This window comes from Suncus etruscus, chromosome 10 (genome assembly GCF_024139225.1).
Source record: "Suncus etruscus isolate mSunEtr1 chromosome 10, mSunEtr1.pri.cur, whole genome shotgun sequence".
In the NCBI taxonomy this organism is placed as follows: domain Eukaryota; kingdom Metazoa; phylum Chordata; class Mammalia; order Eulipotyphla; family Soricidae; genus Suncus; species Suncus etruscus.
In genome coordinates this window covers 93,589,230-93,722,054 of record NC_064857.1, presented here as the reverse complement: position 1 = coordinate 93,722,054, position 132,825 = coordinate 93,589,230, and the positions used below count along the sequence as shown (strand labels likewise).

Sequence of the window (132,825 nt, the reverse complement as noted above, 5' to 3'; positions counted from 1 at the left end):
ATTGAGAGTATAGCTTTAATGATCCCTTTTTTAAGTGGTCTGTACTTCTTTCTACCTTTTGTTAACATAGCAATTAAAGACAGTGTTTTTACAGACTGAAAAACAGCTATTGATAATTGAAATACCCATGATGGAGGAAATTTTTTGAGATTTTTTTCATCAGTAGTTTTCAATGAAGTGAGATAAGTACATTTATTTCTTTTAGTGCCGAGATCAGGATGGGACTAATTAGTGGAACAAGTAAAGTTGGTGCACTGTAATTTGGGATGAACATACTAGTCGAGTCTCTTACCTTTTGTGATGGTTTAGCAATGCTGCTATTTAAGCATTACTGTTACGACGGTGGCACGAGCGGTAGAGCATTTGCCTTCCACTCACTAGCCTAAGAGGACCACAGTTCAATCCTCCGGTGTTCCATATGGTCCCCCAAGCCAGGAGCGATTTCTGAGTATATAGCCAGGCACAACCCAAGTGTCACCAAGTGTGGCCCAAAAAGCAGCAACAACAAAAAACCCTAAGATTTTGTTATTTGCTCTAGAAGGTTTTTTTTTTCTTTTTTTTTTTTTTGCTTTTTGGGCCACACCCAGTGACGCTCAGGAGTTACTCCTGGCTATGCGCTCAGAAATCGCTCTTGGCTTGGGGGACCATCTGGGATGCCGGGGGATCGAACCGCGGTCCGTCCTAGGCTAGCGCAGGCAAGACAGGCACCTTACCTCTAGCGCCACCGCCCGGCCCCAGGATTTTTTTTTTTTTTTTTGGTTTTTGGGCCACACCCGGCGATGCTCAGGGTTACTCCTGGCTGTCTGCTCAGAAATAGCTCCTGGCAGGCACGGGGGACCATATGGGACACCGGGATTCGAACCAACCACCTTTGGTCCTGATCGGCTGCTTGCAAGGCAAACGCCACTGTGCTATCTCTCCCGGCCCCTAGAAGTTTTTAATTTGTGTGACCCCCGGTAGTCGCATGCTAGACAGAAACAGTAGTAGCCACATACGAAGCCACATACGAAGCACAGCTTTCAGATCAAGTTTTGGTCCACACCAAAACTTTGGTGCTGAGGGATTTGACATGCATTCAGAATCTGGTATTCGGAGTGCAGAGTATGTGCTCCAGCTCTTTGGATTATATCCCTCAGCTCCTCACCATCATTAAAAAAATTTTAAATAGCCATGTTGGGGTTAAACCCAGGGTCTCACAAATGCAGACATTGTACCAATGAACTATCACCCCTGGTTTTCAGCTTTTGATTTTAAGGGGAAGGGGTTCTATACCAGCAGCACTCAAGGCTTACTTCTGGTAGGCTCAGGGAACCATATACGGTTCTAGGGATCAAATCCTCAAACCTGGGCTGACTACATGCAAAGTAAGCACACTACAGTATATTAATTGCCCCAGCCGTGTTTCTTGACAGTATTTGGATGAGTTAAGCACAAATGGTTGTTGGTAATCAAAAAGCTAAAATTTAGGGGGCCAGAGCAATAGCACCAAGGTAGGACATTTTGCCTTTCATGTGGTTGAACTGGGAGGGACCCTGGTTCAATCCCCGGCACCCCATATAGTCCCCCGAGCCTGCTAGGAGTGAATTCTGAGTGCAGAACCAGGAGTAACCTATGAGCACTGCCTGGTGTGGCCCAAAAACAACAACAAAAGCTAAAATTTTGTTTTAATTTTCCTTTGAATCAAATGTATGTGATAGTATTCCAGAAAAATCTGACGTTTTTCATTTTTATTTTATCTTCTATGATGTTTGCATGTTTTCCTACTCCCCTTCCTCTTCATTGTGATAATCATGGCAGTGCTTACCTGCATCATCTAACCTTAGTGGAGTAAAAGAGTCATACTTTCTGGTCATGGCCTTGTCTTGTAGTTGCAGTGCTTGTCAAAAGTAGTATCTCTTTATTGTGCTTGCACCTGGCAGACAGGGTCAAGCTTAGCAATTGTGAAGAGTTGGACTGCAAAGCACACATGTTCTAAGCTAGGATGCTATTGCTCTAGACCAGTGTTCCTCAAACTTTATTTAAACCGGGGGCAGTTCACTGTCCTTCAGACCATTGGAGGGCTGGACTATAGTAGAAACCAAAACTATGGGGGCCGGTGAGGTGGCGCTAGAGGTAAGGTGTCTGCCTTGCAAGCACAGGCCAAGGAAGGACTGAGGTTCGATCCCCTGGTGTCCCATATGGTCCCCCCCAAGCCAGGGGCAATTTCTGAGCGCTTAGCCAGGAGTAACCCCTGAGTATCAAACGGGTGTGGCCCCAAAAACAAAAACTATGAACAAGTTCCTATGCACACTGCATATATCTTATTTTGAAGTGAAGAAACAAAATGGGAACAAATACAGTATGTGTCTGTAGTTTGAGGACCACTGCTCTAGACCCATTGCTCCTTGATAGCCCTGTGCTATTTAAAAACCTGCAACAATTAAAATCGCACTGTCAAACCTCAAAAGACAAAAGCTATGTGTCAATGTAGTAAAACCTAGGTGGCTGGTTTAAGCTGAAAAGAATTTGATAACAGAACATCTTGCAGAAGACTGAAATAGGCAAAAGTGATTACAAGGCACCTTCCTATGGAATGTTTGGCCTTTGGGGGAGTAGCCACTCTATTAAAGAGTGGTTTATGTTGTCTTTGAATAAGCTTTTTAAATGCCTGAAAAATAGGTGTACTTGAAGAAGACATATTGCAAATTAATTTAGTCCATAGAAATGTAATAAGTTCTGCCTAGTGCAGTCCAGCTAGCAATTGTCTGGAAATTCAACTTATCAGAATCTGTAAATTCATGTCAATATTGTCTGCATAGGATTTCACTCTCCTTTACATCCAAGTACAGAATTTTTAACAAGAGTAATTTCTTAGCTAATTTTTATGAAGTATAACCTTTCGTAGGAAGGGGCTCAGGATAAATTGCCTGAAAGAATTTGAGAAATCGGCACAAGTGAACAAATGCTTTTTCATGGTGAATTTAAAATTTATATACACACATATATATAGAACATGTATATGTATGTATACATATATTCCCCTTTGGGGGGGGTTGTTTGTTGCTTTTTGGGTTTGTTTGTTTGTTTGTTTGTTTGGTTGGTTTTTGTCTATATTCTTTACTTTGGATATTCTTCTGCCCATTCTCCCAGCCAGTTTCTGTTTCTTTTTCCCTTTAATCCACACAGCAGTGCTTGGGCTACTTCCAGACCTGTTCTCAGTGTTGCTCAGAGGATCCTGAAGTGGGGTGTCAAGGCTTTGATCTGGTCTTCCCATATGAGAAGCATATGTTTCAGTCTTGCCTCTTCTGTGCTACCTACTTTGGTGAACTGACAAATATTCTCAAATTCATGTAATGTCAACTTCAGAATGTGTCCTGTTTGGAGCAGAATGTCAGCAGAAATAAAGAGCTGAACCCAGAAGCATCTTGGATTTAGGATGGACCCGAAATACAGTAACTGGTGTCTCCACAAAATAAGGCACTTTCAGACATAGAGATACACATTAAAAATAAGTCAGTGCAAAGACAAAGGCAAACACTGGCTACAGACCAAGGTAGGATTGCCCAGAGACAGCTACAGTTACATGCAAGAATGGTGTCTGTACTTGAAGAGAAAGGCTCAGTCAAGATATCCAGCACCCAAACTGAGAATTCATTTCAATTATTTGGGGGAGGGGGTCTACTCAAGGGTTATTTTTGACTCTACACTCAGAAATTACTCCTGGCAGGCTCAAGAATCATATAGGATACTAGGGATCAAACCTGAGTCAGTTGCATGCAAGACAAATAAATGCTCTACCCTCTGTGCTATCACTCTTGCCCCTTTTATTATTTTAAGTCACCAAACTCATGATAATTTGATATTATGGTCCCAAGAAACCAATATCATAGTTATGCTACTATAATACTGTTAAATCATTAAAGTTATGTGGTTAGCATTATAACTACATGTTAGTTGTGTTATCTAGCTCACATTACTGATGGTTTTACAAAGGAAAATGCTTGTAGCTAGGAAGTAGATTTTGTAGTTAAATGTTCATTTTATAAATAGAAAAATTTGGAGCTGGAGTGGTGGCACAGCGGTAGGGTGTCTGCCTTGCACACAGCTGAGCTAGGATGAACCACAGTTCGATCCCCCTGGCGTCCCATATGGTCTCCCAAGCCAGGAGTGATTTCTGAGTGCATAGCCTGGAGTAATCCCCGAGTGTCACATGGTGTGGCCCAAAAAAAAACAAGAAATAAAAATAAATAATAGAGAAATTTGGTTATAATCAAGCATTTGTTTTGGGGGTGGGAGTTGTGAAAAGGACCCCCTAAGTAGTGCTCAGGTGCCTCCGGGTCACTCCCAGCAACACCCAGACTGTTCAGTGTTGGGCCCAGAGGATGTGGCTGGTGCTGCTTGAACCCTGCAGTTTTGGGGACCACCTGGGCCAACCACACCCAGCACTGCTTAGAGACCACCAAGGCTGTACCTGGCAATGCTTGGGGGTCATTTGGGCTGTGAAGACACTAAACTGCATAAAAACTGTCTAACCCCTATACTCTCCCTAGCTCCAAGTGTTTGGATTTTAGCCCCCTTCTCTTTCCTATTAGGATCATGGAGTGATGGTGGAGGTTAACACATTTAGCTGCAATACTATTTGGGATTGTGGAGTTGGTTGTGGTAATTGCATACTTAGCTGTGTTCACTGGGAATCAGACACTTTAGTTGCCTTGCTTGAGCAATTGGTTGGAGTGCGTGGATCACATACTTTGAGGTGGTGCCGTGGATTCCAAATGCAGCAGTATTTAGCCAGATTGTATTTAGCATGGGGGTGGTCCATGGGCTCAAGCTCTGAGCTTCAGGCCTACAGTGCAGATAGTCTACCACTGAGCCATCTGGGCCCTATCTGTTTGGCTTTTCTCTCACTATATCCCAGAGATGGAGTGAAAGGAACAGAGTAAAATACTGGGCGAGGGACATATATGGCTCCAAGATAGAGCATATAGCTTGCCAATACAAGGATAGCAAGTCATTCGTTCCTTTTAGGATACAGCTATGGCTCTTCGAATCATTCTTACTCACTGAGACCGATTTGGGTGAGGCAGCAAAGAGAAGTCCAGGTAAATAAGTAGGTTGGATGACTAGATGTTACTGTTACCACGAAGTGTGACTGTAACCTTTGAGTCAGGTTTTGTCTTCTGTCTTCACCACCACTGTGTTGCCTCATATGATGAAAACACTACAATGACGCACCTCTTGTTGACAAAGTAACCTCAGGGTGGTGGGTGGTTGGAGGTAATTTAGTGGTAACTTTTCTACATGAATTAAGCTATAAGTAACTGCCAATATATTTTCATTTATATATGCGCATATATAGAGACACATTTATTTTACTTATCTTTGTCTTATCTTGAAAGATAAACAGCTTGACCTGACAAATGTTATCCCCTTTCTCTAAATTACACATAGAACTGTAAGATTTGATCAGTTCTCTGTAAGAATTGTCCCCATAGCTCAGAAAACAGACCAGTCCATACAGTATGCTCATCATCTTAATGTTGATGCTGGCACTGCAATTTGTGGTGTCGTATTTGTGTGTGTCATATTAAGCCACATCCAAATGTGAACCACCAGTGGCACTCAAGGCTTCAATTAAAATTAAACTCAGGAGCCCCGGTGGCTAAAAGTTCCTGCCTTGCAAAACCATGAATCCAGGCCCTGGTGCCAACCACATGTACCAAGCATTGGCCAGCAGATCTGTTGTCCAGTGTCCCCAGTGCTGCCCCCAGTGGTGCCACATAGTGTGATCTATAGGATACAGCAGGTGGCTGCGGTGGTGCCTTGCATGTGGCTGACCTAGGACAGACCGCGGTTTGATCCCCCAGTATCCCATATGGTCCCCCAAGCCAGGAGTGATTTCTGAGCTCAGAGCTCAGAGTAACCCCTGAGCATCACCTAGTATGGCCCAAAAACCAAAACCAAAAACCAACAACAAAAAAACAACACTGCAGGGCCGGAGAGATAGCATGGAGGTAAGGTGTTTGCCTTTCATGCAGGAGGTCATCGGTTCGAATCCCGGCGTCCCATATGGTCCCCCGTGCCTGCCAGGAGCAATTTCTGAGCCTGGAGCCAGGAATAACCCCTGAGCACTGCCGGGTGTGACCCAAAAACCACAAAAAAAAACAAAAAAAAACAAAAAAAAAAACACTGCAACTAAAATAGACAAATACCACCACCAACGAACACCATAGCTAGATGTTGGAACACTGTGGCGAGGAATGCAAATCTCCAGGAGCACTACTGCAACTTCCAGCCAGCTCCACAACCAGAACAAGCATAAGCACCACTGGGTATACTCCCAGTAAGCATTGCAAACACTGCAGCTAACATGAGCTACAAATATACAAGTACTGCCATAAAGTGGGAAAGCACAACATCCAAGGTGGTGCAACCTCTTTTCATCTCAACAGGGATAGCATGAAAGGGAAGACCAAGGGTTAGAGGGGTCGGGGACCAATATAAAATCTAGAGCATCCCAGACACTCCCCAGAGTTAGGAGTAGCTTCCAAATACAGTGGGATTGGCCAAAAATTGTTTTTCAAACCTAATTTTTATATATGCTACCAATAACTTACTGAATCAGCCTATAAACAAATCACCTATACCTAAGTTTTGCGTAAGTGGGACAACTAAATGTTCATCCACTCATGTGGTTCCTAATGGGTACCTTTTAAGCCAGTATGCAAAAGGCACAGCAAGACAGTATTCAAACTTTAAAATGGCATTTTATGGCATTATATTCTTTTCTTTTGTTCTTGACTATAACATAAAATGCCTGTCAAGTGACCTTTATTTGGTATGTGGGGCAGGAATACAAGAGTTTTACAATAAACAGTATCTCACAATAATGACTCATTCTTTGGAGAGCAAAAAATCCAGCAAGTATCTTGGGGAAATGTCATCAAGCATCTCATAGTCAGCAAACTCTGCATGGCCCATCTAATTCTACTGCATTCCAGATGCAGCTTCACAAAGACTAGGATTGTGTGAGCCCTCCTTTACCAGTGGGATGTTTGAGGGATTTTTTTTTTACTGAGATATTCCTACCATTCTCAAGCCCTAGAAACTAGTGAGGTTGTTTATTATTATTGTTATTGTTATTATTATTATTATTATTATTAGGGCCATCCCTGGTGACGCATATGCACTCAGAAATCGCTCCTGGCTTGGGGGTCCATATGGGACTCCGAGGGATCGAACCATGGTCTGTCCTAGGCTAGCACACGCAAGACAGATACCTTACGGCTTGTGCCACCACTCCAGCCCCTATTATTTTTTTAAGTAATTAGGACCAGAGAGATAATCCAGTGAGTTGGATGTTTGCTCTGCACACAACCAACTCTGGTTTGATTCCTGCCACAACCAGATGTGGCCCCAAAACAACACACACACACACACACACACACACACACAAAAGTAAAGTAATAAAAAGCAACTCAGAAAATTTAAGGTGTATTTTGTTTATTTTGACAGCACACCTGGCAGTTCTCAGGGCTTACTCCTGGCTCTGAGCACAGAAATCACTCCAGGGCAGGCTCAAAGGACCATATGGGATGCTGGAAATCAAACTCTGGTTGACTGCAAGCAAAACCAAGTCTTACCCACTGTACCAATGGATACATCCCAAAGTGTATTTATTATTTTTAGCACTGTAAATGTTCTTTTCTCTTTGAGATTAACAATCATTACAACTTCCACCGCCTTCTTAACGCCTACTATGTGCCAAGCTATTCTGAGCTATGTTTGATGTACATACTTCACCTAATTGCCCTATCAGCTATTCTTTCCTAAGTCCCTTTCAAGGAACAAAACAGACACATCAAAGTTAAATAATATGTTCATCGTAACAGAGTCAAGTGGGGAAGCCGAGATTAAAATGCGGGTCAGGGGCCGGAGAGATAGCATGGAGGTAAGGTGTTTGCCTCGCATGCAGAAGGATAGTGGCTCAAATCCCGGTATCCCATATGGTCCACTGAGCCTACCAGGATCGATTTCTGAGCATAGAGCCAGGAGTAACCCCTGAACGCTGCGGGTGTGACCCAAAAACAAACAAAAAAAATGTGGGTCAGTCTGACCCTAGACCATGCCTTTGTACTACCCGGCTTCTACTCCATTGCCAGGCTAGCTTTTCTCTTCCCACGATTGCCTTTGTACTGTTAGTGTACTCCAAGGAGCTTATCTGCAGTGTTAGTGTAGACTGTATATTGACTGTCTTATTTGTTTCCTTGACCCTTTAAGAAATTCCCTTCCTCAGACTACACAGGCCACTGTAACAGAAGAGCCAACAGACACCTCCAAGTGAAAGGCTGCTGCTTTGGCCCTGGCCTCTTCATAGAAATATGAACACAAATGGTGCATTCACTCTGTTCAGAACATATGTCTGCATATGTGATACTGGTTTTCATCATAATATATATCTTTGGGAAATAGCTTGATATAACCAAATATGTAATTTGGTCCCAAAAAATAAGCAGAAGAGAAAGTAAGTACTATGCAGTAGTAGATTCTCTCCTGGTTTCAGGAATCTTGACTATTTTCTGTCACACTCTTAATGTCCCTCTAGTTTTTTTCTCTCACACATTTACTCTGTGTTTGACTTGCTTTGCAGCATGTATTCTAAAATCAGAACAATATTAGCACAGCACAGCCCCTACTAATGTATATCAACCAATTTGTGAGGTTTTCTATAGTTTTTTTAAAAGTTATATTGTTAGAGGTGGGGAGGTGGGGAGAAAAAAAAGTTATATTGTTAAATTTATTCTTTTTATTTTTCATTTGTACATAAATCATGTCCTTGATATATGCCAGTGGATGTGAAGAAGTGAAAGTCTGTAGAGTTGATATCTGGGTGTGTCTGTGGGTTTGGTACACTCTGACATGTGCTATAATTTATAGTCAACAAATATGAGACCTGAGTGGGAATAAGAATATAAAAATAGGGGCCGGGTGGTGGCACTAAAGGTAAGGTGCCTGCCTTGCCTGCGCTAGCCTTGGACGGACCGCGGTTCGATCCCCCGGCATCCCATATGGTCCCCCAAGCCAGGAGCAACTTCTAAGCACATAGCCAGGAGTAACCCCTGAGCGTTACCGGGTGTGGCCCAAAAACCAAAATATATATATATATATATATATATATATATATATATATATATAGGTTTTTTGTAACAAAAAAAGGGCTGGTATCAGAACTTCATACAGGTCCTCTCCTCCTGGAAAAAACTCTGGTCCTTGTCAAGGCTTGCCCCATCTTCTGCACTGACATGTAAATACTGATCTATAATATAAATTACTCTATATTTTCTCAAGGAGTCTCCATGTCTCCTAAGTCATTTTACTGTGTAGCCAATAGCACAATTGTCTCTCTGAAACTCTACATGAATCCCTGTCATTATGGTCTGTATTGTGTCACCATCATAGTCCTGCTCCTATCCCCACATCCACAAGTTGACTCCCTAAACCACAATGTGAACACATTAAATGATTAGGCCTCTCGGGAGATAATAAAAGTTAAGTGAGGTCATAAGGAATGGCCCCTAAGTCAATACAATCAATGTCCTTTTAAGAAGAGAACAACTAATGACCAGAGAGAAAGTACAGTGGGTTTTTTCTAGCCTTATATGGAACTGACACACTGGTTTGATCTCCAGCTTCTCCTATGGGTCCCCTGAGCACTATCAGGTCAGAAGAAAGACTAAAGTGAAGAGATGAGAAGAAGACCTCTTTCAACCAGCTTCTCCAAACAGCCAGCGTCTTGCCATGGCACATCTAGCCTTGGTATTGTGAGAAAACACCTTGTACTATTTCACTTGACAATGGATCTATGGATCTTCTTGGAGCTTTATTTTGACAAGTCTCGCTTATCTAACTTCATCTTTCCTAAGGCCTCCTCACAAATTCATCACCACCATTATTATTTATCTTTAATGGCAACTTATTCACACCTACCTTTTTCTGCACTCTCTGGAATTAGCCTCCAAACACTCCCATCTTGGTTCATGGTGCCTCCTGGCTTCCAGGCATCACCACATCAATCACACCAACCACACCAACCACTAGCGAGAACTAGTTCATGACAGCCAGTCCAGTTCAATTCTTGTCATTTTCTGGGAGGTTCTTTCAACAATATCCAAACTGAAATCAGTGCCTTTGCCCTTCTATTTATGATGAGGCAGCTCAGGACAAGTGACACCAGTAATACGAGTTCTGTTCTGGCATATTCATTCTTCTCTGCTGGAACACTTGCGTCTGATTCCCAACTCATTCAGATTTGAAGATACAGTCTCATAAAGTCTCATATAGTCTCCAGGACACTCCCAGAGTCTGAAGCTTTTCTCTAGACCTTTGGGCCTTTCTCACCCAGTCCCTTTCTCTGCTTTCCCTTGTTTTAACGTCACCTCAGCCATGCGTTTGAAAGTCTTAAAGCTGTGGAGACAGCCCCTTCTCAGGCCTCTGCACTTGTTTCTCTGTTCCTGGAACTTGCCCTCTTGAGCCACAGTGCTTAGCCTTTATTTCTTTAGCGCTTTAATCAATACTATGTATATTTATGTATTATATCAATTTAAGATTTCCTTTTATGGAGCTGTACCCAACATTTCTTAGGGCCCACTCTTGTCTCTGTCCTTTGGGGACCACATGCAAAGCTGGAGATTGAACCCAGGTTGGCTATATTTAAGGTAAGTGCCTTCCCTGTGTACCATCTCTCCAGCCCAAAATAATATATTTTCACATTCTAATAGATATGATTTCTGCCCAGCCTAGTCTTAATTTGTGTGTGTGTATATATATATATACACTTATACGCACACACACACACACATACACACACACACACACACACACACATAAACACCCCTTCCTATCCACATCATTTGCTACAACCATCAAACACTCTGTATTTTACTTGTTTTTATTTATTGTTATATGCTTCTGCAACGTAAATGTTAGGGACTTCATCTACTTTGTTTATATGGTGTCTCCACTAACTGGAAGATTGCCAAGTAGGCAGTAAGCACACTTTACAACAACAAAATAGAAATAAATCTCTGGGTTTCTGCTTGCCTTTCTGTCTAATTTTTCTGGTTTGCTGCCACCCCTAAACTATTGTTCTCAATTATTTTGTTTAATGTGCTTAGTTTGATTTTTCTCAGCCCCAAGTTTGTTGAGGGCAAATATGCTTCAAATGTCTTTATCATTGTTGGCTTTTGTTTTTTGTATTTAGTTGTTGTTTTTTTTTTTTTAATTTTGGGGTCACACCCAGTAGTGTTTAGGACTTATTTCTGGCAGGCATGGGGAATCATTTGAGTTGCAGGTCAGCCGTGTGTACAGCGAGCACTATACCTGCTAAATTATGGCTCTGGCCTCTGTAGCTATGTTTGTGGGAGAGGGTTTTTTTTTTTTAATAATGTCTTTATTTAAACACTGTGATTATAAGCATAATTGTAGTTGGGTTTCAGTCATACAAAGAACAACCCCCCTTCACCAGTGCAATATTCCCACCACCAATGCTCCCAATCTCCCTTGAGGAAGGGTTTTGAGACAACACCAAATAGAGATTCAGGGCCACTCACTCCCAGCTCAGGGGCCACTCCTGACTGTGATTGGAGGACCATGTGGCACTTTTGAGTGAACTTGGGCTTCTATACCCTTGCCCTTAGAGCTGTCTTCCCAGCCCAGGACTTCTTTCTTCTAATGCATTAGCACATAGCAGCATTCTGGGCACATAGTCAATGTTTGTTAGGTTCTCAATGATTAGATTCTATTTGCTAACTGGATAGCAATCAAAAATTTCCAACGGAGCCAGGACATGGGGCAAAAGGTATTCTCCCTTCTTGAGTATTTGCGTAGCTTGCAACAGAAACTGCCACAGCCTTGCAAACCAGATAGAATGCTCATGGCTTATTGGGAGCATAGGAAATACAGAAGTTGCAGAGTCGACTTAAGTCATTTCTGACATGCAGTTGTGGGGCAATTCATTATTGTCCTGACATTTATAGTCTTCTCAGTCAGCATTAGATCTGCTGAGAATAGGATCTAGAAGTTAGAGACAGCTGGACATCCAAATGCTGACATACAGACTTGACATCATATTAATTATAGTATTAATTATATTTAATATTATTTTATAATAAATAAGGTATTGTTAAATAAAGTAATTATTAAATAATTTATGTATTATTAATAATAGCATCAATTATGACATTGAATTAATCATAGTGCATGAAGCCACTCAAAAAAGTTTGAAAGTTTCCAGAAAATTGAATCAAACACTACACGATCCGATGTTTCACACCTCGGTGCATATCCAAGAGTATTAAAGACAAGTCTCCATAAAGATTTGGTCTCTTTTTGTTTGTTTTGGGGCCTCACCCAGCAGTGCTCAGGGGTTACTGCTGGCTCTGTGCTCAGAAATTACTTTTGGCAGGTTCAGGGGATCATATGGGATGGCGAGGACCAAACTTAAGTCAGCTGTGCACAAGACAAATTTCATAACTAACCGCTGTGGCCTACTCCATAAAGATACTTACTTGAAAGTTCTGAGTAGCATTATCTTCAAAAGCTTAACACTGGAGACAGTTTAAGTGGCCATAATTTAGTGAATTTACAAAACAAGGTAAATTCATACCATGGGACATTCAATAATAAAAGGAAACAGGCACATAATACATTTGTGTGTCTCAGAAACATGCTAAGTGAAAAATGCTGGACATAATACTAGGCTATAATTTTGTTTATAATAAAAAGTCAATGGCAAATTTAGTAAGACAGAAAATAGAGTGGCGGTTAGTAGTAGAAATAAGTATTAACTATAAAGAGCATGAAGTGCCCCCACTGGAGTGATGAAATATTCCCCACTGATCAATGGCCCTGATTGTGTGACTCAGTATATTACTAAAAATCATCGTAGACATGAGCAAACTTGATAATATAAAAAATACACTTTAGAAAGTGGGGACTGAGGTTTCATTGACTTTGGCTTTGGGGTCCCACCCCGTGGTATTCAAAGACTACTCCCATTGTCTTGCTCAGGTCATTTCTGGGGGTGCTTGATGGACCATGAGGTGGTGGAGATTGAACTAAGGATTCCAGCATGCAAAATATGAACACAAACCCTTTGACTATCTTCCTTGACACCAAATAATGTTTTATTTATTTTTTGTGTTTTATATAACTGAGACCATTCTTTATATTCCATTTTTTGGCTTGTGTTTTATTGGGCCATACTCATTGACGCTCAGGGATTACTCCTGGCTATGTACTCAGAAATCATTCCTGGCTTGGGGGATCATATGAAATGCCGGGGGATTAAATCTCGGTCTGTCCTAGGTCAACCACATGCAAGGTGAATGCTCTACCACTGCGCCACCGCTCTGGCCCCTTTATATTTCATTTTTAATCTTATTTTTAGTTTTTGGCCAGTGGGATGAAATCCAGGATCTCACACATGCAAAATATGAGCTATTTCACTGAGTCATATTTTAAACAATTCTAATTTTCTGCCAAAGTTTAAATTAAAAACATTTAAGGTCCAGAGCTATAATACAAAAGTTATTGTGCTTATTTTATATGTATACAGCTTGGGTTGCCTCCCCAGCATGCCATATGGTCCCAAGTACTACCTGGAATGATCCCCAAACACAAAACCTGAGCACATCATAAACCCTGAGCACCAGAGGGCTTGGACCCAAGTCAAAAAATATATGTAAGCATTTGACTTCATCATTAGTCTTTTATAAATATGAAAATTGGTAGCTATGTAATAATTTAACATATAACAAGACATTAATTTGTTATCCCTTTATTGCTGGATATTTCAATTTTATGAATAACACATGCCAAACATAGTTCTGCAGCATTTTCTTTTGGGGAGAGGAGGCAGGAATTGGACTATACTTGTTCAGACACATGCAAAACGGTCACCTTCCCCATTGAATTACCTTTTTAGCCTCTCTACCAGAGTAGAGATGTAAAGATGTAAAGATGGCAAAGAAAGTCATCTTTCAAAGATTGACAAAATTTCAAGACTGTTTTTGAAAGAAAGAAAGACAGAAAGAAAAAAAGAAAGAAAGAAAGAAAGAAAGAAAGAAAGAAAGAAAGAAAGAAAGAAAGAGAGAGAGAAAAAAGAAAGAAAGAAAGAAAGAAAGAAAGAAAAAGAAAGAAAGAAAGAAAGAAAGAAAGAAAGAAAGAAAGAAAGAAAGAAAGAAAGAAAGAAAGAAAGAAAGAAAGAAAGAAAGAAAGAAAGAGGAAGGAAGAAACAAAGAAAGGAGAGAGAGAGGAAGGGAGAGAGGAGGGGAGGGAGGGTGGGAGGGAGGGAAAAGAAAGAGATTCATATTGCATCCACCTTTTGAAGACCCAGAATGCTGTTGCTAAGAAGGTAGCCTGAGGCTCAAGGAGTCCGTTCCCAAAACAGAGCTTGAACTCTCAGCCACCATCCCTTTCCTTCTGACCTTTGAGTCAGTCATGAGGAAGATACACAACAGCACGCAAGTGATTTGTGGACGTCAAAGCTAACACAAACCACATCAAATGAACTCGGAAGAAGCTCTGTGGCATTAAGGTGGTCCAGGTCAAACTTCTACCAGACCTGGTAAGAAGAAGGAGCATATATTCAACTGGTGCCTGACTAGGATGCCTGGAGTGTTGTCAATGAAATTGAGATAATTTCAAGTGCAGCTGGGTACATCTAAGTACTTTTGTGTTTCTACCTCATTTATCTCTGGCTCTCAGGACATCTTACATGTCTTGAATTTGGAAACATGATCTTTGAAATGTGCTTCCCTCTCTTTGGTTGGTGAAAGTTCTGCTTAAGAGCAAAGAATCATCGAGATTTCAAAAGAGGGAGTGGGTGACAACGGAATGAAGTTGACCCGTGGCCTCTGTGGACACAGCAGGATGCAGGAGTTAGAACAGGGCCCGCTGGGAAGCCAGAGGACAGAGTCAAGCACAGGAACGCACCCCTCCGTGAAATCGGAGCCTGGGAATAACCTGGGAATAGGAGGGTTACATCGAGTGAGTTGGAGATGCAACGGGCTGGGAGCCCAAGTGGAATGAATCAGCTCTACCAGCCTTGAGAGAAATTTGAAAACATAACTTCACACAAGCCATAGAAGCCCAGCAGCAAGCCTGGCCCTGGGGCAGGGACTGTTCGCTCTTTCCTCTCAGGACCAATTAATCACCTGAAGGAAACTGTGGGTTCCCATCCACCCTCCCACTCTCGTCACAGGACATTACCAAGCTGCCTACTTGGTTTCAGAAACATCATTTGCTATAAACAGTTAGAAAATGAAATGAACACTTATTTCAAATACCATATGGATTGAGTGTATTCACTTTCTCACCCAGCATCTACAGGAACCATATATGTTCTCCAATTGACATTGGGGACAATAGCATAAACTCAGTGTCTCAAAATACCAAAAACTATCAAGGTGTGAACATGGTACAGAACAGAGTGGTGAGAAGACCACTACTGGATTTATTTGTTTTTTGTTTCTTTTTTGTTTTGTTTTGTTTTGTTTTGGAGCCACATCCAGCAGTACTCAGTTAAATCTTGGATCTGAGCTTAGGTACCCCTTCCTGCAGGGTTGCTAGGGATTGGATCCAGGTTGGCTTCAAGCAAGGCAAATGCCCCCCAATCCCACCAATTATTATGGGGAAAACCTGAGTTATCGGCTTTAAATAGGTCAGTGGGGTAGGGTGTCATCAGAGCACAGCAAAACTGTTTAAGTTTCTTTTTAAAAGAGAGAAAGAGATCAAGAAGAAAGATGATGAAGAAAGAAAAAGGAAAAAGAAAGAAGAAAAGGGAGAAAAGGGAAGAAGAAAAGAGAAGACAAGGGAGAAGAAAGAAGAAAAAGTGAAGAAAAGGGAGAAGAAAGAAGAAAATGAAGAAGGAAAGAAAAAAGGAAGAAAGGAGGACGAGAAGGAGAAGAAAAGGGAGAAGAAAGGAGAAGAAGAAGAAGAAGAAGAAGAAGAAGAAGAAGAAGAAGAAGAAGAAGAAGAAGAAGAACAACAACAACAACAACAACAACAACAACAATAACAACCACCACCACCAAAGAGATAGTGCAGGGGCCGGAGAGATAGCACAGCGGTAAGGCATTTGCCTTGCATGTGGCTGACCTGGGACAGACCTGACTCGCTTCCTGGCATTCCATATGGTACCCCAAGTTTGCCATGAGCAATTTCTGAGCAGAGTCAGGAGTGACCCTCAAGCATCACCGGGTGTGACCCAAAAACCAATCAATTAATAAATAATAAATTAATAATAAATAATAAATTAATCAATTAATAAATAAACTCCTTTAAAAAGAAAAAAATCAAAAAGAGGTAGTACAGGGTTAAGGTACTTGCCTTATACCTTAATCCAGCCTGGTTAGAATTCTCGTATTGCATAAGAATCAACAAAGGTCATTTCAGAGTACAAAACCTAGAACAGTTCCTGAGTATTGTTGGGTAAGGAAGAGAGGGAAGAGGGAAGGAGAGAGGAGGCGAGGAGAAGAAAGGAGAGGAGAGGAGAAGAGTGGGAAGGGGTGGGTGAAAGGGGAGGGTGATTGGAGGGGGAGGAGAAGGGGAAGGGAGAGAAGAAGGGATTCCTTTATAAGTTCTAGAAGATGGGTTTATACACTTTTACTCAAAATTGACTTCCAAATTTCTACCCTGCGGGTTTCCCAATGCATGCAATTTCAACATGGAGGCAGATCTCTGTTATTTTATTTCTTCATCCAATGTCCAATATGGCCTGGAAGGCTCAACCTGGATAAATGGTAGTTTCTGCCACTTGCTCCTAGAGATTAGCACACAGCTCATTAGTGGGGAAACAAAATGTGGAATTGAAATCCGATGTCTGCAATTCAACAGGGGCAAACATCTGCAAAGGAAAGGAGTTTAGTAGAAATTGAGTTAAATTGTTCAGAGCTGTACCAAAGGAAGGAGAAAAGTGATTTCTTTTCATTTGCTTTCTAATGTTTCCTTGCCTGTCAACAGATAATATTCTGTGTTCTTTTAATGAGTGACTTTCAGGGAGAAATAAACCCCAGTTTTAACTCCAGTTAACTCCAGTTCTGCTTAAAGAGCCTCTTCTGTGATATCTGCCTTTTGTTTCATGACAAAAGAAGTCCAGGGAAATATGGGCCCGGAGAGATAGCACAGTGGCGTTTGCCTTGCAAGCAGCCGATCCAGGACCAAAGGTGGTTGGTTCGAATCCCGGTGTCCCATATGGTCCCCCGTGCCTGCCAGGAGCTATTTCTGAGCAGACAGCCAGGAGTAATCCCTGAGCACCGCCGGGTGTGGCCCAAAAACCAAAAACCAAAAAAAAAAAAAAAGAAGTCTAGGGAAATATAGAAATTGGGAGTACTCTCAGAATTAAAGAAGAAAAAATAGAGCTGAAGGAAAGGGAATAAACACATGACTTTTCCCCATTTTTGTTTGGACCTGTTTTTAAACCATGTGCACAGACTAAGTCTATTTGGGTTTGTAACTCTGTATGCTGATATGACTTCTCTTTTGCTCATGGTAGCTTTTTTATATTTCTAAACATTTTCTTTGAGGAGCAGGGGATGTGGCTTAAATGGTAGAGCAGATGCCTTAGATGTAGAGTTTCCTGGGTCATAGTATCTTGCACCAGATGAAAGGTTGTAGACTCAGCTATCTTCTTTGGTTTGTGTGGTTTGGAGGCCACACCCAGCAATGCTCTGGGCTTGTTTCTGGCTCTGCACTCAGACATTACTCCTGCTGTGCTCAGGGGACCATGTGGGATGCTGGGGTTGAACTCAGATCAGCAGTGTGCAAAACAAGCTACCTACCCACTGTACTATCGCTCAAGCCCTGAGTCAACTTGTGAACAACATATCAGCCAAAACAATACAAAATCAAACCATACACACACACACACACACACACACACACACACACACACACACACACACACACACACACACACACAGAGGAAAGGCTGTGTCACCATAACCAGCTTGCTATAAAAGGCCAGTGTCACTGTGCTTGACTGGGAAGCTCTGTAATAGTTGGTTTCAGGTCTGCTTAAAATGATCAGGTGGGGGACTGGAGCGGTGGTGCAAGCGGTAGGGCATTTTCTTTGCATGCCCTAACCTAGGATGGACCATGGCTCAATCCCCCAGCATCTCATATGGTCCCCCAAGTCAGGAGTGATTTCTGAGTGCATAGTTAGGAGTAACCCCTGAGTGTCACGGGGTGTGACCCGAAAAGAAAAAAAAATATCAAGGGGTCCAATGAAAGGAACCTTGGAAATAATATAGTTCAACTGTTCCTTTTGTAAACAAGCAAAGTAAAACTCAGAGAAGCAGTTCTCTGTCTGAAGGCAGCTTGGATGCTCAGAGGAGCATCTTCTGCTGTGTCACCACCCCCTAGAAAGGCTGCAAAAGGGTCCTGTTATCAGCTTTCTTCAAGATGCTTTGAAGAAAACAAAATGATCTAGGGCTGGAGAGAAATGGCCAGAGATACAGATTGAGCACATGCTTTGTACTCCAGAAGCCTAGATGTGAACCCCATCACTTGCATGTTCCCCTCAAGCACAGAATAGGGAGTAGCATTTGAGCACTGCTGGTATAGTCCAAAAGTTACAGAAAAAAACAACTTTGATCTAAATCTGGACTTCTTCCCAGTGTTGCCTTGATTCCAAGGATATCAGGGTGTAGGTCTGTTCCTCTAGAGTCAGGCCAGATTCCAGAAACTTGAGTGGTAGTTCCTGATGTCCCAGTATGGGGCAGAACTGGCTTTTAAGTCTTCCTGGAAGGATCCACTGAGTAGTGGACACAAAGGCTTTAGGTCTGCCTTCAGGGAAGACCATCTCCATACCACCACAGGTAGCATACCTGAACTACTAGGTGAGGAATCACACACTAGGACCCTGGGCAGGATTACTGTATATCAACAGACCGTTTACTTGAGAGGTGGAATAGAGTTCCAGGTAATAGCATTTCCCCCTGGCAGCACATTCCCCACTGGCAGCCATGGGCCAGGACTCAATCCAGGAAGGAAGCTGAGACTGGAGATGGCAGCAGGGAGGAGGTGTGGCTGGTGGAAGTTGGGAGTGGATGATGATGAGTCTGAAGTGGTCCTGATGAAAGGGCAGGTCCAGGTGCAGGCTTTGAGGGCCTGGAGGAAGGGGGTGCCTGCTTTGCCCTCTCCTCACTCTGCTTCCTGCTGCTCTTTATCACATCTAAGAGCTGCAAAGTACTCCCCAACTTCAGCATCATTTCTTAGCACATTTGCTATTGGTCCGAGGCCTATGGCCAGAACCACACCCCAGAGACAAAAACATTCCTATGATTAATGATGGTTATTTTTTTTCTTTTGAGAGAGAAGCAGTGAGGTTGTGTGTTCCACTGAATATTTTAGTCATTTGTGAAGGTTTTGCTAAACACACTCATTGGTATCTGTTGAATTATTTTTTTTGGGGAGGGGGGGCACATATGGTGACACTCAGGGGTTACTCCTGGCTCTGCACTCAGAAATCTCTCCTGGCTTGGGGGACCATATGGGATCGAACCCAGGTCTGTCCTGGGTCAGCCGCGTGCAAGGCAAACACCCTACCGCTGCGCCATCGCTCTGGGTCCCTGAATTATCTATATTTAAGTAGAATTGTTTTTGCTGTAAACGCTGAAGTCTTCCATTAGAAGTGTTTTGAAAATTGGTATTTCAAGTCTCCACTGAAGCATGCATATGAACACAGGAATATTTTTCTGGGGGATTAAAACGTTTCTTTAGTGTATTCTTTAAAGTGTTTCATCAACCTTGTTATTAAAAAGTATTTATCTGAAGCTTATTTTTAAAATACTATTTTAAAGGCAAAGCAAAACGCATTTCTGTAAAAAAGTATATTAGTAGTGTTTGCTGAAATATTATAAAATAATACACACAGGGCTGGAGAGATAGCATGGAGGTAAAGGCGTTTGCCTTGCATGCAGAATGATGGTGGTTCAAATCCCGGCATCCCATATGGTCCCCTGAGCCTGCCAGGAGCGATTTCTGAGCGCAGAGCCAGGAGTAACCCCTGAGAGCTGCTGGGTGTGACCCAAAAAACAATAAAAAATTAATAATAATCCACACAAATTAAAGCTAGATGAATTGTTTTATTTTATTTTATTTGGGACGTCAGGATTCGAACCGATGACCTTCTGCATGAAAGGCAAATGCCTTACCTCCATGCTATCTCTCCGGCCTCGAATTGTTTTATTTTCAAGTCCTGTTACAGCTTACCTATTTGAAATCAATTTGTATTCCTGAAAAATTGAACTTCTTTCATTATTCTGTTTTACCAAACTAATGTTTGTAAAGTGACAAGAAAATAAATGATCTCTAATTCATGACCTTAATGTAATTATTCAGGAATATTTTTGCGCAAAATGTTTGTCACTGCTCAAGTTACCTTATTAGAATAAAAAACTGTGGTTAAAATACTTTTTTGGAGGGGCCGGGAAGGTGGTGCTAGAGGTAAGGTGTCTGCCTTGCAAGCGCTAGCATAGGACGAACTGCGGTTTGATCCCCCAGTGTCCCATATGGTCCCCCCCAAGCCAGGGGCGATTTCTGAGCGCATAGCCAGGAGTAACTCCTGAGCGTCAAACGGGTGTGGCCCAAAAACTAAAAACAAACAAACAAACAAACAAAGATACTTTTTGGGGGGTGACACACCCAGCAGTCTTCAGGGGTTATTCTTTTTTTTTTTTTTTTTTTTTTGGTTTTTGGGTCACACCCTGCGTGGCTCAGAGGTTACTCCTGGCTGTCTGCTCAGAAATAGCTCCTGGCAGGCACGGGGGACCATATGGGACACTGGGATTCGAACCAACCACCTTTGGTCCTGGATCGGCTGCTTGCAAGGCAAACACTGCTGTGCTATCTCTCCGGTCCCCATGTTTTTGTTTTTAATTTGCATCACTCAGAATGTTAAGCTTACACAAGAAAATATTTTGGGAGGATGATCTAGCTTTTACAAATACTTAACTCAGTATCCAGAGAAAGAACATAGAGCTAGGAGATCAGGTGTAGGTAAATATTAGCTTTTCATCAGAAATAATTTTGTTTGAATTACAACAGAGAGTTGAAGGTTGGCTGTGTTAAAAAAATTTGTATAGGGGGCCGAAGTGATGGCACAGTGGTAGGGCATTTACTTTGCACAAAGCTAACCCCAGGATGGACATACGGTCCCCTAAGCCAGGAGCAATTTCTGAGCACAGAGCCAGGAGTAACCCCTGAGTGTCACTGGGTGTGACCTCCAAAAAAAATTTTTTGTAGGGGGTCAGCCTCCCAAGCGGTGCTGGATGATGCTGGAGATTCCTGGGGGTCCCTGGCAGCAGTACTTGAGTGACCATGTGGCACTGGGAATCATACCCATGTTTGGGGGTTACTAGCTGCTGTACTTACCTCCTGGTATTTCAAAATATTTTTTGAGTATGTAAACTCCTAAGAATGGCCTAAGATTTATTACTTATATTAATGAAACTATAACTATTTAATAAATTTAAATCAAACTATTTAAACTGAGGGGCCTAAGCTATAATTTAAAGGGTTGACCACGTAGTTTGCAAGTGGCAACCCCTGCTTTAAATCCTGGTAGTTCCCAGAGTACCACTGTTTGCTGGTTGTAGCCCCTGAACATCAGTGAGGGTGGCCAGAAAATCAAACAGAAAGAGTACTTAGTTTTACTTTTTTATTAATTGATTGATTGATTTGGGGCCACACCCAGCAGCACTCAGGGGTCACCTCTGGCTCTGCATTTGGAAACTGCCCCTGGCAGGCTGGGGGACCATATGGGATTTGGGGAATTGAACTGGGTCCCTCCCCAGCATGCAAGGCAAATGCCCTACTGCTGTATTATCTCTCTGGCCCTAGTACTTAGTTTTACTAACCACAAAATTGATCAAACATTAAAATCCCTTTTAATTTTTAAAGCATGACTAATATTTGTACACATTGTTTGGACTTTACACTAGGCATGAATTAAATGAAAGACTACATGTAGGAATGTCTTCAGGACATGTAAAAGTGTGTGTTCCATGACCAAGCCACCTTTTGTTTCAACCCATCTAGGAAACCAATTAACCCAGAGCATCACATGACACAGTTTAAAATAGTTCTAAGGTGCCAGAGCCTTGGCGCAGTGGAAGGGTGTTTGCCTTGCAGGCAGCTGACCTAGGACAGACCAAGGTTGGATCCCCAAGCTAGGGGCAATATCTGAGCACATAGCCAGGAGTAACCCCTGAGCATCACCAGGTGTGGCCCCCAAAAAATAAATAAATAAAAATAAATAAATTAAATAATTCTAGGAGAGCTGAGAGATAGGACCAGGATTAAGGTGCTTGCCTTGTATATGGCCAACCATGATTGGATTCCTGGCACTGCTTTTGGTTTCCATGAGGACCAACAGGAATGATCCCTGGTCACAGAATCCAGAGTAAGTCTGACCACCAGATGTGTTCAAAATTTCTTTGTGCACACAATAAAGAACTTTCTTGTTCCTTTTGTTTTGGGTGGAGTGTTTTGAGGGGTGAGGGGGAGAGTTAGCTATTCTTTAAGTTTCATGTGTGCTTGCTTTTTTGATGCTGGAAATGGAACCCAAGACTCACACACACTATATGGGCTAGTCTAATGAACCTGTTTTCCTGCTTTATGCAAGTCTCCTGTACACAACTTAATTTATTTTTGTTTGTTTGGGGGCCAATGATCAATGATGATCAGGGTTTACTCCTGTCTGCACTCAGGATCACTCCTGGTGGTGCTCGTGGAACCATATGTGATGCAGGGAATGGAACTCATGTTAGCTGCAGGCAAGACACTCACCCTACCCACTGTACTATCACTCCAGCCTCCATGTGCTACAACTTTAGTATATGTGCTACCGACATTATTATTATTATTATTATTTTTTTTTTCTTTTTGGATCACACCCGGTGGCACTCAAGACGTAAACCTGGCTCTGCAGTCAGAAATTACTCCTGACAGCCTTGGGGGACCATATGAGTTCCCAGGATCAAATCCGGGTCCATCTTGAGTCAGCAGCATGCAAGGCAAACGCCCTACCACTATGTTATCACTCCAGCCTCAATGTACTATAACTTGAAACAAAACTTAAAAGCAGCATGCAGCCATCCTACTTATATGCATAGTTTAGAATTCCAAACTGAGAATTTTGCAAATTCTTTTAAGTGAAATCTAAGAAAAATTGAACATTTCACAACCCCATTCAATGTCCTATTTTTAATCTTTTTTTTTCCATAGCAGACAAATTCCCCAAAGTTATGTCGTGTTCCCAACCATTCTGAATTTTATTTAATTATTTCAGAGGACGAAAAGCTTTTTCATCACACCCCCACAAAATCTGTTATACCAAGCTCCACACAGTCACAGAGATCTTTGAGTCCACACAATGCTGGTCATTGTTAACTTCCTTCTCAGCCTCAGCTTTTGTCAGGCCTGAAGCTTATTATCTCCTCTCAATGTAAGTTTATCACCAACTTACTGGGCAATCACACACCTAAGAGTGCTGGCAAGTTATTTCTTCCACCCAGGGACCAAGCCAAGTAGGAAGGAGATTCAGTCATCTTTAAAGCCATCAAAATTAGGGGCCGGAGAGATACCATGGAGGTAAGGCATTTGCCTTTCATGCAGAAGGATGGTGGTTCGAATCCCGGCATCCCATAGGGTCCCCCGAGCCTGCCAGGAGCGATTTGAGCATAGAGCCAGGAGTAAACCCTGAGTGCTGCCAAGTGTGACCCAAAAATAAAAATAAAATAAAATAAAAGCCATCAAAATTAGGTGACCAGAGCTATAGAACAGTGGATAGGGTATTTATTTACCTTGCACTTGAGTGACCTAGGTTCAGTCCTGAGCATCCTACATGAGTCTCTGAGTCAGAGCCAGGAGTAACTCCCAAGCACCTCTAATTGTGGCCCAAAACCAAAACCAAACAACTCCCCCCAAAAAACAAGACAGATAAAGCCTTCACAATTAATTCTGTTAGGAGAGGATAGAGAAGGCCACTTCATCCAGTATTTTGAAGCCCACAAGGCCTCCATTTTGGTAGCTGCCTCGCACATTGGGACTAGCTTCAACTTGGTAACCAGATTCACAAGAGGTTTCACACAGCTGTCACTACAGGCAGATCTTGGACAAATAACTTCTTTAGAAGGTTTTGCTCCAAGTTCGACTCTCTTTAGGTATCTTTTTTTTATGTTTGTTTTTGTGGTTTAGGTGAAATTGGCTTTAAAAGATTCGATCCTAATGTTACTTCAGCTGTGCTGCCAGGGCAAAAATGTGAGGCTGTAGGTAGCTGGCTTCATCCTAGAACTGAGGGATTGGAATCTTCTCCATCATCCTTCAAGCATTAGCCTAAAGCGAATGCAGTGCTACTCTGTTAACAGGTTTGATTTGTGGTGTCTCACCTGAGTATTGGACCAATGTTTGTCTCAAAGATACTGTGAACCAAGTTACTGGCTATAGCTTCACATTTTCAGAAGGCAGGGAGCCATATTGGGAGCCCACACCTAGCAAGGCAGAACTTGAAAGCACATGCACTCATCTCCAGGGAGGTGGCCTTATCTTTATTTCTCCATTTGAAGTACTTTTTTTAGCATTCTATCATGCATCTTTTTTAGAAGCAGTCCATAAATTTTTTCTGGAGGTGTAAGTCAATAAATAGCTTAATACCAATGTATCATTCCATACTGAAAAGAAATAGCTTGGGGGCTACTCTCTGCCTAGTGGACTATGAAGGTGGAAGGTTAACTGGGGATTGAATCCAGGATTTTATACATGAGAAGTCTATGAGCTATCACTAAGCTACATCCCTACCAAAATTGCTAGAATTCTTACGTTAATAGGAGTAAGAAGCAACACAGACTATATAGATATAATATCTAGTAAATTAATAAAGAGTTCAATTATTTTAAAACACGGAGGAATGTAAGCTACATTTGATCTCAAATTGTTTTATCTTGATATCTGAATTTGTGGAATATAAATTTGCTTGGGATCATTTAAGAGTTTATATTTGCTTTGGTTTCAATGCTATTAAGATGTTTGATGGAGAAAGGTGGAGGGATAACTATCCATTGTTACTTGAATGGTAGACTAAAATAATTCACAGAAAAGAAAGTTTGTGTAGTGGGTTTTGGGGGATCCAGGGGATTAGGTGATAACCGGTGGTACTCCAGGCATATTCCTAGTTCTTTGCTCAGAGATCACTCTGCTGATGCTCAGAAGACCATATGTGGTGCCAGAAGTTCAAATCAGAACCAGACACTTGCAATAAAAGGGATTTCACCTCCTATCTCTCTCTTCCAAAAGAAAACTTTTGTAAGATAATTTTCTGAGAAAAATTATCATAGGAGGTAATGTCTTAAAGCCAGATCAACAGAAGAGTACTATTAAGCCTTATAGTAAAATATAACAGCATTTCTATGCACACAAATATATCCCTCACATGTCTTATTTATATTGATCAGTGGACTGCAAGTTTCATGATAATCTGGAGGAGAAAAAGAACTCAAGGTAAATCTGTCTCTCCCCATTGCCCCTAACTCTCAGCTCCCACTTTGCATTCTTGTTGGCTTACTTGGGCAGGAAATCCTGGTGTGGTTTGAATTTAGAATCTTGAGTTTCACCAGCTGCTCTAGGAATTTCAGAAAATTTCAAAATCTTTAGAGAAGTTGCCATCTAAATCATGTAAGGCAGATGGATAGAGGTAAGTCTAGCATTAATTTTACTAGTGGCAATCATTGTTTTCTGTTGTTTATCAAAATATTTGTGTAAGTGGCAAAATATTTTACCAAGATATTTGAACACCAGTGTTCAGGGGATCATGAAATGCTAGGAATAACACCCAGGCCTCCGGAATGAGAGCATATACTGAGCCCTTTGAGTTACCTCTCCGGCACCTGTGACCAAAATCTTAATTTTGTATATAACAGTTTTAGGTCACATATTTTTTGTTGGTTTGTTTTCTTTAAGGGATCACATCAAGCAGTTCTCAGGACTTACTCTGCCTCTGCTCTCAGGGATCTCTTCTGGCAGGACTCTGGGTACAATATGGGATGCTAAGGATCGAACCCAGACTGGCTATGTATAAGACCTTCCCCATTGTACTAACCATCTGGCCTTATTTATTTTTAAGTATTGTGGAGGGAGTTGTAGGAGGACATTAGTGCTCAGGGCCCACTGTGTCGCACCTGACACAGTTGGAGGCAACTTAGGAAGAGGAAAATCTGATTAGCTGGGATCGCAGTCAGGCTTCCACACATGAAAGATATGTACTCTACTGGCTGGACTACATCCTAAACCCCTATTTTAGCTCTAAGATTCACTTTTTACTTTAAAAGATTTAACTTGGGCCAGAGATATAACTGAGCAAGAGAGATTTCACCTTGCATGTGTGAAAATAAGGAAAGAAGAAAGAAACAAAGAAAGGCAGGCAGGAAGGAAGAAACAAAGAAAGAAATGAGAGAAAGAAAGAAAGAGAGAGAGAGAGAAAGAAAGAAAGAAAGAAAGAAAGAGAAAAGAAAGAAAGAAAAGAAAGAAAGAAAGAGAAAGAAAGAAAGAAAGAAGGAAGAAAGAAAAATAAAGAGAGAAAGAAAGAAAAAGAAAGAAAGAAAGAAAAAGAGAGAAGTGAAAGAAAGAAAGAAAGAAAGAAAGAAAAAGAAAGAGAAAGAAAGAAGGAAAGGCAGGCAGGAAGGAACAAAGAAAAAAGAGAGAGAGAGAAAGAAAGAAAGAAAGAAAGAAAGAAAGAAAGAAAGAAAGAAAGAAAAAGAAGAAAAAAAAGAAAGAAAGAGGAAGAAAGAAAGAAAGAAAGAAAAGAAAGAAAAGAAAGAAAGAAAGAAAGAAAGAAGAAAGAAAGAGGAAGGAAAGAAGGAAAGGCAAACAGGAAGGAAGGAACAAAGAAAGAAAGAGAAGAAAGAAAGAAAGAAAGAGAAGAAAGAAGAGAAAGAAAGAAAAAAGAAAGAAGAAAGAGAAAGAAAGAAAGAAAGAAAAAGAGAAGAAAAAGAAAGAAAGAAAGAAAGAAAGAAAAAGAAAGAGAAGAAAGGCAGGAAGGGAGGGAGGAAGGAAGGAACGTAGGAAGGAAGGGAGGGAATAAGGAAGGAAGAAAGAAGAAAGGAAGGAGAGAAGAAAGAAAGAAGGAAAGAAAGAAAGGAGGAAGAAAGGAAAGAAAGAAGGAAGAAAGAGAAAGGAAAGAAAGAGGGAGGGAGAAAGGAAGGAAAGAAGGAAGGAAGGAAGGAAGGAAGGAAGGAAGGAAGGAAGGAAGGAAGGAAGGAAGGAAGGAAGGAGGAAAAAGTGGAGGAGAATATTTCTGTTGTGTAAAATTACATTGCACAATTTTTTTCTAGTTCACAAAATAAAGTCTGCAATTTTCCTTTTATATCTTACATATTTGCTAATGGTAGAACACACAACTTAATAAGGGTTTTGAAGTACACTGCTCAATTTCTCCTTCATTCATTTGTGTACAATCTAGTTTTATTAGCAACCCTTTCTTGCAGAGAATCTCAACTTTGGCTCTCTGGGCAAACCCCGAGTGGTCCTTTCATCTTAGGGCCCAGCATTTACTTTTGATCAAAAGGCAGCATTTTGTTGGCTCTAATTACTGGGGCTCAAACCATTAGATGCACTAACAATACACGAATTGTCAGTGAAATCCGACCTTTCTCTGTCACTGCTCTTCCCCTCCTCCCCTTTCTAGCTGATTGCAGTTTGGCAAGGACCAAAGCTGACTTGAAACAAATGATCTCTTCTCAGAGCCTCTGTTTTCTCTGCAATAATGACCACGGTGACACATCGTAAGCTTACAGAACGGAACGAAACAAGTGTAAGTCCTCCCACAGAGCCGCACTCAATATATGATTTTTTTTTCTTGCCCTAAAACAAGGCACTTGCAGGTAACCAGGATAGAAAGACAGGCCCTAGCAAGCAAGAAGTCACCTCTGGGTCTTTGTCCTGGTTTTGGCTCACAAACCATGTTTTATAAAGAATGGTTTTGCTGGATCGGGAGCCATAGTATAGCAGTAAGGCTTTTTTGCCTTGTGCACAGCAGATTGGGTTCTATCTCCAGAGTCCCAAATGGTCCTCCAACCCTGTCAGGTGTAATTCCTGAGCACAAAGCCAGGAATAATCCCTAAACACTGTTGGGTCTGGCTCCAAATCCAAAAAAAAAAAAAAAAAAAAAAAAAATTACTCTGTTGGGACCAAAGCAGCAATACTACAGAGGGTAAGGCATTTGCCTTTTATGTGACTGACCCAGATTCAATCCAAAGCAGCTCATATGGACACCCCACTCTCAGTACTGCCAGGAGTGATTCCTGAAAGAACCAGGAGTAACCCCTGAGTATCGGGCCCAAATCAAACCAAACCAATCCAACAAACAAACAAAAATCACTCAGTTAAAGAACTCTCAATGTGAAAAGTAGATCGAAATGGATGATTAAAAACAGGTTTTCTTTCATTTATTTATTTGTGGAGGAGGGTTGGGTCACACATAGCAGGGCTCAGGTGCTATTTCTGGCTGCACCCCCCCCCCCAGCACGTGCTGCTGGTCATCAAATTCAGGTGCTCTAGTCTTTAAATACAAATTTTTAAAATTGTCACTCTTGGGTCTGGAGATATGGTCCAGCAGCAACATATATACTTTGCAAGCATAAGAATTTTCTTGGTACTCGGCACAACTCAAATAAATACATAAAATAAAGTATTGGGCTTAGCCTTGGAACACTTCCCTTGCATGTGTGAACCTTAGAACTCCAGGGTGGGGTGAAATGGGAGCAAAACAATTTCTTTTTTGTCTCTCTAATTTGATTGAGTTCTCATTTTGAAGTTTGGGCCACACCTGTGCTCAAGGATCACCCTTGGCAGTAATTGTAACAATATGGAGTCCAGGGGACTGAACCTGGGTTGGCTGCATGAAAGGCAAATGCCTCACAGACTGCATGTACTATCTCTCCCTCCCCTAAGTTATTTAATTTTCTCTTTCCTTTGATGCTGTTGTAGTGGCCAGACGTTGGTCACATTTGGCAGAGACTTGGTTGCAGCACTCATCGAGGGTCACACACTTTAGTTGCGATGTTTTCACATTCTGGGCCATATTCCAGAGATCACACACTTTGTGGTGGTGCCAGGAACTTCACAGAACAGAGCTACAAGAGCTGCTTTTGGCCCATGTGGGTGGCACCAGGGATCAAACTGAAGGCCTCATACTTGTAAGAGAATCATTTTCTGTTACTAAGACAGTAGACAGTCCCCTGGGGCCCTTAAAGCAAGAATCTTGACATGTGAAAAGCTGACTCTCAAAATGTTTGAATAATTCTTACCAGTTACTATTTCATAAGAAATAGGAACTCAGGGCTGGAGAGATGGTGCAGCGGTAAGGCATTTGTCTTAGACGAGGCTGGTCCAGGAGAGACCAAAGTTTGATCTCGTATGGGCCCCCAAGCCAGGAGCGATTTCTGAGCGCAGAGCCAGGAATAACCCCTGAGCATCACAGGGTGTGGCCCAAAATAAAAAAAAAAAAAGGAAAGAAAAAAAAAGAAGAAAGAAATAGAAACTCATATTTCCTTAGGCTACTCAGCAACTGTTCTTAAAACATGTCCCTAAAAGAGCAGAATTTCATTCTAGTTTCTTATTCTAAGCCGAACAAAGATGGATATTTTTCCTACAACCACATTAATTTTTTATGTGTGATTACTTAATTAAAATGTGTTAGAAAATGCTTTTAAAATCTGCAGTTGTTGAAAGGATTAAATATTTAGTTAAACAAAAGAAACAAACAGAAAACCTGGGACAGGGAATGGAAAGAATGTATAATGGGTTTGAATTCTTTGACTGTTTTTTTGTTTTTTTCCTGGCTTGGGGAGCAGCCCTGGGTGGGAGGCCTTTCTATCTATAAGACTTATTGTGATAGGATCTTGGGACAAAGGCAGTTCTTTTTTAATTGTTTTCAACCCCTTATGGGCTGAGTCGAGGACCTATGGGGATGGAATGTACACAGACTAAACACTGGAGCTGGGGCTTTTTCTAGTTCAAAGAAATTTCTAAAGAATGTGAGATTCTTTAGCTCTGCAAAACAGTTGAGGGAAAAATACACTTCTAAATCTAAATATGAGCATTGCCTCTTTTGTCCTTAGTTGTTAAATCAAAATCCTCTGCGTGGTTAAGAATTGCATTGTGTGGGGCTGGAGATATAGCATGAGGTAAGGCATTTGCCTTGCATGCAGAAGGACAGTGGTTCGAATCCCAGCATCTCATATGGTCCCCCAAGCCTGCCAGGGGTCGATTTCTGAGCATAGAGCCAGGAGTAGCCCCTGAGCACTGTTGGTTGTGTCCCAAAAACCAAAAAAAAAAAATTGCATTGTGGAGGCTGGAGAGGTAGCACAGCAGTAGGGCATTTGTCTTGCATGCAGCCAACCTGGGGAGGAACCTGGTTTGATTCCCAGCCTGTCAGGGATGATTTCAGAGTGCAGGGCCAGGAGTGACCCCTGAGCACCACTGAGTGTGGCCAAAAAACCAATCAATCAATCAATTAATAAGAAAAAAAGAATTGCATCGTAAGGGCTAAAGCAGGGGTCTCAAGCTCAATTTACCTGGGGGCCGCAGAAGGCAAAGTCAGGGTGAGGCAGGGCCGCATAAGGGATTTCACAAAAAAAAAGTCCTTAACCGTCATTATTAACAGTTTTAATTATTTCTTCTGAACATGAATAGAACATTGAGTGGAGATCATGAACAGTTCTTCTGAACATGGCATCTTTTGCCTATTCCTTTCTGCCAGAGACTTGACAGCACTTCTTCTCACAAATCTGAACCATATTTGGCTTTAGAGAGGAAGCAGTTGAGACCCTCAGTATGGCTTGAAGATGATCATCATTAAGTCTAGACCTGTACTTTGATTTATTGAAGTTCAATATGGAGAATAACTTTTCACATAAATATGTGCTCCCAAAAAGGCACATGGTGCGCTTGAACATTTGGGAAAGCTCAGGGAAGCTGGGGGGCAATTCTCTCAAAAACTGCCCATGCATGTCTGCTTTTCCACTAATCTCCCTGAACTTGGCTTTGAGATCAGAGTTGCATTGCAGGTCAATGAGCTCCATTTGAAGCACAGGAGGGGCATCTTGCACATCAAAGGAAAAGGGATCCACAAAAATTTGTGCTATTTGAAGTCTGCAAATCTGTGATCAAATTTCTTCTCTAGCTTAAATATAGCATCAACATATTTCTCACCACTGAATGGTATGCCTGCATCCACAAGTTCCTTGCATGCTGGGAAATGGCAAAGGTTTGTCTGAGAGAGCTGGGATTTCCATAACACAAGTTTTGTGGAGAATACTCTCACGTTGTCATAGGCAGCACTGATAAGCTGCTCCGGGCCTTGTAACATCTTGTGTAGTACATTCAGCTTATGTATGATGTCAACAAGAGAAGCCAAGTTCATGAGCCATTTGTGCTCACTCAACTCAGAAACAGCATTCCCATCCTTCTCCATGAAGGCTTTCACTTCTTCTCTCAACTCAAAAAATCTTTTCAGGACATTTCTCCTGCTGAGCCAATGTACCTCGGTGAAATAGAGCACATCTCCATATTCTGACTCTATTTCCTCTAAAAAAGCACAGACCCTCCTGTGCTTTAAGCCCCTGGATCTGATTTGGTTGATGCATTTCACAACAACAGACATCACATTGTTACACGGCAGGCATTTAATGCAAAGGGCCTGCTGATGAATAATGTAGTGAAGAGTAATGGCCTTCTCTACACCCTCCTCTTTAAGTTTTTTTGAACAAATGCCACCAGTCCATTTTTCCTCCCTGACATCCATGGCGCTCCATCAGTTATTATTCCAACAAACCTCTTTTATGGCAAACCTGCATTCTCAATGGCATCACACAGATGCCAAAATATCTCATTAGCGGTGGTCTGGTCATGCATTGGAATGATTGTGAGCAGCTCCTCTGTCAATTCAAAATTTCAATCAACACCATGAACATAAATTGTGAGCTGCACAGTGTCTGTTATATCTGTGCCCTCGTCAAGAGCAACTGAGTATGCATCAAAACATTTGGCTTTCTCACGCAGTTGATGATAACTGTCACTTGACATGTCAGAAATGCACTCTGCCACAGTGTTGGCAGAAAGGCTGATTTTGCTAAACTGACCTTTCTTTTCCAGACAGATAATACTTGCAGCCTGGAACATGCATTTTTTTAAACAAACTCTCCTTCTGTGAATGGTTTCCCTGCCTTAGCAATCATTTCACTAACCATGTAACTAGCTTCGACTGATGCAACATTCTCTTTAGCTGCTTTCTTGAAGAAATCTTGTTGCCTCATTAGACATGCTTTAAGACTGGCAACCCTGGGCCGGGCGGTGGCGCTGGAGGTAAGGTGCCTGCCTTGCCTGCGCTAGCCTAGGACGGACCGCGGTTCGATCCCCCGGCGTCCCATATGGTCCCCCAAGAAGCCAGGAGCAACTTCTGAGCGCATAGCCAGGAGTAACCCCTGAGCGTCACAGGGTGTGGCCCAAAAACCAAAAAAAAAAAAAAAAAAAAAGACTGGCAACCCGCTTGGCTCTCTCATTTCCTTGATATTTTGTACATTCCTCAGCATGTTTAGTTGAATAATGGCGTTTCAAGTTGTATTCCTTGTGTATTGCAACTTTCTCTGAGCAAATAAGACATGTGGGGATGCCCCTGTGCTCAACTGCGTCTCCCACTTTTCCTGAAGTTGTCTGTGTTTGTCAACAATCTTTCTCTTCACTGCAGGCTTTGATAAGTCATGATGAAGGTATGACAAAATCTAATTCTGTAATAAACTTCTCTCCCTTCTCTCCCTTAGGCCTCCGATAATGCAAGGGACAGTGGGCAGGAGCAGCGGAAATGATGTCTGCGCTAGACGCAAAGTATTTGTGATTATTCGCTTACCAAATATTCACAATAAAAAATCGCATTAGTAAGAAAAAAAAATCGCATTAAACATTTGCATACTCCGAATGGAACTGCTGGGGCATGCGAATGTTTAATGCAATTTTTTTCTTACTAATGCGATTTTTATTGTGATTATTTGGTAAGCGAATAATGGCGAATACTGCGATATTTGAAGGCAGGCCGCTGGCCACAAAATGTTGTTCGGAGGGCCGCAAACGGCCCACGGGTCGCTAGTTTGAGACCCCTGGGATAAAGGGATAATTCAAAAGCCTTGTGAATGTGTCTTGCATGCAGAAGTCCTGGTTTGATCCTGGGCACAGCTGGGAAGAATTCCTGAACCTAGAATTAGAAGTAATCTCTGAGCACCACCAGGTGTGGTTCAAAAATGAGTCAAAAAATCTACCAAAACTAAATTGGAGGTTTGTGAGAGGTCCTGAGTTCAATCACCTTTGCTTCTCTTCCAGCTCTGCTGAGTCTAGTAAAAGCAATTGCCAGAGCATAGCTGGGTGTGGTGACCAATTGAAAAAGGAACCACTTTGGGGTTTCTGAAAAATGTATATTCAGAGAATGTGGAGCTGAGCACAGAGATCAAGTTTTAGTCAGCAGGCCATGGGATTCCTATTTAGGTGCTCAATGAACTATGCTTTAAGAAACCCAATTTTAAGAGGGAGTGGGCAATTGGGTTTCCACACAGCTTTCCACTTGTTCTGCTTTTCCTTCTTCGTTTCTGATCAGCCCCTGCTTATATACCTTCCATCTGTTTTCCATCTGTTTCTCAATAGCAGCTCCCTGTTCATGTAACATTTGCAATTCAATAGTTTCCCAGCCCTCAGTCCATGCTCTCTTCCATTAGCACCCTCCTTTATGTCCTTTTGCATAGAGCCACTTACTTAAGATGGTCTCAGAAGAATCTCACCCATTTCAGTCACACATGTCCACGGGCTCACCACCAATGTCTCTCAAGGTGTTTTGTCCTAGATTTGGGGGGTGGGTTAGGCCACATCCAGTGGTGCTCAGGGGTTACTTCTGACTTTATACTCAGAAATCACTCCTGGCAGGCTCAGGGATTCATATGGGGTGTCAGGGATCAAACTCAGGTAGGCCACATGCAAATCAAACACTCTACTGGCTGTGTCATTGCTGTGTCATTGGCATTAACCATAAATCTTTGTTCTGGATTTCTATATGAACCCTAAGACTTTCATAGAACGAGATGGCTATAAAAACCATATCCAAGAAGACCATTTCTGGACTAGGGCATTTAGATTAGAGAAGATGTAGATGTGATTTGATAGTTTTCATGAGAAAATGGTTATTTTCCAAAAGTCAACTTGGGCTCATTCTGTGAAGTTTCTTCATTGTGTTAAAAAAAAAAGTTACAGAAAAGCTTCTATGAGGAACTGAAGTGATGGCATAATACGTAGGGCGTTTGCCTTGCTTGTGACCGACCTAGCATCACATATGATTCCCCTAGCTTAAAGGAGTAATTTCTGAGCACAGATCCAGGAGTAACCCCTGACCATGTGCTGGGTATAACCCAAAAACCAAAAGAAAAACAATTATTTGGACTAAGATTTAAAAAATATTGCTAAGGTCAGGGGTATGGTTGAAAAGACTGACCATAACTTTGCCTGGTTCAGAGTTCTTGACCAGGGGGTCCCCTACATATAGCCAGGAGTGACAGTGACCCCTGAGCCTAAGCTGAGAGTAGCCCCTAAACACATCTGGGCATGGCTCAAGTAAAGGGAGGAAAGAAGGAGTGAAAGAACAAACGAACAAAGGAAGGAAGATTTGCAGAATTGCAAACTTTAATTAAAATATCCAGATGCTGGGCCCGGAGAGATAGCATAGCGGCGTTTGCCTTGCAAGCAGCCGATCCAGGACCAAAGGTGGTTGGTTCGAATCCCGGTGTCCCATATGGTCCCCCGTGCCTGCCAGGAGCTATTTCTGAGCAGACAGCCAGGAGTAACCCCTGAGCAATGCCGGGTGTGGCCCCAAACCCCCCCCCCAAATCCAGATGCTAGAAGTGTTCAAAGAAAGGGTCAACCATTTCCTAGAAATTTAGTAAAGGAACATACTTTAGTGAGGGTCATAATTCCTTACTGTGTTCATTATTCAATAAACTTCTATATAGCATCCATAATGGGGTACTCACAAATGGGATACAACATTTAAGGCTTTTTGTTTATTTGGGAGGGTGCTAAATCCTGAGTACTGCTGGGGTTTTGTCCCTGTACTCTGAGGCACAGGGACCATAAAGGGTTTGGGGGATAGAACCTGGTTCAGCTCCATACAAGCAAGTACCCTACTTGCTGTGCTATTGTTCTGTTCTTTAAGATATATTTTATATTTTGAAAATGCTCAAAGTATGGAGAGTAATAGTGAGTATTGAGCACATTGTAGCTGCTTCACTAGGGAACTGCTGTACACCTGAGTCCATATAGGTAGGTGAGCTGTCCTCCTTCATACAGGTGGACTGCAGAGTTCCACCTCCACCCCTGTCAATGCTGCAGAATTGGGAGCAAAACAGAATGCAGATGGCACCAAGTTCCATGGGGGCTTATTGTGAAATGACAGATAGCTAGAGCGAGGAGGAAATGAATTAGTCTCTGAACAGAGCACAGAACAGATGCCTAGAACATAACCATAACTCTCTGAATAATATGTAGCTATTATTTTTTTATATCATTATCTATGACAATTGGCCTACGTCATGATCTCTGGCACTTTATTCAGCTTTGTCCTCCAGGACAAAAGCTCCTACTTACATTTCCTGCCTTTCTACATGCCTTTCTTCCTTCCCTACTTCGCCAAAGATACTTTGTTTTTGGTTTCGGTCACACACCAGGATTCATTTCCTGCGTTTCTTTGGGGAACCATGAGTTATTGGGGATTGAGCCTGGGTCTCCAGCAATTTTTAATTTAACAAAATTTAACAGTTTTTTTAATCTGGGGTGCGAGAGAGATGGGTATACAGGAGTTAAGGCACTTGTCTTGAAGGTGACCTTTCCATCCCTAGAACTATATTGGTCCCCTGAGTATCACCAGGATTGACTTCTGAATACCGTCTATATGTTTCTATAGAAAAAGAGCCAGGAATAGCTATAGGGCACTTCTGAGTGTGGCCCCTAAACCAAAAAATAAAATAATATCTGGGGTCTGGGATGATTCTATGGTTTCAAGTATCTGCCTGGTAAAAATGAGGCCAAGAGTTTGATCCCCAAGGATGAGACATGCATGGAGCAGCCCCAAGGGCCCTGGTATTTGAGATCCAGGTACCACAGCCCAACATGATCTTGGTCTGTGTTGAAATAAGTAGGAGTGAGTGTTGAGATCAAGTGTGCAGGTAGCTGAGCCCCACAATACAAGGAGTAGGACTCCTGACATGCACCAAGATCAACTGGGTCTGCAACTCTGGCAAGTGTCAAACTTTTGCATGTGAGCAACAGAACCAAGGGTGCATACATATGTATGTGTGTATATGAGAGACAGAGAGCAAGAACCCTAAGGGACATCTTTAAAAATCTGGTCTACCTGTGCCCTCCCTTTATTCTTTTTTGCTAGCTTTCACTTCTTAGAAGCGAATGTATGACCCTAATGGTGGCATCCAATCCTCTATGGACTGTGTCACCCATCTTCTGGGTTGTGTGTTTTGATTGGATTAACTCCTCCTCCTCCTCCTTCTGGCATTGAAATACATTTTCCTCAGGAAAGAACCTCTGAAGAAATAAGAATTGCAAAATTATTTGCTCAGTGATTTTCTCCACAGAGGGAAAGAAGATCTTCTTCACCTGGGAATCAAGATGACTCATGTCAGGAGCAGTTGCTCAGCTTATAATTTTTATAAGTAGCTTCAGGTTCAGAGTAAAATGGAGCATCAAGGCAGGATTGTCCTTGCATCCTGACCCTACCCCTGCAGAGCTTCTGACTGCACTTGAATGGGATCTGGGGTGCTCCTGAGGACCATGTACCTACTCAAGACCAGGCTTGCAGAAAAGCCACTCCTGGTGGGTTACAGTCTATGGGATTCACCAAATAAACAATGACAGGCAACTACTGTTCTTTAGAAAAACTCAGGGCATGGGAGTTTACTGCTTGGGCTTTGTGTTATGTCCAGACACCCCCATCTCCCCATCAAGTCTTAGTACTCATTGACCATTTTTCTTTCTCCAAAATTTTGTCTTTTCCAGAATTGTATAGTTGGAATCACAATTATGTCAGGCTCCTTGTTGCTGTTTCACCAACACACATTTATTATAGGTTTCTTGTTTTGTTTTATTTTGGAACATACCCTGTGATGTTCTGGGCTTACTCCTGGCTCTTCATTCAGGAATCACTCTTGGAATGCTTTGGGGACTATATGAGATGACAGGGATTGAACTTAGGCCAGCCACATGCAAGGCAAACACCCTATGCACTGTATTATATATCCAACCTATTGATTTTTTTAATTGAGAGGTAATGATTTGCCACAGTACTCATAACTTTTTTTTTTTAGCAAAACTTGTTAGTATGCCAAACAACCACCAGAGTGCCATTATCATTTCACCAGTCCCTCAGCCTTTCTCCTTTTACCCCATATGATCCTAACATTCACATACTTGAGTCTTGCAACTCAGTTTTGTTAGCAAAATCTGTTTATTTTCACGGCCATTGTCTGTTCCCTCACTTTGTTTCTTTATACTCCACACATGAGTGGGATCATCTGGTATTTTTCTTTCTCCTTCTGACTCATTTTGCTTAGCACGACCTCCTCCAGTTCCATTCAAGCTGTAGTAAAATGCAAGCATTCATCTTTTATTTTGTCCTTTCCTTTTCTCGTTTTGTTTTTTTTTTTTGGAGATGGGGACCACAATAGGCAGTGTTTAGAGGCTATTTTCAGCTCAATGCTCAGAGGTTACTCCTGGAAGTTCTCAGAGGATGATATGTGATTTTAGGGATCATATCTGGGCCTTCTCTTAAAGCAAAACGTATGCTCTGGTCTTTTGAACTCTTTGGCCCAGCCTCTTCCTTTCTATCCTTTTTTTTATCTTTATTATCCTTTCTTTTCTTTCCCTTCTGCCTTGCTGTATATGGGGTAGAATCCAGAGCTTCACACATGTGAGGCATGTACTTTGCCATGAAACCACATTCCTAACCCCTTTATTTTTTCTTGTATCTGGGTAGAAATCTTAAATTCATAATGTATATTACTACAACTTTTTTTATCCACTCATCTGGGGACTTTGGATTGTTTCCTGATTTTAGCTATTATAAATGGTGCTGCAGTGAACATAGGTGTGCAAATATCTGTTTGAATTGGTGATTTTGTATTCTTGGAATAGGAGAAATATTCCTTTTCATCCTTGGGATAGATGCTAAGGAGTAAAACTGCAATATGGTAACTGTTTCCAACTTTGAAAGACACCTCCAAAATGTTTTCCAAAAGGTCTGAATCAGACATTGTTCCCAAAAATAATGAAGAAGGCTTATTTTTTTTATTATATTCGTGGCAACATTGGTTGTTTCTGCTCTTTTCATATAAGAAGGATGCCAGGAATCAAACCTGTGATGGCTGCCCTCTCTGCTGTACTCTCTCCAATCCTGAAATAGGCCATTTTCCTAGGAATATATCGTAGGAACACAAAAATGCAATACAAAATTCCCTTCCTGGGGCCGGAGAGATAGCATGGAGGTAGAGCATTTGCCTTGCATGCAGAAGGATGATGGTTCAAATCCCGTCATCCCATGTGGTCCTCCGAGCCTGCCAGGAGCGATTTCTGAGTGTAGAGCCAAGAGTAACCCCTGAGCGCTGCCGGGTGTGACCCAAAAACCAAAAAAGAAAAAAAAAGAAAAAGAAAAGAAACATTATCCCTGAACAATATCCACATGAAAAATCAGTGTAATTTTTGAAGTGTAAATAATAATTTTTTTTAGAAGAATAAAACCACCTTCCCCCTTAAAATACCTGGGGACTCCTTTAGAGTCCTCCTGGCATCCACCTTTCTGGCCTCCTGGCTGGAACCCTGGGAAGGCCTGGAGTCCCAGAGCCTCCTGAGTATCATTTGGAAGGTACCCCTACCCCCTTCTCAAATTAAATTTGGAAAGGAAAAATAGCAGCAATAGTCCTTTTACATGAAAAAAAATTTTTTTTTTGTTTTGGGCCACACCAGTGATGCTCAGGGGTTACTCCTGGCTATGTGCTCAGACATCTCTCCTGGCTTGGGGGACAATATGGGAGGCCAGGGAATTAACCGTGGTCTGTCCTGGGTCAGCCACTTGTAAGGCAAACGTCCTACTGCTGCGCCATCACTCCAGCCCTCATTTATATAAAATTTTCAAATGTGCAAGTTAAATCTGTAATAGAGAAAAGCAGGACAATCAAATGTGTGGCTTACCTCAATAAAGCAGGAGAGATTTGTTGTCTTTTAAAATATATTCTCCTTCCTTTTCTTTTTGTCACTTGTAGTGCCAGAAATGTGTTATTCTACATGAAATAGGGAAAGACTAATGGCTTAGCCTTCTGAGGAAGAAGAGTAAGGATTCTCTCTTCAACACCTCCTGGGGATCTGGGGCTCTTACCTATTTCTCATAGTTCCCTGAGCTCTCTTCTGTTTAATTTTTTTATCTATTGTATTGAATGCAGATATTTGTCTTTTTTTCTCTAGTGGACTATGAGCAACTTGAGGTCAGGAACTGTATCTTTCATGAAGGCCTGGCATGTCATTCACTTTCACAAGATAAATTGAAGAGTAAGAGCCTCAAGGATCATATGTGTCTCAATGTGGCCTTATCATATGTGGCCTCATCATATGTGGCCTTAATAACAGAATACTTCAACGTCTTTCTCTCTCTCTTTTTTTTTTTTTTTGGTTTCTCGGACCATACGCGTTTGATGCTCAGGGGTTACTTCTGGCTAAGCACTTAGAAATTGCCCCTGATTTGGGGGGGGACCATATGGGACACCAGGGGATCAAATCGAGGTCCTTCCTTGGCTAGCGTTTGCAAGGCAGACACCTTACCTCTAGCGCCACCTCGCCGGCCTCTAAAAATTTTTCTCTTATAAATGACAGGGTGAATTGCACCATGGCCAAAGTCTCCAGATGTTGAAAGCAACGTTTTTCTCAGACACTTGATATGCTTGAACAGATTTACAATTCCCTGAAGTTGAGCTAAAAATTTATCCACTGTTGATGGGAGCATTTCTGTAACTAAGGAATGAAAATGAAATCCAGGAAGGCAGGGGAACAGACATGATGTGACTCTTTAAGGTTCTATGTTTTTACTTTCAATGTTTTTACTTTTTAAGGCACTCTAGGTGAAAGGAGCTAGACACAAAAGTCATATATATATATATATATATATATATATATATATATATATATATGTTCTGTTATTCACTTAAAATGAAATACCCAGAATATGTAACATCATAGAATCAGAAACCAAATTTGTGATGCCAGGGGCTCTGAGGGGAGGAAATGGGGAATGATTATTTAATCACTCTTCTTTGCAGGTGTTGAAAAGTTTTGAATCAGATAAAGATGATTGTGAATGTTCTGAGTGGGGAAAAGAGATAGTATAATGAGTAGGTACTTATCTTACACAAGGCCAACCTCGGTTCAATCCCTGGTATACCACATGATCCCCCTCAGGATCCCTAGGAGTAATTCCTAAGTGCAGAGGCAGGGAGTAACCCTAAGCACTGCTGGGTATGCTCCCCCAAAATAAACCAAAATAATTTGGGGCTGGAGAGATAGTACAAAGATTAAGGCACTTTCATTATACCCCCAAGCATTGCCAGCAGTATTCCCTGAGTACATCCTCGTGTGGCTCAAAATAATATTTATTTTACATTTAGCAAAGTTCAATTCAGTAAATAAAATGATAGGTCACTGACAACAACTTTCATCTAATTTAATGAATGAGCCCTGAAAACCTTATAAACAGATTCATTATCAAACTTCCTTCTTTGACATTAAAAATAGTATTATGTTAACCAAAACTTACTGAAGAATCCATTTAAGACTATAATTTGCATTGAATTGCATGTAGTGAAAAAAGTTGCCAAAAGGATTTAAAAATGACAATAGGTCCTGGGAAGTCCCTTGGCTATAGAATATTTGTCTTGCATATGTGAGGTCCTGGTTCAATTTCAGATATTGACAAAAAAAATCATAAAAGATGCTGGGGTTTGGTAGGAGTGATAGACCTTGAATTCAGTCCCTAAACCACAAACTCCTGATTAGGATTACTACTGGTTCCAAGACTCAAACTTTAGGCCTGAATTTTTAGCAAGTGGTATAGGGGCCAAGAGATAGTCAACTGCTGAGTACATGTTTTGCATACAGGCAACCCAAATTGAGCCCCAGCATTGCATGGTCCCAGGAGAGCTTCCAGGAAAGATCCCCAGGTAAAGAACAGGAAGCTCTGAGTACACCAGGTGTACCCCCCAAAATTTTAAATGCTGATAATTACACCATGATGTTACTAAATGTTTTTGTCTGCTTCTTAGGTTCTTGGTATTCTTATAATCTACTTTGGAGTATTGGCTCATTTAATTCTGCTAATAACTCTTTGAGGTAGGGAGTCATTATACCCACCTTACTTAGTATTCTTGGCAATGCTGGAAAGTCTTACACATAGGCATATGCTTCACCACCTAGTCCCATCCCCAACCCATTCTATGCATTCTACTACCCTTGCCTAATTTGCACACCCAAGTAATAAACAATACCAATGAACTCAAAGCTCTGACTTAGGAGGCCAGGGCTATAACAGTGATTGAGTCCATATATGAAGCTCAGGGCTGTGTTTGAACCCTTGCTATCCCTTTGTCACTTTGCCCAAAATAAAACAAAAATATCCCATAAAACTCTGACTAGGCTTATTCAAAGTCTATACCCTTTGGTAATGATTCTGGGCATTCATGAATCCAGCAAGAAAAGACTCTTAAACTATGGATTGTGTCCCCACATAGAGTCACTTTACATAATGTGGAGGGTGGTCACCAACATGTGTTTGAAAATAAATTTGTTATTTATTATATAAATGTACAGTTATATAAATGTTTGATTAGTATGTATATTTGATATACCTGGTACACATAAACAATTCTCAGGTGAAAAGAAATTGCAAGAATAAATAGTTTAAGAATTCATGATGTTATATCCAGTTGACTAGACAAGATCTTATTTGATAAACTTTTAGCAAAAGTTTCTATATTTTCCCCCATTTTATTGGGAAGGGAGGGTTATTTAGGCCACAAGCAGTGGTATTCTGGGGACTCTCCTGGATCTGTGCTAGGGAGTCATTGCTGGTGGGGCTTAGGTACCATGTGGTGTTAGGGCAAATGCCTTACCTCCTGTACTATCTATTTGGTCCTTCTTTTTATGATTTTCTTTTCTTTTTTATTTGTTTTGTTTTGGGGTCACACCTGATGGTGCCCAGGGCTTAGTCCTGGATCTGCACTCAGGGATCACTCCCAGTGGTGCTCTGATGACCATAAGGGGTGCTGAGGATGGAACCTGTATCATCTATGTGCAAGGCAAACACCCTTCCCGCTGTACTGTCACTCACTCCTTGCTTTAAATGTTTTTCTAAAAGCAAAAAAAGGTTATCTTTTGCATCTCCAGGTGAATGAGTGCAACCTTGGAGTCTGGTTTTTGTGCAACTCACTTGACAGAGGAAGTGCTAGATAGACTTGACCCAACTCAAAGGACAAAGCCGAATGAGCCTTATTATTGCTTGCAGGGTCTAGGGAAATTCTTTGAGAAGTTCGTTGACACCTTTTCCTTCGTGCCTTGGATGTCCTTTATTAAGTACATGCTGTTTCCCAGAAGATTTCAAGAAAAGACAAATTATTGTCTGTGCAAAGGAATCCTTGGGAAGCTCAGCTGTGTGAACATGAAAACGTTGAAGACATCCTGGCTTAGTCAGTAATTCTAGCAAAATATCTCTTGAGAAAACATTGGAAGCAAAAACTTTGATTGATTATTGAAATGCCATAACTGAGAAAAACCTTTCATCTCCGTTTGCATGGCTGTTTATTAACTTTGTTAAATACTGAAGTATCCTGAGGCACAGATCCTCAGCTTCTGAACATGATGCATTCCTTGGACCTCAGTGTTCTGTGAATAATCCAGGTCAGCTGATGTCAGGTGATGTGGCTAAATGGCATACGTGCTGGGCTTCTGTCCAACAGTTTATATAGTATGTTTATTCAAGGTGGTCTTTCCTCATGCAGGATCCTCACCATCTTTAAAGCTGATTCACCGTATCTTCACAAATGGTTGAGCAGGCTTGAAGAGATTAAAGGAGATATCAAGGCACATGCATTTCTTGATTCAATGGGTAATGTTTATGCCTAGATAAACATATGCTAGGTCAACATTCAAAAAAAAAAGCTCTCCTTAGTTAGATTCCTTTTATTTTTCTTCAACTAAGTCAGCAGAAGTGATGATTACATGGGATATACACGTGTTATATTCTACTACAATTGAGAATAAAACTTAATGCAGAATATTAGGGACCCCAAAGGGTGTGTTTGATAGGAGCAAGATGGACACCCAAAGATGGTGGAAGTTATCAGAAGATGATAGATGTGCTAGATCCATTGACCACCAATAGTCAACAGAAAGAAATCCACAAATTTGGACCTGCATCCCTGGCCTCTACCAGCCTTTGGTTTTGCTTCTATGGTTTCCAAAGATGTGTGACCTTTTGGTTTCCTCAGATCTCTGCCTTATCTTTCTTCTTTGTATTTCAGCCTATTCATTTGTTTATTCCTCTTCTTGGATTTCCTGTTACTGAAGCTTCTTAAAAACAGCAACAGGGGACAGAGACATAGTACAGAAACTAGGGCATTTGCCTGGCATATAACAGATCTGGTTCAGTCCCCCACATCCTATCTGGTACCCTGAGCACTGCCAGGAGTAATCTTTAAGCATCATCAGGTGTGGCCCAGAACTAAAATAATAAAATAGCAATAATTTGGGAAACCTGTTTATTTTAATGGGATGACACCGGTTTACAACACTCTATATGTTTTATAGGTATAGTTTACATATATATGAATACATATATATGTATACATCCATATATAAACAACATATATGCTTTATATATATAGTTCACATCTCTGTAAATGTATGTCACCACATCACATGTTGGGCCTTTTTGTAAATGTTTAATCTTCTATTAGGCATTAATAATTTATTACTCAATAGGCACTATTGAGGGACTTGAGGGAATTACACAGGGTAGAGTGTTTGCTTTGCACACAACTGACCCAAGTTCAGTCTCCAGCACCACATATGGCACATATGACAGTTCCTCAAGTATCGCCAGGAAAATGTGGTTGTGAGTTCCCTAAGCTTGGTGATACCTGAATGTCTCATCTAAGACTCCCCTCTGTCACATTCAAAGAGGGATCTGTAGTGGCCTTGGCAAGAGGTCACTTCCTTTTTAGAAATGTACTTGGCTTTACTGTTGACTTAGTAAACTTTGCCACTCAATGAGTTGCATACTTGCCTTACAAAAGTCTACTGCACCTGCCCTTGGGTGCCCTGAAGGCAATCTTAAGCTTAAAATGTGGCAACACTGAATCTTGGGTTTGCTACTGCCTTCTTCCCAAATGTTTCTAGTCTCAGGGGTAGAATGATAATGCACAGGTTAAGGTCCACACAGTTGGATGCCTGGCATCACATATGGTCCTTGGAGCACTGACAGGAGTGAGCCCTGAGTACCCTTATCCTTTTAAACCTTGACTTCTCAAGTTTTGGAAGTGGAGGAAAGTTTGGGTCACACCCAGAGGCACTCAGTACTTTGGAGCTACTTCTGGCTCTGAAGTCAGAAGTTGCTCCAGGCCAGGCAGGGTAAATCAGGTACTTTAACCCAGTATACACTGCCTGCCTGCCTGCCTGCCTGTCTGTCTGTCTGTCTGTCTTCAGCCCAGTGTTATCTTCTCTTGTTTCTTCCCTGTTTCCACCTCTATAAGCATATGCCTGTGTCATTATGTCATATTAATCAGAAGTCAGTGATCTTTCAAAAATAACCTGATTGGTCACTCTCCTGCTCAAATCATTCTAAAGATTTTTTGTTTGTTGGGCCACACCCAACCATGCCCAGGGTTACTCCTGGCTCTGTGCTCAGAAATAGATCCTGGCAGGGTTGGGGGACCATATAGTATGCCAGGAATCAAACATAGGTCCGTCCTGGATTGGGAGCATGCAAGGCAAATGCCCTACACTGTGCTATCGCTCCGGCTTTTTTTTTAAATCCCTCCTGCTCTTATTTTAAGGATTTTTAATTACAACTACGATTGTGATTGAAACCATTCACTCTGACCCTAGATTCTGTTTACCTTAATGGCTGCCTTTCTGCCATCTCTGTTCTGTCATGGCAAGCTCTCTCCTCTTGAAACGCACCAACTCCTTTCTATCTCAGGTCACTGTACCAGTGGTCCTTTCTGACTGAATTTTCCTTCTCCAGATATTTGCATGTCTTTCTCAGAGTCTGGTTAAATGCCACTTTATTATTATTATTATTATTAATTATTAATTAAGTCTTTCCTGACAAGCTTATTTGAAACAGTCATCTTACCCTTTTACTAGTTTTGTTTTTTATATGTGTTTGTTTGGAGGCCATACCTGGCGGTGCTCAGGACTTGCTCCTGGCTCTATAGACAGCGATCACTTCTGCTAAGCTCAGGAGATCATATGGGATGTTGGGGATTGAACCATTGAACCCAGATCGGCCTCATGCATGGCAAGCTCCCTACTCACTATACTATAGCTCTGGCCTCCTAGTTTTATCTTTCTAATAGAGGCCACTTCACACTGGGGCTATACTTGTTGTCTCTCTTGAGGAAAATGAGACACCAGAGACTAAATTCAAGGCCTCATATGCAAGATATGTGATCTTTTCAGACATACCCCTAATCCCCTTTTTCTATCTTTTTTTTGATTTTGGGCCACACTCAGGGCTTACCACTGCCTCTGCACTTAGAATTTGCTCCTGGTTTGGGAAACCATATGGGATACTGGGGGATCAAACCACAGCTGGTCCTGGGTCAGCGCGTTCAACGCAAACGCCCTACTGCTTGGCCATCATTCCTGCCCCACCTTCTTACTTATCTTTATTTAAAAATGGTGGGGCTGGAGAGATAGCTTGGAGGTAAGGCGTTTGCCTTTCATGCAGAAGGACGGTGGTTCAAATCCCAGCATCCCATATGGTCCCCTGTGCCTTGCCAGGGGATATTTCTGAGCATAGAGCGAGGAGTAATCCCTGAGCACTGCCAGGTGTAACTCAAAAACCAAAAAAAAAATGTTGTTGTTTTACAGCTGGAGTCACATAAGGTGGTCCTCAGGGCTTAGTCCTGGTTTTGTACTCAGGGATTTTTTCCTAGAGGGCTTGGGGAATTATGTGAGGGTGCTTGAAATTTAACTTGGGTTCACTGCATTTAAGGCCAGCATGTTATTTGATGTTCTCTCTCTCTCTCTCTCTCTCTCTCTCTCTCTCTCTCTCTCTCTGGCCCCTTCCTAATTTCTTTTCTTTTCTTTCTTTCTTTTTTTTTTTTTTTTTTGGTTTTTCGGACCACATCTGTTTGATGCTCAGAGGTTACTTTTGGCTAAGCACTCAGAAATCGCCCCTGGCTTGGGGGGACGCTGGGGATCGAACTGCGGTCCTTCCTTGGCTAGCGCTTGCAAGGCAGACACCTTACCTCTAGTGCCACCTCGCCAGCCCCTGCTTCCTATATTTCTTTTCCCTTTTCCACACTTTAATTTCTATTATGTGTTCTTTCTGGCATATTTAAATATGCATTGAATGAGCGAATGGCCTTCGTTCTTCCTAGCAGCATGAATAAATTTTGTCAACTTTTATTGTTCAAATTTCTCTACTATAGTATTACATCATGTTCCTTTAAATACACTCTCATTTTTTGCAGAACATGCATTCTTCTGGCAGTGAACAGAATAACTTCATGTTTTGGAATTAATTGAGTTCAAATTAATCATACTAACAATTTCAAGAACACAGGGGAAGAAAATCCAAATTCCACCAAGTTAGATCTCAAGGAATTCAAGTAATAGGACTCAGCCACAAATTCCTATAGTACAAAAACATCTCATCCTGCCAACAGTAAAATTGAAGAATGTTCCAGGAGACAGCTCAAAGTCAGCTGCATGGAACTGGGTGGAAAACACAAAACTTTAGGAAGAAACTGTTCAATGCATTGGTCTCAAAAGTGGCCTCCATTTATTTTCCAGTGTAACAACGCTGTAAGGAGTGGCATGCTTCCCAGCAAAAAGCAAAAAAATTCCAGGGTAAAATGTTAAGTGGAGAGATATTATAAAATAAAGATGCAAATGAAAAGGGGGTGAGAAATCAGTGTAGGAAGAGCAAAAACTAAATAAAAGAGGAGTTAGGCCAGAAGGACAGGACAGGGATGAAGGCAATTATCTATCCTGTGGCTGACCCTTGCTTGGTCCCTAGCATGTCCCCAGTACTACAGGGAAAAACCTCTAAGCAGAGTCCAAAGTAGCCCCTGAACACTATTGGGTGTGGCCCACCCTTCTGTCACCACACCCCAAATAGAAGAAGGAACTTGGTATGGCCAGAAAGGCTGGAGAGGGGAGGTTTGTGCAGACTTTTTCTGAAATCCTTCCTACCTCTGCCAGGGGGCTGACTCTAAGAGGAGCTTCAGAAAGGGGCCTGTTGAGAAACGCCAAGGCTTGCTTGTCTCTGTTTTGAGGTTGCCCTTATTATTCCTCCCCTCCCCTCCCCTCCCCTCCTCTCCTCTCCCCTCCTCTCCTCTCCTCTCCTCTATTCTCCCCTCCTCTCCTCTCCTCTCCTCTCCTCTCCTCTCCTCTCCTCTCCTCTCCTCTCCTCTCCTCTCCTCCTCTCCTCTCCTCTCCTCTCCTCTCCTCTCCTCTCCTCTCCTCTCCTCTCCTCTTCTCTCCTCTCCTCTCCTCTCCTCATTCTTTCATTGTAGATTCCTAGTTTACCCTCATGTCTTCTTTGCCAATGCAATTTATTGCCTGCCAAAGGAATGACTTAGTTCCTTTCTCCAGGAAAATGTTTTCACAGACTTACTGACATCTGACTCTGAATAGCCTTGCTGCCACATCTGCTGCTCTGTCCTTCCCTCTTCCCTTTGTGTTGCTATTGCAATGATCAGGTTGGCACACCTGGTTGCAGCCAATGACACTGGTCACGTGACTGGTGGCAGAACGAGCAGATCTTCCTCCAGTCCCTTGAGTCAGGGACAGGTCTGCACCCTCAAGGTAGCCCCAGGCCCTTCCCACTCTTATTTTTTTTTCCAGGGTGATCAGGACATTCAGAACTACTTTCCTGTACTGTGTGAACTTGTTTCCAGGACCTTTCCCCAGGTGCCTATGTTCTTAAGTTCTTCTCTTCCACATTTTCTCCCACTGCGAACATTCACCAGCAGCATATACACCAGGGCACTGCTCCAGGGAACAAAGAGCAAACAATATTATTAATAAATAAATATAATAAAATTTGTTAAAATCCAAAACCAAAACCAAAGAGCAGAGAAACTTGACCAGGGCTTACGGGTCCAGGTGAGGAGAGGCAGCCTTTCACTTTTCTAAGTTCAGGAATTAATGAGTCCAAGACCTCAGCAAAGTGATGTCTCCTGCATTCTGAGGAAAGACTGTTTTTCCTTATTTATGTCCATACTCCTTTGCATTCAGGGCTCACATTCTCTTCTCTTCTCTTCCTCCTCCTCCTCCTACTTCTTCCTCTGCAATTCTCAGAGGTTGCTCTTGCACTCAGGAAATTCTTAGCAACGCAGGGGACTGTGTGGGATGCCAGCAATTGAACCCAGGTTGACTGTGTACAAGGCAAGTGCTCTGCCCATTGTAACTATCTCTCCAGCTTATAATTATTCCTTTTTCTGTGATTTTGGTTTAGATTGCTCTAACTCAGGCCTTCAGCGTGCAAAGCATGTACTCGGCCCATTCAATTATCTCTACAGTCCCCTGATTATTAACTCTTGATGTCAAGGGCTGCAGTTTCTAATATTTGTCTTTCAGTGGTCTTGATCATTTCAAAGCCTGTTAAGTGTATCATGGACAGCTTCAGCACAACTGAATCCACAGATTCCACAGTCCTCTAAAAGGTGAATGAATGGCTGCTTTTGGGAGAAACAAAACAGGTCAGTCAGCAAGTAAAAAGCCTGGGATGGCGACACTTCAGAGTTCTACCAGCTCAGATTCTGCAAGGCCTGGTTAAAAGGGTGGGTTTTATTAGCACATTAAAGATAAACAGAGGGGCCAGAGATATAGCATGGAGGTAGGGTGCTTGCCTCGCATCCAGAAGGACAGTGGTTCAAATCCCGGCATCCCATATAGTCCTCTGAGCTTGCCAGGAGTAACCCCTGAACGCTGCTGGGTGTAACCCCAAAACCAGAACCAAAACAAAACAACAACAAATAAATATAAACAGAGCCTTTACCGTGCATTTTGTTGTTTATAAAGGGTTTCTGAACAGAGCAACCCAAAATGAACCATTTTGGTGTGAATTATTTTGAGTGGACCTCAATCAAGGCCCATCCTAGCAGACACAAGAGAAATTTATTTATTCTCTCTCTTGGCCAACTGGAAAATTCCTGGTACAGTGCTCATTCAGGAGAAATCCATACTCAGTTTGAGTGCAAAGGTCATGAAGCCCAAGGAAGAGAGGCCAGATAAATTCAAGTTCGGCATTTCCTAGACTTCTTGAGAGACGGAAACTCAGATCTTAAGGCCCAGCTGATAGGGTTGAATGCCACCACAGACAAGGAAACTGAAGTTGGTGGTGGTCCAAAAGCTATTCTCATCTTTATTTCTGTTCCTCAGCTAAAATCTTTCCAGGAAATCCAAGTCTAACTAGCCCATAAATTGGAGAAAAAAATTCAGTGAGAAGAATGCTGTCTTTATTGCTCAGAGGAGAATTTTGCTGAAGCCAACTCTAAAAAGCCATACCAAAAAAGTGAAGCAAAAACCTCCTAGACACTTCATTTTGTCAGCTCTGCACGACATTTTTATGAAGGATTAGGTTTTCCCAGTGAAGTCACTGGCAGGACAAGTCATGTGAAATTAGGTGACAGCCAATCTGTAAAGGTTCATTTGGGGGAATGGAAAGATAGTACAATGGCTAGGACACCACTTATGGTCCCCCAAGACTTGCCAAGAATTATTCCTCAGCACAGAGCCAGGAGTAGAGCCTGAGCACAGCTGGGTTGAAGCCCTGCTCTGACCATCCCCCCAGATAAATAAAGGCTTATTTGAACAAAGCACAGCCAAACAATGTGGAAAACTAAGATTGAAATCTTTTCTCTTGACTATAAGAAGTTCAGGGTCAAAGACTTTTGAATTGCCATAGTTTAAGTTGTAAGCAAAATAGACTAAATATATTTTAAATATTATTTTATTAATTAATATTAAGAATAATAAATGTGGATATTTAGATGAGGGATCTGCTAAGAATTACTAAAAATAATTGAGGGGCCAGAGAGATAGCATGGAGGTAGGACATTTGCCTTGCATGCAGAAAGACTGTGGTTTAAATCCCAGCATTTCATAGGGGTCCCCTTGAGCCTGCCAGGAGCGATTTCTGAGCATAGAGCCAGGAGGAACCCCCGTGTGTGACCCCTGATGAGACCCAAAAACCAAAAAAAAAAATTGAGAGTGGGGCTTGGTTCATATGTCGTAGTTGTCAGTCCCACTTCTGGCTCTGTGGGACTCCTGGTGGGGCTCAGGGGACTGAGAGGGGCTGGAGATAAAACCTGTTGGCTAAATGTAAGGCAAATGCTTTGACCTATATTCTCTGATTACAAGAAGATAATATCTTTTACAAATTCCTCCCCAGGAGGGCTGGGGACTCCAAAAAGTCTAGGAGCATATGAAGTGGCTTTGATTCCTAGCACATTTCACCAAACAAAATAATTCCTCCCCAAAATTAAAATAAAAGCCACCACTTCCCTTTATTGTGTGCTGTTGTGCTGGCTGAGGATACACAGACTTGATGTGGGTTTTCCAAATAGCAACTAGATTAGGCTCTATGTGGGGTGCCCAGGTTGGATCTCATGGTTCATGCCTGGACACTACTACTAAGTGAGGTGATGGGTAGCGAGGGCAGAAGACAAGTTTTTCATCCTGTTTGGAAGCCACATTCAGTGGTTCTCTTCTGGCAAGGCTCACCAGGCTTTGCTGGAGGCTGGGGATCCCACAGGATTGGCTAGGATCTGAACTAGACCAACTGTGAACAATGAATGGGTAAGCCTCTACTGAATCTTTTCTTGATCTGGAGGCTTGCTCTAGCCGGCATGGGGTTTGGGAGACCCCAGGTCGAAGGCCTTCTCCCTAGCTTGGGGGTGTCGGGAGCCTTGGCAGGCCCTCAGCCATCCCCTCTTCTTCCTCTGGCCTCCAGGCCTTCCCTGGGTGCCAGCCCAGGCGGCCAAAAAATGGTGGGTCCTAACTTGCTGAGAGTTGCTCAGTTGCACTAAGGCAGTCACTGGCAACTTTTTACCAGTCTCCATGTTCAAAACCGTGCGGGGGCTAGTGCCCCCCCCACAGTATATATTAATAGTATTCCCTATCCTTCAGGTATGTTTTGTATATGCAGAATGTCCATTTTGTATTCTGCCCTTTTGCACACCCCTAAAAATCTCATTTTTACTCCTTAACTTTCTCACCCCCAAACATCATTACCTCACATCTACCCTTTTTTAACTTCGGTACTACACAGTCCAAATCACAGACCAAAGTGGTGCACTGGATTTAACACATCCCCCCCCAACTATTTCAAAAGACATAAAATGGACATGTATGTCTTTTGAATATTTTATGTGTATTTACTTGACAGCTATAACTCTCACTAAATATTCTCTTATACAGTGATGATTTCCCCCACTTTTTATCTGTTCTTCTCTTTTTTTTTGGGGGGGTCATGCCCGTTTGATGCTCAGGGGTTATTCCTGGCTAAGCGCTCAGAAATCGCCCCTGGCTTGGGGGATCATATGGGACATAGTGCTTGCAAGGCAGGCACCTTACCTCTAGCGCCACCTCACTGGCCCCAACTGTTCTTCTCTTTGTGAGCTGTTCAATAAGAAATTCTGGTAAAAGAATCCCTCAGTTTAATGCTTATGTTTGAGCCAAGTCACGGGGATTGTTGGACTTGTTCTTGCGGCCCCCATATGCGCCAATAATGCCATGTGGCATTGTTCCTTGTTTGCATAGGCACATAAAAGCAAGAACATACAAATAAGTTCTTATCTAATAGGGATAGGAACACACAAATCTTGTAGTGCAATGGAACCTTACACCCTGAACATTGGCATAATGACCTGGCACAGGCCTCAGAAGAATGGACATTCTCCATTCACCCCTGAACCAGGGAAGCCATCTACGAAACATCCGAGGTTGTCTCTAACATCACCTGGAAGCAATCCTCTACCTGGGAAGACCCTACCACTGCTCTGACATTGACCTGCTCAAAAGAGACTTCCCTTAACACTGAGAAGACTTAACAACGACAATGACCGGCTTACAGGACAGGGCTCTCTGCGTTGCCCTTTAATTGTGAGGTGAAACGAGAGGACACTCCACATAATCCTGAGTTCAGTGTAAGATATGCAGATTCCAGGATCTTTAATACAGAAACCTGACACCAACAACAGCGACTGTGTGAAAAATAAAAGAGTATTAGCACTACAGACAGTGACTTGGATTGGACAACCTAGTATGCCTGAAGCCTAGAGATGGTCTTATGCCAGGAAACTTCAAGGGTAGGGTCTCCTTGTATTTAGGCCAAGGCTTTTCCTTTTCATGTCCCCATATTTTGGTGGGCCTATGCAAACAATAATGGCCACTTTAACACTGTTTTTACTGTGCTTTTTTTTTTTTACTGTATTTTGACTCTAATCCTTTAAAAAAAACCCCACTTAAACTTTTGAGGTTAACTTAAACTAACATATACGTTCATGGAACTAAAAAAAATACTATGTCTTCAATATTTAAGGAGTTGCATAAATTTTACAGCTTTATATTGCTTTGTGTACTGCAAAGAAATGTTATAATGTACTACAGTCTGGGGACTGGAGGGACAAAGTAATTGTGCATGGGTTCTGTTGTGCATGGGTTCTGTTTTATTTTTTTTAATGCTCTTTGGCTGAAAGTTCAAAATTAAGGTGTCAGCAAGGGGATTTCTTCTGAGAATTCTGTTGATGGGTGACTCCACTGTAACCTTACCTTGTCCTCTTTCTTTGCATCTTTGTTCTCATAATTAAAAATAAAAAATTAAAAAATAAATAAAAGAGAAGTTCAGCAAAAAAAAAAAAAAAAAGAATGGGTAAGCATGGCGAAGTCTGTGGTACTGTCTCTGGGTCTCCAGCTTTTCATTCTTAAGAACCAACCTCCTATCTATGTGACAAGCAAGCAAATATTTGATTCCCAAATATCTGCTCCCCTTAACCAGTTCATTATCTTTTGCTCTGAAGCTTCAGGCACCCAGCACAGGCCTGTGCCCAACTTATTCTTGAAGTTTCTGCTTTGGAGCTCTTCAGTTCTCATTTTTATGCAAAGAAATGTGCTTTTCTCCTAGGAATCTCTCTGGTATTGATTTAATTGGTAGATCATTCCAAAGAGCCTTGAATGGGAGAGAGAGAGCAGTGGGTCGAGAGCTTGCCTTGCAAGTGGCTTACTTGGAATGCAATCACTGGGACTCCATATATTCCCTAGTTCACCAGGAGCGATCCCTGAGCACAGTCAGAGATGAGCTTGAGAATTACTGTGTTTGATGCCCAAACAAAAACTAACAAAGAGCCTTGAAAAGTAGAAGGAAAGGTTTGCTTTTACTACATTGATTTTTCATGTTGGTAGGTTTTAGGAGATAAAAATCACTGTACAGGGGCACTGGCATCTTCTCTATCTTGAACACAAATTTAGGATATTTAATTATAATTAACTCTTTAATAAGAAGTTCAAGAATCTATATACAAATGGGTCATTTCTATATAATTATTTGTCAATAAATACAGTTGGACCTTGGTTCTTCCAGGTGGCACAGTCATAGATTCAGTCATCCTATGTCTGTGGGTTGAATCCAAGGATTTAGACTCTGGGAATTCATAGAGTTAACTGTAAGGGACTTGAGTACTTTTGGATTTTACCAACTGTGTAGGTACTGAAGTCATTCTGGCTCCAATACGAAGGGACTATAGTTAAGCTTTGGGCAATTGAAAGTTATATGCAGGCCAGGGAGATGGCTGAAAGGACTGGAGTTGGTGTTTCACATGGAAGAGACTGCATAGCTCCCAAACACTGCCAAGAGCAACCTTTGAGCACTAAGCCAGTAATATTTCTTTAGCACTTTCTGCATGTGTTCCCACACTTGCCAAAAGTTATATGTGGTTTTCTTATGTTCTTTTTTTGGGGCCACACCTGATGGTTCTCAGAATTTTTACTGATTCAGTGCTCAGATATCATATCATTCCTGACTGTGCTCATAGGACCACATGAGGTGCTGGTGATTGAACCTAGATTGGCGAATCTCCTACCCACTGTACTATCTCTCCAAAACCAGGATATGGGGAGAATGTTTAAGTTTAATTGGGCCAGAGAAATAGTACAGTGGACTGAGCACTTGTCTTGCATGCATTCAACAAGAATTTGATCCTTAGCATCCCCTAATGTTCCCTGACCTCCTCCAGGGGTGATCCCTGTGCACTATTGATTGTGACCCCCCCAAAACAATAACAAATATTATTACTATAGTTCAGATCACATAATTAAAATATTGTAACTATTTATGGTTTGATGTACATATTTGCCATATCTCACTGCCACCAAAGTGGGGTGCCTTGTTAATTCTACTGCCCCTCTTCACCCTCACCCTCATTCTTCCCCCTTACTTGCTAGTCCCAGTTCTGTATTCCCAGGTCGAAAGTTTGCTATGATTTGATATTATCAGTTCTATATGGGGATTTTCTTTTTACAGTGTTATCATGGTGTCCTTAACCAGATATCAATCAGGATTCAACTGTATGCCAACTTTTCTACTAATAATGTTCTGCCTTCCATGTATAGACTGGGCCCATGCAGGACTCAGATAGTTTGGCAGTGGACGTTGGATGTGAATTGCCAATATGAAGATTCCATATTTATTTCTTTAAGGAATCTGAGTACTTGGGGAGGAAAGTCATTGTATTCCAAAGTTAGTTAGTAATAGTCTGTTCTGTGTCAGGCTGAGGGAAGCACCTAGCTGCATCTTTCTAATCCTCCTTCACCCTCTCTTACTCTCCCTCTTTGGGTTCCTCATAGGCTCCCAGATCTCACTGATAAAGCCTCCAAGTGGGGCCAATGATTACTTACTGCTTTATTTCTAGAGTGGCTTGATATTTACAGTACAACAAAGCTGTTTCTGTTCATCTCCAGGGTACATAAATTTTTCACATATTAGAAAGGTGAGGGTCAGAGCGATAGCACAGAAGGTAGGGTGTGCCACTCAGCTGACTCAGGTTTGATTTCTGGCATCCCATATGGTCCCCCAAGCACCACCAGGTATAACTCCTGAGTGCAGAGCCAGGAGTAACCCTTGAGTACCACTGGGTGTGCCCCCCAAAACAAACAAAATAAATGAACAAAAAGAGAAAGGTGATTTGGTAAATGATGTTCTCTTTTTATTTTGCTCATATTGATGTTAATTATTTTCTTTCTCCTTTTCTTTATTCCTTTTTCACCTTCCTTTCTCCTCCCTTTCTCTTACCCTCCCTTTTTCTGTCCCTTCCTTATTTTATTTCTGTCTTTCTTACTCTTTTTCTCTCTTTCTTTCTCTGTTTTTGGGCCATACGTGGCTGTACTCTCAGGGTTTACTCTTGGCTCTGGGCCCAGGAATCATTTTGGGCAATGCTCAAGAGACCATATGTGGTGCCAGGAATTGAACCAGAGCCGGATGCATTCAAGGCAAATGCTTTAACCACTGTACTATATCTCTGGCCCCTTGATATTCCTATGTACAAATATCTGAAACAGGGGCCAGAGAGATAGCATGGAGGTAAGGCATTTGCCTTTCATGCAGAAGGTCATCAGTTTGAATCCCGGCATCCCCCAAGCCTGCCAGGAGCGATTTCTGAGTGTGGAGCCAGGAGTAACCCCTGAGCGCTGTCGGGTGTACCAAAAAAAATATTTGAAACATGGCCAGGGGAACTGTTCAAAAGACTGGAACACCTATTTTGCATGCAGTGGCCACAATTACAATCCCTAGAGATGTACAATCTACTGAGCATCTTTGGGTATAGCTCTAGTAGACCCCAGCCTTAGAGGGCCAACTTGAAGAATGAATCTTCTCAGGCCCTCATGGATAAGCCAAAAATTGCTGAGAATTCCTGGGAGGGGCTTCCAGGCCCTCTGAGTACTAATTGGGAGAACCCCTTTCCACTAAAGAACCTTGATAACTCAAGAAAAAACAGAGAAGGCAGTGTGTGTCATAGAGATAACTCAAAAGGCTAGAAGACATTCAGGAACCCTGGATTTGATGTTTGACATTTCTTGGGACCCCATGTACTGCCAGGTCTGCACCCAAATCTGAAAAAAATAAAAAGCATCTCTCATGAAGCTTCTTTAGATGGATTATTTGATTTATTTTGTTGTTGTTTTGGGGCCACACTTAGCAATGCTCAGTGTTGACTTTTTTTTGGGGGGGGGGTTTGGGCCACACCCGGCGGCGCTCAGGGGTTCCTCCTGGCTGTCTGCTCAGAAACAGCACCTGGCAGGCACGGGGGACCATACGGGACACTGGGATTCGAACCAACCACCTTTGGTCCTGGATCGGCTGCTTGCAAGGCAAACGCCGCTGTGCTATCTCTCCGGGCCCTCAGTGTTGACTTTTGGCTCTACATTTAGGGACCACTACTGGCACGGGGTGAAGGGGATTATATAGGATGCCAGGAATTGAACCCGAGTTGACTACAGCAGAACCCTACCTCCTGTACTATTGCTCTGGCTCCTGGATATACTCTTTGGAGCAGGAATTTTTTCAGAGCTATTATTTCTACTGTCGTTAGCAATTAACACCAGTAGTAGGTATTTTTTTTTCTCACCGAGACAGTTTATAGTCTTTATCATTAGTCAAATTGATGGGAATTCTGAGGGAAAATTGGTAGCATTCCTAGATGGAACAAGAGCTCTGCTCTCAGAGGCCCAGTTTCATGAGTTCCGGGCTCAAAAAGATTAGGCCCTGCTATTGAAGCTAGCATCTACTGTCTCATTTGACATTCCAGAGAGAATCTCAGTTAAGGATATGAGTCACTGATTTGAAAGATCTAGATAGCTAACAAAGATGTTCAAAATTGAGTTGAAGCTGATTATCATTCTTAGATTAGTTAGCACTGGCAGATGAAGGGGTGTGTCAGAGATTATTTTCACTATCTTGTTCTGCTTTTTGTTTTTGAATTACACCCAGCAGTGCTTGGAGGCTTCCCCAAACTCTGTACTTGAATGTAACTGAGTAACTGATGTTACTCAGATCTGATCCAGAGCCATACTGAATATGAAACATGTGCTCATCTCTTGACTAACCCTCTGGTTCCTATTTTAAATATCTTTTTTTTTTTTTTTTTTTTTTGGTTTTTGGGTCACACCCGGCAATGCTCAGGGGTTATTCTTGGCTCTATGCTCAGAAATCACCCCCCACCCCCGGCAGGCTTGGGGGACCATATGGGATGCCAGGATTTGAACCAGCGACCTTCCGCATTTAAGGCAAATGCCTTACCAATGTGCTATCTCTCTCCGGCCCCTATTTTAAATATCTTAAGTGAAAATAAGATTGTGATGAAGTAATTTATGAAAATCTCTCATCTGAAGGACATCACAATAAATCTAAGATGTTATTTCCTGTTTTTAACTAAGTCGCCCTGAAGATCTCTCTGCCATAAAAATAAATGCTATATCTAACTTTTTATCTGGCTTCAGGTACCATTTGTGCAATATATTCCTTTTTTGGTTTGTTTCTATTTTTGGGCCACCCCGATGTTACTCAGGGTTCATCCTGGCTCTGCACTCAGGTATCACTCCTGGTGGGGCTCAGAGGACCATATAGGGTGCTGGAAATAGAAAACAGTTCAGCTGTATGCATGACAAATGTTTTACCCATTGTAACTATCTCACTGGTCCCTTGTTCAGTTTTTATTTTCTGGGCTATATTCAATAGTTCTCAGGGGGCTATTCTTGGCTTATTGCTTAGGGGGTCATTCCTGGCAGTGTTTGGGGAACCTTGTATTTAGGGGATTGGAGCTAGTACATGCAAAGCATGTATTCTGGCCTATTGAGTCATCTCTCTGGCCCATATACTTCAATCCATTTTCATTCAGAACATATTCACAAGGCATTTTATTGTAGCCAGCCTTTTGTGTTATTAATCTTATCCAAAAACATTGATTTATTTGGGTTTGAGATAACTGTCAGTGCTCAGGGACCACTGGTGGTTCTATGTTCAGGAGACATGCCCCTTGGAATCCAAATTAGTGTAATAGCTTCAACCGCCTGTTAGGCAGATGCCTAAACCCCAGTCTCATCTCTTCCAACCCCCACAACAATTCATTTTTTTTTTTTTGGTGGGTTTTGGGTCACACCCGGCAGTGCTCAGGGGTTACTTCTGGCTTCATGCTCAGAGATTGCTCCTGGCAGGCACAGGGGACCATATGGGATGCTGGGATTCGAACTGATGACCTTCTAAATGAAAAGCAAATGCCTTACCTCCATGCTATCTCTCCGGCCCCACAACAACTCATTTTTGGCTGTTATCATCTTGTTTGAATTTTACCTCCATGCAGCCTGTATTTTCAGGAAATGTGCCATATCATTCTACTATTTAATTGTCTCTTTTCTTTCTTCAGATGAAGGTCTGAGGCAGTTTCAAAGGCCAGATCATTTGTTCATTCAATAAATATTGTTGAGTAACATTAATCTCAAGGAGTGTCTTCTCTGAGAGAGGAAATAATTGCATAAATAATTATACATAGTACACAAACAATTTAAGGCAGGATGTGATACAACTAGCTGAGGCATTTCCAGGAGGATCCTTCTCACCTGGAAACAAAGGAAATGAACCCCAAGACTGGAAAGGCATGCTGATGCTAACTAGGGAGACCCGTAGGAACAAAGCTGGGGAGTTAGGAATGCAGAGAACACATTTAATAAGCAACTAGCATCTCAGTGTTTAGACTGAGAAAAGAACATATGCAGAGTTCCATTTGGAACAGCAAGAAACATTGACTTGTGTCATGCTAGAATATGTTATTAGGGGCCAGAGAAATAGCACAGCAGTAGGGCATTTGCCTTGCATGCGGCCGACCCAGGAGGAACCTAGTTTGATTCCCGGCACCTATATGGTCCCCCAGCCTGTCAGGGGCAATTTCTGAGTACAGAGCCAGGAATAATTCCTGAGCATCGCTGGATGTGGCCCAACAACCAATCATTCAATTAATCAATCAATCAATAAAGTTTAAAAATTAAAAAAATATTTTAAGCAGTGGGATTTCTAAGCAGTAGAACCAAACCAAACCAACAAACAATAAGTATATAAATTTTTTCTACTTGGATTTAATAAATAAGTTTTTAATTGGGGCAGTGTCCTCTCTAGCAAGTGGGAAAGGAAAAAAGTGTTGTTAATACACAGCATTTTAGATGGAAGTAAACACTGTGAAGAATAAAGCTAGAATGGAAAAAAGAATTGGTGTGTGTGGGACATATTAATTGTTTAAAAATAATTTTTTAAGGTTTTTTGAGATCATACCAGATGGTACTCGTGGCTCACTCCTGACTCTGTGCTAAATGCTCATGGTGATGAGTGCTCAGGGGACGAAACCAGAGTGAGCTGCAAGCAAGACAAGCACCTTCACCCCTACACTATCTCCGATCTCTCAGGCTCTGTGTAGGATAATGCAGGAAGGCCTCTCTCAAGGGTCCTACTTACTCCAGTGGAAGCCTACAAGAAGGGCCAGAATCAAGGGAACTCAGGTAAGTTAGAATGTCATTAGGAAGAGGGTTTCTAAGTGGAAATATGTAGGGCAAGGTACTCAAGCAGGAATGTGTTTAAGCTAACAGCAGAAGTAGAAGGCCAGAGACAGGCAAAGATTATTTCAAGCAGGGATTACTCTCTTAGGGGGTGCTGAGAACAAGGTCTGGTTGGCCACGCACAAGGCAAAGACCCTATCTGCTGCAATATTGCTCCAGCCTCTTCCTCAGATCTTACAGTAAAAAATTTGTAGTAATCTAGTTCTTCAATAAACATTCAGGTTTGTACTTGAAGTCAAGTTTTCATTTTAACAGTTGGCTTTTAACCTTCAGTCAAAATGTCAATTCTGATCATGCCTTCAAAATCCCCCAAGAGCTTTGGAATCAAAATTAAATCCAACTCCTTACTATGGCCTACATATTCCTGCATGATTTGGTTTGGCCTGGGTCTCCTGGTCCTTCTGTGACTCATATTTCGCTCAACCTCACACCAGTCTAAATTCCTTTCTGTTTCTTTCTGTTCATCTGAAAACAAAATTTCTCCCTCTTGGGCCAGAACAATAATATAGCAGGTAGGGTACCTGCCTCATACTTGGCTGATCCAGGTTTGATCTCCCACATCTCAAGCACTGTCAGGAGTGACCCGTGAGTACAAAGCTAGGAGGAATTCCTGAGCATTGTCAGGTCTCGCCCATCCCTTCCCCCAAAATAAAACAAGAAAAAAAGATTTTTCTCTATGGAGGTTTTTGCTTTTTTTTTTTCTCAAACTTTTTTTGGGGGTGTGGGGGTAGAGGACCACAACTGGCAATGATCAGGGCTTACTCTGTGGCTTAGGTAGGAATTACACACTATCCTAAATGCTTGCCCGGGATCATATTCCTTTAGTTGTGATGTTTGCACACATGAGGCTTACCTAAGGTCACACTCCTTTTTTGTCGGGAGGGATGTTTAATCCACACCCAGCTACACTCTAGGGATATTTCTGGCTCTGTGCTCTGGGGGGACATATGCAGTGTTGGGTATCAAACGAGGGTCAATCATGGGCAAGGCGAATGCCTTAACTGCTGCATTAGTCTTGCATCAGTCAAACTAATTATCTGCTTATTGAGTTACCTGGATTAAATAGTTCCATGAGAGCAGAAACTTTGTCTTGTTTACCATCATATTCTCACTACACAGACCAATTCTTGGCATAGAACTAGAGCTCAAAGAATGTAAGGTCACATCCCACGAAGATATGTTCTGGCTTGATGAGATCCCTAAAGGGCAAGCCTCAAGCCAGATGTTATTCTATATTGAAATTCTGCTAAGAAATGAGAGGCCTTGAATTAGTTATCACTCATAGTCACAGAAGTGGGAGGGGCCAAAGATTCTGGGTGACTCTAGCTTTGGAGTCAGATACCTGATAGCTACCCACACCTCCCAGAGGACACAAGGAAATGTTTCCTCTTACCTTAGGTGAGGCGAGAGGAGCCTTAGAGGAAACACTAGGAGAACTTGATATATGTCTTCTGGAGCCCAGGAGAATATCCAGACAGGGGATCTGATACTTTCCTGAGCGAGCCAAAGGTGAAGTAGAGAGAAGTAGAGAGAAATGGAAACATCTGGTCTGTGGAGACATGAGGCTTTCTCAGAAGTACAATTCCCTATGTTCGATTCCAAAAAGGAAATGAATTCATGGGTGATAGAAGGATGGGTAGCTAGCTAGCTAGGAGTTACCACAAATTAAGTAAGGGAAAATGTGGTCACACATTGGGGATAGAGAATTTTGTCTCAGGGATGTAGATATGGCTTAGTGGGAGAGCACTTGGCTCATTCACATTCAGGAGAACTAGGTTTGATTTCTGGCACTGCACCCTAAAAAAAGAAAACAAAAGAGGGGGGAGAAGTAGGAAAAAAAGGGAAAGAGAACTTTATCTGAAGTGAAGCTGGAACAATAGCGCAGTGGGTAGAGAGTTTGATCCCCAGCATCCCAGGCATCCTGAGTTTGCCAGGAGTAATAGAGCTAGGAGTAACCCCTGGACACCACCATGTGTGGCCCAAAAATAAAAAAATAAAAAAAGGATTGCCTGTTAAAAAGGTTGCCAGACTGAACCCTTAGGGTAACCAAACAGAAAAATAAACTCTCAGAAACTCAAGGGTGGAGAATAGAGGTATAAGTGATTGCTCCAGAATTTCAGGCAAGCTGTGTAGCTGAGACGCTGTACCATATGAAACCGGCAGCCCCATCATGGAGGAGTCCAAAAACTTAGTCAGCCCCTGACTTTTGAAGGAGATCAATGTTAAAGATGGAAAATGAGCCTTTAACACTCAACACTGGCCCAACAACCACCCAGGTCCTCGATAAATACAATAAAAGTGGGTTTTCCACATATCTTACTGCAAACTCTTTATTTTTTGTTTCTGTTTTGTTTCGGCTTACCCAGCAGAGCTCAGTTTACTGGGTTTACAATTTACAGAAGCAGTTTATTCCTGCCTCTGTGCTCAGTAATGATTCCTGGCAGATAGGAGAAATGATATCAAAGGCCAGGGATGGAGCCCAAGTCATTTGTGTGTGAGGCAGATAGATGCCCTGCCCACTGTACTGTGGCTCCAGCTCCTTTCACTGGCAACTTTCAACTTAAAGCAGGACTAAGCTCAGGTAAAAAAAGCAAAGGCTTTACCCAGAAACATCGTTTGCCTCACCATGAACTTTTTTTTTTTTTAATTTTTTTTTATTTTTATTTTTTTGGTTTTTGGGCCACACCCTGTGACGCTCAGGGGTTACTCCTGGCTATGCGCTCAGAAGTTGCTCCTGGCTTCTTAGGGGACCATATGGGACACCGGGGGATCGAACCGCGGTCCGTCCTAGGCTAGCGCAGGCAAGGCAGGCACCTTACCTCCAGCGCCACCGCCCGGCCCCATGAACTTTTATCCAGAACAGAAAAAGAAGCAGAGAACTTTGCAAACATTTCTTTAGAAGGATCTCTTATTTAGTGGGGTTTTTTTTTTGTTTGTTTTTTGTTTTTTGTTTTTGGCCAGGGCCAAAAAATTTTAGCCATACTCCAACTAGGCCAGAAATTTTAATTCCAAGGCCTAAAAATGCAGCAGCTCAGGTCCAGCAGCGCTGAAGTTGTCAGGCCATTCCTGGTGGTGTTTATGAGCCTCCTGTCAGAAAAGTCAAATGATGCTAGGATAGAACTGGAATCCTTATAAATGCAAAGTATAAATCTCTGACCTCTGAGTAATCTTCCTAGTCCAGTTCTGAGAGAATATGGGGGGGAAAATATGAATAAAAATGAAAGGAACTTCTATTTGCATCCTACTGAGTCCTGTTCATTTGAGAAAATGCACAAACCTTACAAAATCCAATACTGGACGAAAGAATTCCAGTTTAATATCTTATCACATCTTGTTTGTTTGTTCAACAAACAGGTATTGGGTACTAGTTATGTGCCAGACATTGGTATAGGTAGGAAGAAAACTACTTTGAATAAAATATGTATTTGATATAAGTAGAGAAGTTTTTAAAACAGCTATATGAGGAGGGGCTGGAGCACATCATTTTCACGTAGGAGGCTCAAGTTTGAATCCTGGCCCTGCAGAGTCTCCCAAGTACTGTCAGGAGTGATACCATACAACATACTGGGAGTAGTCTCTGGGAATTAATTACCTAGTATGACTCCCCAAATCAAACCAATCTAAAACAAAAGCCAAGATTCTCAAAGCCCTCCAAAACAAAAACCCACTGAGGGGGGTGAAACCAAAAGTCCACTGAGGGTAATAATGGAATATCCTTTATTTCAGTAGAGATTTAAATTACATAGACATATGCATTTGTCAATACCAAAGGTTAGTATTTGTTTATAATTTTTGTTTGTTTTTGGGCCACACACGGCGGTGCTCAGGGGTTACTCCTGGCTATCTGCTCAGAAATAGCTCCTGGAAGGCATGGGGGACCATATGGGATGCCGGGATTCAAACCAACCACCTTAGGTCCTGGATCGGCTGCTTGCAAGGCAAACGCTGCTGTGCTATCTCTCAGGCCCCTATTTGTTTGTAATTTAAAAGAAACTTGGTATAAGGGCATGAGTGATAGTATAGCAGGTAGGGTATTTGCCTTGCATGCTGCTAACCCTGGTTTGATTCCCAGTATCCCATATGGTCTCCTGAGCCCATTGAGCACTAATGAGTGTGGCCCCAAAGCTAAGCAAAACAACTTTTGGGTATAATTTTGTACATTATATATCTTAAATATGTATCTGCTGAATATGTACAAGTTCATGATAATCACAAATGTCCATTTTTATCAACAGTAGATAACCTTGCCTTTTACTTTGCTGAGAAACAAGACAGTAGACAGATATTTCCCCAACCAAAGTATCTAGGTAAAATAGCTTTTTTTTTTTTTTTTTGGGGGGGGTCACACCTGGCAGCGCTCAGAGGTTACTCCTGGCTCTATGCTCAGAAATCACTCCTGGCAGTCTCAGGGGACCATATGGGATGCCGGGATTCAAACCGATGACCTTCTGCATGAAAGGCAAATGCCTTACCTCCATGCTATCTCTCGGGCCCAATTTCTATCTCTAGGTTTTGACATCATTTTTTTTTTTAATTTTTAATCCAAAGTCAGTGGTCAGAAGCCACTTTTGATGAGTGGTTGGGGACCATGTAGCACTGTGGATGGAACAAGGGTCACCTACATCTAAAGCAAGAGGCTTAATCCCTGTATTTCTTTAGCCATTGCTTTTTATTTATTATTTATTTATTTATTTATTTATTTATTGGCTTCATCCAGTGTCTAGGAAAGAGGAGCTACTCTAGGCTCATTTTTGGTGGTGATCAGGGGAACAAATAGGTTCAAGGAGGTGATTTAGGCTCCTACATAAAAAGTATACATACACTCCAGCCGTTTGAGTCATCTCCCCAGCCCTTCCTCTGGTTTCTGTATCTTCCTCTTCTGAGACACCTTGCTGCTTCAATTGGATTAATTTTGCTATGCTGTACTCTCATTTAAAAAAATTGAAATTTGTCTCATTTGAAAGAATTTAATTTTCTCTCTTACCTCTCAGCATTCTCACACATACCATTTCTTTTTCTCAGAACAAACTTCCTACTTCTCCTTTATTAATCATAGTCCCTAATCTCCCTTCAAGTCTTAGTTTATTTTTATTTTTTTTGGTTTTTGAGTCACACCTGACAGTGTTCAGGGATTACTTCTGGCAGGGATTGGGGAACTATATGTGGAACTGGGGATAGAACTTGTGGGCAGTGTGCAAGGCAAGTGCCTTCCTGCTGCAACATCTGTCCCAGGTTTTTGTTTAGATGCTACTTAATTAAATATGACTTTGCTGGTCCTTCATTCCACATTATGATAGAACCTACCATACTTCCTCCCTTTTGCATACTTCCTTTTGCATAACACTCACGTTCATTTGTAATAATTATTTTTTCAGTGTATGGCTCGCCCACAAGACAAACATGGTCTTCCCTACCACAGTAATTAACTGCTACTTAGTAAATTACTCCTGTAGGACACAGGGGACTTTATGTGGTGCCGGGGATATAACCCAAGTTGGTCATGTGCAAGGCAAGTGCCCTACCTGCTAAACCAGCCCTTTTTTCTATCTTTAACAAAAACTCAAATACTATTCTAAAATTTTCCTAATGTGTGTTATTAAATAATAAGGCACTCTGACAATTTAAAATTATAAATGACACTTAACATTAAATGTCTTAGGAATAGAAGATTTTTGAAAATTAGTCTTTAAAACTGAATCCTCATGAGGTACACATGTACTGAGGTGTTCATGAGTGAGTTTCAGTCATACATTGTTCAACACCTATCCCTGAACCAGTACACATTTCCCACCACCAGTGTCTCCTCCAGTTTCCTTTCTTCCCTCCCCCGCATACTCTTGCCTCTCTGGCAGACATTTTTCTTCTATTTCATCTCATTTTTTTTTTAGCATTGTGGTTTGCAATACTGTTACTGAAGGGTATCATGCATCTCACTTTACCTCCTTTCAGCACCCAGTTCTTGTCCAGAGTGATCATTTTCAATTTGGAATAGAAGATTCTTGATAAGAATTATTTCATAGTTATAAGGCCCTCCAAAATGTAGAAAGATCCTATAATTAAAATTTCTCAAAGTTGGGGCCAGAGCGGTGGCGCAAGCAATAAGGCGTTTGCCTTGCATGTGCTAACCTAGGACGGACCGTGGTTCGATCTCCCCCGCATCCCATATGGTGATTTCTGAGTGCATAGCCAGGAGTAACCTCTGAGCATCACTGAGTGTGGCCCCAAATAACTAAAAATAAATAAAATTTAAAAAATTTCTTTTTTTTTTTGTTTTTTTTTTTTTTTCGGTTTTTTTTTTGGTTTTTGGGTCACATCCGGCGGCGCTCAGGGGTTACTCCTGGCTGTCTGCTCAGAAATAGCTCCTGGCAGGCACGGGGGACCATATGGGACACCGGGATTCGAACCAGCCACCTTTGGTCCTGGATCGTCTGCTTGCAAGGCAAACGCCGCTGTGCTATCTCTCCGGGCCCAAAATTTAAAAAATTTCTTAAAGTGTTCCTTAGGGAAACAAAGTACGATAGTATATTAATAACTTAATTATTCTGGTATAGTGTATGTTTTTACTCATAGGGGAGTATCACAGAGCAGAGACCACCAACGAAGAGACATTTTGACAGTTTAGAGCTCTGTTTTTTAATTGCAGAGAAGGATCATCTGTTTTTTTTGTTTGTTTGTTTTTTGTTTTTTGTTTTTGGGCCACACCCGGTAACGCTCAGGGGTTACTCCTGGCTATGTGCTCAGAAGTTGCTCCTGGCTTGGGGGACCATATGGGACACCGGGGGATCGAACCGCGGTCCATCCAAGGCTAGCGCAGGCAAGGCAGACACCTTACCTTTAGCGCCACCGCCCAGCCCGGATCATCTGTTTTTTAACAAAACTACATTTTATAAATAGCTTCATTTTTCTGAGCAAAACTAAATTCATTCGGCATTCACTGATAGGAATTAGAACCCTAACAATGTATGAATTTTTCATTCACCTAGAATTTATACTTTATGTTTGTGTGTTTATAAAATTTGAGGCAAATGAATTAGTAAAACTAACTAAATGATATCACTATACATAAGTAAAACTGTTTCTCTTTACATTCAGACAGCATGAATATGATACTTTTATTTGTTATTTGGGCCTGGGTATTAGTTACACCCTAGTTCTGTGTTGAGCAGTTAGTTACTAGAAGTGAGGCAGGGAGCTCTTGATGGAACCAGGGCCCCTGGCTTGTAAAACTTGTGCTTAATTCCTTTGAATGAGCTCCCTGGCCTCAGTATAAATCTTATTGACCCAATATAATCCCATCAATCACTGCCAAGAGTGTCCCAGAATAGATTAGGAGTTATGCCTGAGCACAAAGTCTGTGACCCATTCCCTCTCATCCCACTTCACTCCCAAATTCCCAACATTGTATTAACTTAAATACAGTTAGGGGCATCACAGACCAGCAGGCTTATTAAACAAAGCCACACCAACATTCTAAACTTAGTGCAAAGGCAATTCAGTCTTCACTGATGACTCTCAAAGTATTACTACAGCATTAAAATAAATGATCTTTTCCAGCTATTACTTATGCCAGCCTTCCTCTCCTCCCCCCCCCAACAATTATTTGTCTTTTCCTCCTCTTAAATATAATCTAGCTTTCATAGTCTTTCATTTCCTTCTTATTTCTGGAGCTGAGCCTGAATTCCTGGGAAAGAGGTGTGTGTGTGGGGTAATGTGTTGGATGTCTGTCTGTCTGTCTGTCTGTCTGTCTGAATCTGTTCTATCCAGTTTCATAGAAATAGCTTACCTCAAAGAGCTAGGGAGCAGGAGAGAAAAGAACAATCAGTAAGTACAGTGGAGGAAGACATGAGAACGTGTAATTACCTGTTGAGTCCTATGACAGACTCTAGGGAAAAATGAGAGGTTAGGAACTAGGTGCATGGAATTCAGCCTGGAGGTTGAGTCTAGATGTGAATTGGCCTGGGCCTGATAGTGAATGACCTAGTATTTGTGGAGTCTCCTGACTCATTCTCTTTCTAATGACCAATCTGTAGTAGCTGGCCAATGTGGTGGACAACCTGTAGTAGACGGCCAATGTGGTGGCCAGTCTGTAGTAGTGGGCCAATGTGGTGGCCATCTGTAATGAGTGGCCAATGTGGTGGCCAATCTGTAATAGTGGGCCAATGTGGTGGCCAGTCTGTAGAAGTTGGCCAATGTGGTGGCCAGTCTGTAGTAGTGGGCCAATGTGGTGGCCAATCTGTAGTGTTTGGCCAATGTGGTGGCCAAGCTGTAGTAGTGGGCCAATGTGGTGGCCAATCTGTAGTATTTGGCCAATGTGGTGGCCAAGCAGTAGTAGTGGGCCAATGTGGTGGCCAAGCTGTAGTATTGGGCCAATGTGATGGCAATCTGTAGTAGTAGGCCAATGTGGTGGCCAGTCTGTAGTAGTGGACCAATGTGGTGGCAATCTGTAGTGGTTGGCCAATGTGGTGGCCAGTATGTAATAGTGTGCCTCCCGGTTGGATCAACACTAATTGCACGCCTCCTTTTCCCATTGCACTTTGCGACTATTGAGTCCCTTAGTGGCTTCCATCGCGAGCGATCCCCTATTTGCAGTCGCCACCGCGTCGCACCTGTTGAGTCCCTCTGCGGCTCCCGTCCCAGACGATTCCACTCCCGGAAGCTACATATTCAGTCCCACTCCGGCTCCTGTCGTGAGCGATTTCCCTCCCGGAAGCGACCTATTTAGTCCTACTTCGGCTTCCGTCACAGCTGATTTACTTCCGCGAAGCTGCCCCGTCTGACGCGTCTTCAGACCCTCTCCGGCTTCCGTCCAGGTGATCCCTCCCCGCAGCAGCCGCCGCCTCCTCCTCCGTCAGCCGGGGCTGGAGCCGCCTCCCGGGCCAGTGGCGTCGCCGGATTTGGGGGCGCTGGTCCGAGCGGGGGGCCATGGAGAAAGCGGCCCGGGGGCCTCTGCACAGACAGTAGCTGCAGGCGCCATGGACCGAGCCCCCGCAGACCAGGTAGGCCTTAGGGGGCTGGGGGGGCCTTGGGGGTCCCCTCGCTGCCTCTGGGGTTCCTGGGGCGCCCCTGCACCCCAACTTCTCCGTGCACTCTTGCAGATGCTGCTTCAGGCTCCAATGCTTCTTGCAATGCCCACTTGCACCCCCCTAGGCCCTGGGCCCCCAGGGGTGCCCCCCTCTGCACCCCCTCTTTGCTTGGCATGGACCCAAGGGGGTCCCAAGACTCCCAGATTGTCCACACTCGGCCCCCAAGAAAGGTCTGGACTTGCAGAGCACCCCCAGCCAGACCCCGAGCTAGCCAGCCCCATTCCCTGCTGGCTTCCCAAGTGGCAAGATTTGGGGGGAGGTTTTGGCACCCCACCCCAAAGATTCACCCACCCTCGTCGGAGGATGTTGGGGCAGCACAGATGAAGGGGTTTAGGGACAGAGGGGTGTCCCGGGCTTTTGGGGAGCTGTGCATGGTTTTTATTTATTTATTTGATTACTTATTTATTTATTTGGCCTGGGTTGGAAATGCTGAAATTGCTTCCACTTGCTCCTTCTGGCCAAGATTTTTTTGTTTTGTTGTTGTTGTTGTTTTTTGTTTGTTTTGTTTTGGGTCACACCCGGCTGTGCTCAGGGGTTCCTCCTGGCTCTAGGCTCAGAAGTCACTCCTGGCAGGCTCAAGAGGGGACCCTATGGGAGGCCTGGATTCGAACCACCGTCCTTCTGCATGCAAGGCAAACGCCTTACCTCCATGGTATCTCTCCGGCCCGGAGCTAAAATTTTTTAAAATGCACCCCCCTCCCCAAAACCACCCCGGAGGGACTTCGAGATTGCATTTGGAATATGGGATGCAAGGTGCCTGAAAGCACCCCCCCCCCCCCGTTCGTTTTCGAGTCCCAAAATGGTCTGTCTCATGTTTTGTTTTTCTTATTTGCATCTGATTCTATTCCATTGGATAGCCGGGGCTTAGTGGAGCCTGGGAGGCAATGTGGATGCCGGTGTAAAAAAAAGAAAGAAAGAAAAAAATTCTCCTTCAACCCCAAACTTTTTGGTATTTTCCATTCTCGAGACCTATCTCAGAAAACTTGTTTATAATTTGATGGAATCCAAGTTTATCCGCTGTTCCATTCCCTGGCCTCGCCCTGCACATAGATCTAGGGAAAATAAAGAGCAATGATTTTTTTTTTTCTGAATTATTTTACTTATGGGTGATTGTCCCTTAATTAAAGGAGACAAGAGTGCCCCCACCCCCCCCCCCCCATATTCTTGTATTTATTGGCCTCTTGGGCCCACAAGGTGCAGCTTCCATGCTTCCTTGTGCATATTGGCGTAGAAAAGCTTTCTAAGTACATAGGAACTGGAAACAAAATTAAGGTTTTTTTTTCCTGAACCCTGGCATGGATATACTGAAATGAAAGGAAAGTAGTTTAAGGAACTCTGATACGTATGTATGTGTATATATATGCATTTATGTATATATGTATGTATATATGTGTATATATGTATGTATGTATATATGTATGTATGTATATATATATATATATATATATATATATATATATACCATGTACACATCCATATTTTGCTGCTAGCTTGAGCATTCTGTTCAGGTGAACAAATCCCATTGCTGAAGTTAGGAATTCACATTGCCCAGATGGCCAAGCCTGAGAGGTAAATTGGAAATCAGTCTTGAGCGATTTTGTGGTTGTGTAGCACTAAGGAAAAGGTGAAGCCTTTCAGCCTTCCGGCAAGTCAGAACTGTGCTCAGTCATGCCACCTTATGTGCACTTCTGGCTCCTTCCATCCTAGAGGAAAGAAAGATCCTGAACTTTTCAGCAGGTAACTTTTAGCATGCTAGGTATGAGTTCATTGCTCGAACCAGAGCCTCTTGGCAAAACCCACTATTAAAAAGCCTATAGGCATGTCACAATTGCGGGGGCGGAATCTCTCGAAAGGTTTTCTGCGAAATACATTTTCTTTTTTATCTTCCCGTATCTCTAACTTACTTCTTTTCCCAAGCTAATCTTAGGTGAGGGGATAAATTGAGCCACCCGTTCTTTCCCAACACCCGAAAAAAAGGAGCTACTTTGCATGCTTCATTTTGTAGGGAATTGATTTGGGGGCTCAGAGTGCTCAGGAAGGAATCAAGTTTCTTATATTAGCACTTTCCTGAGACTCGATGCCCACAATTATTTTTACCTGGGAAGAAAGATTAAAAACCATTAACTTTTAATGGTGAAAGGCTTGACTCGAAAGATTTTTATCATTGTGGCGCTTTTTGGATTATTTTTGCTATTTTGTGAGAGCTTTTCCGGATTATCTGGAGTAAAATATAAAATGCCTTTATATTTTAATTCATGTAGTGGTTTAAAATAGGTAAAAAAAAAAAAAAAAGAACCATATCCATGTGTGTTGAATTTACATTTCTCACATGTGTTTTTTTCCCCCCACATTTAAACCTGTGGTGGTTTGTATTCAGGTTCTCTGAAAATGCCCCGGGCTTTAAAGCTTACTCAAGATATCCTTTTAACAATTCCCTGAAGTGTGTGGTTAAAAAAATAAGTACTGTTTAATGCAAACTTTGTGCTCTTATCTTAATTAAATTCCTTGGAGAATTGCACAGTGTAACTTAAAATCAAATCTAATCATTTTTAGTCTTTGCTTGAAGGTATTTATACGACTGCTTTAAAATGATCTCTTTTAAAAATATAGATTTTTTAATCAAAGAATAAAGTATGTCATTGTTGATCATAATTGTAAAAGGGAAATTATGTAAATTATTGAGAATACTATGATGAAATTGAGTGTCTAATTGTATAATGACTATTTGAAAACAATACTTTCGAGGTTGGGAGTGTAGCTCTGTTGTATAGAACATGCCTCATGTATGTGATGAGGTCTTAATTTCAAACTTAGAAACTACAACAATAACAACACTACTACTTAAAAAAAAAAAGAAGCTCTAGTGAAGATACTATTCGGAAATGAAAGTTATTATCCTGTTGGCTGTAAAGAGAAAGTTAAAATTGTAGGTTAGTGAAAAAGTCAGACAACTTAGGAAAACCTATGGGATGTAGCTGAGACTATATTCTGAGGCAGTTGCATAGTGATTAATGCTTTTGTTGTTGGAGAATTTAAAAGGAAAATAGAAACTTATTGTTTATGGTAAGAAGTTAGGGGAAATCCTATCAAAACAAAACAAAACAAAACAAAAAACCCCACAAAAATCAAAGCCAAAAATGGGATAATCCAGAAATCTAGTATTAAATTTAAAATACTGTTTTTTCTAATTATTGATCTTTTTTTGGTTTTGGAAACATACCTGGTAGTGCTCAGGGCTTTCTCTTGGCTCTGCACTCAGGGATCACTCTTGTGAGGCTCCAGGGGCCCTCTGGGGTGCTGAGGACTGAACCCAGTTAGCTGTATGCAAGACAAGTGCCCAGCAGGTTGTATTATCTTTCAACCTATTCTATTTTAATAGAATTCGATTCTTGTTTGTTTTGTATTGCTTTGTTTAGTCTCTACCTGTGATTCTCAAAACTTTTGCTCATGGGTCAGTCCTGGGAGGGCTGATGGGACCTTATTTGATGCTGGAAGTGGAATGTAGGTCAGCCACATGTAAAGCAAATACTCTGCTCTCTGTCCTATCATTCTGGCCCATAGGTTCTGCTTTAAGCAAAGGGAGAGGGCAGAAGTGATAGTTCAGTGGGTAGGGTGTTTGCCTTGCATGTGGGGCATTGGGTTCGATACCTGGCCTCCATATAGTCCTCTAAGCCTGCCAGAGTAACCCCTGAGTACCCAGGTGTGGCCTAAAAAGCAAAAAAGGGAGAAAAATATATGGCTAGCAAATGTGCATTCTTATGTTAATGTTTTAAACTTTTTTCTTATTTCTAAACATTGTATATGTTTTTGTATATGTATATTATATATGTATATTGTATTGGATATGTATTTGTTTCTGTAAATACATACATATATACTTATCAGTACAGTTTATTTTGGCAAGAGATAGACTTTCCCTGTGAGCCATTCCAAACACAAACAGTGCAGCAGCAGGTATCTCTTTAAGCATCAATAATTGATTTCTTCAGAACACATTTGAATCTTTGAACAAGAGATGGAAAATATCTTTATTTCTAATAGGTCCTTTCCCTTTAACATAGACTATGAAGGGTTTCCACATTCTCTTCCTGTAGGTGTGTGGCACAGAATGAAACTCCACTGTGGGAAGAGGGCCTTATTATGCTCTGCTTCAGTTTTGGTCTTAAGTGGGTGTCACTTTTCTGTTGCTTCATTTGGGAAGATTATTTGCACTCTTGTGGAGGTTTCTCTCAAAATTTAATGTGCATTTCCTCTTGATGTGTGGTTAGTGGTGATGTTTGCCAAATTTTAACTAAAACAATTTTGGCTTTTCCCAGAACTTGTACTAAATCTTATTTGTCAACTTACATACTCTCTCAGTGATTTAACTACATTTGTCGAATAAACTGTTTTAAACAGTTTAATAGTCTGATATTTTGGGGGAGGTCTTCTGGATTGTTCACAACATAGTGTCAACTTTTAGTGACATCTTATTTTATCTGCTTGGGGGGCACAACTGATGGTGCTTGTATGAGCTTGATTATATGGTTATCATCACTTATCATTTAAACTTCAAGTGATAGTTTGGGATTATAACAGTGCTTGTCAGCATAATCATATACATTACACTGAGTGACTTGGGTGCCAACTCACAAAAAAGCAACTTTCAAAGCCATCCAGCGTTAAGTGTTGGAGAAAGTTTGCCAGTGTGTTCCTGCTAGTGACATCTTCTGTTTGTGCAGCTGTTGTCTACAGCTGCTTCTCTCTCTCTTTTTTTTTTTTTTTTACTAACAACAAAGGGTCATTTCAGTTGGATTTTTGTTGTTGAACTCTGATATATTGGATTGCACTTAGAATAGAAGCCATTATGACTTTTCCTATTTAAATAAAGGCATATTTAGTGCCTCTGCACAGATATTAGTTTTAAATTACATGTGGCATATTTGGAACATTATGATTGCCTACATTTGTAACCAGGAATAAAAAACTCATTGCAACTTTCAAGCTAGAATGTGAGTTTGTTGTTACTAAATTTATGAGTTGGTGTGATTTTAGGATCTATGTCAAGGAAAGTCATTTTTTCCATTTTTGTTGAGATACTGTGTTTAAATTTTATTTATACTTAGTATTGTTTCTTCATATTGAGGATCTGGTAGAATCATATCCTTTATTTTATTCTATTGGGGAGGGGCACACATAGCGATGCTCAGAGGCTTTTCTGGACTGTGTTCAGGAGCTATTTTTCCAGCCTTGTTCAAGGGACCTTACGTAGTACTGAAGATCTAACTTGGGCTTCCTGTGTGCAGAGCCTGTACTCAGCACATTGAGCTGTATCTCTCCAGCCCCCTGATTAAATACTGAGTTCTTGTGACTATTACAGTGAAAATAAGTTGCATGTACAGTTAGCATTACAAACATTTTTTTCCTCCTCTGTTGGAATTAAACTACCTTCAGGTCACAGAAACTCACATTATTTACTTCATATCTGGTTAGTATTATACAAATAGACTTAAGAGTTAAACCACGTAGGGAGGAAGGTATTGGACTAATAGTACTACTCTGGATAGTTCATATTTTTTTCCTAGCCCCAGTGGGCTCTACTGCCCTTTGGTGGGAGATGCTAATTAATGCCACCCTGATGTGTTTGCTGGTGTAAGGTTCTGGTTAGGACTATTGCTTTGAAGTAGCTGCATTTAGAGTTTGGAATACTGGATTGCTTTTTAATTGTTGTTTTCACTAAAAAGCTTTAATTTTTATGGGGGAGGGGTGGTTGTACCACACCTAGCTTAGTCTCTGGTTCTGGGTCTTAAGGCTATATGCAGTGAAGGCAAGCACCCTACCTGCTGTACGATCTCTTTGTTCCACTAAACATCTTTTAAGGGGGTTGTGATAATACAGCAGGTACACGGTGTATGCCTTGCACCTAGCTAACCCAGCTCTGATCCCTGGTATCACGTCGTCACTGGAATCCTACCCAGCGTGGCTAAAAAGCAAAAACCAAAAAGAACTCAATGAATTGTCTTTTTAGTTTGTAATATCAGTATATTTTTAACGTTTTACTTTTACAGAAGTGTCTTTTTCTTAATTTAAAAATTTGTTGCTAAGTCTAAACAAAAATTTAAAAACAGTATATAATTGAATTATTATAAGGTGAGTTTTACTGCTAGGGATATAGAAGTCTGTCAGTTCTCTCTATCACTCACACATACACACACACACACACACACACACACACACACACATACACACATACACACACCCAATTAAAAGTCGAATTTTAGGGGGCTGGAGAGATAGCATGGAGGTAAGGCCTTTGCTTTGCGTGCAGAAGGTTGATGATTTAAATCCTGGCATCCCATATGGTCCCCCAAGCCTGCCAGGAGTGATTTCTGAGCGTAGAACCAGGAGGAACCCTGCCGGGTGTGACCCAAAAGCCAAAAACCAAAAAAAAAAAAAAAAAAAAAAAAGTCCAATTTTAAGTCATTTTATGTTTTGAGGCCTTCTATCCTTCTCTATGTGTGTCTTTAACTTGCCTTATATGCAGACATGTACACTCTCTAGCCCCCAGATTTGAGTTTTACTCTACAAAATGACCCTAAAGAAGAGAGTAAAGATGGATTAAAGCTCTCTTCTTTTCCCCAGTCTTGGGTCTGGGCTGCTCACGACTGCTTAGAAAAACTGCACTGACATGTGAATGTAGCTTCCTAGTAAGAGTTGAGCCTTTGACTAGTATCAGAGTTCGTTCTTTTCTCTGAATAATTCCCTCTCTCCTAGAATACCTTGATTTTTACGGGTCTCAATTGCTTTTTCATGGTTTCATCACCTGCATGTGCATCATTGAACACTATAGTTTTGAAGTACTTTCAGAAGTCTTTATGGGTCTGCTTTAAGACAAGTTACAAAATAAACTCTAAAGAAATATGTATTAGAGGGTAGTTTGCCTATCTTGTTCACTGGGACACAGTTCATTCCCCCATTCCCCACCCCCAGTTTAAGTGAACCAGAATTTTCCCCCCTTTATGTTTAGTTTTTTTTTAATTCAGTAAAGATACTTTCCTTCCTTTTAATGATACTAATCTAATTTCCTGAAGTAGACAGAAATAGAATGTCTTTTAGATTGTTCAAACAAATATAAAATAATTATCCTTCAGAACTCTGTTTAAATGATTTTTCCCCTTAACAAAATTACTTAAAAACACATTGTTTTGTCTGAAGAGCTAGATTTCTTCTTATTTCTCTCTATTTTTGGATTCTGTTTGACTTCCTTGTGCTTTTGATTGTTTTAACAGCTTTTGTTACATAAGAAAACGATTTCATTGGGAATGTACTAACCTTTGATAAAATTTTCTCTATTTTTAATTTGTTGACTTTATTTGAATAACAATCGTGCTTAGCTGATATTTAAATGGACACTTGCTGTTTTTTTTAATCTTTTGTGTATACTGAAGAGAGATTAATTACTGTTTGTAATTTCTATTGTTTAATGAAGAACTTGTATTATTTAAGACACTTTGCTCATTTATTAATGTTTCACTTTTTCTTTAAAGAATGTCAAGCTGTCAGCTGAGGTAGAACCTTTTATACCTCAAAAGAAGAATCCTGATACATTTATGATCCCTATGGCACTCCCAAATGAAAATGGAAATGTTTCTGGTGTAGAACCAACTCCAATTCCCAGCTACTTGATTACTTGTTATCCATTTGTGCAAGAAAATCAGTCTAATAGGTAATTTGTTTATTTTTTTAGGGGAACATAAAGGGGCATGAAAATATCAAAATTGGCAAAGCATGCTTTTTCTTTTGTAACTTAAACAGTAACTGTTTTTCTATTTTAAGAGGATATACAAAACCAAATGATGTAGAGATTTGCAAGTAGTTGACAGATTATTTTGTCATTCTTTTCAAGAGGAAATGGAGTTCTTAGTTTATATCTCTTAAACTAATTCATTGAACTTGAAATAAATTCACTCAAAAGGAAGGAATAAGGGTCTGAGCGATAGCACAGCAGTAGGGCATTTGCCTTGCACGTGGCTGGCCAAGACACCCTGGTTTGACTCCTGCCATCCCATATGATCCCCCAGCCTTCCAGGAGGAGCAACTTCTGAGCGCAGAGCCAGGAGTAACCCGAGTGCTGCCAGGTGTGGCCCAAGCCTCCCCAGCCCCCAAAAAGTGGGGGAGGAATAAATTCAGATGGAAGTAAGTGATGGAAACCCTTTTTTAAGATTAGTTATCTCATCACATTATTTATCTTTTTTTTTTTTATCATAATGACCATGACGGTCTGGTATAAGGAAATACAAAAGATAATCCTTAACTTTGGAGCTTTTATGGTTAATTGGCCTATCTCTAAACTGATTCTATTTAAATTAAGCTTGAGTGCTATCATTACTAGATAATTTAGTAAAACGTGCTACAGATATAATGTATGAAATAGTGGTCAGTGTGTGTATAACTTTTTTTTGCCATATTAAGTGTGTTCAGGGGACCAAATGTGATGCCTGGATTTGAACCAGGTTTGAGGCTGGAGCCTCCTGCCAGGCAAACACCTTTCTTATCCTTTGTACTATCTTTCTGATCTTTCTAACCATGCTAAGCGGTTCCAAATGATTAGCACTTCACTGAGTTCATTTTATTGTGGTTAAAAATACTTTCAGCTTCTTTAATGTTCTAACACATACAGAAAATGGTATTCCTCCTGCACTCTGGGATACCGTAGGAGGTGGCTGGCAGCTCCATTGTTTACACAGTTAGCCCTTTTTCCACATCTATAGCCCCTTATGTGAAGGCAAATGTGATCACCAGTACACTGGGTTTGCAGTAATCTGTGATCCACTGTGGCATCCGGATATGCCAAGACAGAGTTGCTACAATGTCTGATCTTTCTCAAATACTAAGCACTGCCTGAGTTAACCTTAAGGCGTAGTGGTTTTTTGAACAAGTAGTAGATACTAAGGGATCCTCCTCAATTAAACTTAGCATTTATATAAATAAAAACTTTGATCAGGGGCTGGAGAGATAGCATGGAGGTAGGGTGTTTGCCTTTCATGCAGGAGGTCATCGGTTCGAATCCCGGCGCCCCATATGGTCCCCTGTGCCTGCCAGGAGCAATTTCTGAGCCTGGAGAAAGAAATAACCCCTGAGCACTGCCGGGTGTGACCCAAAAACCACAAAAAAAAAAAAAAAAAAAAACACCTTTGATCAGTATGAGACTATATTCAAGTGATTTGTGAACTTCATTAACAATACATTTTTGCAATTGCTAAATGGCTGAATATGCAATATGATACATTTGATTTTTGTTTGTTTTCTTTTTTTCTTTTTTGTTTTTTTGGGTCACACCTGATGATGCTCAGGTGTTACTCCTGGCTCTGCGCTCAAAAATCGCTTCTGGCTTGGGGACCTTACAGGCCTGTCCTGGGTCAGCTGCGGGCAAGGCAAGTGCCCTACCTCTGTGCCATCGCTCTGGCCCCTGTTTGATTTTGAACCACATCCAGCAGTGCTCAGGACCTACTCTTGACTCTGCAGTCAGGGATCATTCCTGGTGGACTTGGTGGAACAGATGTGGTGCCAGGGATCGAACCAAGTGGCTGCATGCAAAGCTCACACCTTCCCTGCTGTTCATTCTATCACTCTGCTTTCTTGATTAGTTGTTGGAATTTTTTTAACCTTACAAATAAACCAGCAGATCAAAGTTACTTTTAGAATTATGGCAGAGATCTTTTTTAATTTTACTCTGGGAGTCGTGAGAAGAGTGCCTTGCTCTAACTCCTCCCAGCCCCTCACTTGTTGACTGTAGACTGTGGCCAAAGAGGACTGTGGGGATATGGAGAGTCTTACGGTGCTTTTTAGGAACAGTACTAGCAGAAGCCCAAATGCGAGGGATGAGATGGCAGAGCTCCTCTTTCTTTTCTTCCTTCCTTTGGCTCTTCGTCCTGCTTCTATTGCCAAGGAGGGTAGCCAGGAAAGGAGCTGAACTTGGCCAAGTAGCTTGGTAAATACGGGAGAGGAGTAGGAGGGCCCTGGGGTTTAGCTGAAGAACAGGAAGTGAAAGAATCTGATCGCCTGTTGTGGTGATCATCTTGCACAATGAGACCGTGGCCTGATTTTTCGACAGTTGTCCCAGTTGTTATCGTCGGTAGGAACTTTGCTACCTTTATTCCGCCAGATCCAGTAGCAGGTGTTTACCTTTCAGGCAGAGAAATCTAGAGGAAATTGAGGACGGAGTGACAGATATTGTATGGGTATGCGACTCAGTGGTAAAGTACATGCCTTAATATATGTGAAGTTCTGGATTTAGTGATCTTAGCACCATTAAAAGAGAGGCTGCGGATATAAGTGAACCTTACAAATACAATACAAACATATCATAAGGCATGATTAGTTGAACTGGGTACTAATGAGGCTGGTACTAATAGTGGGGAAGGAACCATAAGAGGGAGCTTGAGGGATTGGTTAGAGTAGCACCGATAAAACAGTGTCTTCATTAGTGTCAACTATGATTGCTCAATAAAAAAGTTAATTAGGGGGCAGAAGAGATAGTACAGAGGCAAAGTATTTTCCTTGCACATTGCTGATCCAGGTTCAATCCCTGACACTCCATATAGTCCTAACCACCTCCAGGAATGATCTCTGTGCACAGAGCCAGAAGTAAATCCTGAGCACCATTGGGTATGACCCAAACCAAAAAACATGATATAAAAAACAGTGGGCCAGGGAGATAGTTCAGTCGCTGGCATCAAATGATTCCCTGAATACTTCAGGGTGTAACGTGAGCCTCTCAGCACTGCTGAGATAGAGGGCACTAGTGGTTCCAGGCATCACAGGACCTGAGTAACACCACATACGCCTGTTGCCCTCCTGTAGAGCTGCCAACCTAGTTTTCTGAGAATTGCCAGGGTCCCCTTGATCCCCTGGAGCGCTGCTTGGAAGGGCCCACCTCCAACAGTACCAAATAATAAGTTTTGTAACACAGTAAAGCTCTCAGGTTGAATTCTCTGATACTGTCTTAGAGCAGAAGTAATTTAGAAGTTCATGATTATATCTTTATATATGTCATTAAGTTTTCTTTCAGTGGTTTTGCTCAAGCATTACTTTGAGATTCATTCTTTTTCTGATTTGTTTTTACAGGCAGTTTCCTTTATACAATAATGATATACGATGGCAGCAGCCCAACCCAAACCCTGCTGGACCATACCTAGCCTACCCCATTCTGTCTGCTCAGCCCCCTGTTTCTACGGAATATGCATATTATCAGCTGATGCCAGCTCCATGTGCTCAGGTTATGGGCTTCTATCATCCTTTTCCTACACCTTACTCCAACACCTTTCAGGCTACAAATACTGTAAATTCTTTAACCACAGAGTGCACTGAGCGTCCAAATCAGCTTGGACAAGTCTTTCCATTGTCTAGTCATCGAAGCAGAAACAGTAACAGAGGGCCAGTGGTACCAAAGGTAAGTTGCTTTGTTTGGCATTTAGCTTTAATGCTTCTCTTGTCAGTAAGTTGTTCCTTGTCTTAGTATTCTTTATTTATTTTTAAGTATTTGGGAGAGGGCCACACTTGCAGTGCTTGGGGCCTGCTCCTGGCTCTTTGCTGAGCATGCTTCTAATGGTGCTAGGGCACAAATTCTGGCTTCTCACATGGAAAGCAGAGACTCAGCCTATTGAGCTCCTTTTGCCCCGTTCTTTTATTTTCTTTTTCTTTTGGACTACGCCTGGCAGTGCTCAGGGTTTCCTCCAGGTTCTGCACCCAGGAACACCAGAAACACCAAGAATCTCTTCTGGTGGTCTGCAGGGAACCATATGGGATGCCAGGATCAAGTTGGCTGTGTGCCAGATAAGCGTTCTGTCCACTGTACTTGCTCTGTAGTCCATCTCTCTCATTTTTATTTTTAATCACTATTAAATATTTTGTTCACTGTTATAAAGTGGTTGGATATGTTGCTTAGAAAATAATTTCTGTTATTTTTTTATTCTTCATTCTTATATTTTGGGTTTCACCTGGTAGTACTGGGGAAAGTATCTGGCTTTTATTTTTCCACTCTGGTATTCTGAAGTTACCAGGATTGAACCTGGGGCTTCCAAAAACCAAGCACATGCTTGAGCTGTTTTTCTCCAACTCATTCTTAGTTTCATATTTTGTTTTGGGTCACATCTAGCCCTGCTCAGGGGCCACTCCTACTGACCTGGGGGGAGGGGTGCCATGTGATACCAGTAATTGAATCCAGGGCTTCCACATGCAAAACCAGTATGCCAACCTTTGGTGGCATTCTAGCCTTTTCTGTACCTCATTGTTCTCACAGGTATTCCAGATTATTTTGAATTTAGTGAAAAAATTATAGTCATGATTATGGATCTAGTAGTGTTGTATGTCTAATACACTTTTAAAAATTTCAGTCTTTATAACTAAACAGGGAAGAAAACCTGGAAAAGAGCATTTGTGGTACATTGAATGTATTCATTTGATATCATTGGTTTCTAGCCTGTGCAAATTTAGTAGGAATAGCACTTTGTTATTCCGGGGGTATCCTAGCTGTTACATGGACTCCCAGGGTTGAAGGCTAAGTAAAAGAGAAGTGTGTGAAATTTGCCATCTAAATTTAGTTCCAGCTTTTTGACTTAAGTGGAAAAAAAAACCCATGAAAACCTTGAAATCGCAAGAGAATTAAGGTTATTTTAAGTAACTATTTCTCAACTAAAATAGTACTTTTATATTGAGGCCTTAATTTCAAAGCAAATAAGAAAAAGAATGCCTCAAGATTGTGTTGGCAAAAAGCAGTGTGATTTGTGAGATTGTCAGTGACTCACCAGGAACTTGATACTTTCCTAGATTCTGTGAGTCTTCTAGCGTCTTTAGTGAAGACTTTTCTGTGTTGTAGCTTGCTTATTATAAATTAGCAATTTATATACAAGTAACAGAGATTACTTTGTTAACCTTTATTCAAAGAAAGAACTTCAAGGAATGTATTGGGTTAAGGGAGTTCCTTCTGGGATTTATGAGAATGAGAAGAAATAAGAAATGCGATGACAACAGTACCTTTTATTTTATTAATTTAAAATTTTTAAAAAACTGAATTATCATGAGATATAGACTTAAAAATTTGTTGATGGTTGAGTTTGAGTCATACAGTGTTCCAACCCCCATTCCTTCACCAGTGTTCATCTCCCATCACCAGTTTCCACAGTTTCCTTCCCATTTCTCCTACCCCCAGCTTGCCTCTATGGCAGATACCCCCACTTCCTGCATATCCTCCCTCCCTTCCCCCCTCTCATTTTTCCTTTTCCGCACCATGGTTTGCAGTATTGTTATTAAAGGGGTAAGGTGCATATCAACACAGTTTCTAGAATAAATTCCTAGCACTTGAATTTAGCTTTTGGGGGTGATAAGAGTACCTTCCAACAATGCTTAGGAAATAGGGGGAGAGGACTGCTTCTTGCCAATCAGGCTTCATGGTTCAATGCTCAACCCTACCCATGTAGTACTGGGAACCACCAGGTCCGCCAACGTGGGACTCTTGGGCCTTCAAGGTACACCCAGCAATTTTGGAGAAGGGAGTATGTGGTGCCTGGAGATCAAACATGGATCTTTGCAAATCTAAGACATGCACCCTTAATTCCTGAACTGTTTTCCTGCTCTTACTACCCCCTCCATTTATTTTATTTTTTTTTGAATACCAGTAATTGAACCTAGGACCTCATGCATCTTTGGCCCAGCATGTCAATTTAAGAAGTTAAATTTAGAGCTGTATAAAATTAAGAGATAAATATACAGTACTCTTTTTTGTTGTTTAGATTGGGGCCCATATCCAGCTCTGCTCAGTGCTTACTCTTTTTTTTTTGGGGGGGGGCCACACCTGGCGGTGCTCAGGGATTACTCCTGGCTGTCTGCTCAGAAATAGCTCCTGGCAGGCACGGGGGACCATATGGGACACCGGGATTCGAACCAACCACCTTTGGTCCTGGATCGGCTGCTTGCAAGGCAAACGCTGCTGTGCTATCTCTCCGGGCCTCAGTGCTTAGTCTTGGCACTGGGCTTAGGGATCAGTCGTGCTCTTGTTCACAGGACAGTGTGTGATACTGGATACTTGGATTGACTCATGCAAAGCCTTAGCTATTTTAATATCTCTTCACCCCTGATATATAATAATTTTTAGAATGAAGAAAGGATCACTAACTTGGAATATATAGTTATGTATGTTTTGTAATAGATGTGTGTTACATAATGTTTAAATAAATTAAGTAGCACCTTGATTTTTTGTCTTTTAACATAAATCAGCAACAGCTTTTACAGCAGCACATCAAAAGCAAAAGACCACTGGTGAAAAATGTAGCTACTCAGAAAGAGACAAATGCGGCAGGTCCCGATAATCCATCAAAAATCGTGCTTCTAGTTGATGCATCACAGCAAACAGGTAAGACAATTTCATGTATGCGGCACTGATTGTCTTTGACTTCTTGTTGCCACTTACCAGGATTCCAGACTTGAATTTTTTTTTTTTTTTTTTTTGTGTGGTTTTTGGGTCACTCCCGGCAGTGCTCAGGGGTTACTCCTGGCTCCATGCTCAGAAATTGCTCCTGGCAGGCACGGGGGACCATATGGGACGCTGGGATTCGAACCGATGACCTCTTGCATGAAAGGCAAACGCCTTACCTCCATGCTATCTCTCCAGCCCCAGACTTGAATTTTTTAAAAATTTTTTTCACTTCTTTTTTGTCCCCCAATTCATAATACAGACCAGGCAAAGGGCCTCAGTTGAGGTGTATATGGGGTGCATTTACTGTACCTCCTCTTTCTTCTATACAGTCAGTGTAAAGAACACAGCCTGTGGTAAGAATTGGGTGGCCTTTTCTTCTCTTTTCTTTTCTTTTTTTTATTTTTTTAATATATATATATGTATATATGAAATTTTTAGGAAGAATAAATTTGATGCTTTTTCAGTTTGCTGGCTTCAGTGTAGTTTTGAGCCATTTTAACCTTTTCAGCATTTTTTTCCAAGGGACCCCACCTGGTGATGCTCAGGGCTTACACCTGGTAGACTTGGGGGACCAGGTACAGTGCTGGGACTCGAACCTGGGTTGACCGCATGAGAGGCAAGAGCCCTATGCTCTGTACTATTGCTCTGGGCTCAGAGCTTTTCAGCTACTCCCCCTCACTTTTCTATCTTTTCTAGTTACTGGAGCAGTGTAGGCATGAGAGACAGAATTTTGTGGACATTATAGAAATTTATGGGGCTCACTTTGGTAGATATTTTGTAGATATTTTTGTGATTATATTAAGATCCAAACATCCTACTATGCTATAACATCTTTGGAGGAAGAACTTGGTAAAAATTTTCTGCAAATTTTAGCGGAGGTCTAAACAAAACTTGATGACACTTATAAACTGTCAAATAAGTAAAAATGTTAAACTATTCAGATCTTTTGTCCAAAAGAGTTGGGCCAAAGTAATAGTGTGGTGGGTAGGGTGCTTGCATTGTATGTAGTTGACCTGGGTTCAATCCCTAACACCCTAAGGGTCCCCCAAGACCATCAGTAGAAATTCCTGAATGTAATCCCCACCCCCTGCAAAAAAAAAGGTTTTATGAGGCTAGAGAAGTAGTATAGTGGGTAAGGTGCTTGCCTTGCACACAGCTGACCTGAGTTCAATTTCATCTGACCTCCTGAGCACTGAGAGGGATGATTTCTGAGTGCAGAGCCAGAAGTAACCATTGAGCATCATTGAGTGTGGCCCCAGTACAAATAAAAAAAGTTTTTTGTGAATTGTAGAAGTATTAGAAAAGCATTATCCTAGTAATCGGCAAATATTAATAATAGCCTTACAATATTCTAGCCATCTTATAGCTTACATCTTGAAATTCTGGTTTTTGTATCTGGTCTCAGTCTACAGAGATGTCTCTCTTTACTCAGTTACTCTAGTTAAAAAAGTATCATAAGGAACTCAAGACAAAAATAGAGTCTATTCACATATCTACTTTATCTAATCTAAGGGCATATGACCGTGTCGTCTACAGTTTCTACTCAAATGTGGCAGAATGGCTTGAACTGAGTTATGTGGTTGATCTTTCTTTCATTTGGACTATACCATTTAGATATCTAATGATATTTTTAAGTTGCCTTTATCCATTAGAACAGGAAAGGATCTGAAATTTATGAAAAATGATCTTATGATCTTATAATACATTCATTGTAAATGGAGGTAAAGCACTGGGATGAACAGATTGTGATGGGTGGTTAGAGTGGCTACGGAAAAGAATTGGAATTTGCTAATAATTTTTCTGTTTTGGCTGTTCTGGTTTTCATGACCCATATATACAATCTTTAAACCCTGGGACAAACTTTTTAAAATTCTTCTTTAGTTTGCTCATGAAATTATCACAAAGACAAGTCTTCTGAAGCATAAAAGAATTAGAAAATAAGACATGAAGGTATTGTTTGAGTAGATTACATATCCTGTCAGTATGCTTATTTTGCAAGGGCCATGCTGGACTGTGCTCAGGGATCACTCCTGCTATACACAGGGAACTGTGTGTGGTGTCAGGGATCAAACCTGGGTTGACCAAGGTGCAACCACCTTAACCCCTGTATTGTCTCTGGCCCCATTCTTTGTTGGAGGCCTTAGCACTCTTGGCCAACTGACCAGCAGGTTATGTGGTAGGTATTTTTTTCTTTTTTTTTTTCCCCTGCTCAAGGTAGGTATTTCTTGGGCCCTGCCATAATACACATTTCCTGGGTACACTGGGTTGCATTTTGTCTTGCTAGGGGAAGAAGGCATGCCATGACATGGATTGAAACTGGTGTTGGCTGCGCGTAGGACATGCTTCCCAGACTATACTCTCTCTCTGACCCTGGTATTCTTAAATTTAGAGAATCATCCATTCTGTTTGTACTTTAAGCCTTTATATTTTGTGTGTGTGTTTTAAATGTCAGGGTTAATTAGTATTAATCCCAGATAGAAAGGGATGTTATTATTTAAAGGAATTTATGTTTAGTTTTTCTTTCATTTTTCCCCCACTGGAGTCAGTGCTGGCATTTCTTCCTCCGGCTGTGCAGCTCAATGGCTCAGTGCACAGGCTGGCAGTGCAGTGCCTCTTGGGTCAGTCCTGTGGCAGCCTCTAGGCCAATGCCTAGAGCATCTTGGAGGTTAATGAGATGTAGGGCCCCATTCTTGCCAGGCTTGTGCTCCAGCCTTTTGCGCTTTATCCTTAGCTCCCTCCCCACCCCCAGTTTTCACTCTGAATACAAGCTTATATTGTTGTATGAGTTTAGTAAGATGGCAGAGCAATTATACAAGCATTAATTGCTTTTCAGAGTGCATGCAATAGACAAAGCTTCAAATGCCATTTGCATTACAAGCAAAACTAGTTTCTGGGAATAAGTCCAGAAAGATGTATGTGACATTTATGCAGAATTCTGTAGATTGATGCAGTTCTAATCAAAATTCTCATAAGAATTTTGGGGAGGTCATGTGAAACTAATTTTAAAATAAAGCATTGGTCTGTGAAGAACCAAGACATCCCTGGAGAAGAACTTTCCCTCTAGATAGCAAGCCATCTAGTCCCAATAGATTTATAATATATAACAGTTAAACAGAACCTAGAACAAAATGCAGAAACAGACATCTGTGTGTGAAAACTCACATGGAAAAAGATCATTACAGATTCCCAACTGAGATCCCCTGTGAGTCTTTCCAGATGGATTAAGAGTGTAAATGGGAAAACTACATATTGAAGACAATGTGCACAAATAATCTTTGCAGGAAGGAAGCTATTTCTGAAATTAAGGATATCTGTTTACCTAAAGTGAGGGAAAGAACAAGTTACAAACTTGGAAGAGATTTTTTACTATTTATGTATATCATCGGTGAAAGTGAGGTATAGGGACATTGAAAGAGCTCAGATCAAGCGGCGATAGTGATTCCCTCCCGTCACTCAATTCCCCTAGGATACACACAGTGCTTGCCAGAGAGCTGAAACAATTTTCAAGGCTATTAGGAATTGTCTGATTTTACTTGTTTAATTTTTCTGAATGTATCCAAATGATTTCTCTCCACCCCCCATGGGGGGATTATTTGGTTAATGCATATAAACATTGCAGCACACCAAAAAATCCTGAAAAATTCTGTGTCCAGTGACAGGTGATAGATATTGTCAAGATAGCCCAGGGCATCTACTTAACAGAATAGGATGGAGCTTTATTACATTGTAATTATGAAGCACCTGGGAAGCACAAGTCAGTATAAATGCTTTATAAAAATTATGTATGGTCAGGCTGTGGGAAAAGGGGAATTTGTGATTTGTTGGGTTAGGAGATTTTATTAAATTAAAAATAAAAATAAACCCAACTAATTTGCAAAATACAAAAATAAAAAAAGAGCCAGGTTGGCAATAGTACAATAGTATAATAGCAACAGTATATTGGGTAGGGCAGTGGTCAGCAACATTTTTTTAACTGAGCCAAATCTCGCCAAAACCACGATTGAAATTTATTTTGAGAGCCAGACAGGGCGCACACTGACAGAGGCTACGAGCAGAGTCCTGACTTCTGGAGTGGCCGCCCAGCACACAGAAGAGTCAAATTAAAAGTGGAAAGAGCCACGTGTGGCTCGCGAGCCGCAGGTTGTCGACCACTAGGGTAGGACATTTGCTTTGCACATGGCCAACCTGGGTTCAATCCTCTGTATCCCATATGGTCACCCAAACACTGCCAGGAGTGATTCTTGAGTGCAAAGCCAGGAGTAACCCCTGAGCACCACCATGTGTGGCCCAACCTCACCCCTCAAAAAAGCCATTGGAAGAGATGCTTTATCTCATTAAGTAGGAAATGAAAATTAAAATATATAATGAGCCATTATTTTATATCCAACAGTTGGCAAAAATTAGGCTATGTAAACTTTTTTTTGGGGGGGGGGGTCCACCTGGCAGTGCACAGGTATTACTCCTGACTCTGTGCTCAGAAGTCACTCCTGGCAGGCTCGAGGGACCATATGGGATGCTGGGATTCAAACCACCATCCTTTTGCATGCAAGGCAAATGCCCTACCTCATGTTATCTCTCTGGCCTTATGTAAACTTTTTAAACTGATTTGATTTGAAAATGATTTGACTTGCGCCGGAGAGATAGCATGAAGGTAAGGTGTTTGCCTTGCAAGTAAAAGGATGGTGGTTTGAATCCCAGCATCCCATATGGTCCCCAACCCTGTCAGGAGCGATTTCTGAGTGTAGAGCCAGGAGTAATCCTAAGGTGCAAGCAATAGAATTCCCCTTAGCAACACACACACAAGTGCGCATGCGTACAAATGACTGTATAAGAATGTTTATGGCAGTATTCTTAATATCAGAACCCAGACAACCCAAGGATTTTATCCATATACAAATACAAATCATTCTGAGAGGCCAGGAATGTTAAGCTGTTAAGCACCTTCCTTGCCTGCATGATAACCATGTCCATATATTCCTTGGTACTGCAAAAATATAAACAAAACCTCCAAGTGCATAAGATATGTTCCTTCATAGTATTCTTCATTCCAGTTACATTAGTGAATTAGTCACCTGTATCCACATCTTAAAGGAACTGTTAAAATTTAAGAGGAAACAATTCACATGAGAATATGGACAATATGATCTCATTTCTGGTCTAGAGAGATATTAAAGAGGTTAAGGCACTTACCTTGCATGAAACACTGTTCATTCCCTGCCACCATATACAGTCCCCCAGCACCACCAGGCTTGATTGATCCCTGAACATTGCTGGATGTGCCCCCAAAACTTTTTTTTTAAAAAAAGGGAAAAATATAGACAATATTATTCAATTTTTAAGAGTTTAAGCTATATATTCACATGCTTTTCATATTAGAGTACAAATAACTGTGGTAGCTTTGGACATGTGAAGGAATGAGAATGAGAAGATTAGAATACAGAGTTTCTGGGGAAGAAGAAGGTTTAGTTGGAGCAGGGAGCATTGAACTTTAGATGACTGGTGATATGGTTTATTTTGCTGTCTTGATTTTTCTTTTTGAGAGAAATAAAAGAAGAATCAACTTAAAAACCTTAAACATATGAAACTTGCTTTCTACCAGTCAGCTTTCTCCATAGCCCTTTACTGTTTTATATATTTTACTCTGATTTTCTTTTTCATCCTCATTATTATTATTTTCCTATCACTCCTGGCAGTTTGGGGGACAAGAAATGTGACTCAGTCAACCCATTGAACTTTCTCTCAACTGTACTCCTTTATTCTCTTTTCTTAAACACATGCTACAACCCAGCTAGTCAGAAACTAACTTTTGAGGATCCTTTAAAGAAGTTTTCACCTCATTTTTTATTTGCAAAGTTAGATACTTTTGCTTTTCAAATATACATATACATATATATTTTGGTGGTTGTTTAACAAAAACTTACCAGCTTGGTAAAGAATGGCTATGTTTTCCTTGTCTTCTAGATTTCCCATCAGACATTGCTAACAAATCTCTCTCCGAGAGCTCAGGCACAATGCTCTGGAAGTCTAAAGGCAGGCGGAGAAGGACTTCTCACCCTGCTGCTGAGTCCTCGAGCGAACAGGGGGCTAGTGAAGCCGACATTGACAGCGACAGTGGCTACTGCAGCCCCAAGCACAGCAACAACCAACCTGCAGGCGTGGGTTTGAGAAACCCTGATGGCAGCACAATGAATGTATGTGACATTGCTCTCATTTCTCTGTCAGTCAGTTATGTCAGTGTTTCCAATTTGTCCTTGGCTGAAGTATCTTTTCAGTAGCAATTCTTAGAGTAAAAGTGATTTGAAAATGTACTTTGTATATTGTTTATTATGAAAAAAAACTCATTAGGAAGCATTTTATCTAAAATTACAACCAGCATGTTTCACACTAAATTATATAATGTTTTGCAAATTGTTGGCTTAAGCTAAAAAATAATTGTCTCTTTGTTTCTATTTTTAGCATGTGGACTCATCTATATGTACAGGTACTTATTTTGCTACACTCTGTTTGTTGTTCATGTCAAAATCTGACTTAGAGCAGGAACCTTGCTGTTTCCATGAAAGATTTAGAAATCTTTCAGTTTCACATTGATTTGGATATGTGGTTTTGCTGGTAACAGTGAACTGCTGGAATCCTGTAAGGTAGCAGTGCCCAGAATACCACTTGAATTTTTATTTCTTTTTAGCGAAGCAAGGTAGCTTTTATTTGATGAAACTTGTTTAGAAAGATGTGAGAGGAGAGAAGGATAAATATATGTTCCAAAGAGAACACAGGCTTCTACAGAGACAAAATAAGCAACAGTAAAACAGATAAGTGAGATTTGTGTTCAAGGGAGAACATGAGCTTGAAGAACTAGCTACTTCTTAAAAAAAATTGTTTTGATTTTTGGGCCACACCCAGTGACGCTCAGGGGTTACTCCTGGCTATGTGCTCAGAAATCGCTCCTGGCTTAGGGAACCATATGTGCTACCGGGGATTGAACCCAAGTCATCCTGGGTTAGTGTGTGCAAGGCAGACGCCTTACTGCCTGCACCACCACTCCGGCCCCTATTTCTTAAAAATTTTAATATTACTTTTATGGTGACTGAATTTCAGTTACATGAAATTAGACGTTAATATAGGTTTTAATCTTTAAATGAATCATAGTCTTCAAATCTCATTTATTGTAGGTGGAGTAAATTGGTCTAATGTAACTTGCCAGGCAACCCAGAAAAAACCATGGATGGAAAAAAATCAGGCATTTTCAAGAGGTGGAAGACAGACCGAACAAAGAAATAATTCACAGGTAGTTTGAATTTGGCTTGAGAAATTTGACTTTTGTGAGTTGTTACTGTAAATAATATATAAATGGTTTTGAGAGACCCTTTTATTTTCTGACATTGTCATGGAATTCATTGATTTTTTTTTTTTGTCTTTGTAGTTTTATTTTTGTGGGGGGAGGCTTTTTGGACCACCCCCTGGCAGTACTTGAGGCTATTTTGGCCTCTGCTCAGAGGTCACTGCTCAAAGGCATGCAGTACTAAGAGTCCTGCAAGCTAAGCAGGCCTTAGCTCTTGGTGCTTTCTTTCCTGACGATTGAATTATTTGAAAATTGAATAAAGCCATCATTTTAAAGCCACTTAACCTGGACCAGGAATGTGACTCAAGTGGTAAAATAGTGCCTTGTACTCTGATAGCTTCTCCTCCTTCATACGGGACTATAATATATATAAATATATATTAATATAACATATATAATATATATTGTAATATATAAATGTATAATATATAATTAATATATATATAAATATATAGAGATAGATTTTTGGGACACACCTCGTGGCGTTCAGGGGTTACTTCTGGCTCTGTGCTCAGAAGTCACTTCTGGTAGGCTTGGGAGACCAAATGAGATGCCAGGAATTGAACCCAGGTGTGTCCTAGGTTGGCCACATGCAAGGCAAATGCCTTATTGCTGTGCTGTCACTCTGGCCCCACAGTAAATAATATATCTTTAAAACAAAGAGACTGGGGAGATAGTTCAAAGGGCTGCAGTTTGTATTAGGAAGCCTTGGGTTTGAGCCCTAGCTCCTCAGGGTGCAGCTCCGGTAATGTTATCATTTAAGTAATGAAAAATTAGCCCACTGTGAATCTACGTGGTTTCTGTGTCGGGATGTATCAAAGCATCTTCTATTTTTCTTTGTAAATTATGTTGTGATATTTTATAATATTTTAAAAGAGTACTTTTCAGTGTTAATTTATCTGTCATGACTTTCCTGCCCATATAGAATTTTTGAAGTGTTTGGTTCTTTGTGGGATTTTACTGTGGTTTTGGGATTTTAAGCTATGTGCAGCGTTGCTCTGCATTTTTCCTGGCTGTAGGCTCCTGGGCAGAACCTGGGATTGAACTTGGGTCAATTGCATTCAAGGCACATGCCGTATCTGCTGTTCTAGCTCTCTGGCCTACAAGAATCAGTACAATTTAAAATAAATACAGGTTACTGGATATAGGTCATAATACAATAAATGCCTCACATGCCTGACACCCTGGCAAAGATGAACACTTTAATAATAATAATAATAAATAATAAATAAGCAATCCTCATCATTACTTTCCTACATTTTATGTGTTTTTGTTTGTTTGTTTGTTTTGATCACTCACACCTAATGGTGCTTAGGGATTACTCCTGGTTCTGTACTCAGAAATCAAACCTGGAGGTGCTCTGGGAACCATATCAAATGTCAGGAATCAAACTGGTTGGTGGCATGCAAAACAAACGCCTTACCTGCTTACTGTTGCTCAGGCCCCAAACCACATTTTATGTTTTTTTTAGGTATCTTGCCACTTTCAAATATCATTTATTTTTCTTTCATAGAAGTGATTAAATATTTTATTTCTTGGACGGTTAGTAAATTTCTTTATTCTTTCTTCATATCTGAATAGTAACTTTCACTTGTAGTCTTGTTGGGAGGAGGTCTTTTCTATCCTGCTTTAAATATAGACCGTACCATTCCCTTTTGATCGGTAGAGTTTCCCATCTGTATAAATCTTTGTTTTACCTTTGCTGCTCCCCCCCACTTCTCACTCCTCTCCTCTTCCCTTTCTACCCATACTATCTCCCTCTCTTTTTCTCTCTTTCTTACTTTGCCAGTCTCATAAACTTGGTCTGTGCCTGCAGTCAGATGCTCTACCACTGAGTTATACCCCCCAGTCCGTGTCTATTTAGGTGTGATCTTTCTAGTTTGGAGCTCCTGTGGCATAAATATTCCTCTTAATGCTATTTTATGTTGTCACCATTATTTTTCTTTTTCTTTTCTTTTTTTGGCTGGTCTTTTTGGAGGGTTTTAACCACTTCAACTCAGTTTTCAGATTTTACCATTCTACTTTCAGCTTTTCTTACAGTATTTCCTAGTTCAGCCTCTGCATTCTTTAGCTCTAGATTTCCCCTTATACTTATTCTTTGTTGGAAGTTTTCTTCTTCATTTCTTTGAGCATCTGTAGCACTGGTCCTAGGAAATCTCTTTCTCAGTAGCTTCTATAACTTGATTGTCAGTTCTTAGGCTGTTGTCTTGTATCAGTGGCTTGGATTTTCTCTATCTGATGCCTCACCAGGGCCTGTACAGGAGCCAGAGGCCTGTTGTTTGGCTGCCCTGAGAAGCAGCCAGGAAATTCAGTCTCAGGAGCCTGGGTCCAATGGTGGCTCTGGTTTAAGCAGGCATGGATACTAACAAAGAGTTTGTGGTCTAAGTGCTCAGCATCAACTATAGCACCAAGGTGAAGAGAGTCTGGCAGGTAGTTGGGGGACTCAGTTATCAGTGCTTGATCTCAACTATGGGAGACCTGGACATGAACCCGTGTGTTGGTGGCAGCACTGGGGAAACAATGGAAGGTGTTTGGTTGGAGTGGTTAAGGGCAGCTGTGCTCTGAATTTGAGAAGTCCTGGGTGGTGACCAAGGGACATAGACTGTGTGCTCGGCAGCACCTGTGGCTCTGGTTGGAGCAGACTAGATAGCAACTGAGGGAGCAAGGTCTCAGTTGCTGGGTGATTCATGTTGAGGTAGTTATAAGAGGAGCTTGTGATGATAAAGTAAAGGAGATGGAGTCTGAGCTTGCAATGAAGCACAGTGATATATTGGGACTCTCTTGCTAGCTGGCTCTGGGAATTGTGCATAATAATTTTCTTTTTTTGAAAGGAGATGTAATTTGGGGCAACACCTGGTGGTGCTCAGTGCTCACACCGAGTGCTATGTTCAGTGATCATTCCTGGCTGTGTTTGGGGATCTTCTACGACACTGGATGTTAAAGCAGAATTTGCTGCATTCGCTGCCAGTGCCTTAACTTCTGTGCTCTCTCTGGCTTCCTGCTTGGTACTCTCTGTTTGTAGGGAGGCTAGAGTTTTCTTGTTAGCACTCACATGTGAATTGGCAGGGACCTGCTCTGTATTCCTAAAGTAGGTCCTCTTGTCTCTCAGTCCCTGCTAGTTTTGTTCTATTTGCTAGGTGGGCTTCTCCTTGGGAATTCTGTGTTCAGAGTCTGTTCCTGTGAAGAATGAGATTTAGTGTGAGCAGGAGCACACTCCAGCAAGGTTCTAAAAGGTTTTGAGATAACACCAGGAAGCAATTCCAACTTCTGTGTATACCCTATAATTTTTCGTCCTCCTATCCCGTTGTAAGTATATGATAATAGGATTGGATGATGAATGTTAAGCACAACGAGTTACTTATTGGTCAGTATTTTGCCTTTTCAATTTTCTGGATATGTTTCCTGGACTCCTTAAATCTAATTAAGGAATTGAATTTATTTTAATAGACCTATAGATGAGCTGAAATTAGGATGTTTCTAATGGATTACATATAAATGAACCATATACTTGGCATCCCTGAAATCGAGTACTCTAGTACCCTCACTTTAGACTGTTAAGAAAGCAAGCTAATAATGAATGTTCTCTTTCCTGTGGGTGTGGCAGGTGTGAGTCATTGCTGTTTATGGCAGGCTTATAAAACAATCTAGCCTTATTTGATTAAAAACAAAAGAGCTAAACCAAGAATTGTTTATATAGATTAGATAAGCAGGATTTACAAAATACTTCAGTGCTGAAGTTCTAATCAAATTATAGCTGGTACCAAGTTTTACAGTATCATCTGTACTGTTGTTTTTGTTACCTGTAACCTGCAGAAGAGAAAATAATACAGATAGGGAAATGGACTTTATTAGTAATTATAATAAAAGGAGAAAAAAGAACTTTGTCCCTCAAGTCCCCAGATTGTAGTACATAATATTTCTTAGCAGCACACAAAGCAATCTAAAGACATAGAACTTATGCAACTCCTTAAACATTGAAGGCAAAGTACCCTTTTACATTTCCATGCACATACATATTAGTTTAAGTTAGCTTCAAAAGTTTAAGTGGGTTGTTTTTCTTAAGGATTAGAGTCAAAGGAGCACAGTAAAAACGGTGTTAGAGTGGCAATTATTGTTTGCATAGGCCCACCAAAATATGAGGGACATGGAAAGGAAAAGCCTTGGCCTAAATACAAGGAGACCCTACCCCTGAAGTTTCCTGGCATAAGACCAACTTTAGGCTCCAGGCAAACTAGTTTGTCCAATCCAGGTCATTGTCTGTAGTGCCAATACACTTTCATTTTTCACAGTCTCTGTTGTTGTTATCATGTTTCTGTATTAACGATCCTGGAATCTGCATATCCTATATTGCAGTCAGGATGGTGCAGAGCATCCTCTCATTTCACCTCACAATTAAAGGGCAATGCAGAGAACCCTGTCCTGTAAGCAGGTCATTGTTGTTGTCAAGTCTTCTCAGTGTTAAGGGAAGTCTCTTTTGAGCAGGTCGATGTCAGAGCCGTGGTAGAGGATTGCTTCCAGGTGTTGTTATAAAAAACCTTGGATGTTTCATAGATAGCTTCCCTGGTTCAGGGGTGAATGGAGAATGCCCATTCTTCTGAGGTCTGTGCCAGGTCATTATATCAATGTTCAGGATGTAAGGTCCCATTGCACTACGAGATTTGTGTGTTCCAATCTCTACTAGATAAGAACTTATGTATATGTATTTGTATAGTATCTTTCCATTTTAATGTGCCTATGCAAACAAGGAACAGTGCTACATGGCGTTATTGGTGCATATGGGGGCCATAAGAACAAGTCCAACAATCCCCATGACATGGTTCAATCATAAGCATTAAACAGAGGGACTCTGCTATTTGATTTATAGTACTTTTCAGACATGCTAAGTGAAATGATCTCATATAATAAAACAGTATTATTATAGTTTTAGTCCCGGGGCTGGAGAAATGGCATGGAGGGTAAGGCGTTTGCCTTTCATGCAGAAGGATGGTGGTTCTAATCCCGGCATCCCATATGGTCTCCCAAGCCTGCCAGGAGTGATTTCTGAGCGTGGAGCCAGGAGTAACCCCTGAGCACTGCCGGGCGTGACCCAAAAAAACCAAAACAAAACAAAAAAATTTTACATCCCCAGTATAAAAGTACAAGTTGCCCATAAATTAACAAGCAACAAAATCTAAAAAGCAAGAGAACTGGCGAGTTGATTTATAGAAGTAGCTTACAGGGTGGAGGGTCTCGGAGCACTCTTGAGAAATTGGTGGGAGAAAGCAGGCACTTTGGTGTTGGGTGTGGTGCTGGAACATGTATTCGTGAAATTACCATTAATGGTATAGTAAATCATAACACCTCAATAAAAATGAAGCAGGGACAGTAAACAGACCTAGGCTGAAAATGCTGGTCTATGGACGGACCTATCTAATAATATCAAACATAAACAGAGACTTGTGATCACCTTGTAATTCCATTCAAAGCAACTCGTCTAAGAAACTTGCTGGGGTTGGGGAGGCAGTTCAAAGGTCTGGAGCAAATGCTTTGTATGTGGAGTCATAGGTCTGACCCACAGCTGACACCACACAGCGCCATTGAGGGCTACTGGAGGAGTGCCAGTATGGCCAGGTCCTGGTGGAGAGAAGTAAGAAAAAGGAAAAAAAAAAAACCAGATGAGAGAGCAGAGATAAAGCGTTAGGGGAGGGGAAGAAAGGAGGAAAGGAGATGAGCTGATAAGAAATAGAATTTTTCTATTCTTAGAAAGTAGGCTATATGGTCTAATTATCAGAGTGTCATACAGCAAATTTAGTTTTCCTTAAATTACTGTCTGCTTTGTTTTGTGCTCGGGGCTTCCTATTGGTTCTGTATTCAAAGATCATTTCTTGTAGTGCTCTGGGACTAGATATGGTTCTGAGGATGAAACCTGGGTCAGCTGTATGCAAGGGGAATGCCTTACCCACTTTATTCTCCAACCCACATCCTTAGACTCTTACAGGTGAATGCTTACTAAAGGAGGAAAGAATGAGAAGGATCAGAAAAGTAAAAGTTTTCATAACCTGTTTACTTAGAAAAAAAGTAAATCTAGGGACTAACATATGAAGAAAATGTACACATTTCCAGAAAACCAAACTATTAAAAAAAATTCAAAGAGGGGGCCGGGCGGTGGCGCAAGAGGTAAGGTGCCTGCCTTGCCTGTGCTAGCCTTGGGCGGACCACGGTTCGATCCCCCGGTGTCCCATATGGTCCCCCAAGCCAGGAGCAACTTCTGAGCGCATAGCCAGGAGTAACCCCTGAGCGTCAATGGGTGTGGCCCAAAAACCAAAAAAAAAAAAAAAAAAAAAATTCAAAGATTTCCTGTCTGACACGGATTATTTTATTTTACTACATATTCCTGCAGTTTTCTATAAAACTAAGAAGAAAGGATGAAAGAAAGGCTGGGGGCCAGAGTGCAAGTGGTCTGGGATGTATTGGCAGGGAAATAAATAAGGACAGAACTAAATATCCAAGCCAAAGTCAACAACAATAGAATCAAGGGGCCTAAATTAACAATCCAAACTTAAAGGGGCTTGTTAAACTGGCGTGCCAGGGGGTAAAGGGATGAACTGTGGGTGATTGGTGGAGGGAGGTCTACACTGGTGGTGGGAAGGGCCCTGATTCACTATTTTTATTTCACTTACTGCTTTTTTCACTTGATATTCACATACTGATCTGTAGAGATTCATCCAGCTCATTGGTTATATTATTATTTATTCTTTTTTAAAATTACTTTATCTAAACACCATGATTACAAAGTTGTTAATACAGTTTGTTTTTTTCTTCACAGATACAAAATTGTTTATGATTTTTAGTCATACAGTGTACAACACCTTTCACCAGTGCATAGTTCCTGCTGCATTGTCCCCAGTTTCCCTCCCTTCATCCCTCCCACGTTCCCTCCCTCCTATCTGCCTCTACATTCTCTCTCTCTCTCCCTCTCTCATTCTCTCTCTCTCTCTCTCTCTCTCTCTCTCTCTCTCTCTCTCTCAATCTCTCTCTCTGACACTGATTTGCAATATTGTTACTAAGGGCTATCACGGCTATCATTTTATCTCCTTTCAGCACCCAAGAATGACCACTTCCAGTTATCATTGTTATAGTGGCCCCTTCTCTGTCCTAACTGTATGCCCTGCTATTTGTTGGAAGCTCCTACCATGGACTGGTCTTCCTGGCCCTCATCTTTGTTGTCTCTGGATATTATTATTACCATACTGTCTTTTATTTTTCTTAAATCCCATAAATGAGAGATTATTTTATGTCTCTCCCTCTCCTTTTGATTGATTTCACTCAGCATAATACTCTTCATATTTATCCAAGGATAAACAAATTTCATGACTTTATTTTTCATAAGAGCAGTTTCCATTGTGTAGATGTACCACAATTTTTTTTTTTTATCAACTCCATTGTTGGGTTGTTTCCAGGTGCTGGCTATTGTGAATAATGCTGTAATGAACATAGAAATGCAGAGGTCTTTTTTACATTGTGTTTTTGGTATCCTAGGATATATTCCTAGGAGTGGTATTGCTGAATCATATGGAAGCTCAATTTATAGTTTTTTGAGGAATATCTATATTGTTTTCCAAAAAGACTGGACTAGTTAGCATTCTCACCAGAAGTAAATATAATCATTTATTCTTTTTGCTATATTTTTTTATAGTAGGGAGGTACCACAAACTCATTAACTATTCTAACTATGAAGGGCACCTGGGTTATTGTCAGTTCTGGCTATTTTATTTTTATGAAAATGCACGTTTACATACAGCTTCTTGTGTGTTGTCACTTTTAGTTTTTCCTTACAATGACTTTATTTGTCAAAATATTTAATGCTTTATAGTAACTTATGCTCTTCGTAAAAATTTTATTTGTATACTTAACATTTTTCTGCAAGTATATTTTACTTGAGTAAATCATTTTCTTAAAATAATAATTTCTTTTACCTCTGGGCTTTCTTTAGGCTGGATTCAGATGCCGCGGACATAGCACTTCCTCAGAGAGAAGACAAAATTTGCAAAAGAGACAAGATAATAAGCAATTAAATTCCACTCAGTCTCACCGAGGCGACCCTAATTCTGAGTCTTTATATTTTGAGGTATTTTTCAAACTCTGTTTATAAACTGTTATGGCCGAAATTCCCATTCAAAAACTTGGTATATTACATTGCAAACAACTTTTGAAAAGTATTTTTTATGTCCTTTTAAAAGTTTGGTGGTGGGGAGAGGACTCCCAATCAGTACTCAGGGGCCTCAGCAACAATCCCAGCAATTCTTTGACCAGCTGGACTGGTAAGTTGGATGTTAGAGTGGGGAATATCGTGCCAGGGACCATGACAACACATGTCATGGTATTCAGGATTCCAGAGTTTATGTCTTAGCATTCAACTCTATTATCACATTATAGATTGTTCTCTATAGTATTAAGCATGGTCCAGTTTTTGTTGAAGCTTAGTCTGTTTGTCAAGTTTTTTAGTGTTTGATTAGTTCAACCCAATTTGTATTGCCAGTCAGGGGGATAATCTTAGAGAAAAAGGAAAAAGGCTATTTTACTTTCCTTAATTAAAGTTTCCACTCTGCTTCTTTCTTTTTCCTTCTTTATTTTTTCCTTTCTTTCTTCCTTCCCTTCCTCCCTCTTTATTTCTTTCTCTCTTTCTTTTTCTTTCATTCATTCTTTCTTTCTTTGTTTCTCTTTCTTTCATTTTTTCTTTCTTTCTTTTTTTTTTTTTTTTTTTTTTTGGTTTTTGGGTTACACCCGGCAGTGCTCAGGGGTTATTTCTGGCTCCATGCTCAGAAATTGCTCCTGGCAGGCACGGGGGACCATATGGGACACCGGGATTTGAACTGATGACCTTCTGCATGAAAGGCAAACGCCTTACCTCCATGCTATCTCTCCGGCCCCCCTCTCTCTCTCTCTCTCTCTCTCTCTCTCTCTCTCTCTCTCTCTCTCTCTCTCTCTCTCTCTCTCTCTCTCTCTCTCCCTTCCTTCCTTCCTTCCTTCCTTCCTTCCTTCCTTCCTTCCTTCCTTCCTTCCTTCCTTCCTTCCTTCCTTCCTTCCTTCCTTCCTTCCTTCCTTCCTTCCTTCCTTCCTTTCTTTCTTTCTTTCTTTCTTTCTTTCTTTCTTTCTTTCTTTCTTTCTTTCTTTCTTTCTTTCTTTCTTTCTTTCTTTCTTTCTCTGTCTCTCCCTTCCTTCCCTCCCGCCCTCCCTCCCTCCCTCCTTCCCTCCCTCCCTCCCTCCCTCCCTTCTTCCTTCCTTCCTTCCTTCCTTCCTTCCTTCCTTCCTTCCTTCCTTCCTTCCTTCCTTCCTTCCTTCCTTCCTTCCTTCCTTCCTTCCTTCCTTCCTTCCTTCCTTCCTTCCTTCCTTCCGTCTTTCTTTCCTTTTCATTGGGTGTGTGCTATATATTTAAAATGCTCTGAATAGTTCATTGAGGTGGAAGAATACTTCTATTTTTTCCCCATTTATTTATTCAAAGATAATCAGTCACATGGGCCAAAGAGATAGCATGGAGATATGCCATTTGCCTTGCATGCAGAAGGACGGTGGTTTGAATCCTGGCATCCCATATCCCCTGAGCCTGGCAGGAGTGATTTCTGAGCATAGAGCCAGGAGTAACCCCTGAGCGTGGCCGGGTGTGGCCCAAAAACAAAACAGAACAAAAAAAGATTTAAGAAAATGAATCACATAGTTGACAGAGTTGATCATAATACATTTGTTTTCAATAAGTGAAAGCAAAGTTATTGAAAAAATAAAAATAAAAAAATAAAATGGAAGAGAAGAAAAAAAAAAGTACAGAGGGAAGCATATTTGTGTAAATTATTACATCTCCAATGAAGTCATTAATACGATGGCAGAAGGTTTAGTAAGCACTTGTTATTAGATGTCCATGCTGTTAAATTGGGATATTCATTTAGAGATGACAGCATCAAACAAATGAAGTAGTCTAGAAAAATCAAAGTACTATTAATGATACAACTTTTATTAGTTTTTTCTGGGGGGGGGCACACTTGGTGACGCTCAGGGGTTACTCCTGGCTATGCGCTCAAAAATCGCTCCTGGCTTGGGGGACCATATGGTATGCCAAGGATCGAACCAGGTTCGTCCTGGGTCAGCTGTGTGCACGGCAAATGCCCTCCACTGCGCTATCTGCTTTGGCCCCGATACTACAACTTTTAGGGGCATGTACTTACTCAGCTGCAGGTATCCAGGAAGAAGGAAGATATGGGGGTAGGGTGCCTGCACTCACCTCAAAAAGCCCTGGTGCTGTCAGCCCCTAAACCAGTGTGCCTGAAGTATGGTCAGATTGGTGTCCCTGAAGAGAATTCTAGAGGGTCAGTGATGAGGCAGGGTCATGGGGAAAATGCTGATTTGGAGTAATGGAGGCTGCAAGCGTGACTTTGAGAGGGCAGGAGCTTGGCCTACCATTTCCTCCAGAAATGGTCAGCTTTGTGCTGCGTGGGCTGATCTTTCATGGCTCAGTTTACATCTTGTTCGAGAGAAGAGTGAGTCTGTGAAGCTGGCCTAGTTTGAACAAGAACACTGCATCTGTGGGCAAGGTGACAGCTGTCAGGCTTCCTGAAAAAAGGAAGATATGGGAGGAGGGTTTCCTCACTCACTCAAAAAAGTCCTGATGATATCAGCTCCAAAATTGGTAGACCTGAAGTATAGTCAAATCAGTATCCCCAAAGGGAATCGTAAAGGGCCAGTGTTGAGGCAGGGCCATTGTGGAATGGTGATTCTGGGTGATGGAAGCTGCCAATGTGGGTTTGGCAGGGTGGGTTTTGGCCCACCCTCATCTCCCAGTATGCAGCTTTCTGCTGCATGGGCCCATGTAGGCATAATGGAGGTCACTTCTGCAGGTATCTGCTGTGTAGTAGAGAAATGTATGCCTTTCATGCCAGGAGTTGCTTGAGCATAGCATTACCTGGAAGGAGAGATGAGTCACTATGATTTTGTGGCAAAGTAGGGATAACAGAATAGATTTTAAGAAATAGGTATAATTTTGGGCCAGAGAGATAGCATGGAAGTAAGGTGTTTGCCTTGCATGCAGAAAGACAGTGGTTCGAATCCCAGCATCCCATATGCACCCATTCTAGGTTTGATGCTTGGTACCACATTTTTTTCCCTGAGCTCTTGCCAGGAGTAACTGAGCGAGGAACAGTATTAATCTTTGAGCATCACCAGATATGGTCCCAAAACTAACTAAATAGTTTATTGCTTTGAACTCTTTTGACGGAAATTTCGACACTTTTAGGATGAAGACAGATTTCGGGAATTAAATGAGAATGGAAATGCTAAAGATGAGAATATTCAACAGAAACTTTCTTCAAAAGTAGTGAGTAACTTTTGGGGCTAGAGCAATTGTATGGTGGGTAGGATATTTGCCTTGAATGTGGCTGACCAATGTTCAACCCCCAGATTCCCATATGGTCCCCAAAGCACCAGTGGGAGGTCCCTGTGCTCAGAGTCAGAAGTAAGCCCTGAGCATCACTGGGTACTGCCCCAACCCCCTTCAGCCTCATAAAAGGTGGTTCCTTATAAAATAACTTTTTTTTTTTTTTTTGGTTTTTTGGGCCACACCCGGCGGTGCTCAGGGGTTACTCCTGGCTGTCTGCTCAGAAATAGCTCCTGGCAGGCACGGGGGACCATATGGGACATCGGGATTCGAACCAATCACCTTTGGTCCTGGATCGGCTGCTTGCAAGGCAAACGCCGCTGTGCTATCTCTCCGGGCCCACAAAAAGAACATTTTAAAGATTGTTGAGAAGAAATATCAAGTATAACTAGCTCTGAGGCAACATGATATAAATTAAACAGTGCAGCTTAATACGTATCCTTAATATTTCCTCAGATCAAAGAAACTTGTACTGTAAATACAAAATCATCAGTCATTAGTTGACATCATACAATACAGTTTATACTAAAATAACACTGATTTAGCTACCACTTACTTTGGAATAGAGTTATTATTTTTCATTCCAGGATCCCCATAGAAGTATAGCCTCTTACATTCTGTTGTTTCTTTTCTTTCTCCCTGGTTAGAATGATTCTGGCAGCTTCCTCAGTGCTCTAAGGCATAGATTACCCTTTGATGAGTCTAGTCATTTACTCTCTAAGCAACCTGTGTTTTGGTCATTCCTTAGAATTCAGTCTTTATGGGATTGTTAACATATCTTCCTCTGTTTCACTTAGTTGGATGATTTACCCGAAAACTCACCCATCAACATTGTGCAGACTCCTATTCCTATTACAACCTCCGTTCCGAAACGTGCAAAAAGCCAGAAGAAGAAGGCATTAGCAGCAGCCCTTGCTACAGCTCAAGAATATTCTGAAATAAGTATGGAGCAAAAAAAACTACAGGTATGTATTAATTGATATGAGCTAGGATAATAATTTCATTGGTAGGTTTGAACTAAAGGTTTGAAAATGTGAGTCATCTTAAATAATCATGCTTTCATATTTATAACAAAAATAAATCTGCTGATTGTTATCTTGCAGGAAGCTTTATCAAAGGCCGCTGGAAAGAAGAATAAAACACCTGTACAGCTAGATTTGGGGGACATGTTGGCAGCGTTGGAAAAGCAGCAGCAAGCCATGAAAGCTAGGCAGATTACTAATACCAGGCCACTCTCTTACACAGGTAATATATTAGCCAGAGAACTTTCTATTTGGCTTTTTGGTATATGTTTTGGATATTATTTACTTAAATTGTATAAAAATAAAACATAAAAATCCAGTCTCTCTTTGACTATTCACCAGCTTTATTCCTAAGGCCCATGCAGCATCTCCTGGCTGACCTTGCTCTCACCCCGTCAGCCCTTTGAAAAGGAATGATCTCTCTGAAACGGACCCAATTGCTCCAAATCTTCTGGTGGTTCTTCATGTCACTGGGAGTAAAACCAGACCACGGTGCTCTCTGACCTGAGCACCCTCACTGCTCTCACGGCACATACAGCTCTACTCAATTTCGACCCCATGCTCTTTGTTTTTCACCCTGTGTCTTCAGGTGTCTTTTGTGCTTGCTCCTTCATGCTCCTGGAATTTCTTCTTTCAGCTACCAGTATTGGTTGTTCATGCATGTCCCCTGTTGAAATGTCAATGAATGTGATTTTGAACAGTCATTTTATTGTTCTCGTTCAAAGCTTGAAATCAAAATTATAAATAGGGCCAGGGAACATAGCTCAGTGGTAGAGAACTTGGCTTGTATGTGTGGAGTTCCAAGTTTGATACCTGGCACCACCAAAAAAAAAAAAAAAAGTAATTGGGTTCTATCACAGTTAAATCATACCATTTAAAAGCAAATGGGAAACTTAAGAGTTTTGATCAAGTTGAATATGTGTGGGTGAGAGAAAATGATTTTGCCTTTTTACCCACACAGTAATTTCTATTTTATCTAATCTCATAGAACTAAGAGTTTAGCAGCTCATATGTTCCTTTGTTTCTTTTTATAGTATTTGTTTTGAGGATAAAGGATTAAAGAAAAGGGAAAGGCACCAGCATAAGCTCTGATTTGGAGCAGAATTGCATTTTCTTTTTGCTGTTCTTACTGCTTATTGAATGAAAAGAAAAATGTAACAGCATGTAGTAGCAGCCATTATATAAATTGTGACTAGTCACCCATAATGTATGAGCCTTAGCTCTAATTAGCTGTTAGTTAAAACAATATTGAAGACTGGGAAAATGCATTCAGGAATTACTCCTGGTGGACTATAAGGGATGCTAGGGGTTGAACCCAGGTTGATTGTGTGCAAGGCAAGTGCCTTACCCACTGTACTATTGTTCTGGCCCCAGACATTAACTTTGACTTTTAAGAAATCAAAGAGAAACCTGAGAATATGAAGATATGAAAAGGTATTATAAGAAGTTGATAGAATCTTATGGCTTTTAATTTTTATAGTTATGGCATTGAAAAAGATCTGAATGATTCTGACGTTTGGAAGATTGTGATAGTTATAAAGGCTATGATCATATTGAACTAGATAAGAATCATGGAGAAAGAATTTTTTTCTGCAAGAATAGATTCTTGCCTTGTATTTGAAGTGTTTCTTAGGGAGATCCTGGTTGTTTTTCTACTTTTTTAGGTTCTACCAAGCAGTACTCAAGGTGCCTGGGACTACTCCTGCTGATACTCTGCCAGCCAGACTTTTAGTTCAGTGCTAGGACATGGTATTGCTCAGAGCCTTGTGGCACTTGAGCCACCCAAACTATTTCCTGTGAAACTCAGGAGGGCACATGGAACCAGAGCTTGAACCCAGGTTGGGCATGTACTCAAATGACCTGGCCTCAGTTGCTTGTTTCTGTGTATGTATTTATACTTGTTTATTAGTCTACTGATCAACAATTTTGTTGAAAATTGGTGAAAACTGAGCCTCTAAAATGCACCAGGTAAGATGCTGATATGACTGACCCAGGTTCCGTCCCCAATACCTCCTAGAGTTTGCTGAGAACTTTCCAGAAGTAAGTCTGCTGGTATATCCCCCAAATAAAAATAAACAGAAATAGAATAGAAAAGGGTAAAGCTAACCTCATCTGTTCTAATACAGTTGTGAAACTATGAGAGATTGTTACTGGAAATAAAACTTGGGGAGAAGATAATTAGTGATAAGTCCTATGGAATATTCAGGCTTAAGGGCTAAAAGGAAAGAGAATCAGAAAAATAGGAGAGAGTGATATTGCAAGAATGAAGGATAGAATTTTGAGGGAGAAAATTGTGGTCTCTGAAAAATTCTAGAGTGAAGATGGAGAGGATTAAAATGTGGCAGCTGTGGTATTACATGCCATCTTGGCACTGGTGATTGCAAGGACTAGACAGAAAGCAGACTGAGCTGGCCCTGCAGTTTGTGTTCAGCTGCCTCTAAGTGTATGCCGCTGGAGGCATTTGCTATTATCAGTGTGGTAACAGGGAAAGAAAGGCAGTTGAAGGAGAAAGCCAGGAAAGAATTTTGTTGGTGGGCTTTATTTGTGATGGGAGGGTGGGCGGGCTGGATGGGAGTTTGGCTTGGGAGGATATATCCTGTGATGGGTGCTCAGTGCCCAGGGTATCTTCCTAGTTCATTGTTCCATCAGTAGAAGGTTGTTTCTCACAGTGGTGCTCAGGATCAAATCTGGGCTCCTGCCAGCAATGTATGTATTCCAGCCTTTTGTGTCATCTGCCCAACCTGGTTTGTTTGCTTGTTTCTTCATAGAATGACATGTTAGCCTGTTGGGAGTTAGGGAAAGGAGCCAAGCCTTCTAGAGGAAATGGAAAGGTGCAGAGGAAAGCATTGGAGGAGAAATTCAGATACGGGGGCAAGAGGGAAGTTTGTTAGCCAGGGCTTAAATAGCCTCACAGACTTTTTATATGGGAGACCATGGTTGGCTCCTTGACACCATCTGAACTTGCCTTACTACTGCTGGGAGTGAACCCTGACTACAGAATTAGGTGTAACCCTCCTCCTTCTCCTTGCCTTCCTCAAAGCGCTGCTGGGTATGAACCCAAAATGTAGGAGAAAAACAGTAGAAGATGTCGGTGAGCTTTGGACAGGAAGGACTAAGGATTCCTGTTGTCTCTTTCGGGGTTTCTAGGTCTGTGCTGGATAATATCTTCTCAGGGCAATGTAGGGAAGCTGTTCTGCTAGAGTGAGAAGATTGAGATTAGAGAGAGCTTTCTGACTGCTTAAGGGTTGAATTAGCTGCAAAATGAAGGTGTCAGACAGGTATGAAAAGCTGCTACATAGCATTGTGCATGCTGTAGAGGGGGAGACATGATTCCTAACTGACAGAAATGAGAACAGGAATAAGAGGCTGCTTGTTTTACGTATAGAGATGGTGATTATCTTGTATGGCACATTTAATAAGAACGAGGAGAGTTGCAAGTTCTTGACATTTCAAAGTATGATTTCCTGTCTGAAAACCAGCTGCAAGGAATCACTCTGCTTTGAGGGGGCTACAGTAGACTGTTCTTTGGGGGCCTTTAACTTAGTTAATTGCTTTGTCTTTGTCTTAAGGCAAGAAAGATAGATAGATAGAAGCTCTATTTGAGGGCCACTGTATCACCATGTGTTCTGTAGTATCTTTTTCCCATGAGAAGGTGATACTCCTTTTTTTTTTAAATTTAATTGAATCACCTTTTAAATGCAGTTAAAATATTGTTGTTGGTTGAGTTTCAGTCAGTGTTCCAACACCTGTTCTTTCATAGTGTTCATTCCCTACCACCCATGTCCCCAGCCTGCTTTTATAGCAGACATTCCCTTCTCCCTCCATCCCCCCCACCCCGTCTGTCTCTGTCTCTGTCTCTCTCTCAACATTGTTACTGAAGGGGTATAGCATGCCTATCACTCTATCTCCTTTCGGCACTAACTCTTGTCCCTGTGATCATTTCCAACTATCATTGTTCTAGTAGTTCCTTCGCTGTCCTATCTGTATTCCCTCCCCCTCATCCTCCAGGCAAGCTTTCTACCAGTGCTCTTTCCCTCAGGAGAAGAGATTTTTGTTTATTATAGGCTTATTATCAGAACGATTTTGGAATTGACCCTGAAGTACAATTAATGTTCTTGTTTGTTTTGCAGTGGTCACTGCTGCTTCATTTCATAATAAAGACTCTACTAACAGGAAACCTTTAGCCAAAGGTCAGCCCTGTTTGACGTCCTTTAATTCTTTGGACATTGCTTCCTCCTCTAAAGCGAAAAAGGGAAAAGAGAAGGACATTGCAAAACTAAAACGGCCCACAGCACTTAAAAAGGTAAACCAAAATCTCTGTATGTTTATTTTGAAGAATAGATAATATTTATATTTATTTTGTCAAAGAAGCTGTGGCATCTTAGCAAATTTTATGGAATAGTCAAAGGCATACAACTTTATAGTTGGGAGTCATTAACATCAAGTACTATTTTGTGTTGAATAAGATCTTGGAGAATGAATTCCTTATATAAGATCACACATTTAAAAACAAAACAAAATAGGGGCTGGAAAGATAACATGGAGGTAGGGTGTTTGCCTTGCATGCAGAATCCTGGGATCCTATATGGTCCCCCAAGCCTGCCAAGAGCGATCCCTGAGTGCTGCCGGGTGTGACTTAAAAACCAAAACAAAATAGGAACTGGAGCAGTAGCACAGCAGGTAGAGTATTTGCCTTGCAAGCGACCCACCCTGGGATTGAACCCCGGCATCTCATATGGTTCCCCAAGCCTGCCAGGAGTAATTTCTGAGCAGAAATCCAGGAGTAACTGCTGAGCACTGCCAGGTGTGGCCCCCAAAACTAAAACAAAAATTAAGAAAAATAAAAATAAGTGGGAAAACACACACACACACACACACACACACACACACACACATCAACGTTAAGAAATGTTATTGGATCCTAGATCCTAGGTATTGAGAGAGTTCAACAGGCTAAGTGTATGCTTTGCATGCAAGAGGCCTGGGTTTGACACCACTGGGAGTAACTCCCTCCCACAACCCTCAACACCAGCATTGAGTATGGACCAAAAAAACCAAATAAACAAATAAACCAAATAAAAAAAAAAAAAACATCCTAAGAATTAGAAATACTAAGTTCTAATGGTTTATTAGGTAGTTTTAGGCAGGTAGTTCTTAGGTAGTTCTTATCCTCATCTTGTTTACCCTTAAGTCTGGAATCATTTACTCTCCACTGACTATTGTTTCTTTGTTTTGTTTTGTTTTGTTTTTGGGTCACATGGTGGTGCTCAAGGGTTACTCCTGGCTGTGTGCTCAGAAATAGTTCCTGGCAGGCATGGGGGACCATATGGGACACCGGGATTTGAACCAACCACCTATGGTCCTGGATCAGCTGCTTGCAAGGCAAACACCGCTGTGCTATCTCTCCGGGCCCTCCACTGACTATTGTTATTAGGTACAGAAAGAGATACTCCTGTACAGATCATTGAAAACTGAAAAATAAGAATCTCATACAATGATATGACCCAGTTTTTAAATCTTTTATGATAGCCTTTGTTGTTAATTCTAGTATGCTAATTAGGATTTGGAGTTTTAAAAAATTATTTAAGAATGTAATAGATAGGGTTTGATAGTTATAGATTTTTCTCTTTGACAGTTTGATATAGCATATTTCTTATCCGCCTTAATTTTGGATGCAGTACTCGTTTTCAGCCACATGGCCTGTGTTAAACTGACCATTTTGCCAGTCAGATTATATGTAGCCAACTAAACTAGTCCACATTTAAGTGAACAACTATAACTTCATAAGAATATTTTATTGCTCAGTACTTGTTTAAAGAATGATAAACAATTAAAGACTGGCAATGACTTTTAGGTTATTTTGAAAGAAAGAGAGGAAAAGAAGGGCCGTTTGACGGTGGACCACAATCCTCTGGGATCTGAGGAAGCAGTAGAAATGCACTTAGATTTTATCGATGATTTGCCACAGGAAATTGTTGTTTCCCAGGAAGGTAAGTCCATCCTTTTGCCCATGTTCACAGAATGGTCATGAGTATTTAATCAGTTAGTTGGTGTCACTCATTTTGTTCCTAAGAGGATCATTCCTAAGGTGGATCATTCCTTTTTAAAAAAAAAAATGTTTTTTGATCTTTGAGGGGTGTCTTTTGGAAGATGTTTAGGTTACATGATTACAATCATATGAATGCTTGTAGTTTTGATGTAAAAAGTTACCTTTATTGCTACCAAAGTGCCCAATACCCATCACTGTCTTTTTATTTTTTTGAAGAAAAAATTTTTTTAGTTTATAAATCTGTTTACAATAGTACAACTCTAGAGTTTTATACTTGCAATGCTACCACTCTTGCCCCCACCAGGGTGCCAGGATCCCTCCACCATTATCCTCTCAAACACCATCAGTTTACATTCTGCTGACTTATCTTGGGGGCTTTTTTCCTTCCATCCTTTGGGATTTGTCTAATCCCTTGCTTTGTGTCTTCATACTCTGCATGTGAGTGAAATCATTTGGCTTTGTCTTTTTTCATTCTGACTCATTGAAGATGAGTCAAAATGATCAAGGGGCCACATTTTAATTTATAGCAGTCCTATGACATTTTTGAGGCTGATGTCCTGAATTTTTTGCAACTCTTTACAATAATGATCTGATTATTGAAATTTTATCTATAATTGTCATATTTACATTTTGTCTTTTTTAGACTACTATTGACTATCTTCACAGAACTGAATTTTCACCGAGTCTTTCTTGTTAATTTTCTTTTCTTAACTTTTCTTTCCCGCCCACTTCCCTCAATTGCTGTTGTTGTGATGACAAAGATAGGCTTGGGGGTCACACACATATCTGACTTGAGTGCACATGTTTTTAGCTGTGTCACACTCAACTGCACGCTCAGCTTGCTGGTAACTGGGTTTGTACTCTTTCCAAACCTTCATTCAGTAGTTACCAAAAGTATTCGTTTCACACAGACACCTCCCACTTATGTTGAGATACAGCATGACTGTTAATCGTAGCATAGCTTGCGCATCATTCTAACACCACTACCACTCCTGGAGTGCCTGCTTCTCCCCACCAGTGTTCCAGGAATTCCTCCCATCCACTCCCTGCCCAGGTTGTGTTGATACACTCTTAATTGTGCTGCTCGCTGCTTGCCAGGTCTCTCCATCCCAGTGGAGATACATAAGTTGTGGTTGTGGCAGCCACACCTGTGCTCACCAGAGGTTGCATTTCCTGGCATTAGTGGTATTTAGGTGCAACACTGGCTGAGCATGCACTCCTTTATGTGGTGCTCCCACACAACTAGCTGTTGCGTGGTCAGAAATTCCTTGTGCGGGCCAGGATAGACAACGCTGTCAGACTCCAGTAGCAGAGCTGCTTAACAGATGTCAGACATGAGCCACACCCAAAGATGCACAGAGGTTACTCTCTGTACTCAGAAATCACTCCTGGTGGTGCTCGCTGGACGATATGGGATGCCAGGAATTGAATCTGGGCTGGCCACATGCAAGGCAAGTGCTTTAGCCACTGTAGTGTCTGGCTCTGATTTTCTTATCACACATTTGCAAGGCAGGAGCTTGAACCCACTGTGTTTTCTCCAAACCCATTTATTGATTTTCTGGCTTTAGTGAAATGATTCTGCAATACAGTGCAGAATCTGGTTTCAGTAAGATTCAGTCCCACTTAGCACTTAGGATTCCTGCTAGGAAGAGAGGTTTTTAAAAGCAACCTCACTAATTTTCTTTTTCTGCTGGCAATCAATCTTTTGCCAAAAAAAAAAAATCTAATTTACATATAGATTATTAGTATTCTATTGTGTTTAGAAAAAATTAATTTACTTTCAACTAGAACAAGCTTTGTTTTTTGTGGTGTGTGTGTGTGTGTGTGTGTGTGTGTGTGTGTGTGTGTGTGTTTGGGTGTGTTTGGTGGTGCCTGGAATCAGCTATACCAGGGCTCTTGTCAGGTCAAATAGGAGAGCTGTCAGAATTGTGCTGAGTAAATATGGGGCATTAGGGATTTGAACTCCTGATCATATGTTTGCAAGGTTGCAGGTCAGGCACTTTTAGTCACTGCACTAGTCCTCCAGTTTAAAACAGACTTTGTGAGGATCCCCCTTCTTCAAGAGAGTATGAAGGGGTTAGTTCTTGGTATGTCTGGCTGTCCATTCATCCCATGTTTATTAGATACCTACCATGTGTACTTGGTAACCAGGGTGGTGGTGGAGAAGATGAAAATGTCATTAAAATTTTTTTGAGTGAACTGGTCCTGCTACTAGCAAATTACAATCCAGGGCCAGAGCTATAGCACAGCAGTAGGGCATTTGCCTTGCATATGGCCAACCCCAGACGGACCCCAGTTCGATTTCTGCATACCATATGGTCTGCCGAGCCTGCTAAAAGTGATTTCTGAGCAGAGCCAGGAGTAAACCCTGAGTGCCACCGGGTGTGACCCCCCCCCAAAAAAAAAACAAACCAAAATCACAAAAAAAGGAAAGAAAATTACAATCTAGTAGAAAAAAATTTTAATGTGTGATTTTGCTATATCATGGACTAGATACAAATATGAGCTGTATTGGAAGGAAGCAGGAAGCAGGAAGTTGCGAGTCAGAGATGGCATTTGAATGAACAGCTGTCTGAACACAGAGGCAGAGACCAAATGAAAAAGAGACTGGGCGGTGCCTGGTCTAGAAGGGAACAAGGAAAATAGAAGTCATCATTGCTAGCAACAGCAGGGGTTGTCTGCATACCATGGGTGTATGAGATCATTTGTTTTTTGTTCTTCTGACTTATTTCACTTAATATGATTCCCTTCAGTTCCAACCACATTATAACAAACTGCAAGATTTTATCTTTTCTTACAGGTGTGTAGTATTTTGTTGTGTATATGTACCACAGTTTCTTTATGTATTGATTTTTTGTTGGACATTTGGATTATTTCTATATCTTGGCATTGTACTTAGTCCTGCTATGACATAGGTACACATATATTTTTTTTCAGATTAATGGTCTTGTACGAAAAAGTGGGAATCCTTGAAAGTTATATTCTTTTATAAGACTGTACACTGTTTTTTAGCAGAAGCTGAACCAGATGCCATTATCTCCTTCCCCCTTTTTTTTTTAAGAGAATGTATTTAAGTGTACTTGAAGATTTCTATTTTTGGGGGGGGGGGTGGGTTTCGGGCCACACCCATTTGATGCTCAGGGGTTACTCCTGGCTAAGTGCTCAGAAATTGCCCCTGGCTTGGGGGGACCATATGGGATGCCGGGGGGGGGGGGGGGGGGATCGAACCGAGGTCCTTTCCTTGGCTAGAGCTTGCAAGGCAGACACCTTACCTCTAGCGCCACCTTGCGGGCCCCGAAGATTTCTATTTTTGTTTTGTTTTGTTTTGTTTTATTTATTTATTTATTTATTTATTTATTTATTTATTTATTTATTTATTTATTTATTTATTTTTGGTTTTGGGGCCACACCCAGCGGTGCTCAGGGCTTACTCCTGGCTGTCTGCTCAGAAATAGCTCCTGGCAGGCACGGGGGACCATATGGGACACTGGGATTCGAACCAACCACCTTTGGTCCTGGATCGGCTGCTTGCAAGGCAAACACCGCTGTGCTATCTCTCCGGGCCCAGATTTCTATTTTTATAGAGTGTAAGAAATGTTTGTGAAATAAGCAATGCCTAATCTTTTAAGTTGAGGAAAATTTGAAAGTGACAACTGTGACTCAGATTTCTGATGCATATAGAGCACTTTAGAATCCCAAATTCTTTGCTCTTCTCCGTCTCCGCAGATGCTGGGCTGAGCATGCCCAGTGATACTTCGCTCTCTCCAGCAAGTCAGAACTCTCCGTACTGTATGACGCCTGTGTCACAGGGCTCTCCGGCCAGTTCTGGGATAGGGAGTCCAATGGCATCTTCAACAATAACCAAAATCCACAGCAAAAGATTTAGAGAGTAAGTGTCAGTCTTATTCTACTTATGAAGTTTAATAGTGTTGAGTTTCTTGATTGTAGTTTTGAAAGAAATAATGTTATTTCTTGGTTGCTTGGATGAGTAGATAAAAGAGCTAAGGTAATCAATTTTTGTTTTTGAGATGTTAACAGCTGGTTTCATTCCAGTTAAAGCATTTGCCTTCTGTCAGTATTCATGTGAAAGTTATTTGACAGATATGTGCTTTAGTGATTGATTATACCCTGGAAATTTGTCTTGTATATAGAATACCATATGGGGAGGTTTTCTTCCCCTCCTCCAAGTTTTATTGACTCTTCTAAAAACCTCTTTAATAGCAAGTCTCTGAAATCTCGTTACATGTATAATGAACCTACTGCATAACATTTTAAGCAGTTATTTTTAATTTGTGTTTTTGTTGTTTTTCATTTGGGTGTCACTAGGACTTATGTATACAAGGCTTTTGCACTACCACTGAGCTACCCCTCTGGCCCTATTTCTAAGTTCTAAGATGTGCTCATCTGGGTGGTGCTGCAGAAATAGCCCAACTATTGGTCACCTGCCTTGTTCAATTTCCCACCTGGCCAAAAAAATTTTTTTTCAATTAAAATTCCTACCTGCAAGGGCTGGGGATGGGTGAGTGTGAAATGGGATAAAGGCAAATGCTAATTGTCAACAATGCACACTGGAATGTAATGTTATCATGTAGTGATACTTTAGGGAAAAAAATTTTTTTAACAAAAAGCAAACCAAAAAATAAATAATTTTAAGTACACAATTATTGCTGTGAAAGATTTGAGAATTTTTAACATTTATATAGATTAATTTTTCCTTTAAAATGACACAAAAAACCCAAAGTAAAAATCTGTGTGAATATGTGGACCCGAATCGCATTAATTTGCTTTGTACTTTTTCTTTATACCACTGCTTTTGAGCAACTGCTTCTTGCCTGGATTTGGGAAGTTAATTAAATGTCAAATAACAGATGTGGAGCAAATGAAACACTTAGAGAATACAAAGTAGCATATGTAGAAAATAACAACTTGAAAGAGAAAAAAAATTTTAAAAATCAAGATTTTGATATATTTAATTGCACTCTTTAATTTTGTATGCGTTTGCCTGATAATTTCTCTTTTAATTTATTCAGTTAATAACAGTACCTTTTCTTCTTAAGAAGTGTCATTTTTATACTCTTCAACACTTTTCATCAAACCTTTTTTTTTTTTATGCTTGGAAAGGATGTGCCTGTATTTTCCTACTATAGAACGTAGGAAACGGCTTGGCTATTTCAATGATAGATATAGCACCAATTCTTTTGGGTACATAGCCCATGTGAGAGATGAGGGATGAGAACTAGACTATTACTAGAGTATACAAAGTTTTTTTTTTTTTTTTCTGGTTTTTGGGCCACACCCGACAGTGCTCAGGGGTTACTCCTGGCTGTCTGCTCAGATAGCTCCTGGCAGGCACGGGGACCATATGGGACACCGGGATTCGAACCAACCACCTTTGGTCCTGGATCGGCTGCTTGCAAGGCAAACACCACTGTGCTATCTCTCCGGGCCCACTATACAAAGAAACTTAGATGACTTCTTTTCCTGAAATTAAGTTTTGTTGTGGTTTGCAGTTACTTCCTGTTTTCTGCATTCTTGTTACACATGGATTCACAGAGAACCTTATTCAATTGCTTTCCCTAATATGGAAAGCATTTGATGCAATTTGTTTATTTTTGGAGTGCTGGGGCTTCAACTGAGTGCCATATATGTAAATACAAAACTTGTCATCAAGCCTCACTGAGCTTCATCCCTCATCTACCTTTGACTTTTTTTTTTTTTTTTTTTTTTTTTTTTTTGGTTTTTGGGCCACACCCGTTTGACGCTCAGGGGTTACTCCTGGCTATGTGCTCAGAAATCGCCCCTGGCTTGGGTGGACCATATGGGACGCCGGGGGATCGAACCGAGGTCCTTCCTTGGCTAGCGCTTGCAAGGCAGACACCTTACCTCCAGCGCCACCTACCCGGCCCCTACCTTTGACTTTTAATTCAAGTCATCCTTCATTTTGGCTTCAGTTACTGAATTCATCATGTATAACCATATATTTTTAGAGCTAGAAGAACCTTCACTTAATGGAATCATCTTATTTATTTATATGGTATGACTTCCCTCACCTCCTTTTTGGCCTCCCAAGTAGCAGTGTTCAAGGGGCTTATTATTTCATTGTGCTGTTACAGTTCAATGCTAAGAATCCTCAGCTGAGGGCTGAGAATTGTTCTCAGTGCTGGGATCCACTAGTTCTATACCCAGTGATAATCTGGGGTGGGAGGGGTTTGACATGCTGTCCTGCAGGTAGGTAGGGGGTCAGGTCTCTTGGACTATCTTATTTCTCCAACCTCTTATTTTTATGGCTGAGGTAGAGTGCCCAGAATCTGTTACAAGTGTCTTTGGTATTCATTGGGATGAAATAGCTATATATCTTGTTACCAAACATCTTCCTTCCTCCCACCTCCCCTTCCTCCCTCCCTCCTTCCTTCTTTCTTACCTCCCCTTCCTTCCTTCCCACCTCCCCTTCCTTCCTTCCCACCTCCCCTTCCTTCCTTCCCACCTCTCCTTCCTTCCTTCCTTCCTTCCTTCCTTCCTTCCTTCCTTCCTTCCTTCCTTCCTTCCTTCCTTCCTTCCTTCCTTCCTTCCTTCCTTCCTTCCTTCCTTCCTTCTACCCTTTTCTGGGGGGTCAGCATCTAGTGCTGCTCAGGGCTTACCCCTGAATCTATGCTATTACTCCTGGAAGGGATTGGGGGCCATATGGGTATATGGGATTAAACCAAGGTGAGCCATGTGTAAGCACTTTACCTGTTGTCTTATCACTCTATCCCACATTTTAACTATTTTTAAACTGCAAGCTACATTTGATTCTTATTTTTAGGAATTATTTAGAGATAAATTCTTGTTTTTCTGAGTATTTTAAAGAATGAGCGGATATATTTTTTTCTAAAGACATTTTACAGTTACCAAAAAATGAATTAGCATGAACTTAGCTCTTTTTATTTTCTTTTACAGATATTGTAACCAGGTTCTTTGCAAAGAGATTGATGAATGTGTGACTCTTCTTCTCCAAGAGCTTGTGAGTTTCCAGGAACGCATTTACCAAAAGGATCCCGTTAGAGCCAAAGCGAGGCGACGACTAGTTATGGGCCTAAGAGAAGTTACTAAGCATATGAAGTTAAATAAAATCAAATGTGTTATAATCTCTCCAAACTGTGAAAAAATCCAGTCAAAAGGTGAACAGTTTTCTTTTGAGGCATTTTTTTTGGTTTTGTTTTGTTGGGGTGCGGGGGAACATTGCAACACCTAGTGATGCTCAAGGATTACTCTTGACTGTTGCACTCAAATCGTTCCTGGCTTTGCTTAGGGGACCATGTGGAATGCTGGCAACTGAATGCAGGCCAGCCAAGTGCAAGGCACTTGCCTTTTCGTGTTGCTGTCTCTCTGGCTCCTTTGAGTTTTGACATGTAGCCTAATCGTAGGATATGCAATGACTTTTTATTTTTATTTTGGGGCCACAGATTACAATGCTAAGGGAAGCCTCAGCTGAGGGCTGAGAATTGTTCTCGGTCCAGCTCTGGGGCCATGTGGTACTGGGAATTGAATCCAGATCTCACCTCCAAAGCAGGCGGTCAGCTTCTGTGAGCTATCTCTCCAGCCCAATGTATAGTAATTATAAATTAAAATCTATCTATTTCTTAGTATAATTTAGCTCTAGTATGAAAGAGTGAACATAAGGAATGAAAATGAAGTCTTTTGTTACCTGAAACTGGTCTTGAAATTGAGGTCTGAATGTAAACATTAGTGATAAAGATTTAAGTTGACTTACTAAGTTTGAACTACTGAAGTTTGATCATTTACCTCTGCAAATATAGTCTACTCTTTTTAATTCGTTGATTTGGTTTGAGTCACACCCAGCTATGCTCAGGCGTTACACCTGGCTCTGCACTCAGTAATCACTCCTGGGGGGGCTCAGGGGTTCATATGTGATGTTGGGGATCAAATCTCACTCAGACATGTACAAGGAAAGTGCCCTACCTGCTGTACTTTTAAGGTATTTAGATTGCTTTTCGTTGTTGGCCATTTTGTCTTATACATAAATCAGCAGCTAGATACATACACTCTTGGGTCATTGGCCAGCACACATATCCTGTGAACTTTGCCAAGCACTTTAGCATGTAAGTGTGTGTGTGTGTGTGTGTGTGTGTGTTACCAGAAATTGAACCTACGCCTCATGTATGCAGCAAGATTTCATGGCTTCATGAGCTTTGACTGAGCTTGATTACATTGAGCCACCTCCTTAGCTCTTACCTGTTTTCATGGAGGAGCTGTTTCAGATGAGAGTAGATCCAAGTATCAGATAGCAATAATAGGCATATTCTTCTCAGCAGATAAATAGCAATAACAATGGTCACATACAGTCTATACAGTTTATTTTTCCAAAGTGTATGCTGTTTGGGGGCTGGAGAGGTATTCAAAAGCCTGAACACATGCTTTGCATGCTTGAGGTTCACATTCAATCCCTAGCACTGTGTGGCCCCTCATGTATTCTGTGCACTATCAGCCGTAACTTCTGAGCACACAGCCAGGAATAGCTCCAAAGCAATGCTGGGGGATGCTCAAAACCCAAACATCAAAATACAGTGTTGTGCATTCACTGCCACTAATACCAAAACACCTTTATTATTCCCAAAATAAACAATACTCATGGGGCCGGAGCAATGGAGCAGTGGTAGGGTATTTGCCTTGCATGCGGCTGACCCGGGACTGACCTCAGTTCAATCCCCGGCTTCCCATAGGGTCCCCCAAGCCAGGAGCGATTTCTGAGTGGATAGCCAGGCGTAACCCCTGAGTGTCACCAGGTTGGCCCCAAAACAAAAAAAAAAGCAATACTCATGGAACAAGTACTATCCATTTCTTCCTTGTGCCAGCTCCTAGCAGCCACTAATCTATTTTCTCTTAATTTGCCTATTCTGAATAATAAATGAAATTCTTTTAATATCTGGTGTTTGGTATCTCAGTCTCTTTCACTTAATGTTACTAAGGTTTACCTGACTATTAGCAAAAGTGTACTTCCCTTCTTTTTTAACTATTAGATGAATTTGCCACAGAGCTGACAGAAGTGTTACCATAATATTTTGACTGTGTGTAATGCTGCTGCTCACATTTGTCTGCAACTCTTTTTTTTCAGTTCTCTTAAGTTTATACATACATATATCTAGGAACAGAATTCTTGGGTCATGGGGTCTTTTTGTTTTAATGTTTGAGAAACCTTATTGTATTTTCCGGCGTATAAGACAACTTTTGAAACGAAAAAAAGTCAACCAAAAATTGGGGGTCGTCTTATACACCGAGTATATCCCGAAAAACGTTTCGATATGACGCTAAACGAAAATCGTCTGGATATTGCCACAAAACGAATTTTCCAACTCGATCCTGCACCAATCACTGCAGGCTGCTCGGACCGCCTCTCTAACTCAGCCAATCCAAGCAGGCTTTTGATGCATGCAAATTAGACAATGTTCTGTACCCAAATCTACACTGTAAAAAGCCTGCTCAGATTGGCCAGAGTCAGAGAGGAAGTCTATGACAGTAAAACCTTTGAACCTTTGCTTGTTGTGATTGGCTCACTGTGGTACATATAGTTTAAGCACAGGAACGTTCTGTCTTATACAGCGAATATAGGCCTACATCTACATTTTCACTGTAAAATTAGGGGGTCATCTTATATGTCCGGTTGTCTTTTACGCTGGAAAATATGGTAGGCCAACAGGGTAAAAAGGTTCCAGTTCTCTTTCTCTGCACCAAGAGTTGACATTTTCCTTTTGGTATTGTTATAGTTACTGGTATGGATATAAAAGGTATCTTTTTTTATTTTGTTTTTCCTAATAACAACAATATTGAACATTTGTTCATATGTTTATTGGATGACTTAGTAGAGTCTTTGGAGAAATACTTAGTCGAGCCTTTGTTAGTTTTTTGAATTGGGCTACATAAACTCTTCTTAAGTTTTAAGTTAAATTTATTTTGAAGTTTTATTTTATTGGTTCTGCAGAGTTGACATTAAATATGGTTCCCAAATGTTAGGCCATAATATTTTTGTCTTACTCTTTAAGTCATTTTTATAATTTCTTTATTTAAGCACCATGGATACAAAATTGTTCATAATTAAGTTTCAGTTATAGAATACACACTACCCTTCCCCAGTGAACATTTCTCACTACCAATGTCTTCAGTTTCCCTCCTGTCCTCCTACCCTCACCCACCTGCTTCTGTGGCAGGCATGTGCTTATTTCTCTTTTTTGCTCTCTTTTCCTTTTTGATTCTGTGGTTTGCACTATTTTTAATGAAAGAGTACCATGCATATCACTTTATTCCCTTTCAGCACCCAGTTCTTGTTCAGAGTAATTAGTTCAAACTGTCATTGTCATAATGAACCCTTCCCTCCCCAAACTGCAACTACCATTTTGTGGCAACCTTCCTACCGTGGACTGGTCCTCCTGATCTTCATCTCTATTGTCTCTGAATATTATTAATACTGTCTTTTATTTTTCTTCTATCTCTTTCTTTCTGACTCATTCCATTCAGCATGACTCGATAACCATCCATGTATAAGAAATTTCATGACTTCATTTTTTCTAGCAGCTCCATTGTACCACAGTTACTTTATGGGCGTTTTTGGTCATTTTTAAAATATATCATGAAAACATCTCTTCAATGCCTCAAGACTGTTCTGTAGACTAGTTTTATCTATATCTCAGTAGGACATTTCTTATTTTCCTTTGATATCTTTTGGTCCTTCAAGTTTACATTTTACAATGCCTCCTGGGATATTTAGGTCATTTTGATAATTGCTAATACATCTAATGCAGCTTACTAACTGAAAGGTTTGATGCTCTGTTTCACTTTGTTAAATAAAAATTACTCTGTGTGTTGATTGTTAGGTGGTCTGGATGAGGCTCTCTATAACGTTATAGCCATGGCACGGGAGCAAGAAATCCCTTTCGTGTTTGCTCTTGGAAGGAAAGCTCTTGGTCGCTGTGTGAACAAACTGGTTCCTGTTAGTGTGGTGGGAATCTTCAACTACTTTGGTGCTGAGGTAAGAGCATGGCAGACATGCACTCCCCCTTGGGACAGTGTGCCAGTGAGGAATTCGAAGAAGTTAGAGGTCACCATTATCTATGAGAATGGAAGTTTTCTGGCTATTACATTTACTTTTCCACTGTGAAAATACTAAAATATATAAGTTGGTATAAATGAATCCTACAGCATTTCAAAAAAATTTAGCTTCTCTTCTGTGTGTGTGTGTGTGTGTGTGTGTGTGTGTGTGTGTGTGTGTGTGTGTGTGTTCCTTTTGGGTTCAGTGATGGAATACTTGGGAAGCATTTTAAAACATTTTTAGCTTCTGTTTCTTCTGTAGTGTGTGTGTGTGTGTGTGTGTGTGTGTGTGCGCGCGCACACGTGCGTGTGTGTGTGTGTGTGTGTGTGTGTGTGTGTTCATGTGTTCCTTTTGGGTTCAGCAATGGAATACTTGGGAATTTATTTAACTGCCAGAAAAAGGAGTAAGATAATTTTCTTCAGTTAGTATGTTGGTAATGATTTGTCTTCTAGGAGTTTTTAGTATTTTCTCTTTTGGGGACAAGGAAAGGGAGTTGGGCTAGGCCCAGTTGTGCTACGTGATGTCCAGGACCATTTTCAGTGAAGGTCAGCCTGTACTATCCCTCTGGCTCCAAGTATCTGTTAATGGAAGATTTCCTTTAGAAAATGGAATTCCTAAAATTTGTCTCTATCCATGATATCTTCATCAACTAAATTGGCTAATAAAAAACTGCCTATAGGGGCCAGAGCAGTGGCGCAGAGCGGTAAGGCATTTGCCTTGCCGGCACTAGCCTAGGATGGACCTCGGTTCAATCCCCCGGCATCCCACATGGTTCTTCAAGCCAGGAGTGATTTCTGAGCGCATAGCCAGGAGTAATCTGAGCGTCACCAGGTGTGGCCCAAAACAAACAAGAAAAAAAACCTGCCTATAAGAGCTGCTAATATAAAAGTTTATATTTTTATAAACTTAGAACACCTACTAAATGATGATGTTTTTACTTCCCATGAGTGTTTTCTCTCTTCCCAAAAATATTTGAGGGTCTGTCTTTTCCTATGCAGACAGACACTGTGTTCACCTACCCCTCATTTGTTCATTCAGTTTCTCTTGCATTAGTTGTGAAATTATTTCTACTCACCTATTTAACTTTTTTGTTTGTTTGTTTGTTTTGGGCCACACCCAGTGATGTTCCTGGCTATGCACTCAGAAATCGCTCCTGGCTTGGGAACCATTTGGGATGCCTGGGATCGAACCAAGGTTCATCCTGGGTCAGCCGCATGCAAGGCAAGCACCCTACCACTGCGCTATCACTCTGGTCATAACATAACTTATATGTTTCTAGAAAGCCTGTCTGTTTTATGGTTATAAATATCTACTTTGATGAAGATTTGTTTTTTTTTTAATTTAAAAATCATTGTAAACCCAGGGCCTCACACTGGCAAGACAAGCTTTGCTGTTGGTCCCCAAAAGTCATAGTACTTTGTATATCTGTATACTTTAAGATATTATGATTTGAATTAATCTAGAGCTGCTCTTCCAACCTCAGAGAGTTTTTTTCAGTCTTTGTACTCACTGTGGTGTCAGCTGGTAAAGGGTAAAATTGCTGAATCAGTGAATCAAATGTGCTGGAGCATTTAATACAGCATACTTGTTCACATTTCTTGAATTCCATTTCCTCAAGACTTAACAGGATTAAATAAGCAGCGTATATTAGTTGCTGAGTCTTCAGTTAGGTTTTGTGTGATTTTTATGCCACTTGGACCTTGTGCTGACTGAAATACTTAGGATTGTGAAACTAGAGGTAAGTATTACTAATCATAGGAATAAATATGAGAGTAAAATGGGCCTAATGAAAATCTTTTTATTTTAGAGCCTGTTTAATAAGTTGGTAGAACTCACTGAGGAAGCCAGAAAAGCATATAAAGATATGGTGGCAGCCATGGAACAGGAACAGGCCGAGGAAGCCTTAAAGAATGTAAAGAAGGTGCCACACCACATGGGGCACTCTCGGAATCCCTCTGCAGCGAGTGCCATTTCCTTCTGCAGCGTGATTTCTGAGCCCATCTCTGAAGTCAATGAAAAGGAGTATGGTACGTTGTTGTATATCATAAAATCATTTGGAAAGTGACTTTCCACATGACTGCTGGAATATTCATCTGTAATCGGATTTTGCTTAAAATTTTGGTGACTAAACTTCCATGAAGTAACGTTATTAAGAATCAGGGATATTGTTCAGTGTAGAACATATGCCCCGAAGTAAAAACTCGTGAGGCTCAGGCACCTCCACCTCACATACAAACAGGCTATTTGGAGCTGAGATTTTCTATGACCTTGGAATTGATTCATAGTTTTAGAATCTTTGTTATAGTTTGTCATTTTGAGGTGTAAGGGAGGAAACCCAGGGCCTATACTCTACCTCTGAGGAGCATTCTGGCATTTAATTTTTTTTATTAAAGCAAAATCACTTTGTAATGTTATACAAATGTTAGAAACAAACCAACCAACCTTTGGCCAGATATGTGACTCAGAGACCAAGCAAATGTCTTGCGTTCTTGAGACCCTTTCTTTCTCTCTCCCTCTCTTTCCCTCTCTCCCTCTCTTCTGCTAATACAGCCAGGTATGGCTCAACCCCAAACAACTTCACCTAAACAGAATTTCAAAAGTAAAATGCACTGGGCTGGAGCTATAGCACAGTGGTAAGGCGTTTGCTTTGCATACGGCCAACACAGGACGGACCCCTGTTCTAATCCCGGCATCCCATATAGTCCCCCGAGCCTGCCAGGAGCGACTTCTGAGCACAGAGCCTGAGTGCCACCCAAAACTCAAAAATCAAAGTAAAATGCATTGTTTTTGCAACCTACTAATTAAATCCTAGAACACTTGTTTTTCTTTGGGCCACACCCAGTTATTTGTTTTTAGGGGCTAGTCCTATCTCTGTTCAAAAATTACCTGTATAGTAGTCAGAGCAACCACATGTAAGGCAATTGTCTTACCTTCCAACTCTTTTTGGCTCTAGAAGTTTAATTTTCACACTTGTATTCAATTATTAAAATGTTGCATTTGCTAAGAAAGTGAAAGACTTGAGATCTAAGCTTATAAATCTTTGACATGCAATTTTTTGGGGTGTGTGTGTCACACCTGGTGGTGTTCAGGGGTTACTTTTAGTTCTGCACTTGGAAATCATTTCTGACTGTGCTCAGGTACCTTATGGGATGCCGAGGATCAGACCTAAGTAGCTGCATGCGAGGCAAGTACCTTACCCCTGTACTATCACCCTGGCTCCATGAAATATTTTTTTATTGTCATTGCTGCTGTAGTGATGAGAGTGTCCCATCGGACAGGGCTGGGTGCCAGGGTGTATCCCTCTGTTAACTATGATGGGGGTATCAAACCCAGGGCACAGTGTGTACAGGGTATGCTCTCTTCCACTGTGCTACATTTCTAGTCTCATGTGACATTTGTGTTATATCTGATAATAATCAAGACTTAAAAACTATTAAGTTTACTGTTTGAACTATTACAGAATTAGCATAATGTTGAAAACATCTTTTTTAAGGCACATGAGAGATGGTACAGGAGGTGAGGCACTTAGCTTTGCCTGTGGGTAATGCAGCCACAACCCTGCTTCAATTTCTCAGCACCACCAGTCCTTTGAACACCACAAGGGGTCACTCCTTAACCCAGAACCAGGAACAGCTCCTGAGCATTAGCAGGTATAACTGTTCTTCCCAAACCTCCCCCCACCAAACAACAACACCACCAACAAAACAACCCAAAGCATTATTAAAAAATAATTATAGGGGCTGGAGAAATGCATGGAGGTAAGGCGTTTGCCTTTCATGCAGAAAAATGGTGGTTCAAATCCCGGAATCCCATATGGTCCCCTGTGCCTGCCAGGGGCGATTTCTGAGCATAGAGCCTGGAGTAGCCCCTGAGCGCTGCTGGATGTGACCCCCAAAAAACAAAATAATAATAATAATAATAATAATAAATATAGAGATCAGAGATTGTATAGAAGGCAAGACATTTGTCTTATGTTACATATGGTCCTCGAGGTACCACCAGGAATGAACCCTGAGCACTGCCAGGTGGGACCCCAAAATCAACAAGAAAAGAAAAAAAATTATGCTTAAAGGAGTTTTGTGTTTTGTTTTGGGTCACACCCGGCAGCACGCAGGGGTTACTCTTGGCTCTACACTCAGAAATCGCTCCTGGCAGGCTTGGGGGACCATATGGGATGCCGGGATTAGAACCACAGTCTTCCTGCATGCAAGGCAAATGCCTTACCTCCTTGCTATCTCTCCGGCCCCTAAAGGGGCAAATGCCTTACCTCTGTGCTATCTCTCCGGCCCCTAAAGGAGCTTTCTTATGTGCTGTTAGTAACTTAAAAAACCATGTCTGTAGTTTTTTCTCGTTTGTTTTGGGTCAGCTCCTAGCAGTGCTTGGGGGTTATTCTGGCTCCATCTGCTAGCCCCTTTCAGTTGGACTTGACAACCAGGTGGTACCAGGGGTTGAACCTGGGCCTCCCATATGTACAGTATATAATCAAGTACTTTCAGCCATCTATCCGACCCCTGTAATTTGAATAACTTCAAATTATTTTCCACTTTCTTGGTAGAGTATCTGGTGCCCCTCTTTATTTTTAAAACAGAGTAGTCACGTGCTCCAACTTGGCTCCTTGTTTATCTCTTTTCTTTACCTGGAGTACCTTCTAATATTGAACATGTTAAAAAACTGAATTCTTCTTTTCTTCTCACATTCCCATTTTGGGTGTCCCTGTCTGTGATCATAGTTCTTGTTTGGAATGCTTTCTTACAAAGCTCTTTTACAAAACTCCAAAGCCAGAGTCAATTAAGGAAACTTTTGGTGGAGGATAGGTACTGGCTTAGAGACAGGCATGCTAGTTTGTCTAGAGAAAATGCCAACTTGGTAAATGAGGTCAGTTTTCTGTATGTGACCTGTGAAAGCTTAAAGGCAAACCGCAAGACACATAAATATAGCTGGGGTTTGGGGCAAATACAGTGATCTTCATTTGGACCAGAAAAACATAAAAAGAGTCTTTAAAAGGTAGGAAGTATTTCAAAAAAGCACTAGCTTTAAAGTAGCCTGAGATTAGACTTGTTTGGCTTTTTTATACTTTTGCCTGGTGCTTTTCTCTAAACTTTAGCATGATAGATTAATCACTGGTCTTCAATTTCTCCTTAGTAACTTGAGGAGGATTTATCTAAATCATCAAGAAAGTTTTAATCAGAGCTAAATTTCCATTTGCTCAGCTGGGAAAGTGGCTGCTTTCAGCCCTGTGCACGGGGGTCACTTCCGGTGATGCTCAGGGACCTACTGATGCTGGCGATCTACCACTTCCCTTTCTGAGGGACTCACCTGACGTTAGGGGATGAGCCTAGAGACAGGCAAACCTGCCCAATCTTACTTTTTTTCCTCTTCCCTGACTCATTGTCAAGGGAGAGGGGAAACGTTTTCTAAGACACAAAGTAAAATTTTATGATTACTTTTGTTGGAAGAAAAATTGTTAAAATAATGTTCAAATGTGTAACTAAACCTTCTTCTGGGGGGTTGAGTAAACGTTTGAACTTTACCTTGCAGTGTTCAAGGGCTGTGCTTCATGCTCTCTGCTTAGGGAATTCCCATGGAAGTGCTGAGGGACTGAACAAGGGTCAGCTGCAGGCAAAGCCAGTGTCTTAACCTCTTTGCTATCTATCTGGTTCGTAAATTTAAAAAGTTTTTCCTTCTTAAAAGTTTTTAAGCATGTGGGGCTGGAGAGATAGCACAGCGGTAGATAGCACAGCAAACGCCTTGCAAGCAGCTGACCCAGGACCAGTGTTGGTTTGAATCCCGACATCCCATATGGTCCCCCGTGCCTGCCAAGAGCGATTTCTGAGCAGAGAAACAGGAGTAACCCCTAAGCACTGCCAGGTGTGGCCCCAAAACAAAAAAAAAGTTTTTAAGCATGATTACATATATATGATTTATATACAATTTGTTTACATTTTCAAACTAAGCCTTTATTCCCTGTACTTATGTATATATGCCAAGTACAGGGATGCAAAAAAGGAAGGGAGGAGGGCCGGAGATAAAGCATGGAGGTGGGGTGTTTGCCTTGCATGTAGAAGGACAGCGATTTGAATCCCGGCATCCCATATGGTCCCCCATGCCTGCCAGGAGCGATTTCTGAGCGTAGAGTCAGAAGTGACCCCTGAGCACTGCCGGGTGTGACCCCCCCCCAAAAAAAAAAAAAAGGGAGGAGAGTGTAGAGGGTGGACCAGCAAATAAGAAACAACTACTTGTGAGATAGATATGCAGAAATGCTATGAGAATTCCACTGACTGTCCTCTTAGGAAGTTGTTCCCAAAGAGACTGACTTTAATTTAAGTGTGATTGTTACTGAAACCTGAAAGGTAAAGTAGGAAAATAAATCTTGTGTGGAAAGAACAATTTAGAGTGATGAGTTGAGTGCATAAGGAGAATCAGATTGGGCCCGGAGAGATAGCACAGCGGCGTTTGCCTTGCAAGCAGCTGATCCAGGACCAAAGGTGGTTGGTTCAAATCCCGGTGTCCCATATGGTTTCCCGTGCCTGCCAGGAGCTATTTCTGAGCAGACAGCCAGGAGTAACCCCTGAGCACCGCCGGGTGTGGCCCAAAAACCAAAAAAAAAAAAAAAAAAAAAGAAAGAAAAAAAAGAAAAAAAGAATCAGATTAAAGATTCCCAGTAAAATAGGCCCAAATAGAAATGCTCCAAGTCACATTGTAATCAGAACAGCAAGGGTCCAAGCCAGAAACAGAATATTAAAAGCAATAAGATAAAAAAAAAAAAAAAAAGAACATAACAAAGGAAAGCAGTCAGATTAAGGACTCCTTGTACTCAGCACTAACCAGTGCAGTGAAGAAATAATACAGGTTATGACCCATGTGGTACCAAACAGACGAAAGTGGCGCATCAATAAATTGATCCCAAACAACATTGGGTGCGTGAAAATGTGAATGTTGTGATTTTATTAAGAGGAAACACTTCCTATATTTTTTGTAAATCTCAGGGAAGCTTGCTTGAACGTGATTTCCCCTTTTGATCTTGCTGTTTTCAGAATTCTGTCTCTATCTGTGGGATTTGTCATTGTGACTAGGATGTGTCTTGGGGTGGTTTTTCTGGGGTCTCTTTTGGTTGGTACTCTTCGGGCATGCAGGATTTGATCACATATATTCTTTAGCTCTGGAAGTTTCTCTTTAATGATGTTCTTGACCGTTGATTCTTCATGGAAATTTTCTTCCTGGGTCTCTGGGACTCCAATGATTCTTAAGTTGTTTCTGTTGATCTTATCATAGACTTCTATTTTCATCTGTTCCCATTCTTTGACTAATTTTTCCATTGTCTGCTCATTTGCTTTAAGTTTTTTGTCCAATCTCTCCTGCTGTATGGAATTGTTATGTATCTCATCTTCCACAGCACCAAGTCTATTCTCAGCTTCTGATACCTTGTCCCAGAGCTTATCCATTTTGTCATTCACTTCGTTTACTGACTTTTTCAGTCCTGTTAGTTGACATGTTATTTCAGTTTGGAGTTTTGTGATTTCTGTCTTCATATTTTCTTGGTTCTTATTAGTGTTCTGTTCAACTCGATCCATGGTTTCTTGGAGTTCTTTGAGCATCTTCCATATTGCTAGTCTAAAGTCCTTATCTGAGAGGTTGATTAGTTGGTTGGACATTATCTGGTCATCAGAATTGTCATCTTCATTCTCTATGTCTGATGCTGGCCTGCGTTGTTTCCCCATTGTCACACTTGTATTGTGGGTTTTTCTACGTGTTGTGGTGGTATTCATTGTCTATATGATGCAGGCAGCACACTCCTCTGGCTCCTCCCTTTCTGGATGGGCTGACTTGCCTCTAAGGGAGGGGAATCCTCCGTGGATGAAGCCTCACACTGGGTCAAATCTTAGGCCCGAGCATGCAACAGAGAAGACAGTCAGGAGAGAAATGTTTGCTTCTGTGATATAGCGCCGTTCTTAGTGTGATTTTTCCTTCTTGTTGCAATGGTGTTCTTTCCTTAGAAAGAGTGCACGGCCGCGTAGTGAAGCGGAGCAGCCGTGCTCCGCTGGAGCCTCTTTTTGCCCCACTCGCAAGAGTTTCACACAAGAGGACAGTAGACAGACATATACAGGTCACACTCACAGTTTTTCACAGTTGGGCCCCACTGGGCCGGTGTACTTTCGTGGATTTTCCCCGCCTGGTTTTAAATCTTATTTTTTTTCAAGACCTTTGTGATTTACAAAGTCCCTTATAGTTGGATTTCAGACGTGCTAAGTCAGGGCCAATCCCACCACTAGTGTCCACCTCCCCCCACCAATGTTCCCAGAGAGTATCCCACACCACCACCAACACCTTTGGCCCCAGGCTGTCAGTATAACAGTCCCATTTACAGTTTAGAGTTCGGGTCTCTTGATTCCCTTGTTACCTTTGGTTGGATATTTAGTTCTGCCCTTTTTTAACACTACCAATGCATCTGAGACCACTTGGCCCCTAGCCCCCATCATCCTTTCTTTTTTTTTTTTTGGTTCACACCCGGCGGTGCTCAGGGGTTACTTCTGGCTGTCTGCTCAGAAATAGCTCCTGGCAGGCACGGGGGACCATATGGGACACCGGGATTCGAACCAACCACCTTTGGTCCTGGATCAGCTGCTTGCAAGGCAAACACCACTGTGCTATCTCTCCAGCCCCCCATCATCCTTTCTTTTTTTTCTTTTCTTTTTTTTTTTTGGTTTTTGGGTCACACCCGGCAGCGCTCAGGGGTTCCTCCTGGCTCTACACTCAGAGCTCGCTCCTGGCAGGCTCAGGGGACCATATGGGATGCTGGGATTCGAACCACTGTCCTTCTGCTTGAAAGGCAAATGCCTTACCTCCATGCTCTCTCTCCAGTCCCATCCCCCATCCTTTCATATTTGTTTTTCTTTTCTTCTACACAGTTTCTTTCCTTCTCCTGCCCAGGGGCCAAGGATGTTTGAGACAACTCCCATTTAACTGATATCATTCTGTATTTATCCTTCTTTTGGCTTTATTTAACACAGTATCTTCCAGTTTCATCCTTATTGCTGAAAATTGCATGATTACAACATTCAATTACAGTTATGTAGTATTTAATTGTGTGTATGTGTGTATATATATACACATATGTATATGTATATGTACACATATGCATATATACATACATATACCACCACATCTTTATGATCCACTTGTTTGTTGTTGGACATCTAGGTTGATTCCAAGTCTTAGCTAGTGTATTGAGTGCTGCAGTGAATAGTGGTGTGCATACATTCTTTTGGATGAATGTTTTCTTGTCCTGGGGATAAATGCCCAAAAGAGAGATTGCTCGGTCGTATAGCAGCTCAATTCTGAGTTCTCTGGGCACCCTCCATACTGTTTTCCATAGGGGTTGGATCAGAGAGTATTCCCACCAGCAACGGAGGATAGTTCTTTCTCACCACATCTCTATCAACAGATAATTGTCCCCATTATTCTTGATATGTACCATCCTTACTGGTGTTTAATGATATCTCATTGTTGTCTTGATTTGAATTTCCCTAGTGATAAGTGATGAGCATTTTTTCATGTGTCTGTTGGCCATCTGTTGGTCTTCCTCAGAGAAGTGCCTGTTCATTTCCTGTCCCTGTTTTTTGAGGGGATTTTTTTAGGTTTTGTGGAGTTAACTATTACAATAATGCATGTTGATTTTTTTTTTGCCTCCAAAGAAACATGGTAAGCCAAGCCACTTACTTTTGTATATTATAAAAATAAACTTTACACCAATGTTAGAAGGCATAAATGACTTCTTTTTTATAAATGGAAACAATTACCTTTGTAAGTCAAAAAGATAGTGGTTAGGTAATTTGCTGAGGGAATGTGATAGAAACCTGTCAGATGAGAACTATTTTTGCTAGGAATCTGCCTTTGCTCCCTGTGCTTTTTCATAAATGCAGAAATTACATATATTAATATGAATATGAATAAATAGGTATCAGCTCTTGTGTAAGTTCTTTTATATTCTGAGGCATTGGTATACTTCCTTTTGCCTCTTTATTTGTCTTGCCTAGCACTTTTTTTGTTACTTAGCTATTTTATTGAACTTTTAAAAAAACAAAGAGGAAAAGTTTGAATTATACACATTATGTTTTTTCTTTTTTTAAAAAAATTATTTAAACACCATGGTTAGGGGCCAGAGCAGTGATGCAAACAGTAAGGCATGTCCGCCTTGCCTGCATTAGCCTAGGACGACCACTGTTCAATCCCCTGGCATCCCATATGGCCCCCCAAGCCAGGAGTGATTTCTAAGCACATAGCCAGGAGTAATCCCTGAGCATCACCAGGTGTGGCCCAAAAGAACAAAAAAACAAAACACTATGGTGGTTCATAATACAGTTGTTTTTTTTTCCACAGATAAAATTATTCATAATTGAATTATAGTCACACCATGTATAACAGCCTTCACCAGTGAACATTTTCTGCCATCACTGTGTTTCTCACACTCCCCAATGTCCTCGTCTTCTCCCCTTCCTGTCTCTGGGGCATACATTTCTCCCTCCCTCTTTCTCCTCCTTTCTTCTCCTTCTCTCTCCCTTTTCCTCCCTCTCTCCCTCTCTCCTTTTAGACATATTGGTTGGCAGTACAGTGCACATTTCTCAACACCAATGAATGTCTCCAGTTTCCCTTCCACCCACCCTCTATCTCTCCCTTCCTTTCTCCCCTCTGTTTTTGACACTGTAGTTTGCACTATCGTTAATGAAGGGATGCTGTGCATGTCATTTTATCCCCTTTTACCCAGCATATTCTTAGTATTTTCTTCTGTCATGTAAACTAGGACTAGCATACTGAGCTCTTGCTTTTCCAATCTGTTGGTAAGCCAGCAAATACCTGTTGTTCTTTCTTTAAGCATTTCATGATTCCCCAGCAGTGCTCTGTTTAAAGCAATAAAAATCTGTTTGATATCTGCAGAAACAAATTGGAGAAATATGGTGGAGACCTCTGATGGCCTGGAAGCCTCCGAAAACGAGAAGGAGGTTTCCTGTCAGCACAACACCTCTGAGAAGCCCTGTAAGCTCCCCCTGGAACCGCCTGTCCTTGGGAAGCAGTCCACAGCAACAGGTGCAGGCAATCCTCCTGCAGCCCCGAGCCTGGGCAGAGTGGCAGCCGGCGAGAAGGAGGACCCCAAGCCCGACGACCTGGAGTGGGCCTCGCAGCAGAGCACCGAGACGGGCTCTCTGGATGGCAGTTGCCGAGATCTCCTGAACTCCTCCATCACCAGCACTACCAGCACGCTGGTGCCCGGCATGCTGGAGGAGGAGGAGGACGAGGAGGAGGAGGAAGAGGAGGACTATGTGCACGAACCCATAGCTGTAGAAGTCCAGCTCACTAGTAGGATTGAATCATGGGTCTCTGAGACCCAGAGGACGATGGAAACTCTGCAGCTCGGGAAAACCCTCAGCGGGGCCGAGGAAGATAACGCAGAGCAGAGTGGGGAAGAGGGAGCAGAGGCCGCGGAGGTGCCAGAGCCCGGGGCAGGGGCAGACAGCGAAACCTGGACCACTGGCCCTCCAGGCACCCAGGAGCCGCCCCACCCTCGCACCTGCAGCTCACCGAGCGAGGAGGGTCCCGAGTCTAGTCGTCTACCCCCCAGTGTGTGACTTGGGGCGCTCCAGCTCTCTCCCGCCCCTCTGCTAGAGTCGCAGCCACTGTCTTCTGTGCTTCAACTCAATGTTTGCACTGTCCAGTATTTAATATATGTATTTAATTCCTGACAGAGATATTTTTGTAACTGTCTTTTACTTGTAATGATCGACAGCCTAACTTTTCCTTAGCATCGACATGTCTTTCTAAGAACTGTCAGAAATTTAAAGTAGTTGAGCTTATTTTGTAAAGGGAAAGAATGACTAACATGACTTTTGACTTGAAATGCCTCTGTAGAGTCATTTTGCAAGGTCAAGTTCTAAAAAGTGGAGCAATTTTCAGTATTTTTGTCAAGATTCCACCTCCTTCACCTGTAATCTGTCTGGCCAAGATGATGTCCGGTGCTTCTTTACCAAAAAGAACTGGAGGTAGAATTAGAAAAGAAATTAAAGGCCGAGGCTGAATTCACAGTGGTTTGTGTTCACAAGTGGTGCTGCTTCTGTTTGAGCCACAGAGGTTTACTGCAAAAGCTGCCAATCCTTGAGGTTGGCTAAAATGGCCCCAAATTTAGGCCAGCAAAGGGGCAACCATGTTTGATGGCAGGCGACTTAGTTAGGTGCCATGTATGTGGCTGAACCATCAAAAGCCACCTGTGGTGGGACCATTTAGGTGTGCTCTCTTTGTTGCTTCTGACTTGCCTCACGTATGCTCTCACACATAGGCACAATTACGTCATGTTGACGCATTTTTGCAGGTGACTGACCAGCTGATAGTATGACTGCTGTTCTACTTGCA

General features: G+C 41.3%; 1 protein-coding gene, 1 non-coding gene and 1 pseudogene across 2 annotated transcripts; 2 read left to right on the top strand and 1 right to left on the bottom strand.

Moving 5' to 3' along the window:
• The first annotated feature begins 27,799 nt into the window (after positions 1-27,799).
• On the top strand, positions 27,800-50,304 carry LOC126020259 (40S ribosomal protein S7-like; annotated as a pseudogene).
• An 18,298-nt stretch (positions 50,305-68,602) lies between these two features.
• Positions 68,603-132,401, top strand: SECISBP2L (SECIS binding protein 2 like). The gene is made up of 18 exons (XM_049781499.1): positions 68,603-68,999; positions 76,613-76,791; positions 80,193-80,517; positions 83,340-83,475; positions 89,500-89,729; positions 89,995-90,019; positions 90,705-90,820; positions 98,847-98,981; positions 102,135-102,215; positions 103,073-103,240; positions 103,379-103,520; positions 107,428-107,600; positions 109,152-109,287; positions 113,073-113,235; positions 116,283-116,503; positions 120,212-120,366; positions 122,234-122,453; positions 131,359-132,401. Exons 1-18 carry the CDS (start codon positions 68,976-68,978, stop codon positions 132,045-132,047), a joined length of 3,318 nt encoding a protein of 1,105 aa, XP_049637456.1. The 5' UTR covers positions 68,603-68,975; the 3' UTR covers positions 132,048-132,401.
• Positions 83,773-83,908, bottom strand: LOC126021191 (small nucleolar RNA SNORA51). Its single transcript, XR_007499795.1, has one exon. It is a non-coding gene; the product is annotated as a small nucleolar RNA SNORA51 (small nucleolar RNA).
• Positions 132,402-132,825: the final 424 nt, after the last annotated feature.

Excerpts from the sequence above, each read along its gene's own strand:
- SECISBP2L (XM_049781499.1), top strand. The coding sequence starts at position 68,976 with ATGGACCGAGCCCCCGCAGACCAG. Across the intron at positions 90,821-98,846 it reads AACAAAGAAATAATTCACAG|GCTGGATTCAGATGCCGCGG; the intron begins GTAGTTTGAATT and ends GGCTTTCTTTAG. Across the intron at positions 122,454-131,358 it reads AGTCAATGAAAAGGAGTATG|AAACAAATTGGAGAAATATG; the intron begins GTACGTTGTTGT and ends TGATATCTGCAG.